Source organism: Malus sylvestris, chromosome 13, assembly GCF_916048215.2.
Source record: "Malus sylvestris chromosome 13, drMalSylv7.2, whole genome shotgun sequence".
Lineage (NCBI taxonomy): Eukaryota > Viridiplantae > Streptophyta > Magnoliopsida > Rosales > Rosaceae > Malus > Malus sylvestris.
Genome location: NC_062272.1, coordinates 16737425 through 16869614, shown reverse-complemented (window position 1 = coordinate 16869614; position 132190 = coordinate 16737425). Strand labels below are relative to the sequence as shown.

At 37.4% G+C, this 132190-nt stretch overlaps 8 protein-coding genes, 3 long non-coding RNA genes and 1 pseudogene across 42 annotated transcripts; 5 read left to right on the top strand and 7 right to left on the bottom strand.

Annotated features, from left to right (window-relative positions):
• Nucleotides 1-869: 869 nt before the first annotated feature.
• LOC126595918 (protein TIFY 4B-like) lies at nucleotides 870-5644 on the bottom strand. Of its 15 annotated transcripts, none has more exons than XM_050262310.1 (9): nucleotides 5358-5643; nucleotides 5004-5152; nucleotides 4732-4889; nucleotides 3916-4006; nucleotides 3678-3843; nucleotides 3136-3213; nucleotides 1976-2039; nucleotides 1669-1865; nucleotides 870-1401 (listed from the first exon to the last, which is right to left on the bottom strand). In XM_050262310.1, exons 1-9 carry the CDS (start codon nucleotides 5473-5475, stop codon nucleotides 1379-1381), a joined length of 1044 nt encoding a protein of 347 aa, XP_050118267.1. In that variant the 5' UTR covers nucleotides 5476-5643; the 3' UTR covers nucleotides 870-1378. The 15 variants fall into 15 exon arrangements, with proteins under 15 accessions (XP_050118267.1, XP_050118263.1, XP_050118264.1 ...); XM_050262306.1 differs by having other exon boundaries at nucleotides 3678-3861; nucleotides 4992-5152; nucleotides 5358-5642; XM_050262307.1 differs by having other exon boundaries at nucleotides 4992-5152; nucleotides 5358-5642.
• Nucleotides 5645-19620: 13976 nt separating this feature from the next.
• Nucleotides 19621-20685, top strand: LOC126595935 (EPIDERMAL PATTERNING FACTOR-like protein 5). The gene is made up of 2 exons (XM_050262352.1): nucleotides 19621-19972; nucleotides 20094-20685. The coding sequence occupies exons 1-2, from the start codon at nucleotides 19852-19854 to the stop codon at nucleotides 20321-20323; spliced, it is 351 nt and encodes a 116-aa protein (XP_050118309.1). The 5' UTR covers nucleotides 19621-19851; the 3' UTR covers nucleotides 20324-20685.
• A 22278-nt stretch (nucleotides 20686-42963) lies between these two features.
• LOC126595934 (uncharacterized) lies at nucleotides 42964-44123 on the bottom strand. The gene is made up of 3 exons (XM_050262351.1): nucleotides 43983-44123; nucleotides 43690-43915; nucleotides 42964-43284 (listed from the first exon to the last, which is right to left on the bottom strand). Exons 1-3 carry the CDS (start codon nucleotides 44061-44063, stop codon nucleotides 43118-43120), a joined length of 474 nt encoding a protein of 157 aa, XP_050118308.1. The 5' UTR covers nucleotides 44064-44123; the 3' UTR covers nucleotides 42964-43117.
• Nucleotides 44124-44369: 246 nt separating this feature from the next.
• On the bottom strand, nucleotides 44370-45574 carry LOC126595941 (uncharacterized). The gene is made up of 2 exons (XR_007613771.1): nucleotides 45389-45574; nucleotides 44370-44753 (listed from the first exon to the last, which is right to left on the bottom strand). It is a non-coding gene; the product is annotated as an uncharacterized LOC126595941 (long non-coding RNA).
• Nucleotides 45575-64459: 18885 nt separating this feature from the next.
• On the top strand, nucleotides 64460-65616 carry LOC126595938 (uncharacterized). Its single transcript, XR_007613767.1, has 2 exons — nucleotides 64460-65013; nucleotides 65167-65616. It is a non-coding gene; the product is annotated as an uncharacterized LOC126595938 (long non-coding RNA).
• Nucleotides 65617-67108: 1492 nt separating this feature from the next.
• Nucleotides 67109-68340, top strand: LOC126595940 (uncharacterized). The gene is made up of 2 exons (XR_007613770.1): nucleotides 67109-67188; nucleotides 67235-68340. It is a non-coding gene; the product is annotated as an uncharacterized LOC126595940 (long non-coding RNA).
• A 638-nt stretch (nucleotides 68341-68978) lies between these two features.
• Nucleotides 68979-72297, top strand: LOC126595923 (uncharacterized). Of its 10 annotated transcripts, none has more exons than XR_007613760.1 (3): nucleotides 69011-69836; nucleotides 70776-71734; nucleotides 71887-72297. XR_007613760.1 is itself a non-coding variant. In XM_050262320.1 (3 exons), exons 2-3 carry the CDS (start codon nucleotides 69731-69733, stop codon nucleotides 71432-71434), a joined length of 765 nt encoding a protein of 254 aa, XP_050118277.1. In that variant the 5' UTR covers nucleotides 69011-69298; nucleotides 69436-69730; the 3' UTR covers nucleotides 71435-72297. The 10 variants fall into 10 exon arrangements, 5 of the variants coding, with proteins under 5 accessions (XP_050118277.1, XP_050118279.1, XP_050118282.1 ...); XM_050262320.1 differs by having other exon boundaries at nucleotides 69011-69298; nucleotides 69436-69836; nucleotides 70776-72297; XM_050262322.1 differs by having other exon boundaries at nucleotides 69011-69298; nucleotides 69411-69836; nucleotides 70776-72297.
• Nucleotides 72298-80173: 7876 nt separating this feature from the next.
• Nucleotides 80174-85342, bottom strand: LOC126595932 (uncharacterized). 9 transcript variants are annotated; one of them, XM_050262345.1, is made up of 8 exons: nucleotides 85166-85342; nucleotides 84152-84375; nucleotides 83673-83789; nucleotides 83251-83319; nucleotides 82599-82741; nucleotides 82375-82492; nucleotides 82132-82284; nucleotides 80174-80952 (listed from the first exon to the last, which is right to left on the bottom strand). In XM_050262345.1, exons 5-8 carry the CDS (start codon nucleotides 82628-82630, stop codon nucleotides 80755-80757), a joined length of 501 nt encoding a protein of 166 aa, XP_050118302.1. In that variant the 5' UTR covers nucleotides 82631-82741; nucleotides 83251-83319; nucleotides 83673-83789; nucleotides 84152-84375; nucleotides 85166-85342; the 3' UTR covers nucleotides 80174-80754. The 9 variants fall into 9 exon arrangements, with proteins under 9 accessions (XP_050118302.1, XP_050118300.1, XP_050118299.1 ...); XM_050262343.1 differs by having other exon boundaries at nucleotides 84152-84372; XM_050262342.1 differs by having other exon boundaries at nucleotides 84152-84343.
• A 4992-nt stretch (nucleotides 85343-90334) lies between these two features.
• On the bottom strand, nucleotides 90335-93650 carry LOC126595922 (chlorophyllase-2-like). The gene is made up of 2 exons (XM_050262319.1): nucleotides 93198-93650; nucleotides 90335-91106 (listed from the first exon to the last, which is right to left on the bottom strand). The coding sequence occupies exons 1-2, from the start codon at nucleotides 93528-93530 to the stop codon at nucleotides 90426-90428; spliced, it is 1014 nt and encodes a 337-aa protein (XP_050118276.1). The 5' UTR covers nucleotides 93531-93650; the 3' UTR covers nucleotides 90335-90425.
• A 1260-nt stretch (nucleotides 93651-94910) lies between these two features.
• LOC126595925 (protein LIFEGUARD 4-like) lies at nucleotides 94911-97450 on the top strand. The gene is made up of 4 exons (XM_050262327.1): nucleotides 94911-95304; nucleotides 95416-95529; nucleotides 96308-96465; nucleotides 97031-97450. The coding sequence occupies exons 1-4, from the start codon at nucleotides 95055-95057 to the stop codon at nucleotides 97232-97234; spliced, it is 726 nt and encodes a 241-aa protein (XP_050118284.1). The 5' UTR covers nucleotides 94911-95054; the 3' UTR covers nucleotides 97235-97450.
• Nucleotides 97451-98909: 1459 nt separating this feature from the next.
• LOC126595917 (VAN3-binding protein-like) lies at nucleotides 98910-102627 on the bottom strand. The gene is made up of 7 exons (XM_050262298.1): nucleotides 102180-102627; nucleotides 101688-101798; nucleotides 100582-101002; nucleotides 100249-100473; nucleotides 99844-99893; nucleotides 99566-99623; nucleotides 98910-99370 (listed from the first exon to the last, which is right to left on the bottom strand). The coding sequence occupies exons 1-7, from the start codon at nucleotides 102480-102482 to the stop codon at nucleotides 99156-99158; spliced, it is 1383 nt and encodes a 460-aa protein (XP_050118255.1). The 5' UTR covers nucleotides 102483-102627; the 3' UTR covers nucleotides 98910-99155.
• A 4854-nt stretch (nucleotides 102628-107481) lies between these two features.
• On the bottom strand, nucleotides 107482-117260 carry LOC126595295 (U-box domain-containing protein 38-like; annotated as a pseudogene).
• Nucleotides 117261-132190: the final 14930 nt, after the last annotated feature.

Sequence of the window (132190 nt, the reverse complement as noted above, 5' to 3'; positions counted from 1 at the left end):
AATAAAATACAATAATATAAAGAATAAAATGTAAAACTAAAACAAAATTTCAACCACAACTACCACCTCCCCACCGCAACCCTCCATCACCCATCCCTACCTTTTTATATTATATGTTTCAATTTTTTTTTCGCTAAAATTATAAGAATGTTCATTCCACGGTAATATGTAATAGTTTATGCAACAGAGTTAACGATCAAATGAGACAAAGTAAAGCACCGAGAGTAAAATGAGACTGCCAAAAAAAAAAAAAATGAGTGTGATTGTCAAAAATAAACTTAACGAGAAACACTTCAATAATTAAACGAAAGGAAAATCCCCTCCCAAATCAACCGTTAATGTCGGGTTGAATAATAACTGGGTGCAATAGCAATTGAGTTTAGAGTTAAATAGTAGTTTTAAGTGTTTTCTACCCTGGAATGAAGTTGTACAGCACAAAATTTTTGTGCACATTAAGTTGTTCGAGTAGCATTTTCAAATCACCAACACAAGGTAAAGAACTTGTAGGGGAATTCGATATTTTGTGAATTTCGTATGTGTTGGTAAATCAAAATAACACCAATAACCAAGTGTTAGCACACGCAAAAGAGGTTGAGAATCAAAATAATTCCAATTCGCATTTCATGTAAGCACCCGTGCCAACGGAGCTTAGTATCCCAAAAATAGTTAATTAGAAACTCATGTTACAGATACCAAATACATGCACTGTTTGAGAAATAAGCAACGTGGTCAAATGACATTATATAAGCTATAGGAAACTAGATTGAAGCTCTGCCCAAAGAGGCTCTTTAAAGTGGAAACCTAAAAACTGCAGAGTAAGCCGGAAAGTAATACATTTTTCCGATGCACCAACTGAGCCGCGACCGCGATTTTTCTGCAAATTGCAACACACTTTTGCCAACTTTAGTTGGCTAGCTTATAAACAAAGTGACGGTAAATTACATAGAACTCTTCTTCATGGATACAAAACGTTGAAGGAGAGAGTCTCCTTCAACTTGTACAATAAGCTCTCGGCACAGAGAATGGTACCGCATACACTAATTACATACATAGGGAGTTAAAAAGGAAATTGCTGCTTGCAGCTCTACATCTCGACCCTAATAACATGGACAAAGAAAAATCCCGATGATGAAAATATGATCCTACAAATTACAAAACTGATCAAAGTCATACCAGTCCAAACTGAGAATCCTCCTCCTGATAGGCTAAAGTCTGGAAAAACTTCATGGTCGCAGAGCAGCCCAATCATACAAAAACGCACGTCGCTAGAAGCCGGTTAAATTAGTTTCTTCTTACCCATCCTGTCAGGTATGTCATGGCGCTAACTTAAGGTGAGGGGTCCTCAACCATATCCCAACTCCTTATGACCTAGAAATTGTCAAGTCCGGCGTTCCAGGATATCTGCATAACAGCCAGCCCGGGAAAAACAAAACAAAACAAAACCAAACAACCTGTAAATATTTTATAATCCAAAAGATTGTCACATAAGATCATCTATTTCTGACTTCAATCCTTCAAATACCATCACATAACAGAATTCGGCATCCAATCTACCTGATAAGTCAATTTATGTTTGGTTGCAAAACTATAAAGGTTAAATTCGAAAAGAATTATGAATATGAATATCAAATGTCATAGAATATACAAAGGAGGAACTTTATGGCTCACCCTTCTCGTTTAGGTCAACAGGAAGACAGCGGAACCTTGGCTGATTTTCAGCTGTCTGTAGCAGCTCAGGTTGGGGTGGAGAGCTTGTGCCATACTGACTTGAATTACCATTTGAGGTATGTGTCCTGAGTTGACGATTCAAGTAAACCTCCAAGCTAGTATTCGATCCAATATTTTTCTTAATCTTTAATTTTTCCCTAGTAGAAACATGAGCAATAAAAATGGAGGAAATGAATGGGACTTAGGAGTTTTAATATGCAACAGATGATTTTAGTAGTAGTAAAGAATAGTTTCTACCCGTACGTACCTGTCTTTTCGCTTTTCACGGTATCTCTGCAACGAGACTTTTCTGTTCGCCTGACCCTCTGCATCTTAAGAATTACCACCAAATGTTTCAAGGAAAACAAACTAGTAAGTTTAATACAGCAAACAGTGAAGCTTCTTTAACTGGTTAAGCCTCTAAGACCTTTTCATCAGAATCCAATAGCAAACAAAGGAGTCATGTTAAGGTAGTGTCTGCAGCATAAGCAATGGGAAAGGAAAGTGACAGACTGACGGTGAGCAGTATCACTAGTGAACGTACATTTAAGGTGCGTTTGGATGACGAACTGTAAGAATTCATGGAACTTGGGCTAAATTTGTTAGGATAGCACTACAAAAATCAGATAGACGGAGTTGAAAATGACTAGACGCAATACATTTGGAAACTTTCAGGTGTCATTGAAAGTCCTTTGTTTAGCATCTTTGTAATGTTTTAGTAGTAGCTTTATGTGATTTGAGTAGTTCATTGGTAGTGAGTGCATTTTTTTAGTCTAATTTCCTTCGTAAATTAAAGTTTCTCATTCGAACTTAGCAGGAGAGATGAGTCTTTCAAAGGAGCAAGTGACAGATGGAGTTAGAGATGTTTCAACAAAACAGTTAACAGTGGCAGTTTCTTTTCTTTGGCCTGAGGTGACAGCAAAATTGGCTGTTATTTGAATCTTGTGATACTAGTGTAAATGCATTAACCCTCCACTAAAATACTTCTGTGAAAATAATACATCTTAAAGTTACCCCACTTCTGCAAATTAGCATCACCAACTATGATTTCAGTGTTATATTTTGCTTTACAGCTTTATGAAATAATTAAATTTCCTCCCAAATACTCCTAAGGGAAACATACACAGTGAGGAGAGGGGAAAAAAAGAAAAGAAAATCTAATTAGCAGTTTTACATATAAGAAAATATGACCTTCCACAAACTCAGTGAAACTAATGTATGGTTAGCATCTATACAGATTTATATCTTCTTTTTTTCTTTTAATCTAGGATATTGAAATGCGTGTAGCCTTGGAAACCAAATAACTTGCAACAATAAGCATATTTATGTTTAAGAACTGCATACTTTTCACCCAGATAAGTGATAGGAGATAAAATTTTGCAAATCACACAAGCAACTTCTGTAGTGGTACACAAATACTGAATGTACCAGGATCACGAGTGTTGTTCCCTTTCTCCCAGTACTGCTGTGTATATTCACCAACCTTCTCTGTAAAGTTACCTGAAACTATCAATTAATTAGCCATTGATCCACTGAAATCAATTAAATAACCAACAGAAGCTGAAAAGTTATAATCCTCTACGATAGGTGTTATGACATTGTTGACTGTCAAGGTCTCTATCAATCAGAAACTACAACAGCAAAAATCCTTTCTCTGTGACTCCTAATTAATCGAGACACAAAACTGAAGAAAGATCTAAGCTATGTTTAGTGCGGCACCTGTAGGAAGATTAAGGAAGTTGAATAGAAAATTCTTGTTTCAGCAAGCTCAATTTTGGAGGAATTTTAAAAAATTAAATTTACTGAAATCACATTGTTCCATGAATGAAAAAAGGCAATGCTTAGAACCATACCTTGGATCTCATTTCCATTCACTATGTGCAGTTTTAACTAAATGTTAATTACACGGCTAACTACATTCCAACTAATGTAGTAAGAATGTAAGCTAAGAAATCCTTCTGTGGAAATACCTGTTTGCATTGCCTGAGAAATTGTTGCACTAGGAAGGAAAAGGCCATCTTTATTGCCTGCAGTCTGAAATTGGCAATGTAAGGATCTTGCTGCTGCAGCACCACCAAATTGATTGTCCAAAAGCAAATGGTTGGGCCCTGCTGCAAGGTGCAGGATTGCCCGTGCCTGCAAATCCATATATCCCTGCATTGGAAGGCTTATCTCAAGGTCTCCATTCAAAGAGAAAGCTTCATTTACCTTATCAGGTGGCACTCCATCATATACATTCACCTTGCCGCTGTAGAAAATTGTCATTTTACTAACTGATGCATCAGTTGTACAATGATTTCTGCGACCACAATTTCAAATGCTTTCCTTTAAAACCGTAGTATAAATATATCACATGAGTGATTGCATACAATGTTCTCACCAACCCCTACACGTTCATCTTAATTATAAACATACTTTCCAATCTTTCAGCAGAAACAGAAAATTATTTGCATCATTTGAAATAGTTAATGACAAAGTTTTATAATCAAGATATTGCAGTAGAATGTTCTACAAAACAAAGTAATCTACTTTGGCTTCATACCCGTCTTAAGGAACACAGAGAATATGCATCCTAACCGCAACGTCACTTCAGTTAAACCTTTAATACGTATGTAATCAACCCAAGCATAAGCCATGACCCATGGAGAAAAGATAAGCCTGACACAAATTGGTAAACACAGTGCCACCTTTATCATGTGGGGCTTCTTTAACACCTATCCGAGCTACGCATGAAAACGAGAATCCACTTCAAAATCTCTTCCACAAACCCATTTCCCCTTCAATCTACTAAGCTCAAATGACCATACTAGACTCGATATGGATTCCCGAAGGACAAAGCCTACATTATGACGCCAAAGTCAAATAATTTGAGGAATTTTTATCCTGAAAATTGCTTCAATTAGCTAATTTAGCACACTTCACTACCACATTGTGCTTAACATACTCAAACTACACCAATCAGTAAAATTCAGCTAATGTCCGTGTATTACAGCAAGTCAATAGAGAGTTTTGAAGAAGATCAACCTGAGACTGATGGCCGTGGTATCCGCATAGACCGGTGGGTCCTCGGGAGCTGGTTTGGGCGGTTCATTTCTCGGATGCGGCGCCAATTCGTCAGCGGACACAGAAGCCTGGACATCGGGGCTCACTTCCTTAGCTGAATCAGCGGAATTCGAAGCCGCCTGTACACAGAAAACTTGCAATCAAACAAGTGGTAAACATAAAGGAAAAGATTACTGTAATTTTCTCTCCCGTTTTTAATTTCTCGGGAAACAAGCACATACGAAAGTACTGACGCGCTGGGTGGTGGCGGTGGTCGTATGAGGCAAAACGACAATCTTTCTGAGAGCTCCGGCGCCGGAATCGTCGTTGGGCTCCAGCAGCGCCTTGAGCGAAATAACCTGCTGGATCGCCTGCGATTTGTTCCAGGAGGGCCGCCGCATTCCTGTACGGACACGTGGTCACCACATTTTTAAAAAATTGCCGGAAAAAAGGCGAAATCCTCGTCGTTTAATTAACTAATTTCGACAATAAAATATAGTGTGAGGAGTGAGCTGTCCCGTGATTTTAGGCGCGCCGGAAAACATGGCGATGGGGGGAGGAGGGGCAAAAGTGGAAATTAGCGAAAAGAGAGGAGAGAAAGGGAGGACCTTTTTCTTTGAGGTATTTGCGGCAGTCTTCGCGGGTGAGCTGGGAAATGTCATCCTCGGTGAGCTGATTGAGGGGCTTCTCGAGAATGGAGCGAAACGTCGTCGTGGGGGCGTTCATGGCGGGAATTTCTCCGCCGGAGGAGGCGGAGGAGGTCTAGGACTAGGAGCTCGATCTGGGCGGGTGGGTCATTTCGCGGGAGTTGGGAGGGCGAATTGGGGGCAAAAGGGCAAAGGGCAAAGTGTGAGAGTGGGGAGCGAGCAGTAGGCGCGGTGTCTCATGTCATAAGTCTCGTGGTGACCAGTTAAGTGTGCTTTTGTGGGGGAAGGGGATTTTCGGAAGCTGCGTTTCACCCTAGACTGCCACGTAATTCTTTGTCCGAATGATTCTTGACTAAACCCTTTGATTTTTATTTAATTATTATTAAATATTTAAGGTTTTTTTAATCACAAAATCAACTTCTATTATGTCATTTAGTACTACGGTCTAGTGATATTCCTCTTCATTATTAAATAATAGCTCTTACGTTTGATTATCGCCAAAGACAGATTTGAACCATATTATTGCTAGTCCATTGTGAGGCTTAGCCCACTCCCCCACTCCTTACTGTAGATAATATTATTTGTTCAAAAAAAAAATAAAAAATCAACTTTCATTATGATAAAAACTAGTAAACAAGGTGTGAAATCCCGTTCCTGGATTTCACTATTATAAACTACGTATTTGTATTAACGAGATTTTATATTAAATTTTATTAAATTTAGATTTTAATTAAACTAATTACAAAGTTTGAATTTTGGTTAGTAATCATTAAAAATCTGTGGACTTTACGGGGTCACACTAAGTATAATTGGATAGAGCTTGATCCTACGAGTGCGTAGGCGAAAACCATTCGCGAATCGAAGTTGAAACGAAGAAATTAGAGACGTTTTAGTTGTCTACAAAATAAATAAAAATTAGAAACTGCCATATGGCATCAGGAGAGAGGGGAAAAGAGATAGATGCGGGAGAGAAAAGGATGGAGAGTGGCCAATCAGGAGGGAGGAAATGAGGGAAAGGAGGAAGAAGAGAATGAGGGAATCAGACCCCCTATTTGACCCACAAACCCAACCCAGCCATATCTCCCTATTCCAGCCATCGTTGACGACGGGACCGGTGTCATGTCAATCCTCACTTCGAAACCAATCGATCACTCCTTCAATTTCAGCCAAAAACTAACGTGATTTGGCCCTATTTCACCATGAACAACGTCGGTGCAGCTGGGATTCCTTGGCGGCGATCTGCCGTTTCTGAAACCAACTCCATCGACCACCACCCACAATAGACTCTTCTCAATCTCAGGAACAAGATCCATGCTTTGTTGAGGCGTCAGAGTACGTTTTGAGGTCCAATCGAGAACACCCAATTCTAGGGTTTTTGAATGATCGAGGCCAATTTCAGGTGTTTTTCGGCCGAATTGAACTGCGGCCTAGGTATGATATTTATTCCCCTTGATGAGCTCTACATTTCTATAAAATTTGGTAATTTTTGAAGTTAGTCGGAAAATTAGGTTTCCATTCGTCGAAGATCGCTGAATTCGGCGACACGTGGTCAGTGGGCCAACTCTGTCTTTCTAGGCTAAATTCAATACCCCAAATCCATATGTGACATCTAATTGACGAAATCCCGTCATTTGAACATATTTTCCTTAGAAGCTGCACTTGATCATTATAACAATAGACGATCCGATCGTTAAATCGTTACCAAACTTTAATATGTTATTATACGTGATATTTGATGACCTTAGGAACTTACAGATTGGAAATCCGGTGGGCAGAGATTCCTGATTGATCTACTAGGGTTGATTTTGATCAAAATGTTCTTAATCGTTCTTGAATATTAAAATTAGTATTACTAGAGACTAAATAGGGCTTAGTGAGCCTATAATGGTTAGTGAGCTATCCCAGGTAATATATACCTTAGTTTACGTGTATGGGACGTCTCATTGTGATATAGATGTGTATTTATCTTTTTTATAATATGAATGACATGCAAGGTAACTATTATGACAATGTGAGCCTAGAATCTTATTAGAAGTATTCCGTAGAACTTGTATGCTTATGTGACATGTTAGTTAGTGGTCATGAGAAATTGATAGTGTAGGCGATTACGTTGTAAATCATAGGGGTTGAGATAGGGGTAATGAGGTTGTGTGTTGGTCTAACTGCACCATGTAGCGGTGGTACATGGATGATCCTGCTTGGTATATATGCGATAAGTGATCACCACCTGCACGATTAGACCATGTTTATGGTTTTGCTTGGTTTATCCGCAATGAGGGACCATACGCATTCTAGGAGTGATCATGCTTAGTATACTCGCGATGGGTGATCATTGTCTGCACAATTAGATTATGCCTATGGTTTCGCTTGGTACATCCGCAATCAAGGTTCTAAAAGTTGCTAGGAGCTAGTCGGGCGGCGGGCTAGGGCCTAACGCCTAGGCGGCTAGGCGGGGCCTAGGCAGGCGCCTAAGCAAACTAGGCGGATTTAAGTAAATCTATAATATTTCAGGTAAATAAGTATCTACTTCTACTAGAAATATATATAATTTCATCATAAACTACAAAATAGAATGCATATATATCATGAAGTATTGGAACATAATGAAAACATGTGAAATAAGGATATAATGTTTGTTCATTCAAGTATGCAACAAGTCTCTTACAATTTATTGGAAAAAAACAAAATGCAAAATGAAAGTTATGTATTTTCTGTTTAAGTGAGTTGCAACTTAGACGGGTCTAGGCGGATGCCTAGGTGGTTTAGGCGGTGGGTTGGGGCCTAGGCATTAATCGGGGCGGTGGGTTGGGGCCTAGTGCCTAGGCGACGCTAGGCGGGGATTTTTAGAACAGTGTCCGCAATAGGGTATCATACTCATTCTAGGGGTGATGAGGATTATTTGTACTTGGTAGGCGACCATATATTAGTTGGATTCCGTTGAGTGGCCCAGAATCCCTACTCTTGCTCATTTCCATAAGGTTAGTCCGACCCTAGATTCGAGTGAATAAGAATTGCTCACAGTAGACGTTGTGTTTATAAATTAGATTTATCATGTTATTACTTGGAATCCAAATAGAGAATTATGTAGAATTCCTTTATTAAATTTTGTGAATTGATATGTGATCTTATTGCTTGATTAACGTAATTAAATGTTAATATCGTGCATCTTTGATTCTTGGATTGATTAATTGGAGTGATTGTGGAATGATGTTGGATATGATTGTTATTACTATGATCAGATTTGTTGACCAGTGTAGCTAGAGAATAATATTGTGCTAAGTTGGTTGTTCTTTGAGATGTTGCATGCTATAAATTGCGGTATTATTTTAAAATATAGTGATTTATAAGATGGATGAAATGGAAATCTTGATTGTCATGTGGGTTTGTTATATAGCTATGAATCTAGTAATTCATGCTTGTCAAGTCCCAATAATTGATTGAGGAATGCTATGCCTTCCTCTTAGAATGTATTGGATAAATGTCCAAGTTTAGTGAATGGTGAACTACGAATGGCTTGATCCCTTCTTAAGGTTAAATATAGCCATGAAATAAAAGAAAATGAATGTGTAGTTAAATCATTGATTGTGTTTTGGTCTTGCCTTGGAGGCGAGACACGATAGATAAACAGGAATGTGGTGACGTCACATGTCAATCTTAGTCGTATATCGAGATTGGGGCATAACAACAAGGCCCAAAAAGGACTGGATAAACAAAGTCCCAAACAAAATGAGAGCAGCAACCCAAAATACAACGAGAGACCCACACAAGCTTAAACCTAAAGGCAGCAGAAAACAGACAATAAAAAACCCTAATTTCCAGCAGCAAAGACCACATTGCTTGTGTCGGCACATCCTCGGAAGAAGCCAAACTCCGAACTAAGAAAGTAGACACCAGATCCAAGTCCTCTTCACAAACCCCTGCAAATATATACAAACAAAGTATCATACGGGTAGAGAATGAGGCTAAGGGGTATGTAAAATACCCAAAACTTGGCCTCAATGGGGATCTGGCATAGGCATGCCTATTGGGGGAGGGGAAGTGAAAGAGGGAAGTAGATTTCGTATCCTATTCCTATTCGGAGCCCGCCTATCCGAGTACTTGATGGGATGAGGATGGAGTGTCACAACTAAGGAGGAGGGAGAACAAAAAGTTAAAAGACAGAAAGCAGAAAAAGTAGGCAAAAGATGTCAGATAAGGGGCATGAAGCCCAGATCTAAGACAAGCTCAAGGGATATTTGAGACTCAGCTCAGGGAAAACTAAGATAAACTCATAGAGAATCGGGAATAAAACGAAAGAAGAAGACTGGAAAAATGAAAGGAAGAAATGGATGCAGGGAGGGGGATGGAGCAGAGAAAGTAAGAGGGGAGGAAAAAGAAAAAAAAAGGCAAATGAGGGAATGAGGGAAGGATGAGGGAAAAGAAGACTGGAAATAGGAGGAAGTAACAGGTTACCGTTTACCCAAGTAAGAACAAGGGGCGGCGACTGAAAGTTGAAGCTGAAGAAGAGGCTCTGGATTTGGGCTTCTAGAGAGAGAAAACACATTTTGTAATATGAAATTATACGAATCTTTCTAAACCCTAAAATTTGGGCAGCTTGAGTTTTTCTTTTGTTGCTAGCTAGTGTTAAATGTGAATACATAAGAGAGGGAAGCCTTAACCCTAATATAAATATTTAAGGATTAACTGGTGGTTTTGGGGTTAATGCTACTGTAGAAGGAGAAAGATTTCAGTGTGTTTGGAACACAACCCATAATGTCAAGTGTTATAATATAATTTTGTTAAAATTATATTTTTAAATTTTGAAGTAATTATATTATTACATTAAATGTAGGTCTTATTTCCGGTACATTGAAAAACTTTTCCTGTTAAAGGGCTCAAGGATCATATTAGTAGGGGTGGGGACTTGAACCCGAAAATCGAAACCAAAACACGAACCAAATTGAACTGCACCAAACGGTTTGGTTTTGCGGTTTCAAAACGGTTTGGTTTCGATTCCGGAATCCTAAAACCGAAACTAAACCGAAACCACATAACTTTATTAAATGTTAAATTCTAATTGGTTATTTCATTGAGTCCATACATTTAATTTGGACTCAACCACATCATAACATGACCACATAATCTCTTTCTTTTCTTTCTTCCAGTCGTAGTCTATACCCTATAGACTATGTACTCTTTCTTTTATTTCATTGAGTCCATACGTTTTAGTATCTGTGCATTTGTCAAGCGTATTGTTGTGTTTTCTCAAGTGCCAAAAAAACATGTGTCAAGTGTATTGATTGTGGTAAATTTCATGAAAATGTTGAGCAATATATTTAGACCAGCACAGGTACGAAAAGGATTCAGTATTACAGACCTCACCATGACTACTTCTCTGACACTGTAACGTTAATGTTGCTCAACATTTAGGTTTCTTTTAACTGTTGTTAATTATTGTTGTTCATAGAAGAGAATTGAAGTGTATATCAAAAGGAAAATGAAATGAGATACAATTAGGTAACCATAATAGCTTTTTCAAACGATGAAACCAAACCAAAACCGTTTAAAACCAAACTGAACCAAACTAAATGGTTTGGTTTCATTTCGAATTTAACCTTAAAATCACATCGAACCAAACCGTAAAAACTTGTTGTTTTGGTTTTAGTTTCATTCAAAACCATAATAAACCGAACCTCGTCCATCCCTACATATTAGTGAGGGGAGGAGGGATTCTGTTTTACACCCAATCCCAAATGGGAGGATAGTGTCATTACTACCCATCTCCTTTTGTAATGGAAAAGGTAGGTTCTAGGTCTAGGGTGTGATTTATCAATAACTTGTCTTTGTAAGGACTTGTGGGCAAATAGAAGACAAAGGTGATTTCCATGCCACGAACACAGGTAATATAATACACAGTTATTTTAAGAAGAGTATTTGTAGTCGTATGTCCCGCTCGGTCTTTAGGATTAGATTGGTAAAGAAAGATATTCAAGTATATTGACCATAGAGGTGAATGATTTTTTATTTCTTTCCAAAACACCGCAACCAAATATTTGATACCAATTGAATGTGCAATGATGTGAATGTTGTCTCACATTTAAAATATAAGAATTTTTGCAAGGGTTATAAAGAGTTAGGTTACTTTTTCTATTGCAATTGGTTTTAAGATGAAACATCAATTACATTCATAGTAGTACAGCAAGTTGGCTCGCGTCTAAAATGTAATGGCATGACCATGCATGAGCCATACACGAGCTATTGTGTAGGATGTAAAGTATTGTTCAACATTGAAATATGTAATAAATACATATTTTCAAAGTTTATAAGAAGCTCAACTACTCCATTATGTACCATTTGAAGGAATTTAAAATTGCTGCAAAGTAATTGTATATATGTAGCTTTTTAATCTAGTGTAAGCCACAGTTCGTGTACAATATACAGTCAATGCCTAGTGATTCAAATAAACTAACTTTATCATGTGTCCCATGCATCTTAGCTTAAGAAACATATTAGCAAAGCTGTGAAACCATTTCCTTAAACACGTTTAGTGGGTGGGTAAGGAATTGTTAAACTTTGGGTGAGGGAGCCAATTGCTAATATATCTCAGTAAACAAAGCTTCAATTCAACGGTTTTGATCACCTGCACTGCCAGAATATTTATGCAACTCGAGAGGATTGATTTTTCAATTTTTCAAGACCACTCAATTCATTTCTTGAATGTAATATTCATTGAGGACGAACATGAAACATCTATAGCCAAACCAAGGCAACACAGCAAACACATATATATACATATACATATATGATAAGTGAATTTTATATTATATATTTAACCGTATTTTTATTATATTTTGGTTAATATTTTGGAAGAATTTTGATACTTTGAACTGTATTTTCAATATAGGACTCTCGAGTTCCTCTAGAGCAAAACGTGGTCAAATGGACGAATTTTGGAGTAATTCCAGTTGGAAGACGTTCGTGAGTCACTTAGCTTGATCGTATAAAAAATTTGGATTTTTCCATCAAGCGGTTATTTTCTGGCGATAAAATAAAGGAGCGATGCGCGGTGCTGGAAAATGACGTTTCTGGCATTAAATTGCGTTTTTGGAGCCCAAGATGACATAGGATGGTTTCATGGCCTTCTGGAGATGTGTTCGGAACGTCTTTATCTTTAAAACAGGCTATCTTGGGCCGGATTTGGAGGAGATCTTAGGCTAAAACGTGGCTAGACAAGTACTTGGCAGATTCTCCTAGTTTAATTAGGGTTTTATTTTCTAAGATATTTTATTATTTTTCTTAGTTTCTTAGTTGGAATAAGAAACCTAGGTCTTAGGGTTTGTAAGGGCTGAGCAAATATATTGCTTTGGCCGTCTATAGTTTTTTTGGACGCTTATTATTATTCAACTTTAGAGACAAAGAATTTGGCTAGGGTTCTTGGAGATTTTCTATTTTAAGGTGCTTTCATTCCTTTTATTTTTAATAATATTTTCTATGATTTCAACTATGGATATGCATAACTAATTCTTCTTGCTAGGGTGAAACATTGAGCCTCAGCATGAATATGTGATTTTTATTTAATTGCTTATGATTGATTGCATGCACACTTTGAATTATTGATCACTGTTTTAAACTATCTAATTGTCTTAATGACTGACCACCATTAGGATGTTTAGACAAGTAATTGGATGCAATTCGGTCGGAATATCACTGGAGGATTGAGTATTGCTTCGTGTGATTGATAATTGTAATTTCATCTAAAGCGAATATCACGTTCTTAGGGGTTACATGGGTCTTCAAAAGGTTTTCATAAAAATTAATGAGTCTTGCATGTTCATATTTGATCTGAATATCATAGACGGATTGCATGTTAGATATATGTTCTTGCTTGAACGTCACGAGGAGAATATATATTAGGAAAACCTAACCTTCGAAGTGGCATGTGTAAATTATAAGTGCAAACTTTCTTTTCTCAAGTTTTAATTCTAAGTATTTAATTAGGAATTGTTTCTACATAAATTATCCAAATAGTCATTGAGGAAAACAATCTTGCATAAGTATCTACACTACAATATCATTGTATTCTTGCAAGTATTTTATGTGATTTTGACCCTATTTGCATAGACGGTTAAAAATCCTATCAATATATATATATGTGTGTGTGTGTGTGTGGTCGAAGCAGCTATACACACACACACATTGCAGCAGAAACCAAAAATAGGGCAGCTCGGGCAAGAGACCAACTTATATGTGTGTGTATATATAGCAGCATACCCAGTACCTATATAGATACAGGCAACAATCAGGATTAGCTGAATTAGGTGTTGAAGAAGTTAGTTAATTAGCAAGGTTATGTTGGTTTTGGTTAGAGGTGGATGTAATTAGTATTGTAATTATCTCTCATCTCCTGATCATAAATATTTGACATCAAGAAACTGCATGCATACATTATATATAAGCAATAATTCGTAACAAATTTCGTCCATACTGAAGAAAACAAATTTACAGAGGCTTCTTTTGAAATATTTATAAATAAAAAGATTCTGAAAAATATAAATTCATTTCAAATTCAACAACAAACAACCCCTGATTCATTAATTCCGTACTCTTCACACCCCGGCATTGCAAAAGTACTCATGCAGCGAGGATATATACATCTCATAGTCGATATAAGAGAGGAGACACAAGTGCAAGCAATCATCAATGGCGATTGTTTTTTTATTTCGAAATATCCCAAAGCAGTGAAGTGTCCCTTTCTCAATTTATATATTGTACGTGCAGTATCTACATTGTGTAATCAGAAGGGTTGCTTCCTGCAACACCCAACTATTTGATAGACTAACCACCACGGAATGATCCAGTGGTTGGGAAGAATTTCAGACCCGTATTTCACATGGTACGTCCTACATTTGATTTCTAACGCTGTTTAGTTACAAAATTGATGGCCAAGAGGGTGGATTGCCGTGGCTAAATCACTAACTGGTCCCTTATCGTATAGAAGAAAAAAAAATGCTATTTGATAAACTATATATACTCCTAGTACTACTGTTTAAACGTTAACCTAGGCCCTCACCAACCCATAATAATTCAAGGGCCCAACAGGACTTGTAGGCCTCCCTAGTTTCTTTTCCTTTTTTAGTCCACAGTAACCTCCAGAAGTTAATATTAACAGGTAATTCCCAAAACGGAGATTATACTTACACACTCAAAATTACTTCTCCACACTCTTTTAATTTTTTTTATCAAGTGTTAGTGGTGTGTAGAAAATATTAAAAAATTTAAAAAACTATGGAAGAAGTAATTTGAAATGTGTGAATTTCCCAAAATAATGTTGCTCCACTCCTTATAATTAACGGTTTTTTTTTTTAACAAATTGTGATGATGTAAATCGATGTGTTTGGTCAAAGTTAGAGAAAACTTCGGTACGGACATTCCAACCAAAAACATAAGATCCTCATGTATCATAGTCTCATGCACACTCATGGGCACGGCTCAAGAGCATTCCATGTTTGAGCTATACTCAACCATGTCATCCACAAATCAACTCTTACAAAAACATAAAAAATTTCTGTATTTTTATCTCACACAATCCCATATTAATTTCAACTTATTCAAAATTTATCGTGATAAAAATACTTATCGAAATTCATCTCGAGAATTGAATAATTTTCACATGGGTGGCATTGTGAGTGCGTGACATAACATTGATCAAAGAAACCCGGTGAATTGCTTTGTCCAACAAAAACAAGTGAGGCGGCAAATCATTCCGAGTCCTCCCTCCCCAATGTAGCTAGTTTTTTTGCCATAAACGCAACCAAACCCAGAACCCATCAAATCACTGAGCCAGATTCACCGACCTTGCAGCCCTTCCTCTCCTAGCTGTAAGACACCTGGCTGAGCCTTGGCCCGCACTTACAAAAAGATCGTGGGGTTTCATTTAATACAGCAGCTCATCTTTCAGTCAACTTTTTTGACAGAAACTTTTTTGACAGAAAGTGTGTTGAGTTTCTAATTGGAGTTCGAATTTACTCTATTTTTTAAGTTATTGTAAAGTTTTAAATTTTTTTAATAATAATATGTTCCATTTTATTTATTTATTAAGATAGTTAAAGTTTAACTATAAAACTAATTAATAATATAATAAGTAACTCAACTTACTAATAAACTCATGCAATGTCTCTTTTTTCCATTAATATGAACTTCATTCTTAATACGTTTCTTCATGGTGAATTTTTAACATAACTGGCGAATAACACAACGGAAAGATGAAGAGCATGTGTAACCGTTTAATTTTGCACGAAGGACAACATACTTGGATATCATAAAAAGATTTAAGATTACACCATAAAATTAATTGGTAATATAAAAAATAATTCAACTTATTTATAAACTTAAGCAAAACCCATCATATTATAGAATTCATAACATTTTTTACCCATACCACACTAATATTATTATTATCATTTTATTAAAAAAAGAAGTCTATGTCAACAAAATGTGTCGTTGTGGACCCTGCCTTTATACAAATATGGGTCCCCCTTTGCGAATTTAATAGGCCTATCATGTTAGAAATTGGAATAGAAAGTTGGAGACAGAGAGGGAGACAGAGGTAGCAATAATGGTGGTGGTGTGCATAGGAGGGGCATTAGGGTTCAGCCTTGACTTAGATGTTCCGTGTTCATCCCGTACGAGACAACATCCCCTCCCACTCTCCTCCACATGGGTGGTCTCACCCATTTACCCCAAAACCTACGTACATGTAGACATATAGTTGTTTAGTGGGTACCTGACTCTTGGGCTTTGGGTTGATTCACTCATTGAATATTTAGTTTTACACTTAGGGTCTGCCTCGTAAGTGAGTTTAGGAATACCTCGGTTACACCGTTATGGGAGACTATAGAGTCGTGGTCCATCTAGCATAAAAGACGATTAGTTATGAAAATCACCGAGAGATAAATCTGCATGTATTGTTTCGTCCAAAATTGTGGGTTCCAACTGCCATTGGTTACCATCATCAATCACCTCGGAGTGTGCTTTGATTTCCCCCAAGGGAACCATGTCTTCTTTCATCTCAGGTTCGGCAGTAGGCTGCTGCTCTGTGGCCTGCAGCTCGGTGATAAGTGGTTGTGCAACAACTTGTTGCTTGGTAGTGGGCTGCTATGTAATAGCTTGCTGGTTGGCAGTGGGTTATTGTACAATGGTTTCTTCCTCGGTTCCATAATTAAACATTCAAACTTCATCGCCTTGAAACTCACCCTGAAATGAGGACTCAGAGGAACCAAAATACATCTCCTTTTCATGGAAAGTGACATCGATAGTGATAAACAATTTCTTGGTTTGAGGGTGATAGCAACGATAACCCTTTTGAGTAGTAGTATACCCCATAAAAACACAATGAAGAACTCAAGGTTCTAGTTTGTTTTGCCAGTTGGGATGAATGCATATGGACAAAAGCCACGCATCCAAGGACCCACGAGGGAAGGTTAGGAACTGGTGGACAATTTGTCAGAGATAAATGGGTTTGGAATGATGTCTGAAAGTCTAGGGTACGAGACGGAAGTCGATTAATAAGATAGACAGTAGATGTGAGTGCCTCACCCCAATAGTGTATTAGAAGATGGGCCTCAAGAATAGAAGCACGAACCACTTCTAACAAGTGTTTATTTTTCCGTTCAGCCACCCCATTTTGCTAAGAGGTGTACGGACACGTAGTCTGATGAACAATACCGTGCATATCAAAAAATGTGTGAAATTTTGAATTAATGTACTCACCTCCATTGTCGTTGCGAACCATCTGAATATTCATATTGTACTGTATCGAGACCATTTTGTGAACTTTTGAAAGGCCATAGTATCATCACTTTTTTATTTTAACAAAGTAACTCAAGTCATTCTTGTACAATCATCAATAAATGTGACAAACCAATAAGCCCCACTAACATAGGTAATTTTCGAAGGGCCCCAAACATCAGAGTGTACAACCATAAAAGGAATAGAACTCTTATTTAAACTTGGAGGAAAAGAAGTTCGATGGCTCTTAGCCATTTCACATACATCACACTTAAATTGAGAAACATCATTTTTCACAAACAAACTAGGAAATAACTTATGCATATAACCAAACGAAGCATAGCCGAGACGACGGTGCCACATCTAGATGTTGGCCTCTTTATTAGTCTCTGGTGGAGTCCCATTCACTGACAATGCTTGAGTGAGCAACCCCGAGCTACTAGAATTTAACTCGAGGAAATACAGCTTCCTTCGTCTAATACTATAACCAATCATCTTTTGCGTCTAGATGTCCTTAAATACACAAAAATAAGGCCAAAAAACAACCAAACAGTGTAAGGTAAAGGTTATTTGGGCAACTGACAATAAATTATAAAGGGAACCACAAGGGCAGTATCAAGTTTCAAGGTATCAGAAAGAGAAACAGTGCCTTCCCCAAGAACTGGAGCGGCATCACCATTAACGACATAACCTCAGTGTGGGTGGAGTTGTTTAGTGATGAAACCTGTCTAAAATCACAAGTCATATGTTCAGTAGCTCCAGAATCAATTATCCATGTATTATTCATAACAGAAGTGGAAACATTAAGTGCCTTACCCTAGGTACCTGCCGCGGCAATTAGAGCCGATGTTTGGCTTACTATAGTTGCTAAATCATCCTTAGTTTCTGCAACGGAGGCTCGAGGTTTGTTGAAGCGAGGATCCCGTGTATTATCCCAATTCTCGAGATACCCAATCAACTCAAAGCACATACGCTTGGAGTGTCCCATCATACCATAGTGTGGACATTTACCGAGAAGACGATCATGATTTACTTGCCCGGTTCGTGGTTGTCCAGACTTACTTTCGGACCCATCTTGGTCAGTTCGGTTGGAGGGAGCTCAGGCCTTGACTGCCATTGTTGTCGTTTTAGAACGTTGGTCCTCCATTTTCATGGCTTCCTTGCGATCCGCTTCACGCCAAACATATGCATAAGCAACTTGAAGTCCCAGTGGTGGATCTTTGTGCAATATTTCTCCACGAACTTGATCAAACACATCATCAAGTCCTCCAAGAAATAAATACACCCTTTGTCGCTCAATTGTTTTCTGAAATATTTGGACATCTTTGTCATATACCATGGCCACCTTGTTAAAGTGGTCTAATTACTGAAAGATCTATGTCAGCTCTCCAAAATAGTTAGCCAAAGACCATCCATTCTGCTTAAGACGTGAAGCCTTCTGATTCAATGAATAAATTATGGCCTCATCGTTCTCATCAAAATAAGCAGTCTTGAGAGAATCCTAGATTTCTTTCGAAGTTGACAATCGAATGTAGCGTTTCATAATTTTCGGCTTCATCGCCGACAAGAGCCAACTTTTAATTCTCCGATCTTCAGAAAACCAATCATCATATTTAGGATCATCCTCTTTGGGTGCCTTGATGGACCCACGAAAATATCTCATCTTCTTCCTTCCAGCAATATGAATTCGAATAAGAGGAGCCCATAAATCATAGTTATTCTCATCCAAAAACATCCAAATGTTGAAGTTTGAATTATCCGACTGCACCATAACTGGGGCAGTAACGGGAACCATCTTGCTATCCTCGGCATACATCTTCCACTAAGAATGGTAATCTGTGCAACGACAAGGGTAAGAGTTCGAAGACGGGAGGCACACCAGTGGTGCTAGGCACAACACGACAACGCACCCAGTTAGGGTTCGAAGATTTTCTTTCTTTTTTTACAACCTGACTCTGATACCAAGAAGAGAATGCTTTGATTGTGTATTTTATTCTTCTCATTCAAAGGTATGTATATAATCATATACAATCCTACTGTAAACAGGAAAGAATAATTACAAGATAATATCTCCTAAACTAAGAAACCCAAGATTAAAGATATCCTGGAATAACAGGAAATCTATACAAAGTTAACCGTATCCTTCAACATGTAATATCACGCTCACAAATAGAAGAATTGTGTGTTAGGAGTTGTATCTAGTTGAGTTCCAATAACGTTCAGATACTGTGAGACGTATTTTTTTGGGACTGTTTGGCAATGCATCAAGCCACTCGGTCAAGCTGTGATGTTCAAGTTTTTATTGCTACATAACCTTCCACCATCTCAATGGCATTGTAGTGAATATGACTTTTAACTATGACTCTTATCGTCTCCATGACAATCATGCAGGGCCTACAAGGGTCCCGGCACTCTCCACCTTTTAGCCAAACAATAAAACAAATCCAAATAAATCTCTCGCTCTCTCCATAACCTTCTCTCTTCGATCTTTTGGGGACTGTGTTTCTGACTCAGACCATCCCTCCCCACACGCTCACAAGTAAAAACTGCAAAAACAATAAAAGCATCTCCCCCTCCTTCCCTCCCTACCTGAATTTTCAATCTCCCTACTCACTCTTTGTTTGCATCATCATATAAAACCCTCCCCCAGATAGCCCAGTTGCTAACCTGCGGACCTCCACCCCAGGCGATGGGGGTACTGCGCCACCGCCACAACCACCTTTATATAAGGCTATCAACTGTCATCACGGCCTTCACTTTTCTCTTGTTCACCTCAGCCTCAACGGCCGTAACCAGTCAAACCCAACTCGGTAAGCAACTCAGCACACCACCAAAACAACTAATTGCTAACCTCCCTTTGTGTTTTGAATCGTTCAGTAGTGACTCAGTTCTGTTGAGCTTGAGCTCGTGATGGTGAATTGATTTTTTCAGGTGGTGGGCATCATCATCAAGGTGAAGGTGGTGGGCCAGCACTGGAGCGAGTCGTGACCCACCAGAAGAGTCGACTGGGTTCATCGCCACCGAGTTGCAGATCCAAGTGCGGGAGGTGCTCGCCGTGTAAGGCAGTGCATGTCCCCATCCAACCAGGTGTCTCTATACCTCTCGAGTACTACCCCGAAGCTTGGCGCTGCAAGTGTGGCAACCATCTCTTCATGCCCTAGTAGATTAATTAAATTAAAACCTTTTGTAAGTTAATTTACTTTAATTACACTATTAGTATATAGTAGAGTCCAATTTCATTAGCTTTTAAAAATCTGGTAGTATAGTTGTTGTTGTTGGTAATCTTTTTTTCCCCAGTATTTGGTCACTGACTGCATATACTGATTATTATTTTTTTGCTAAACGTGGGGAACAAGTGAAGTGTTGGAAATGTAACATTTATATTTTTGCTTTTTTTATTAAGTTTGCATTAATGCAAGTTAAATTATTATGGGACAGAATTAAAGTCGAGGGCATGTAATTAATTGATCACATCATATATGACACGTGTCTTTTATTTTCTAATAGTAAGATTATATTTACACATTTTAAATTGTTTTTTTTCATAATCTTTTAATTTTTTAATATTTTCTACACATTATTAACATTTGATAAAAAAATATTAAAAAAATTAAAATAACACGCATTATCTTTGTATTCAGAATACAATGAAAAATCTGTTTATTTCTCTCTCGAGTCTAGAGTACTTTAACTAGGGAGAGGTATTTTAACGTGCTTGAAACAAAGACACGCCTTTATATATACAGATGGAGGTACACTAAACAAAAAACTTTTCTGTATTTGTATAATAACATATGTTGTACTGTCCGATCTTTTGGGTACAATAAAAAATATCTCCTACCTAGGGATAAAGTGGTTTGGTTTTTTTTTTTTTTTTCCTTTATCGAAAAGCTCTGAGTTCTCTCTCTCTCTCTCTTTTTTTTTTCTTTTTTAATTTGTTTTGTTGTCTATAAGATTTTTTAGTATGCTCCGGAGTAAATGATAAAATAACTAAATAGGCAAAATTTTGAAGCATAGAATAGCCCAGATATTAATAGAATTTTGCTGAAATGCATTTGAATATATACTGGATTTACAGCTGGGACTTTTTCACATATTCCAAAAGCTTGATTGTACTTTAGTTTGATTTTAGGTAGTGAAAATTGGAAAGAAAAAAAAAAAAAGGAGTTACAGTAGTACTCAGCTTTATTATGTTTTTTTGTTTGATTGTTTGGTTTTTGTTTTGGAGGGCGGTTTTATTGTTTTTCCTCTGTGGAGTGTTTAATTATTATTTTGCTATTTAAGTAGATGGGTTTCCCTCCTCAACGCTTCTTACTACGGCTGGATGTTTACTGAACGTGATTGCATTCCCTGAAATCTGAATAGTACTGAGATTGTTTTGATACAGCAATGAATTATTGATTTTTGTTTGTAGAACAGCAAGGGGGAACTATTGTTTTTGTATTCCAACGGCTAATTAACGTTTAATTTACTGGTACTTTTCTTTTAAATGTCGAAAAAAAATCCGAATTCAAAACTCTTTTTTTTGTTAAAATAAAAACTATAGGAGCATATGAATCAGACATGGGTTTCCATTGCATCATATGATGAAGCTTGTTTATTAGAGACAATTGCATGGGAAGGAGAGCAACTGATGAGCAGGAATATTGTGACATAAGATATTAAAATGGATGAGACACTGTTTGTTTGTTGAACATGTCACAGATTCAGCAGTTACTACATTAATTTGCTCACCAAAATCTGTCCATCAAATAATCTTCTTCCCCGTACATTAGTTTAGAGAAAAAAATATAAATTGTATTAGAAATAAAACTACAATCCCGGCCTTCTCTCAACCTCATTGGCATTTTAGCAATTCAACATTTATCAATTTAGTGAAGCTGACAAATTTAGTATCACTAACATTATTAATTGTTTATATCATTTTAAAATTTACATCCATAGACACTAATAACATTATATATGACCGATGATGTTTTATAAATCTACAAACATCAACGGCCATATTCAGCCCAGGCGCCATGCTCATATACATTACACAGTACCCAAATTACCTTTCGATTTCTGTGTATAAAGTCAAAGATATGGATTTGGATCCTCGGATCTCCTTCTTGGGAATCCTAGAGATCAATTCACACGAATCGTTGATAAAAAATTGTGCGGTTCCAATTAAATGTTTTTCATATTTTAAAAGTAAAGTAGCTTCGTTTTGAGTGAAAAATATCAAAAAAGAAAAAATTGTGGTTGTATGATTTTTGATCAACGGTCCGTGTGCGTTGATCTCATCCCCGAAAGATGATCCGGCGAGGATCCAATTCCGGTATATATGATCTCTTTATCTGTCGAGGGGATATGCATACGACAGCATGAGGGTAAAATCGTTTTCTTCTCCGTACCTGCATATTTATTTTGTTACCAAATCACGTTGTCTTCACTCACACTCCATATATGGATAAAAAAAATTAATTACTCCCTTAGAAGTTAGATATATTGGTTGTTACTTGTTCCGCTTTCATGTCATGGTCGTCTTTGGCCGAACCAGGATTCTCTCCTGAGCATTCCCTAGGATCTTAGGGATCCCGCAATAATGTCCGTTCATCGTGTATCGTGTGGTCATAAATTATTTAAAATTTAAATTTTAAAATTCAAATATGAATAGTACCTAACGAAAACTGACCGTACGATATAAAATGAACGGACAAGATTGCGGGATCCCTATGATCCCTAGGGAAATGCTCAGGAGAGAATCCTGATTCTCTTTGGCCAAGCTGGTCAACCCTAATTTGTTAATTGCAGAGCCTGCAGATCTCCACGGCTACTACTTCTGCTTCACATGTGTGCGTGCCCTCTGGGTCTCTGCCATGTATGCATTGCCAAATTTTCAATATTTTTCTGAGAAGTAATAATTTTCCCGATCCCATGCGCCCATGCACGGCTATACCAGCCTATTGGTCTTTCTGGATAAATAGAAAATAAATTGTTGATTATCCCATTGTTGCATGCACGTTTGCGTTGTATAGTTGACTTTGTTGGAGTTTTGAGCCTCCTTTAGTCCCACCTCAGGGAACTCAAGTTCCGATCTTTCTTTTAGGTTAGTCATCTTTATTAGTGATTAGATTTTGGACGATTTGAAATGAGAATTGAGGTTTAGGTCATTAATTATGTGGATTAGGTTGATGATTATACTATAATATTGATATTATATTAATATTAATATTAATTAATCAAGACAAGGGCCTTTGTTGGGGCACTTGTGGCCTTAGAAGTTAAAATTAATCAGAGTTCATTAATTTTAATTTCAAATTAAGTTTTTAATTAAATTAATTAAAAACCATTTTGATTAATAGACACAATTGTTTGGAAAGAGTTGTGTGGTTTCAGATACATCCAAAAGATATTTGAAAATGTATGAAATAACCTATATAATTGAAGATTCAATTCCATCGTAGATTATTTTTTTTCCCTATCTCTCCCTTACAAAACCTTACAGAGAGTAAACACACAAAGCAATTTGTCAGAATTCTATAATCCGGTGCGGATTGTAGGATTAGATAGTTGTATCCTGATCGGGCATACATCATCGAACCACAAGCATAAGAATGGGACGAGAATACTACTCGAAAGACAAAGCTTTTGCGCTAGCCTCTATCTGTGATTTAATCAAGTTAGTATCATTTAATTCCTGTAATTATTTCTGTTATTTCATTATGTATTGTAAGTATTTTTCGTTAATAAAGAATTAGTATTTCAATTTCTGTTATTTTTATTATTTTCTGAATTGTTCTCCAAACTTGATGTTTAGTTACATATCATCAATTTACAATTTTGTCAATTTTAATAACTAATTAAAATATGATCTCAAACTTCTTTTCGGGGGAAAAGGATCCTTTCCGGATCCTCTTTGTGGGAATCCGAGGGATCAATCAATCATATTCGTTCATCGTATATCGGGCGATTAGAAATGATTTAAAATTTAAAATTTAAAATTGAATATAAATAGTATCTAACGAAAACTTACCGCACGATGTACGATGAACAGACGTGATTGCTTGATCCTTCGGATCTCCACAAAGAGGATCCGGAAAGGATCATTTTCGGTATCAATCCAATGGATTCTATGGGCTTTTCCCGCCATTGTTTTTTTTTGTTTTTTGTTTTGTTGGCGGGGGGGGGTGTCTTGCTAGGGCTGCATGTAGGTCGTAAAGTTCCTCAATATATTATTTCATACGAGGTCTTATAGTTGGAGAATTTAAGAATTTCACATCGAAAAAGTGATAAAATTAAGTGGTTAAACTTTTAATTCGATCAAAAGCTTTTAAAGTAAAACCCTTACATCTACATTGTAACTTGTAGGCAGATATGCTTAGTAATAATTTATTTTACTATAAATTCAAAATCTTGACCCAGTTGTTCTTCTTAGACTCGAAAAAATATTAAAGAGCAAAGGAAATTGCAATGAAAAGAGCGATTTGACCACACATGAACATAATATGTAATATTCGATGGATCAGTTTCGTCCAACCCAAACATGTAACCCGAGAAAACAATGATATCGTTTGGTGCTCTCTTGTTAGCCGTTACAGCCAAAATCAGCACAAATATGTATGAGCAAAGCCGCACATTATGCCGAATCCACTGTTTCACGAGGTTCCTCCCTACTCGCATTATATCATGGACAATTGCTTTTTTACAATTCTATTTCCAATTTGGTGAATGCAAATAAGCTTGTAGATAAAATTTACAAACTAATTGATTTGTCATCAATAAAAATAAGCACGTTTATTAAAACCTAAATATTAACTCACTTATCAACTTTCACATCATTTAATTTACAAAATTTAATCAGCCTGACATATTATATTTTTAATTATTCACAGGTAAATAAAAAAGCGAGTTTATTATTAATATTTAGAGAAAATTTGAAATAGATCCAATTTTATAAACCTACTTTTAAAATATGTCTAATTTTTAATAACTTTTGACTTTTGAAATATGTCTAATTTTTAGTCCAATTTGACCTATATCAAAAGACCCCTAATATTTATATGTTAGCTGGATTAAGTGAGACATTTTGACAAAAGAGGACAGGGAGGTGGGATGGTGGCTCCAAAATGGACAAGGATTGTCTGCCCTCCTAGTTGTGGTGCCCTTCCATGCCCTCCTATTTTGTGTAGTCACGGTTAAACCACGTCAATATTTTATATTTTTATTATTTTTTGTCTTATTATCTTATTAAAAAATTAATATAAAATATTGACGTGGTTTAACTGTGACCGCACAAAATAGGAGAGCATGGAAGAGCACCACAACTAGGAGGGCAGACAATCCTTATCCCTCCAAAATATACATTGAAATTAGCCAAAAGGCCTACCGCTACTGGTCTGGTCTATCAACTCTGAGGACAGTGGGGTCCCGACTCCCGTCAGTTTGCCCATTCCCACGCACATGATGTATATTCACTTTCTTTTGTTTGTTTGGGTTTCTGCGGCAGCAGAGAGAGAGAGAGAGAGAGAGAGAGAGAGAGAGAGAGGGGTATTCAATTATATTTGTTACACAATTTTCTTAATTTTCAACTGTTGATTAAAATAAATTAAAAAAATCTGACAAAAATAAACAAGAGTTTATAAAAAGTAAAATAAAATGTGTGAATAACATTTTTTCCTTAGTAATACATAAGATTAGATACTACTGTTTTTTTTTTGTAATTAAAATTGAAATAATATTTAGGTACTCACTAATAACCATTCTATATACTTAATTTTTCATTTTGACGCAAAAATATTTAACATATGTTTTACTGTTCAAAAAAGTAATCGACATTAATTAATTTTTCTTAAAATTTAAAAATAAAAAACGTGTAACATTTTTTAATAAAGCCAAATAAAAACGTGAGCGTATATGATACTCACTGAAGGGCATTAAGTATTAAAACAGTTTGTCTAGATAAATGTTAACAAAAAAAAACGAAAATCTTAGAATAATGCTAGAAATATCAAAATTTTAAACTAAATATGCAAATAAAATGATATGTTATCGAAAATAAATAAAACATTGATCAACACTAAAGTAATAATCAAATCATCAACATTTACATCATTTAATTTACAAAATTTAATTTAAAATTTTGATCACCTTCAAATTATCCATAATGTTAACACCAATCTAATTCTACCGTAAAAGAATACATTTGTAGAAGCTAGGGTTGTCTTCTATGTTTTTTATTTGGACTTGGATTGTCTGCCCTCCCATTTCGGTGCCCTCTTCGTGCCCTCCTGTTTTGTGTGATCACGGTTAAGCCACGTCAATATTTTATATTGTTTTTTTATAAAAATAATAAAACAAAAACAAATAGTAATATAAAATGTTGACGTGTCTTAACCGTGACCACACAAACAGGAGGGCACGGGAAGAACACCGAAATGGGAGGGCAGACAATCCAAGTCCTTTTTATTTATAGTACATTGTTACTTTTATATTAAATGAAATAAGGATTCAATTATGCCACATTGATTCTCTTTTTCTCAAATGGGTTGAACCAAGCGAAGGTGGACACATGTTTTTACCTGCTATTAGCACGTTCACCGGCTTTTGCTCTTCCAATGTGGAAAATTTCTGCAGCCGTTAGATTGCACACGCATGCACATTCATTGTAGCATCTAATGGTAAGCATTACTAAAGATTTTTGGGAGAGAGAGAGTAAGTGAAGTGATATGTTGATTTGACATAAAATGGATGGAGTAGGCGGTATAGACGTCTATAGACTAATTGATTTAACATATATCTTATCTACTTTAATAAAACTTGTCTGAATGAATTATAAGGGAGTAAGTACACTGTCTTTTCACACCCATCTTTCATTGTATTATTATGATCGTTGGATCGATTAAATTATAAAAACTTAAATTGATATATAAAAAGTAAAAAATAGAATATGAATATCACAAATCTCTTACAAAAGCACAATTTACCATTTACTATTTCAACACTAAATTTTCATTTCTCTTCTCACCCATATATCATCAAAACATTTCCATCCCACGTCTATTTCTACCCCACGTCTCTCTTCTTAACTACACATAACCCTACCCTGAGATGCTTGTGCACCCACATGAGCTTAATTTGATCATTTCACTCTTTAAAATAAGGGAATTTTAATGAAAAATATTTGGGCTAAGTTTATTTTAATAAAAAAAATCATACTATAATTTTATTTAATGAAAAAGAATTAAAATTTAATGAAAAGTCCTTAAATTTTAATAAAAAAATGACAAAAAAACTTAATTTTTAATGAAAAGGACACAACTAAAAAATAAAAATAAAAAAATTTGACGCCAATGCAGGACCTATACACTGTTTATAAAATTGAACACTATTTATGAAACTGAACACTATTTATGAAATTGAAACTATTTATGAAACTAAAAGGTACTATACTATTTATTGGTCCAATTTCATAAATAGTGCCTAGTTTTTTGTCCACTTTCATAAATAGTGTTTAGTTCTTGATCATGTTTCATAAATAATGCCTAGTTATTGAGTCCAGTTTCATCATGTTTCATAAATAATGCCTAATTATTGGATCAAGTTTCATAAGTAATGTATAGTAATTGGTACAGTTTCATTAACAGTTCCATTAATGTATAGTAATTGGATCAAGTTTCATAAATAATGTCTAGTTATTGGTCCACTTTCATAAATAGTGCCTAGTTATTGGTCATGTTTCATAAATATTGTCTAGTTCTTATTCCAGTTTCATAAATAGTTTTCGTCTATTGGTTTAGTTTTGGAAATAATGCCTAATTCTTGTCTTCGTTTCATAAATAGTGTCTACTTATTGGTCTTGTTTCATAAATAGCGTCTACTTATTGGTCTAGTTTAATGAATAATGTCTACTTATTAGTGAAGTTTTATAAATAGTGTTTAATTTTTTGTTCAGTTTCATAAGGTTTCAAATTTAAACCCTTTTTGGTCTTATAAAAGCACCCATTGTGCCGAAAACAATGAATCCTATAAGTGACTTTTTAAATCAAAACCTTGAGAAGATTATGTTCTCAGTAATTATATTTGAAAAGCTATTTTCAATTACTAAATTAAAATTTCCTCACTTTTTTCATATACCTACAATAATAAATGTAGCTCTCTATCCAATTTCTTGAGTTTGGGTGTCATCTTGGAGAAAATTTTTCTTGTGTCCGTAACACAAATGGTATACCACGTGTTATTATATAAGTGGTGAAAATTTTTATTTTTTGAATATAAGAATCTCACAACTTGTATAAAATGTACCGTCTCGTGTTCTGTGCATATTAAAAAATTTCTCGTCATCATGACTACTATTGAAAAATAACACCACAAAAATAAAATAGGAGAATGTAATTCAATTCGAAGTATTTTTCTTATTCTAAGCGAAAAAAAAAACCATAAATGTTGTTGACAATGAGACAAAAAGATAGGAGGAAAAAGTGGAGTGTTTGAACTTGGGGAGGGGAGGGGGGTACGCACCCCAGCACAAGTTGGGTTTGTTAGGTTTTATTTTATTTTATTATTCTTATTAGTCTTTTGTCCTTATTGTTAAAATAAAATTAGTGGATTATTTTTTATTAAAATGTAAAGATTTGAAACACTTTTTATTAGTTTTCCTTTAAAATAATTAAAAATTTTAAAAGTCAAACAATTTTTTTTATATAAAAAAAAGGCACAAACGGTAGGTAAAATAAATTTTTTTTTTATAAAAAAAATGGAAAAAGAAAGGCAGGCACAAACGGTAGGGTATGGAAAATTGATTGTATTTTATGGATATTTGTATAGAATGTGAAAAGACAGACAATAGGGAAAATTGACTAAAAAAGGGTTGCATTTTTGCTTATTACACCATTTGGTAATATTCATAATTCTATTTATTGTTACTAGATGAGTGAGCTTAAATTTTGAAATTTGTTACCTCTTTACTTGTAAGTGAGAGGTCTTAGATTCGATTTTCGTCAAAGGCGAATTTCAACCACTTTATTCCTAGTTTATTGTGAGGTTTAGCTTATCCCTTCCACTTATTGTAGATAATATCATTTGTTAAAAAAAATAAATTTGAGATTTATTTTTATCCACTACACAAATTCTAAAATTTAAACTCATCCAACAATACTAAATATGGTGGTTGTACATCACTATTATTTGAGAGTAGTGAACAAAAATATTGTTTGAAAAATAATCTTAGTTCTTGTCTATAAACTAGGCTGAAAAGACAAGCACACCATTATATATATTTTTAAATGTTTGTGAGTATATTATCTTCTATATATAAAGAGGACACAAAAGTGAATATTGTTTTTGGTGTCACGAGTTTCAACAAACATATTTGGACAAAAATGTCCTTCAAACAAAAAACTTCAAAAGCAATCTAATATAATACATCAAATAATGCAGGGGGTAATAGTATTTTTTAATAATTAGTTTTTTTTGTACAGTTTATTTATTTATTTTTAAATTAGTACCTTACAATAAGTTAGCAATAATGTGATTAAACTAGCTGATTATTAAATATTATCTTCTCTATTTTTAAACACGTTCAAAACATCTTAAGATGCGTGTAATGCCGGTTATAAAAAACGTCTTTTGCACACATATAATAATCTGATTAAATTAGTTGTTAAATGATTATTTATTTAACAAACGATATTATCTAGTATCTACACTAATGGGGAGGGGGTGAGCTTAGTTTCACAATGAGCTAGCAATAAGTAATTCAATTAGTTATTTATTAAATATTATTTTCTCTATTCTTAATGGAAATTTTATAGAGACTGATTTTATTATATGGATTCATGACACACTCTGACCCGGAAAGTCCACTTAAACTCCAAATCGAGTTGTGTTGGCCGAGACAAAGAGGGTGACGAAGCCATAAAGTATAGCGATGTGGGAAAATGTGAATAAATTTAAATTTAAAAATACCTAAATACGAGAGTGCGCTGTGAGCAGAAATGAACTCATTTCACACGTGATGTCAAAGCATAAGTAAAGTACAGTAGAGTGGATTGAGAATTACCATCGAAGGTAATCTCCAATACCAAGATTTTCCACGAATCCTCGTTGATAAGAAAGCTCAGCTAAAAAAAAAAAACACCTGGAAAGTGGAAACAAAGCAATGGTGAGTGGCCCTGGAAATAAAATTTTAATTAAAAACCTTCTAAATCGTTATAACCCCTCGCTGTGACACCTGTATAGTTTAAAAAAAATAAAATAAAAAAATCATACCACATATCAATGTAAAATCAAAAGTATATCAACAGTAAATCCATAAATATACCATGACACAGCATCTCATAAGCAATATAAATAATCAAGGTGGTTCATGGTTGGGTTTTGTAGAGGGGAATGAGAGCTTCAAGATGGTGGTGGTGGCGTCGAAAAACTCAACCAGAGTTGGCCGAAATCGGCCTTGGAAGATGGGTGGTCACAATAGGTGTGGGTGCGTGTGAAAGGCCACGGGAAGGCTGGGAGTTTCCCCCCTTTTTTTTCTTTCTTTCTTTTCCTGATTGGCTCTCACTCTCCCTCTCTCCAAATCAGATTGGTCCCTTTAACCCATATGTTGATTGATTCTCAATCCTACAAGGTGGGAGTTCAAATAATTTAACTACCTTTAAATAACCAACTTCAAACGTCCATAACTATACCATTATAATCCGGACTCGTAAACGGTTTTCTCGTATGCGTTTGTAGTAACGAGTATTACTTAAATACGCTAAAAGAATAAGTTATACGTTTCTCTAAATGAGGGTTAACGGAAGTGGAAGTCTTTGCTTCTAGGGCATTTTCGTCAATTCACGCTTTTAAAATTTATAAAAACGTAAAATTAAAGACGGGTTGTCACAATTCAGCCGCTTTAATTGGTTTATGAAGCGTTTTATTAGCATGATTTAAGATTATTCATTTAATTCAAATATTTGACTTTCATTTTTTCAATTTATGCTTATAAATACATTTAAAACATGTAAATCACGTGTACCATGTCGTTATTCAAAAAATGTCTTTTGCACGCGTGTGAGTGCGTGATTTTTATAAATGCATTTTACGTTCTCTCTTTCCCACTCACACATCATGTGTATTTTGTTAGTGCTATTGTTAAGAAAACTTTTTTTATTAACCGAAAAAATGCTAATTACTATATGATATTTTAATCTAAAATAATTTAATAAAAAGTTAAATATATAAGAGTGATATTGTAATATGCATGTGAGTCGTGACAAAAGTTGTAATTTTATCCATAAAAAAGTTTTAAGAGAAATTGGAAGTCATAGGAAATTTGACAGTTTACTCTCGCTTGAGCGTTAGGTTTTATCCCTAAATGGCAGCTGCAACGTTCCTTAAGAGACATTCGATAAAAGAATATCTCGTTGTAGTAAACTTGTAACTTAAGTGATTAATAGCATTTACTCGCATGCCAACCCAAATAATCGAGGTTGTATCATTTTTGAATTCTCCTTAGCTAACGTTGCTTTTACAAATGGAGGACAATTATTTAGGAAGGGGATCTATCATTTTCAATCATATAAAAAGGGTACCATTATAAGTCCGACACATTTGTTCTATTATATCTGTTGATGCACAAAACCGGAAGGGTCTTGGAACAACGTAAATCCGACCGTGAATCTGCAAGAAAGTAAATAACACAAGATGTATCGTGGTTCACCCCAATGTTTGGGCTACTTCCACACTGATTATTGTATTTCTTTGAGAGGATTGTGAGGGAGAGAACCTCTGTAATGTGAGAGGGGATGTGAGAGGGTGAGGGAGCTTCAGGCCTAAGAGTTGGCCTCCTCTAATTGTGAGGGTGAAGAGTTCTTTTATAGAATAAAGGCTCCTTACTTATTACATATTTGCCCATTCCTTTATTACATAATTACATTTAAGTCCCCCGAGTATTTTATACGAGATCTATATACGGAGGCCCTAAGTATGGTATAAACAGTAGTCCCCTAAGTCTTCAGTCAAGAGAGTCTTTTGGCTGGAGACTTGAAATTCAGTCCATGTGTGGGCCAAAGTAACTAGATGTCGTCTAGAGCTGAATACTCGATATGAGGCAGCGCTCAATGTGAAATGAGGCTCAACTAGATGTAATACATGTTGTGAGGCTGCTCGGATTGTGGCTTATGTTGCCTTGGTTGGCTCAGCTTGTGGCGGTTGAAGGTGAGGGAATCCCTTTTATAGAATAAGGGCTCGCTCCTCAATACATAAATGATGGGCTAGAGCAGGCGGTGATGCTCTCTAATGATGGTGAGGGAGTCCTTTTTATAAACTAAGGGCTCGCTCCTCACTACATAAGTGATGGGTTATGAGTGATGCTTGCGGCGAGGCGGTTGCTCAGCAGGCGGCAATGCTCTCTAATGATGGTAAGGGAGTCCCTTTTATAAACTAAGGGCTCGTTCCTCAATACATAAGTGATGAGTGCTCTCTAATGAAAGTGAGGGAGTCTATTTTATAAAATAAGGGTTTGCTCCTCAATACATAAATAATGGGCTAAGTCCCCCAAGTATTTTTCATGAGGCCCAGTTGAGGCCCAATATATGGTACATAATGTAGTCTCCCAAGTTTTCGGTCAATAGAGTCTGTTGCCTGGAGACTTCAAATTGAATCCATGTATGGGCCGAAGTGGCGGTTGTTCGGAGGCGGTATTTTTATACCCTGCACTGAAGCTTTGTAGGTGAAGCTTTGCAAGTGAAGCTTTGAAGCTAGAGCTCTGTAAATGAAGCTTTTGAAGCTAGAGCTCTGTAAATGAAGCTTTTGAAGCTAGAGCTTTTGTAAATGAAGCTTTTGAAGCTAGAGCTTTGTAAATGAAGCTTTTGAAGCTGATTGACATGAGTGAAGCTCATGAATGTTTATGTTGATTGACATGAGTGATGCTTATGGATGTTGTCATGAGTGATGCTCATGAATGTTGACATGAGTGATGCTTATGAATGTTGACATGAGTGATGCTCATGAATGTTTATGTATGATTGATATAAGTGATGCTCATGAATGTTTATGTATGATTGACATGAGTAGTGCTCATGTATAATTTTGAAGTACTGGGCGTACTTTTGATCACCTGGTTGGTGGTAATAACGGCAGGCTGCCGAATAATTGTGGAATACTGGACGTAATTTTGATCACCTGGTTGGCGATAATAGCAGCAGGGTGCCGAATAATTTTTTGTAGCACTGGACGTACTTTGATCACCTGGTTGGTGATAATAAAGGGCTTGGCTCTTTTAGGCATATGGGCCTTCGCCCTCCACATAACATTCTAGCCCATTTATTTTGGGCTTTGCCCTTTTTTTTTATTACCCTCTGATGGGGTTTATACAGATGTCTCCGAAAGATAAGGAAAATAAATTACATCATTCGAAAATAAATCCGATCATCTGCTCAATGGGTCACGCTTATAATTCCCTTTTCTGCATGTCATCACCACTGCAATTATGTCTTCTTCTTTTTATCCTTTTTTGCTTTCTGCTTTTGCTTTTACTTTCTCTTTTCTGCTTTTGTTTCTTTTCCTGTAGCTTTAGTGGTGGTCTCCCTTTTCTTTTGCTTTTTCTTTTGCGTTGTCTGAGGGCCTTTCTTTTTGTTGGACAAGATCGAATCTTGAAGCTTTTTCTGGAGGGACGAAATGTTGGAATCCTTCTTTTCGGATTTGGACTCCAGTTTTTTGATTGTTTATTTCCTCCATCCTTGTTTTTCTTTCTTTTGGCTGGCAGATGGCAAACAGTCATCATATCATTAATAATAAAGAAAAAGAAAAAAAAAACTTATCTTCTGCCTGTACTGCTGTCTTCCACTCTGGAGTTCGCTCAATCAGCTCCAATCACCCATTGAACAACTATCCGCATTCTGGACGTTGCTGACGTTGAAGCCCTTGGCGGCAGCTTTGTATACCCAGCATCCCAGTTTCACCCTCGGGAGATGCATGACGAACTAAGTGCTTTGTTTCACTATATCTCCTTTTCGGCGGTGTATTGCACTTGCACCGTTTTAGAGAATTGGATTGCAATCAACTCCAGCTCCACAGGCATAGTCCAGTGCTTTCTGAAGTGTTTGAATCACCTACTCCACCTTCCCAAGAGTGTAAGTAAGGGCAGCACCGGCAACTCCGGCACCGACATTGACAACATCCGTGACACTGGTAATCTCCTGTAGAAAATTATTGTTCTGGGACGGTATCCTCACGTACCCATTTTCGTTAATGCCATCGGAAAACTTCTCGACCACATTCTTCTTCTTACCTCTAAGAGGGTTGGGTCGACGATCATGAGGAAAACAGAGCCTAGCAGGAAACCGTTGCCATGACTACCGCCTTCGTCGACAATGGCCTTCACCAGCCTCTCCAGCTGCTTCTTTATCTCCATGGCCTTCGATTTCTCAGCCGCCGTGGACGTATCGGTGTTGTTCTCTCTCCGGACGACGAAAACTTTCTTGCTCTTCGACTTCCTCGAAGATGTCGAACTGGTTGTACGGAATGTCGCCTAACGCTTTCTCCAATTTCCATGTCACGCATTAGAATTGGAAGCTTATCTTCTCGCTCGCTTCGTCATTGTGATTGGCGGGGACCGGGGGAGAGGCGAAATTGGAAGTGAAGTTGGCGGCTAGAAAAACGAGGCTCTTGGTAGCCTGGAGGGCGACCATCAGATCAGAAACTCAGGATTCCATCGGACCGGAATTCGTTGAAGAAGTCGACGCATCCAACGGTCTAAATTCACTACCTTTAAAAACCCTTCTCTCTTCGAATAAATGTGTCAGCAGGACGATCCGCCGGACCAGATCGATGCAGTCCTTCTGTTTTCTATCTGTCTCTGGGATTGTTGTTTGGCTTTAAGATGGTTCTGTGTCTAAAAGCAGGACATGAACAAAGTAGGTGGTGGGATCGAAATGGCTGGTTGTCATGGGATTAAGGATTTAGTCAAAAAATTGAGAGAGAGAGACAGAGAGAAAGATCTGAGAATTGTGAAGATTATTCGTAGCTGTTGCCGTGACGGGAAGCTGGAGTGGAAGGCATAGGTTTTGCAGTGACTGTGCATGTATTTGGTTCTTCGGTTTCTGCAGATTCACGGCGGAGATGAAAAATTGTGAGAGAATCGACATAGCTTTTCGTGTCAATTCCCACAGACGGCGCCAAATGTTGATGCACAAAACCGGAGGGGTCTTGAACAACGTAAATCCGACCGTGAATCTGCAAGAAAGTAAATAACACAAGATGTATCGTGGTTCACCCCAATGTTTAGGCTATGTCCACACTGATTATTGTATTTCTCTGAGAGGATTGTGAAGGAGAGAACCTCTGTAATGTGAGAGGGGATGTGAGAGGGTGAGGGAGCTTCAGGCCTAAGAGTTGGCCTCCTCTAATTGTGAAGGTGAGAAGTTCTTTTATAGAATAAGGGTTTCTCACTTATTACATATTTGTCCCTTCCTTTATTACATAATTACATTTAAGTCCCCCGAGTATTTTATACAAGATCTAAATACGGAGGCCCTAAGTATGGTACAAACAATATCTATCTATATACCAAACTTCAATTAATTCAAAGGAAGACAATTTTTTTCCAGTTACCATGTCGTCTCATGCTGATGATATATTCACATGTGAAAATCACACCATGTCACCCAAGTTTTTCGTTTAAAAGAGATCAAATTGCAAGAAGGATAAAACATATTGTATTTTACTCATGTAACCCTGTTCGTTTTAATTATTATAATTGACAAAAATCAGATGTTGAACTTTGGAACTTCTTCAAACAAAGAATAACTTACATAGCATGGTAACACTATCACATGACGTTTTGTGTCAATCAATCGAAGATGTGGATAAAAATTTACAATCTTTTGTTTCATGGCACTAGACACCATCGTGGAGGTGTAACCGTGCCATGTAAATTCTCCTTCAAACAATTAGGGAAGACAAATCCATTTAAATCCTCCTCCAAACAACTTCAGTTTCTTGTGGGCAAAATAGTGAGTGAAATGAAACCAGAGAAGTTTACTTGAACCACAACCAAAATAGAAGAAACCACGACCTATAAATTTCTTCATTCCTGCTATCATGACAACATTCGACAGTCGCTTGCGAAACCACAAATGCAATCTAAGTACACTAGGGTGTCTCTCCGCACCCTTTCCCAAAGGATCACCGCTCGAGTCGGTCGGTTCTACTAGATGTGGTGGTTTCCATCCCCATTGTTTGAGAACTTGGAAGCTTTTCCTCCTGCTCCTGGTGCTTGTCACCTTTCTTGCTCATGTCTGACCACTCTCCATCAGTATCACGAGCTCCGTTCTTGATATCCTCCTCCTACATATCTTGACATCCCACTTTCCTCTTCCCTCCAGAACATCTCCTGGTTTCATGGTATGCATCTCTGTCTGCCTTTTTTACCTATCAACTTCATGGTTTTACTTCTCCTATATTCATCCAGGAATTCTACTTTCCGCTGCTGCCTGGAGCTTTTCCTGGTGCAACCATGCATTGCTACTCTCCTCCGTTCCATATCCGACAAATCCCTGTCCGATTCAGTTTCATCGGTTTTAGTAATTCGTGTCGTCCCTGTTTTGTTGTCTTGAGCTTTTCCTCGAGTGACCATGGTGTCAACTCTCTATCCGTTTCCCTGTTCCACAATTCTCCATCGGATTATATTCAGTATCCCATTTTCTGCTCTTCCTATGCTTATAGTCTTTTAGGTGCTTATTCTCTTCATATTGATCCTCATCAACAGCTCTTCCCTGATGTCTCTCATCACCTGTAAGCTTCTGGACGGCCTGAACCTTTTACAACATAATTCTCATTGTCAAATCTTCTTCCACAACCACTGTCCTTCCCTCTAGATCTAGATCTTCGCAAGCAGTACCTGCCGTGCATCTGAAAACTATGAGAACCTATCTGCAAGAAGAAAAACAAAAGGGAAGATAAACGCAAGTTAATACAGCAGAGTAGGACGACAAAGACCAAGAAGCTCCCACAAATTATTGTACTATTTATCTTCAAAGTTCAAACGAACAAAATAAGCAGTACTAACATACGCTTTCGTAGAAATTCATATGATACATTATACAACTGAAACTTAGCAGAACTAAGTAAATTCTGAATGTGGGGTCACATTACTAGCATCAGCTGCTTTCTTCCAAAATTCCTCGCATACATAATTGCATATACTTGGGACACGGGTATTTTTATGTGCTGTATAAACCCGGGCATGAAAACGAACAATTTTAAAAGCGAACTGCCACATGAAGGTTGGCTGTCTTTTTAGCCTTTTGCATGGAATTAAACATAAATTGGGAGCTTGCCGTTTTAGGGATATGAAATCAAAATCAATCAATCTATAAGTTATATGATGGTGCGATGCAGGCCAGCTATTGTTTAATATTCCAACAGGGACCAAACCAGATGAAAAAAAGGCCCACCCGTTTGAAGTTCTTAGTTAACATGATTCACTTTTAAATCTAATCATCCTCCGATCCCAATTCCCAAATTCAAATTCCCAATTCCAGGTTCCACCCACTCCCAAATCAACCTAACTTGTAATTTACTTATTTTAATTAAGAGGAAGATTTGTTTCGTTTAAGGTAATCAACTCCGCTTCTGAGTATTTGAGTTACACTCTTAATCGACAATTCAAGTCAATTTTGCTATGACAAATCGACAACATCATTGAAACAAGTATGATATAACAACGAAATGCTAAAAGTAAATCATTTTAGCAACCGAATGTCAAAAGTTGATTATTTCAACAAAAAAAATTGTATACAAAGCAACCCGCACATGGAATAGTGAATTATATACAAGACACCCATTTTTGTCTGGCATGGCCAAAGGCCCCAAATAGCCATATACGAGCATTGTCTAAAAATAAAGATTTAGAGTAATTAGCAAAAAGAAGCTATAATTACTAGTTTACTACTCACTTGTTACAATTTTACAGCCACATCTTGTTATGATATATATGCTACTCAAGCTTAACAACATCCTTCTCCCTCTAGTTTCTTGGTTTAGTTTTAGTTTTTGTTGGGATTTTTAAATTATAAGATGCATGCTAATTTAAATTCAGCATAATAATATTCATTTTGTTGGTTGAACTTGAATGCCTTACAAAAATGCACCAATGCGGTTTTTTGGGCTGTTCAGAAGTGTTTTTATTAGAAACGAATCCGATCAGCACTTGTTATGTGCTTTTTAAATAAGAACATCAAATGGGTGGGTTTTTTTTTTCATCTGGTTTGGTCTCTGTTGAACAAGAAATCCGTGTGATGTAGGTATCGTTTGGTATGCAGACAGGACGAGACGGAACGGAATGAGACGCGACGAGACAGGACGAAACGAAAAGGGAGCAAAGATGCCCTCGGATGGAAACAATGAGGAAGAAGGAGACGGAGAGGTTATAATTTTGTGTTCCACGGATGTGGAACGAGTCGTTCCAGGGGGCGAGGCGGAACGAAAATTCACTCAAAATTCGTCCTGTAGAACAATGCGTTCCACCCATTTTAGGCGCACCAAACGTGGGACGGAATGCCTTGTCCCACTCCGTTCCGTCCCGTCCTACGTACCAAACGGTACCTAAGACAAATTCAAGTTTGTCATATATTTCTTTCAAGAGTCCCTGCATTGCATTGTACGTTGCATGAGAAATTTTGACGATGAGATATTTTAGTCAGTCTGCTCCTAAAACTTAAGGGGGGTGTAGTCGATTTGGATTTCACAGAATTTTAATAGACTTTTTTTTAAGTGATAGATTTTAAAGGATTTTAAAATATTCTCAATTCTATATGGATTTTGACAGATTGATACGGATTTCTATTTAGTTTCTATGGATTTGTATGGATTTTTTTCGTGGATTTCTTAGGATTTATTAGTTGAATCTTATAACATAAAATGAAATAATGCACAAGAAACATAAACGTTTTGAATCAAAGGAGATCCATTAACAATAAATTTGAAGTGTTAGCAAGCACAATCATGAACTAAAATACACAGAATAATAATGTTGTTGATGCACAAAACTGGAGGGGTCTTGGAACAACGTAAATACGACCGTGAATCTACAAGAAAGTAAATAACACAAGATGTATCGTGGTTCACCCCAATGTTTGGGCTACGTCCACACTGATATTGTATTTCTATGTTTGTTAGAGGATTGTGAGGGAGAGAGAGCCTTTGAATAAGAGAGTGAGGCTTTGGGGATCTCAAGCCTAAGAATTGGCCTCCCTTAATGAGGAGAGTGATGAGTCATTTTATAGAATAAGAACTCCTCACTTATTACATATTTGCTCCTTCATCTATTATATAATTACATTTGAGTCCCTCGAGTATTTATACGAGATCTAAATACGGAGGCTTTAAGTATGGTACAAACAGTAGTCCCTCAAGTCTTCAGTCAAGAGAGTCTTTTGGCTGGAGACTTGAAATTTAGTCCATGTGTGGGCCGAAGTAACTAGATGTCGTCTAGAACTGATACACGATATGAGGCGGTGCCCAATCTGAAATGATGCTCAACTAGAAGTAGCACATGTTGCGAGGCTGCTCTGCTTGTGGCTTATGTTGCCTTGGTTGGCTCGGCTTGTGGCGTTGAAAGTGAGGGAGTCCCTTTTATAGAATAAGGGCTCGCTCCTCAATACATAAATGATGGGCTAGAGTCGATGTTCGCGGCGAGGCGGTTGCTCAGCAGGCGGCGATGCTCTCTAATGAAGGTGAAGGAGTCCCTTTTATAAAATAAGGGCTCGCTGCTCAGTACATGAATAATGGGCGCTCTCTAATGAAAGTGAGGGAGTCCCTTTTATAGAATAAAGGCCCGCTCCTCAGTACATAAATAATGGGCTAAGTCCTCCAAGTATTTTTCATGAGGCCTAGTTGGGGCCCAATATATGGTACATAATGTAGTCCCCCAAGTCTTCAGTCAATAGGGTATGTTGGCTGGAGACTTCAAATTGAATCCATGTATGGGCCGAAGTGGCGGTTGTTCGGAGGCAGTATTTGTATACCCTACACTGAAGCTTTGTAGGTGAAGCTTTGAAGCTAGAGCTCTGTAAATGAAGCTAGAGCTCTGTAAATGAAGCTTTCGAAGTTGGAGCTTTTGTAAATGAAACTTTTGAAGTTAGAGCTCTGTAAATGAAGCTTTCGAAGCTGGAGCTCTGTAAATGAAGCTTTCGAAGCTAGAGCTCTGTAAATAAAGCTTTTGAAGCTAGAGCTTTTGTAAATGAAGCTTTTGAAACTAGAGCTCTGTAAATGAAGCTTTTGAAGCTAGATTGATGCTCATGAATGTTTATGTTGATTGACATGAATGATGCTCATGGATGTTGACATGAGTGATGCTCATGAATGTTAACATGACTGATGCTCATGGATGTTGACATGAATGATGATAATGAATGTTTATGTATGATTAACATGAGTGATGCTCATGAATGTTTATGTATGATTGACATGAGTGATGCTCATGTATAATTTTAGAGTACTGGACGTATTTTTGATCACCTGGTTGGTGATAATAGCGGCAGGCTGCTGAATAATTTTGGGAGTACTGGGCGTACTTTTGATCACTTAGTTGGTGAAAATAACAGCAGGGTGCCGAATAAATTTGGAAGTACTGGGCGTACTTTTGATCATCTGGTTGGTGAAAATAGCGGCAGGGTGTCGAACAAATTTGAAGCCATAGGGCTTGGCTCTTTTGGGCATATGGGCCTTCGCCCTCCACATAACACTCCAGCCTATTATTTTGATTATTATTATTATTATTATTATTACCCTCTAATTGGTATTATTATTATTATTATTATTATTACCTTCTGATTGGGTTATACAGATATCTGCGAAAGATAAGAAAAATAAATCACATCATTCAAAAATAAATCTGATCATCTGCTCAATGGGTCATGCCCATAATTCCCTTTTTTGCACGCCATCACCACCCAATTATGTCTGCTTTTTTTATCTTCTTTTGCTTTCTGCTTTTGCTTTTGTTTTTTTTTTTCATTTCCTGCATGTTCTCCTGTAAAACGTAACAGCTACCTGAACAACCTTGACACCACCCACTTGCTTTTTTCTAAAGAATGGGAATATGCATGATGAAAGTGTGGGCATCTTCTTTGGTGGTCGACAAAAGCCATCCATGTGGGTGGTCGATTAAATCCTTCAGACTCATCATTGCTCTAGTCCACTCATATTTGACCACCATATCTGAAAGTACAAACCTAGAGTCCTGAGGTGTAGATCGGATCTGTGATTGCAAGCGGGTCAACCCGGGCGAATCAGGAGGCGTCGCTGCCTCTCTCTTCAGACCCTCATCGCCGTTTTGGAAAGAACGTCGTCGAGGAGAAGGTAAGCGGAATCGAAGGTGCGGCCGAAGCGGAGGACGAGAACTTTGTCTATGGTGGATCGGATGATGGAGTCCCCCACCTGCTTCTTTGTCAATGTCGGCAATCCGTAACTCATGACTCTCTCTGTTATTCTTCCTCGCCTGAATTCTGAATTCCTCTACAAGGATGTTGTGAGTGGCAAATCAAACCCAGTGAAGAAATTCCATAATAGAAAATTGAAAGTTGAGGAGGATCTAGAAGTAGCACATGTTTCAAGTGCTTACTCTAGAGAGAGAGAGAGTAAATGGTGGTCTTTGATAGGGGAAGGCCAGGACCTGCCCTCGACGCGCTTGATGCCATAAACCAGCAAAAAAGCCCATGGTTGGTGCATAGTCAAACGTGGGTTTCTGTAATTCCCAGAAGAAACATGTCCTCATCCTCCTCCTCCTCATCCTCCTATTCTCATCTCTAAGATTCTGCAAGATGGGATTTCGACCGTTTGATCTGATTCTCGCGCCGCTTTTTCAGTTAACTAGAAAAAGGTTATGTATTGATGAGTTTCAGGAGACAAGGGTAAATAAGGAGGCAGATTGTCTGCCCTGTTTTCCCACTCCAATTTGTCGAACCAACCTTCCTTTCCCGCGCCGAGCTCGCTGAGCTCATCGCAGGCGATGTTGCCCAGCTCCATCGTATGAGTTCGCTTCGCCATGGTTGATTGGTTGGAGTTGGAAAATGAGGAGGAGAATGAGTGTTGTGAGCGGCTTCATTTAGAGGACAGGGTTGCTGGGTTTGTGAGAGCCATTGCTGTTGTCTCTCTCTCCTCATCTTTTTTTTTCTCCCTTACTGTCTAAAGAGAAAACTGGAATTTCTAGAGAGAGAAAGAGAGAAGTAGGAAAGAGAAAAAAGGTGTTTGGTAAGGAGGCTGTTTGCAGAGAGAGAGAGAATGAACCGTTGGGTTTTTTGGGAAAGCTTTGGGTTCTTGCGTTTTTGCAGATTTACGGTGGAGGTGAAAAAAATGAAAGAGAATTGACATAGTTTTTCATGTCGATTCCCACAGAAGGCGCCAAATGTTGATCCACAAAACCGGAGGGGTCTTGGAACAACGTAAATCCGACTGTGAATATGCAAGAAAGTAAATAACACAAGATGTATTGTGGTTCACCCCAATGTTTGGGCTACGTCCACACTGATATTGCATTTCTTTGTTTGTGAGAGGATTGCGAGAGAGAGAGAGCCTTTGAATAGGAGAGTGAGGCTTTGGGGATCTCAGACCTAAGAATTGGCCTCCCTTAATGAGGAGAGTGAGAAGTCCTTTTATATAATAAGGGCTCATCACTTATTACATATTTGTCCCTTCAACTATTACATAATTACATTTGAGTCCCCCGAGTATTTATACGAGATCTAAATATGGAGGCCCTAAGTATGGTACAAACAAATGTAATCATAGTAGCTAAGCAATTAGATGATATTCCAAATTCCAAGTTTCAAACACAACCACAAAACCTTATATTAATCATAAATTCATCATAACAAGTAATATTTTCTTCTTTCTTTTTTGCTTTCTCGAACGCAACCACAAAACCTGACATTACAAGAACATCATCAGAAATTCATCACTACCACACTAGAATTATTTGTGACTCATCATCCTCCATTCACATTGTTATCATTATGAGCATCTCTCCACATGTCCAAAGCTATATTATAACTCCATTCATTAGCAATATGTCGTTGTTGTTCTTGTGTTTGAAAATCTTGGTCAAGATCCCCTTCAGAAACTGACAATGGTGGAGACGAAGAAGATTCATCATCTTGTTCAATAGGAAACTCATCCAATCTACACTCTTTGCGAAGAAAATTGTGCATTGCTGCACAAGCTAATACTACCTCCGCTTGTGTTGCATATGGAAATGGAGGTGCAATTCTTAAAATCGGGAATCGTGATTTTAAAATACCAAATATCCTCTCAACGACATTTCTTAAAGAAGCATGACAAAGATTTAACAACTCTTTTTCGTTTCTAGGCTCACGACCTGAACCATTATACTCTGGAAGATGATATCGAATTCCTCGATAAGGAGCTAAGAACTAACGTCTATTTGGAAATCCACAATCTACTATAAAAAATTTACCTGATAATATATATTTTAGTATGCAACTCAATGGATTAATGAGAAATTAAATAATAATAAAAATGATAAATAATAATTTGATACCTTGTGGCACTTTAAGTCCATTCTTTCTTGTCAAAGCATCATTTAGTACTCTTGAATCATGAGCCGATCCTTCCCACCCACTTAGGACATACATGAATTCCAAATCAAAGTTAAAAGCGGCTAATACATTTTGTGTCATGACACCCTTACGATTACGATAACTGCTTACATCGCATTCGGACACTGATGCTGGGATATGTGTGCCATCAATAGCTCCAATACAATCCTAAAAGAGTGTTAAGTTTATCATTTGGAATAAATTAGAATGATACAAAATAAAAAAAATGACACACTATACGTATCTTCAAGTAAGGGTAAAATCTTGTACTTTCCCTTATTTTAGATGACATTGCTAATCCATGTTTGGCCATCATCTCCGGTGCTATTGTGTTCAAGGGCTTCAAAACTTTGTTAAAGTTTCTATTGACAGTCTAATGTGATCGCCCAAACGTATCACGTAGTAGACAATATATACATTGTGTCCAACAATAAGCAAAAATGTTGCAAGCATTTCTTCTATGCAAATGAATTGTATCTTGTAAGAGTGTTTTTTCTCTAATAATATTGCATAACTTCACAAACACATTAGGATACATTCTATACCTTTGCTGGAAATCCTCTGGGAGGTCCTCTTTGAATACTTTATGTATATAATTGTATCCTTCCATAGCAATTGATCGTCAATTTAAAGGACGTTCAATAGGTTGTCCAAATGTAATTATAAACTCTTTTAGCACGTGGACTACAGCTTGAATTGCCATCAATAAATACTTAATGGTTTCATAAAGTTCTTCTTCTCAATTTCTTCTTCTTCAATTTGTTCTTCCACCATTTGCTCCACTTCCATTTCTTCTCCACCTTCCACTTCCATGCTTGATTGAGACATTATATAAACTACCCAATGCGTATGGGATGATCTTATCACATAACATTATGAAATTATAATTTGCTCACTACCAGCATAATGTACAAATATAACAAACTAAACAAACTAAATGACAAATATATGGGATAAACTCTTAAAAATCATCCCACACGCATCTTCATTTTTGTGGCTTCAGTACCTGTTCAGGAAACCCAATAAACGCATAACATTAAGCATAAACTCAACCCAATGCAAACAACTTAAGAAGAATAGTAGAGCAAGACAACTAAATCGAAAGAACCCAATTAAAAGCTCCTCATAAACCACTCAAATCTGCAAAGGCACAAGGCACATATACCTCATCCTTCCAATACTATTCGATCAGCTTGTCCTCACAATACCAGTTGTCCATTTTCGAAGATCATGTAAATCTTCTTATGAACTATCTAACAGAACCCAAGATATTCCTAATCTGTATATCTTAAATCGGCAATTCAAAAGACATTTAAGGATGCCAACATTGGTTGCAAATAAAAACTCCAAGTCTCATGACTCAGTTGCACAATGTTTCCTAAGGTCTGTTTTCTCTATGTTCCATGCATAAAGAGAACGCAGATTCATAGATACATTTTCAGTCAACTTTTCCCAAAAGATGTTGAATTATTCATTTCTGTAAGGTCTTTTAAATCCATGAAAATTGCCTTGCTACATATAATTACAAAGAAACAAGTGGAAGGAAAAAAAATGTAAAAGACAGAGTAACACAATCCCATAAAGCATGGCAAAACAAATGTATAAGGCATTCCGTGGAATATAGAAGGATATGTATAATACCTGCAACTTTATCAGGCCTTTAATTTTCCTGAATCTTTAAAAATAAAAGTTTTGTAAGTTTCATAAAGATACAAAAGAAGAATAACAGATCATGAATTTCCTGAACTTTCTCAGACCTTGTGGCGATAGAGGAAGATGAGAGACAAAATTGTTCCACTTCTGTGATGAATGTGAAAAGAAATCGCATGGGGTAGGGTTGGATTCTTGATGGCAATTTGTATTTATACCACCCACCTTCAAATCCCTCAAAATCCTTTGACCATTAAAATCCTAATAAATTTTTGACATTCTCATTATACCTAGATTTGCATGTATTTTTAAACTCGTAAATCGACTATCCCTAGATTTGAGTGTATTTTTAAAAATTCTCTTAACTCTTAATTTGACTACACCATGATTTCAAAATCTTTTAAAATCCTCTTTTAAAACTTTAAGGGGGCGTTTGTTGCGCCGGACTATCTCGGACTGGACTAGCTTCAAGGACTAAGCTGGACTGGCTTAGACTAGACTAAGCTGGACTAACTTAGTGAAGCGTTTGGTGCAGTGTTGGACTAAGAAGCTGGATAATAACAAATTCTAATATTATATTATTTAATATATAAATGATTAATATTTTATTATGATCTCGGTGATCGGAGATGACGAGGAGTCTATCGGGAGTGGTTGTTGAGCATGACGAGGACGAGAGAGGATAGTCTTAGTTAGTCCCATGGTTATTGGGGGGTCTCGCTAAGACCTCTTAGTGAAGGGTTTTGTCCATGCTAGTCCCTTTTAGTCTCATTAATGTTAGTCTCAGCATGGAACAAACACAGTATTGGACTAACAGCTAGTCCAGTCCAGTCCAGTCCCACTTAATGAGGGCAAACAAACGCCCCCTAATTGACTACACTCAAATTTTAAAGTCTATTAAAATCCTACTGAATCCTAATTTGACTACACCCTCGTAAGTTTCGATACATCCGTATAAAGCTTGATTGCGAAAGACCCGTACTAAGTTTTGTTGCACTGGCATTAAATCGCATAAGAAGTTCCAAGAAGCAATTCACGATCCAAGTTGACGATGAGGACATTTTTTTTTCCGATGAGTTACTTTGCATAACGTAATATTTACTTATCATATTATTTCTTGTTTCAATTCGTTTGAATTCAAGAATTATGGTTTGGATTAATGTTGTTGGTATAAGCACGTCGAAAATTTTATTATCACAAATTCAACTTCCTTCCTTCTTGAAAGTGTATCTGAAAAAGCTTTTGTGCTTATGTGGTACAATCTGAATTGATGGATTAGAAAATAAATTTAACGGTCTATATTAATTCATTGAGAAAACAATGTTGGAAAATTATAAAAAAAATACATAAAAATTGAAAATGTATACATATATATCCGCGATTTGCCCAATTGCTAAGACATATTTCATCCTAATGGGTGACGTTGCCTTCATATTTGGTTGAAGTATAACATGCGAGAGATTTTTCAGTGTACCAGGAATACGGAATGATACATCACATATCAATACACAAGTGGTGAGATATTTAACAACTCGAAAAATAAAATTTCACTTCATTTGTATAATGACACGTGTTATATTACCTGTATTCCGAACACCACAAAAATTCTCCAAAAATACCAAAAAAAAAAAACAGAGGAAAAGTAGAAATAAAGATGTAGGGTAATTAGCAAAGGGCAGCTATATACGGCTCGGCTTTTAGAAGCTCAATTTACAAGTTGAAGTAACATTTGATCGTCCCCCTTAATAATATACTCTAATGGCACGTTTACGTAAAATTGTAATTAGAACAAAAAAAAAAAACATAATTGAATTTTGATTATAAAGTACTGTGGTGTTTACAAAATATTGTATTATATATACTTGATATCTTCTGACTAGCTTAGCTACTTAGATTTTCAATGTGTGAATTGGAGTGGGAATGGCGTATTTAGGATCGGACAACAAGTGTGAACATAGATGTGCAAATGGATGACTTGGGAATTTTAATAAATTAATCAATTTGTATATTTGGAACAACAACTTCACCAATTCTAGCTATTTAGTTGGTCGAATTCGACAATAACATAAATTGTTTGTATATTAATGTTGGGTATTTTTAGGCCTGCCTGAATAGTGGTGCGGCTTCAGAAGAGAGTCCCAAAAAGCGGAGATTGAGAAGCCTAAGGCACATAGAGTTTAGAGAAGGATATATCCAAGCGCAGTAGCTGGCCACTCATGAGCCTAGCTCGACCAGGGAATGCAAGAAGACTCACGATTGTCAAGAGTACGTTGGCAGACTGACAACTTTATATCACGAGTTCCCAAAGAAAGGTCTACCTAGATGCCAATCATGTCATGCAACACCCACCATTTAGTGACAGAGAGACCTAGGATAAGATGTAAAGGTAGTCGGAATGGTGCTTGGTTAGGTAGGGTTGGATAACCAAGGCAGAGTAGGGCGCTCAGCTTGTACCGTTCTGACGTGACACGCTATGCAAGCTGAGCACCAACCTACAGTCCTCGATGTAAATTTCAACAAAATAAAATCTTCTAAATTAAAATTACGGCAAAAAACAAAATATCCATGGATGATTGTTGAACAAACTAAACTTCTGATTTGGAAACGCACTTAGAAACTAAATACTGAATATATGATGGTGGTATGAAAAGCATGTGTTGTAGGAGAACAATTAAAAAATAAACAGAAATAACAGAAATTCTAATATTTTATTAACCAAAATATACTTGCTATACAAAACGAAAATTACACAATAAATACAGAAATTAATGTTACTAACTTGATTACAGAAGGTAGAGGTTAGCGTAAAAGCTATGTCCTTCGAACAATATTTTCGTCCCACTCCTGTGCTTGTGGTTCTATAACGTCTGCTCGACCAAGATTCAACCACCTAATTCTACAATCCGCACCGGATTCTAGAACTCTAGCGAATTTGCTTTTTGTGTGTTTCAAAGCCACAACTCTTGATTAATTAATATTAATTGTATTTAGGCTATATTATACAAGCCTAATCCACACAACCATAAGGCCCAAGCCTTCAATCCATTTCCAAATGGTCCATGTTGTAATTACTAGACTAAAGCATTAAATCTATATAAAGGCCATTGGGAATCTTGTTTTCCCTAATGTGGGACAATAGTCTCAAAACTTCCAACATGTGTAGTCCTAAAACAGGAAGAAGACGAAAGGGAAGAAGCTAAATTAATTTGAACGATCTTATGTAGAAAGGCACTTAGAAACCAAATGTTGAGGCTATTAATTTCGTCAGTTTACAGGAATATCACGAGAGATACAAAATTTGCATAAGAAGGAATATTAGGATTAGGATTTTAAAATCCTAAAATTGATTTTACATAATTTTTTAAGCATGTTCTTCATTGGTCAAGGAAGCTTTCCAGTTTCTAGTTCAAATTTTTATAATTTAAAACAAATAGTTAATGACAATCTTCACGTCTCTTTCTGTTTGTTTTGAACTCATTGTTTGTTTTGAACTCATTAACAGTGCTGATCTTTTTCTATTTGATGGACAATAGCGTATAGGAAGATAGAGGCACTATTTGCAATGGGATTTTTTTTTTTAATCTTTTAATTAATTGAGATTAATTTATTTAGACATCATTGCCACATCACCTATTAATTCAGTGACAATCATTTTAACTTCTAATTTTGATCATTAGATGCAAAATATTTGTCCATTGATCCTAACCCTAAAAAGAGTAGAATTGTAGGTAATATTGGTTATATTTTTGTCTAGGGGTGTGCTATCTACACACCCCAAATTACTTCTCACACACTTTTTGTTAATTTCTATCCGTTGATCTTTTTCAATTCATCCGATCTGACGGTCGAAAATTAAAAAGGTGTGTGAGAAGTAAAATGGAATGTGTGGATATCACACTTTTACTCCTATTTCCCTTCCTCCTCCCTCTTCGACTACCAACAGATACACGACTGTACATCTGTTCAAGACCACCAACGAGTAGTCACCACTTTCCACCTTCTGTCGCGTCCCCCTTCTCTCCAGCACCGCAGTAAATTTTTTATAAATTTTGATATTCTATGCTTTGGTGGTTTAGGTTTTGGGATTGATACTTTGTTTCTGGTTATTGGACTAGACGGGAATTGAGGTTGTTTTTGGTTTGCTTAAATTATCAAGTTGTCTTATTCTTGCGCTTTGATTTTTGAATGAACTGGAGATCTTGAGTTCTTGTAGAGATGCACTTGAGTTGTTCTCAAGGAAATCTTGACAAAATTTTCAAATTGTGTATTCTAGCTGTATTCTTCTGGACGTACATTGAAAGTTCTAGGATGGGTACTAATTTAATCTAGATGGGGTGAATAGGTTCCAATTTAAAAATCCAATACAATTTTCAATTTAATTTTCAGTTCTCAAATTAATTCCACATTCACATCACATATAAACTATCCTACACATATGCAATTATAAAGATAAATAAAATGTGCACACAGGATGTAGGATTTAACGAGGCAAAACCCACCACTGGGAAAATCCTCGGGCTTCCAAGCCAGGACAAACACTAAGAGAAATGAGTACAGAAAGACTTACAAAACTCATCAACTAGACACACATACTAGTAGGCAGTTTTGTCTCCGCGCTTTGCTACTCGATCTCTCTTCAGCCTTCGAGTGGAAGTGGCACGACACTAACGCGGCCGTCAATCACTGTCGCCTCGAACTTTGCAGATACTAACGCGATCATGCAGAATGTATGAAATGAAATGATTTTGAAAATCAACCAATTATGAAAATCACAAGGCACATTTTCATAATTGATTTCAATTGAAGCACAATGAAAAACCAATGAACAAAACTAAATTTTTCTTTAAAAGAAAAAATACGTGGATACAAACTGATTTTTTTTTTTATCATAAACCTCACGGGAAAAATACGATTTTTCTTTTGAAAACACAGGCTGCTGACCGACATGGAAAACAAACTTTCTGCTGTTATATGAATGACGATGCATTCAGTGCATGGTGCTGCATCAAATGAAAACTACAATACATACCTTCCGAGCATGCAGCAATATATAAGAATATATATGTATTCTAAAACATGCAGCAAGTATATATATATATATGACTTAAACAATGAAAGTGCAGCAGCAATCCAAGACTAAAAAACCTTATTCTCATATAGCAGCAGCATCCTTTTCACTTTCACGAAAACGCAAAGGCAGCAACACAAAAACTCTTTTGTTTGTCTTTCAAAACATGCAGCAATATCGGAGTGCGACGGCAACACCAAAACAAAAAAAAACCTTTCTAATCTCTGTAGCCGTGCTAAACCAAGTAATTAGGACCCCTATTTATATGTGTGTATATATGCTAGGGTTTTTAAGCTGACTTAAAATTATGGGCTTAAACTAAAGCATAGTTAAACTAAATGGCCCATTGAATGCAAACTTAGACTATATGAATATGCATGCCAAATTTACCTGAGTGGATGTCTTTGAAAACGCTTGCCATTTTGTGATCGAGAGCACGAGAGACAAACTTAGACTAAAATAATTACAACTGAAAACAAGCACTAGTCTAAGATTACAGACTTAGGCGTTTTGTTTAGGAATAGCCAATTTTACCCTAACATACATAAAATTTGTTATTAGCATCATTCGTTGGTTATATGAAAGTTGTTTATTACTGATTATTTTTGTTGTATTTTTTCAGAAAATGACTAGGTTTGGTGCTGTATTGAATTTCAATGGTAGATGGAGATATGCGACAAGGACAATGTGACTACTTGGGTTTGTGAAAGGCTCTCTGTACGACCCAAAAAAAATTCCACTGTACATAAATGTCGAAAGAAAGTTATCAAGATGTGAAATTGCAAGTAACCATGGCACTGCAATTAGACTATTTGGGTTTATTATCGAAAGAAAGTCTTCAAGATGTGAAAGTCCAAGTAATCTTGCCACTACAATTAGACCTGCACCACCATCTCAGTTTGAAAAATATGATGGTAACTTTGATAAGTTCAACGGTCATGGAGCGAGTTACGACGTCTGACTGCCATGCAAAAGTGAGGAAGAGGAATGATGATATAATCGTTAGAGCAAATTCAACAGTGCTAAGATCATGGAATGAGATGCCACATGATACTTTGGTGAGTATCCTGGAGAGGGTTCCATGGTTTCACTATGGTTTCAGTGTCTGCTATTTGTGCCAATCATGGCTGATGGCATTCCTTGATGTGGTTACTCCTAATAATGCGATGGATCTACGTTTCATGGATTTAGTTGTGGAATTCGATTCTCCGAGACGTTTGTTCGATTTTCTTAGGATTGTGTTTAAATGGCGATCGCACTGGTATTGGAAAAAACTTTATCTGCCCAAGGCAATTCTTAGTCAGCAACTCCTCACTTGGATTGCTGAAAGGTACGACCAATTACTGTTTCCTTTCTTCTTTTATAATTATGAAAATCCTTTTCAATTTTCGAACATGTGTTGTGTTTGGGTTAATATTTAAATTTGGACTTAAAGGGAAGGAAGCCCAAAAGAGCTTAATAGAGGAGATTTTGCTCAAGGCCCAGAGTCAAGCTCAGATACCTATCTCGAGACAATATGACGACTCCCCATTAAATGCAAAGGTTAGGTGCTTACAAGGGAAGTGACAACCGATGTAAATCAACCAACTCTCGGCCCAAAAGCACTTTTTCGAGTGGTAGAACTGTAAAAATGCTAATGACTCACTACTCTCCAGTTGCTTTCGGGCAAGAGCAGAAGCAGCACAGTCAGGCTAATTCACTTATAAATAGGGGAAGAGGGCCCAGAGACAAGGACACTCAACCAATCAAACAAACAAACATACAACTTGCCTCTCAGTCAAGCAAATATCCATAAAGTTGTGTTTTGTTCAGATTCTGCACCCTTTTAGCTTTAGACTTCCTTTAGAAAGACATCTTTTGTTTATGTAAAAGCTCTACTACCTTCTTCAAATGTTGTAGTATCGATTCTCTCGTGTAAACTTATTTACCTTTCATCCATTTTTCAGTACCTAACCCCTTATAACTAAAACAAAGAGATTGCAAGACGTTTAACCTTGCCCGACAAGGGGAAATCTTGCCCACCTCTCATTGTTTTGTCTTTCAATTAATAGATCTATTGTTATAATGTATTCCCAGTATATATTCAACTCATTTCTAGTCTTTTGATGATCCAAAGTTCCATCAGTTCTTAGATTTGGTTCACTTAGTGGTTCTATGGTCATAAGAAGATTAAAAGTGATTAAAACTAATGACTTGATCAGATCTTGATCTCCACCTTTTAAGCATACAAGATAAAGAACTAAAAGTCCTTGATCTGAAGGCACAGAAAAGAACTTAATGTAGACTCACCCATCTACGACAATCCTTTGATAACAAGAAGTCAGAATAACTTCGGCCCAAGTAATTGGCTTAAATACACTTGTTCTACATCTGCCATACAGAGATGGCAGTGGCACGCCTTAGCACTTAGTTAGTTTTGATTGTGAGCCTCAAGGCCTACACCTAAGACCCCACAAAGACACTTTTCAGAACTAACTTTATCCTCATCTTGCAGCATCTCAACAAGCCGGAGCCCGATAATCAACCAAAGTGCCAACTCCTCGAGGAGCTGTGTGCTCAAGCCAGGGACCCCTCCCCGCGAGATTTCCCGCCTTAATAGGTTATGTTATTGTTTGCAGAAAAAACATGCTGTGTTCTAATTTGATGAAGTTGCAGAGCACCGTTATTGGAATACTTGAATGTACTCAAAGAGTTCAGGTATAACACTGAGGGTCCTCCTGATCTTTGTATTATAGGGGTGATACCTTATTGTAAGAATTTAAAAGCAGTACATCTCGGTCGTATCTGTCTAGAAATGATCTCTCAATGCATTGCCAATTCATAAATGAACTCCGCCTATATCAAATGATAGACGACGTAGCAACATCATATAATGCTAGACGCTTTCCGCATCTAAAGTGTCTACTGATTTCGTCAATCTTCGTGTCATACGATGCTTTGTAAACTATACTAAATAGCCACAAGAATCTTGAGCTACTTGATACACGACACAGTTGTTGTATTCCCCAGGGTGGTATAATGACGAAGAAATTTTATCTGAAGAATGTTGCGTGGGACGAACAACTGATCAACGTAAAGGCTGCTGGTGTGGAGCTGCATCTCCAGTGTGCAAGGAAACAATTTGAGCAATGTTCTCCCCTATACAACAATTGATTTTCTTTTTCTTTGGTTGGGTGCGTCATGGGGTAATTTGGACAGCTAGTTCTTTTGTGGTTTACAACTACATGGCATTTGAAAAGTGGATCGTTTTGCTTTCATCATAAAGAAATCATTTTATTTTTGAAACAGATGAAAGTGAATAATTCATTCATGCTCTTCTATCGTTTATGTTGCATAAGCGATTCAAATTTTCTTTCCAGTAGTTTAGACGAATGTTTCTAGCTAGAATATTGTAACAACTTCCTTTTTTCTCAAATATTCATAGCCTAACCCAAAAAACAACCCTCAAGGCCACTTGAGATTTTGGATCAATGTAAGCCTTTTTGAAGAAGATCAATTGAAACATAGAAATTTTGTAATCTCTGATTTAGAATCTGTTAACCCTAAAAACTACCAAGCCTACGTGGCGTGCAGGCCGAGTAACTAATGAGCTAACTACGTCATTCGGTTATGTGTGGGGCATGCCAACTTGACGGCCGAGCTCGACCGGGGAGTAAAATTTGTTGATATTGTGTTGAGCATGCTGCTGACTTCTTTATCTTGCGACTAAGGTCAAGGAAGGAACATGTCTCGGCCTTCGGGTTCTAGAGCCTGAAGACAAGGCTAGTAATCTTATGAAGTTCAAGGATCATCGGTGCCGGGTTCGGTCACGGTGATTATATTCGTAAGAATATAAGCACGCCGAACTGACTCTAAACTATACAGACACAAGTACTCAAAAGAGATATATGTCTTGATGGTGAATGTGGTTCGGCCGTCAGAATGCCGAATTGTAAAACTTACTTGTGAATATCCAATCATAAAACAACTCGGCGTTCAATTCGAGCCCAGTAATCTTTAACACCTCACTTCGTCGAGAAGGCTAATGAGATGACATCTGCCAATAAGGATTTGAAAATCCTTCTCAACCGAGACTTGGATAGATAATCAGTCAGCCTCGATGCAGTGCTGTTTATCCAAACTGAAGGTGCTCCGCGGTCGGTTGATTCTACGACAACAGTGATGTTTATCCAAACTGAAGGTGTTTGCTAGTTGCTTTCACAGTGTTATTTATCCAAACTGAAGATGTGTCGGCGAAAAAGAAAATAAAAATCTCAAGGTTGTTGAGAGGTTTCGTGTAGAGCAAGAGTTTGCGCAAGGCAGTTTATGTATTATGTTGGATGGGTTGAATGGTGCGCTCCCTCCTTTATTAATAGGAACATATTTTCTATTTGGCACGGCCTGGATAATAAGCCAGGCAATTTTGATTATACCTGAAGAATCTGTAATGGAATATTCTGAGAAAAATCATGACCACATACATATCTGGTCGACAAATGGGGACTCTGAACGCTAATCCTACTCCAACCAAGAGACTCCTTCTCCGTATTATTCGTCTAAATGCACTCAGCGACTTAATTGCAAATGGAAAATTAATTAAATTACCATCTCTGACAACCAATTGCAAAGCGTAATCATTATCCCACCATCACTTCATTATCCTTACAGCCCATGCATGCATAAAAAACAAAACATCATGGTTGGTAGTTTTGCATTATCTGCAAAACCATCCTGATCCCATCACATCACCCTATTTTTATTACTCCAAATGGATACGAATGGCATATCCACATGCTAATCATCCAAATATTAATTGCATCCTTGTGGTATTTTTCCACGTGGTTCTGCATGCCAGCTAAATATGAAACTCTTGCAACTGATTAAATAACATTTGGATAGACCTCTAATGTTGCACGACATTTCACATAACCTCCTCTGCATGGAGTTTTACACGTATCACAACTCTGTACGCTTTAAGGATATTTTAAAGATAATTACTGTTTGTACCATACTTGACCAATCCCGAAACTACTGAGCACTGGTCAACATTATACCGTCAAGGACCCATAAGAGTTTCCCTCCAACCAGGAGGCCAATCACAGCACGACACGTGTCGACATCAGAAGCCAATCACAACACGACACGTGTCAATGTCAGAATGAAACTAGAAACTCTCTTATATAAATAGAGATCATTCTCTCACAATATTTCCTAATGTCATTTGTACTAAATCATGCACTAGTACTCACTAAAGGAGAGCTTGAACCTATGTACTTGTGTAAACCCTTCACAATTAATGAGAACTCCTCTACTTCGTGGAAGTAGCCAATCTGGGTGAACCACGTACATGTTGTGTTTGCTTCCATGTCCCTGTCCCTATCCATTTACATACTTATCCACACTAGTGATCGGAGCAATCTAGCGAAGGTCACAAACTTAACACTTTCTGTTGTACCAAAGTCCTCGCTGATTTTGTGCATCAACAATTACTATGATAAAAAGAACAATAGCAATGTCAAGAAAAATCTTTAATCATCCAATGGTTAGGAGCTATGCCCATTTAAAGGCCTTAATTGCACGGATCGATGGTGTAATTTTGGGTCCAAACATTGCCCCCCAGTTTCCTTAAGCTTCGGCTCGTAAGACAAATGGTTAAGGAAATTAGCGCAGTCAAAGAACCCCCCGTATCGCCGAAAATAAGTGATTCGGTAAAGCAGAGAACTCTCATGTGCACTTAGAGACCGTTAGTTCAAAAAATCAAGAACCAGTAATCATACGTTCTTTGACCGTTGAGTACTTATGAGTGACACCGAGAAATATATGGTCAAGGAAAAATGAGCATCCACCTCTGAATAAAGTTTCACTCGGAAGCACGTTGTTCTAAATTTGGGCCCAATTTCCTGGCCCTCAAAAGTTCGTTACATAACTTGGAAAGTATACCTCGACGAGTTGGCCGAACTCTGCCCTAAAAAAAACTTGTCTTTCCAATGGTATTCTGACAACTTGAAAGCAATCATGATTCCTTATTAGCCTGGTACCTTCAACCTTATTTTGGGGTCCTAACCTAGTTCTCATCAATAACCTGCCATTAATAACGTAGTTTCTTGCTCCTTTTGTCTCAATGAGGTGACTAAATGCCCCCAGAATGTATGTCCTGGCCGAATGGAAAAACTGAACTCCCATGGTTAAGAGATGGGAAGGAAGAACGACCGAAGATGGGTAGGTGTAGAGCGTGCTGCAAATATTCTTTTTAACTGCTGAGGATATCTAATATTATCAACTGTTCGTGTTGTGGGTTTCGACCGAAGGTAGTCTACCAAAGACCACCAATAATCAATAATTAAATAAACACATGATTAAGAAGATGTGAGAATTGGCCGAGCCATGTGGTCGAGGACTATTGAGAAACCACCGCCGAATAAAAATGTATTCGGCATTAAAATTTCATTCATTCGACCAAAATTGTCTCAGCGAGGAACAACTTTTGGTTGTCGCATCATCTTGTTGCCCTCCTTATTTTCTTATGCATTGGCCTGAAAGATCAAATGGTGAAGAAAATAATTTATTCAATTTTTTTAGCAAAAGAAAATGAAAACAGCTGAATCATAATCAAGAGGAGGCCAACGATGCTTTATTCTAAGCCAAGATCTTTTTACATCAAAATTTTCACTTTGAGTTTTTCCAAAGCCGAATAAAAGATCATCTCCAAATATTTTTGGCTTGATGAAAGATTTTTTACCCTCGACCGCCAAATGTGTTGAATAATTATTAAGCCCCCCATGCATAATAATTTCGTCAATTTCGGCTTTAACTCGAACAACTTAGCCGAATGAGATTTCTCCATAACGGCTTTATTGCCGATAACCATATCGACTATCATGGTTTTGGCGTCCAAAACCATATCTTGGCCCTGTTCGTCATTGGAGTACTCCTTTGACGAATTTCTAAGTCGATTTTTGGCTCAGAAACCTTAACTTTTTCTTCTAGGCCTACCACACTTTCAGTTTCAACCGAAAAAACAGGTGGCCCAAGTTCTTCTTCGGCCGTCTTGACAATTTCCTTAGGTCATATTTTGATGGTAACCGGAGCGAAAAATTGCCCCTCGGTCTTTTGATCCAACCATGCTTCAAATGGAATTAATCTGAACCTAGGATAGAAAGGCATCTTCTTATCGAACCACTCATAAAATCGAGCTCTATCTTCGTTTAACCATTGATCTTGCAAGATGTGATGAACCTTCACCTTTATCATTCGAGAGAAAGATTTTTTCCTTTCTTCATGTGCGTCAATGATCCGGTCAATGAGTCTGTTATGCCTCTCAGCATTTTCCTTTAATAGGCGCCAAATCTCACACTCACTGAGATCTTGATATATCATGTGAACTTCGTAGTTTTAGCACTGGTCCCATCGGGCGTGCCAAAATGTTGACCCTAAAAACTACCAAGCCTACGTGGCGCACAAGCCGAGTAATTAATAAGTTAACTACGTTCTTCGGTTATGTGCGGGAAGGCTAATGAGATGACCTCTGTAACACCTCTGTAACACCTCACTTCGCCGAGAAGGCTAATGAGATGACCTCTGCCAATAAGGATTCGAAAATCCTTCTCAACCGAGACTTGGATAGATAATCAATCGGCCTCGACGTAGTGTTATTTATCCAAACTGAAGGTACTCTGCGGTCGCCTGATTCTATGACAACAGTAATGTTTATCCAAACTAAAGATGTGTCGGCGAAAAAGCAAATAAAAATCTCAAGGTTGTTGAGAGGTTTCATGTAGAGCGAGAGTTTGCGCCTGACAGTTTGTATATTGTGCTGGAGGGGTTGAATGGTGCGCTCCCTCCTCTATTTATAGGAACATATTTTCTGTTTGGCACAGCCTGGATAATAAGCCAGGCAATTTTGATTGCACCTGAAGACTCTGTAATGGAATATTCTGAGAAAAATCATGACCACATACATACCTGGTCGACAAATGGGGACTCTAAACTCTAATCCTACTCCAACCAAGAGACTCATTCTCCGCGTTATTCGTCTAAATGCACTCAGCGACTTAATTGCAAATGGCAAATTAATTGAATTACCATCTCTGACAACCAATTGCAAAGCGTAATCATTATCCCACTATCACTTCATTATCCTTACATCCCATGCATGCATAAAAAAACAAAACATCATGGTTGGTAGTTTTGCATTATCTGCAAAACCATCCTGATCTCATCACATCACCTTATTTTTATTACTCCAAATGGATACGAATGGCATATCCACATGCCGATCATCCAATATTAATTGCATCCTTGTGGTATTTTTCCACGTGGTTCTGCATGCCAGCCAAATATGCAACTCTTGCAACTGATTAAATAGCATTTGGATAGACCTCTAATGTTGCACGACATTTCACATAACCTCCTCTGCATGGAGCTTTACATATATCACAACTCTGTACGCTTTAAAGATATTTTCAAGACAATTACTATGATAAAAAGAACAATAGCAATGTCAAGAAAAATCTCTAATCATCCGACGGTTATGAGCTATGCCCATTCAACAACCTTAATTGCACAAATCGATGGTGTAATTTAGGGTCCAAACAGAATCTCAACGAAAGAACCACTTTGTTAGGTGCCAATTCTCATGGAGTATCACTAAATCCATAACCGAATAAATCAACAAAGAGGCATATATAGATAAAAAAAAAAAGCCAAAGTCAAAATAGGCTGAAAATGAGCCCCGTTTGAAGTTCTTATCTAAAATAAGCACATGCATTAAAAGTGTTTCTAGTTGAATTCGTTTGTACAAGCACAAGAAGCACCTTGAAGTTAATAACGAAAATAACAAGTGCTTACTGAAATCGTTTCTATTTAAAACCACTTCGGGACAGCCCAAAAAACACATTGGTGCATTTGCTAACCTAACCTCAGGCTAGTGTTGACATGATTCAGTGCACCAACAAAATGAAGATTATTATGTTGAAATTAAATTAGCATGCGTCCTATAATTTAAAAATCCCAACAAAAACAAAAACTAAACCAAGAAATCAGAGGTGAAAAGACGAAGTTAAGCATGAATAGCATATATAGCATAACAAGATGTGCTTGTAAAATTGTAATTATTGAATAGTAATTATAGCTGCCTTTTGCTCGTGAAAAAAAATATGGAAAATCCCGAACCGAACCGAAAACGTCCCAAATCAAAACTCCTAAACCGTTCGATATCCGGTATAGGATTCGGGATCCTATATACATTCATTCGGCAATCCCAAACTGAACCGAAATATATATTTAATTTTAAATTAGATTTAAGAATTATGTGGACCGTTAAATTTGGTTGAGATTTAATCTCAACCGTTCATTCATTACCCATACTCTCTCAATCTCACCTGAGTCACCTCACTCTCACAGTCTCACTTTGCCTCGTTCTCTCTTTCTTGTCTCGACTCGTTCTCTCCTTCAGGTTTAATTAGTTCCCAATACCCTTTACTTTTTTAAGCTTTGTTTGTATAAATTTAATTGCTTTTTGTGTTTCATGCTTTAATTTTAGTATTTTTCTCAAATAGGTATTGTCCGTATACATTGTATATCTTCATTTTTTAAGCTTCTTTAATTTTCCCGAACCGTACCAAAAAATTTTCAAGAATACCAAAATTTTGGTTCGGTTTCAGTTTTTGAAATTCCGTCTCGAAAGGAATTGGTTCGGGATCCCGACCTGAATCACCCCTAATGGTCTTGTGTGTCACTTTTCCATGTGTGGGTTGTTTTATATTGAGTTTTTGGTTGAAATAATCAACTTGTGACATTTGGTTGCTAAAATGATTTACTTTGAGTATTTTGTCGTTATATCATGGTTGTGTCTTTTGATGTTATGGATATGTCATAGATATATATATATATATATATATATATATATAAAGTAACCAAATATTAAAAGTGAATCATTTTAAGTAATTGACCTTTATATTATCCAAGTGTTTTTTTGGTTCCGAAATAGTGTTTTAATGTTTTATAAAGAAATACATTAAGGGAGTGGAAGTTTTTTTTTTCATAAAATACTTCCAAGATTTTTCAAGAAGGAAAGAATTTGAATTTTTGTTAAAATTCTGGAAGTGCTTATACCAACGCCATTAATCCAAACCATAATTCTTCACATTCTCAAACGAATTGCAAAGCAAGTTGAAAGCTAACCAAGAAAAGAAACTTGCCCTTTTATTTTGTTGTAGGGAAAATAAGATGTATTCCACAACAAATAAAACAATAAAAAAGAAAAAGAGAAATTATAGATAGGATAACTCGGGTAGATAAATTCATAATTGAAACGCACGTGACAATAAAAAAACAAGACTGCAATTTGAGCTAGAAGCATATTTGTTCCAAGTTTCCCCTCTTAATCAAGTTTCCTGCTTCTCTTAATTAAGTTTTAGACTCGCTTACTTTTGCGTAGACGAGAAGATTTTTTCGTGTAACGAAAACACAACCCAATACACCATCACATGTCATGATACAAGTTGAGGGACATTAAAAAATGTATCTTTTCTACTATTAATATAATGACACAAGATATAATAGCTTGTGTTTCTGGTACACTGAAAAATTTCTACCATTTACATCAAGTTACAATTCGAAATATTAGAGCAAGTCCACCCCTAACAAATGAGCTGGGCTATAGCCTAATTTTCCCCTAGTTGCCCCCTGCCCCCCCCCCCCCCCCCAAACCACCAAAATCCACTCCATCCCATCCAATTAGTTGGCCCAAAGTGGAGGCCAGCTTTGAGCCCAACACAAAATGAATTAAGCAAGAAACCGGCCTACATGACGTCAAGCTGATGTCAGCATAATGTCAACCATGTGAATAAAATTTTTATTTATTTTTACTGGAGCATGTTCGTGACAACGCGCAGAGGGGTGGCCTGCGTTGTAGGCGCACTAACTGGGATGCGGGACTTGGGCCACATGGCGCGACGATGGTCGTTGGATTTCCAACGATAAAAAAATTGAATTTGAAATCTAATGGCTAGTCACGTGGCAAAATCTAGACCGTTCAATTTCTAGATCAACGGTCCATGTTTTTCGGCCAAAATAACTTTTAAAAAATAGGAAAATGTCAGAAATCTTACCGTTGGTCACGTGTCCAATTTTGGGCTGTTGGATTTCAATCTTTTTGAAATTCAACGGTCCAAATTATTTAACTTAATAAAAATTGTTAAAAAATACAGAAAAAATAAATGAAAATTTATTATTATTTTCTATAAATACCTAACCATCATCTTCCACCCTACACCACATTTCAATATTTTCAACACTTTCAACCAAAGTTTCCATATACTTGTGTGCAAAAAAAATGGCTAATTGGACGCTCATCGAAGATGTTATGGTGTGTATGAATTAGGATGGATGTAAGGTTTATATGGATTAGGATGGATGAATTAGGATTCTGAGCTAGTTTGAGTTTGGTGTATGAATTAGGATGAATGTAGGGTTTATATGGACAAAAAAGAAAGGATGAGGTTGTGGATAATGTCACGTGACACTATGTGATTGGTTGAAAATCTTATCAAAATCTATTATAAAGGATTCTAAACAGATAATGACACATGGGGCGACGAGATTGGTTCAAAATCTTATTGGAAATCTATCCATAAAAATAGTACTTTCGAATAATGACATATAGCGTAACAAGATTGGTTAAAAAATTCTATTCGAAATTAAAAATAAAATTATTTTACATTATTTAAAGAATAATAATATTTTAATACGAATTGACTAGGCAATTCAATTTAGGAGGGGAGATGACTTGGACAGTTACTATTCATTGCAGTCAATTACTACTTATTTGGGTGGATTAAATTGACCCTTGACTATGGATGTTTATAGGGATGGAGTTGCTCTTACATTGCTATAAAGGTAATGAGGACTTACAGGACTTGGGCATCACGTAGCCCCTGCCTTTAATTATAGACAAAACCCATGTAGGTTCCAGCAACTGTACTGCACTATAGTTTTCTCTTATTTTATCTTATTTTCTCCATGCCTCCATCTTTACTTTTCTGATTGCAAAGAAACGTGACGGTGCATTCTGGGTTTTAGGTTTGTGGTTCACCCCTCTCTTTCTGTCCAGATAAGAAAGTCGAGGCATTCTGGGTTTAGGTTTGTTGGTTTCTTTCTCTCCACCTTCACCTCTCTCTCCCTGTTTATCATATTGCAAACAAAGTCTTGCCATTTACATGCATAGTTAGTTATGATGCTAGAGAATAAGAGGCGTAATTAATTTTGCTTAGCTCTAACTGAATCTAAAAATTGTTTTGTATACAGAGTGCAGTGCTTGGTTTCATTAAAACATTTATGCATCAAAGATAATAGAAAAATGCCCTTTCATTTGAACTGCATTTTCGTCCATCTTTTCTTGTGTTCCTTTTATGTCTCAGTTCTTAACACTGTTTATAAGAAAGAAGGGGTTTGTTGATTAGTTATGTATGTCAAAATACACATTTTTTGACATTCTCTAGCAACTCTTTGTATTACTTTCTTTTTAGCCAATTTTTCATATGTGAATTTTTAATTTTTTAATCAACTATACTAATATGTCTACCAAGCATAAGTTCTATTACAAGTCACCGTTTTTTAAGAAAGTAAGGGTTTGTTGATTAGTTATATATGCCAGAACTTAGGCTTGGTAAAAATATTAGTATAGGTGATTAAAAAATTAAAAATTCATAGATGAAAAAATGACAAAAAAGAAAGTAATGCAAAGAGTTGCTAGAGAATGCGAAAAATGTGTATTCTGACATAAATAACTAATCAACAAACCTTTTTTTTCTTATAAACACTGTCAAGAACTGAGACATAAAAGGAACATAAGAAAAGATGGAAGAAAATGCAGTTCAAATGAAAGGGCCTTTTTCTATTATCTTTTATGCATAAATGTTTTAATGAAACCAAGCACCGCACTCTCTGTATACAAAACAATTTTTAGATTCAGTTAGAGCTAACAAAATTAATTATACCTCTTATTCTCTAGCAGCATAACTAACTATGCATATAAATGGCAAGACTTTGTTTACAATCTGATAAACAGAGAGAGATAGAGAGAGGTGAAGGTGGAGGGAAAGAAACCAACAAACCTAAACCTAGAATGTCTCGACTTTCTTTGCAATCTGGACATAGAGGGGTGAACCACAAACATAAAACCCAATATGCACCGCCGCGTTTCTTTGCAATCAGAAAAGTGTACGCGGAGATATGGAGAAAATAAGAGAAAACTGTAGGACAGTATTGTTGCTGGGACCCATATGGGTTTGGTCTGTAATGGAGGGCAGGGGTTACGTGATGCCCAAGTCCTGTAAGTCCTCATTACCATTTTAGCAATGTACATTTCGAAATGTAACTTGATGTAAATGGGCATTAACAGTAGAAATTTTTCAGTGTACTGGAAATGCAAGCTATTATATTACGTATCATTATTTTAGTCATAAAAAATACACATTTTTTAACTTGTATCATGGCATGTGATGGTGTACTAAATTGTCTTTTCGTCTACGCAAAATTAACCGAGTCTAAAACTTAATTAAGAGGAGTGGTAAACTTGATTAAGAGGGGAAACTTGGAACAAATCTGCTTCTAGCTCAAATTGCAGTCTTGTTTTTATTATTGTCACGTGCGTTTCATTTATGAATTTATCTACCCGACTTATCTATCTATAATTTCTCTTTTTCTTTTTATTGTGTTTTTCATTGTGGAATACATCTTATTTTCCCAACAACAAAATAAAAGTCCAAGTTTCTTTTCTTGGTTAGCTTACAACTTGCTTTGCAATTCGTTTGAGAATGTGAAGAATTATGGTTTGGAATAATGGCGTTGGTATTAAGGGGGGCAAATGGGTCCTGGACCTGCCGGTCGGGACAGATCCTTGCAATTCGGGGTGGGTACGGGGTGGGTCCAAAAATTACAAAAACAAAACGAGGTGGGGCAGGCCGGTTATTGGTAAATAATGGGGTGAGCCAGTTCTAAAAATTGGAGAAAACGGGCCCCGGCCTAGACAATTCATTGCCTACTGATTAAATCTCTACCCTCTAATGACTAATCTTCTATCACCCTCTCTCTATTATTCTCAAACCCACCCAATTCACTCAACTCTCCCCTCACCCTCTCTCTCTATCCCTACTCCGAGTCTCCTCCCTTGATCTCTCCTCCTTGAATCTCCTTTCATCTCTCGTCTCAGACCTTAATCTCGAGCCCAGGCTCCCACCTCAAACCTCAATCTCGAGCCCAGGCTCCCAAATCATGGCCTGCGCGGAAGTCGTCTAGTAGAACAACTTTAACCTCACCAAAGCTCTGGTGACCCATATCGGCTACCTAGCAGGTTCAACTCGGTCTTCGAGTTGTACAAGCTACTTGCCTAACTCGACCCCGTTTGACTCGTTGGAGGGGTCGGCGAACATCCATGATAAGGTGATGTCAGAGGTTTATTTGGGAAAGCAAATCTGCAACGTGGTGGCGTGCGAAGGGTTGGACCGGGTGGAGAGGCACGATCACCATTATGACATCCTCTCCTAACTCTCCATCGTGGCATCCCTAGGTAATTTATGAATTAGGGTTTCTGATTAGGAATTTAGGGTTTTTGCATAAGCTTTTCGATTGATTTAGGAATTATGGTGGTTTTTTATTTAGGAATTTTGTGGGTTTCTAATTTTGTTTTGATTCATCAACTGATGTAATTTGTAATGGCGAGGGTGGAGGTCTTGGATCCGTGGGGAAGATGACGTCTCTGGTTCGATTTGTGCGTCAAGGTCAATGAGAAATGCTTGAAGACGATGTCTCTGGTTCGATCTGTGAGGAATACGACATCTATGGTTCTCATAGGGATTCAATTTTATTTTATTTTTTTATGAATTCGAAATTGTATTTGAAGATTTTGTATAGGAGGTGCTTGATGGAACTGGCAGGGATCTCCGAGGCTGTGAATTTTAGGGTTAAAGTTTTTCCCTCAAAAAGGGTCACGAATAGGTTGTAGGTGTTGGATTTGGCGATGGTGGATACTAGGAATCTGGAATTCTGGATACTGAAAATTAGAAAAGAAAAAAAAATGTACTCGTAAAAACCGGGTTAGGTCCGGTTCTATGTTTTAAAATAGTAAAATCTGCCCAGCCTGGCCTATTGTACTTTCAAGCGGGTCTGGTCCGGTCCGGTCCTTCCAATTTTGGGCTCGGCCCGGCCCATGCCCACCCCTAGTTGGTATAAGCACTTCTAGAATTTTATCAAAAATTCAAATTCTTTCGTTCTTGAAAAATCTTGAAAGTATTTTATGAAAAAGAACGTACGATTAATTTATTTCTCTATAAAACATCAAAACACTATTTTGGAACCAAAAAAATACTTTGATAATATAAAGGTCAATCAGTTAAAATGATTCACTTTTAATATGTGGTCACTTTTTTATATATATTTACGACATATCAATAATATCAAAAGACACAACCATGATATAACGACGAAATACTCAAAGTACATTATTTTAGCAACCAAGTGTCAAAAGTTGATTATTTCAACCAAAAACTCAATATAAAACAACCCACACATGGAAAAGTGACACACAAGACCATTAGAGGGTGGTTCGGGTTAGGATCCCAAGCCAATTCCTTTAGGGACGGAATTTCAAAAACCGAAACTGAACCAAAATTTCGGTATTCCCGAAAATTTTAGGTACGGTTCGGGAAAATTAAAAAAGATTAAAAAATTAAGATATACAACCTATACAAACAATACCCATTTGAGCAAAATACAAAATTAAAGCATGAAACACAAAAATCAATTAAATTTATACAAACAAAGCTTAAAAAAGTAAAGGGTATGCATAACTAATTAAACATGAAGGAGAGAACGAGTAGAGACAAGAGAGAGAGAGAGAGAGAGAGAGGCAAAGTGAGATTGTGAGAGTGAGGTGACTCAAGTGAAATCGAGAGAGTAAGGGTAATGAATGAACGGTTGAGATTAAATCTCAACCAAATTCAACGGTCCACATAATTCTTAAACCTAATTTAAAATTAAATATATGTTTCGGTTCGATTTGGGGTTGCCAAACCAATGCAAATGAGATCCCGAATCACGTACCAAACTATTCAGGTACCGAACGGTTCAGGACTTTTGGTTCAGGAAGTTTTCAATTTGGTTTGGGATTTTCGATTTTTTTTTCCACGAGCGAAAGGCAGCTCTAATTACTACTCAATAATTACAATTTTTCAAGCACATCTTGTTATGCTGTATATGCTGCTCATGCTTAACTTCGTCTTTTCACCTCTAATTTATTGGTTTGGTTTTTGTTTTTGTTGGGATTTTTACATTATAGGACGCATGCTAATTTAAATTCAGCATAATAATCTTCATTTTGTTGGTGAACTGAATCATTTCAACACTAGCCTAAGGTTAGGTTAGTAAATGCACCAATGTGTTTTTTGGGCTGTCTGGAATAAGGCTGGGCAACCAAGTCCTGCACCCGCGGGTCGGGACGGGTACATATATTGTAAATTCAAAACGGGGCGGGGCGGGGCGGGTCCATTTAATTAGTGGGGCGGGGCGGGTATAAATTTCAGATAAAACGGGGCCCCGACCCAAACCGTTTCCACTGGGAGATTAAATCTCCACCGTTCATTTGTTTAGGTTATGTAGAATTCTCTAGACACTCTAAGAACTCTCGACTTCTCCCTCACGATCCTTCTCCTGAACTTAACATTTCGTCCTGTCTCCGTCGATCGAGGTCTATCCTACCCACCACTTGACCACCATCTCCGTCGTCGATCGAGGTCCATCCTACCCACCACTTGACCACCATCTCCGTCGTCGATCGAGGTCCCTCCCACCCGCCATCAGGACAAGTTCGTTAACGTTAAGCATTTGAAGTACAATAATTGGGTATTTCTTATTTCTCTCTCTCTTCTCTCTCCTCTCTCTGGAATGGAAGAGAATATAATAGAATAGAATAGAAAATAAGGTTGTAATGATTGATAGGATTCCTCTTGCTTTTTTTTCTCTTGTCCTGTGTTGGGTGGGTCAAAGAGGAAGAAGATGGACTGTGGGTGTTATTGGTCTGAAGGCATTTACAAAGGAAAACGATGAGGCACAGGAGATGAGAAAACCTTTGGGGTTGTTTGGTTTTTTGGGGGAATTTTTTTATATGGGTTTTGGTTTTTTTTTTTTTTTTTTTTTTTTTTTGAGATCAATCAGTAAGATATGGGTTTTGGTTTGGGGGTATTTGTGATATGGGATTTGTTTGATTTTGACTTGATGTGGGATTTGCTTGATTTTCTGATAGGATTTATGTGATTGTACAAATCCCCCACTTTCTTTCTCTGTTCTCATTCTGGTCTTCCTCCCACCCTCTACTGCGTCGAAATCACAGCAGCGACCAGGCTCACCAAATGAGTCACGACTCACGAAATCAGCTCACCATCGGAGAAGACGGAGATTACAAAGCTCCATATCAGAGAAGACGATGGGCTCAACTCAACTGCTGCAGATCGGAGAAGACGAAGACTGCGAGGCTCTAGATCGGAGAAGAAGAAGAAGAAGATTAGACCCGTGAACCCAGCTCGAATCGTCCTGTTTGAAACGGGTCGGGTTAGGTCCGATTCCAAAATTTGAAATTCCATTACTCGCCCCGACCCGGCCCGTTGCATTTTCATGCGGGTCCGGTCCGGTCCCTCCAAATTTGGGCATGGCCCGACCCGTGCCCAGCCCTAGTCTGGAAGTGGTTTTAAATAGAAACCATTTCAGTAAGCACTCGTTATTTTCGTTATTAACTTCAAGATGCTTCTTGTACAAATGAATTCAATTAGAAATACTTTTGATGTATGTGCTTATTTTAGATAAGAACTTCAGACGGGTCCATTTTCGGCCAATTTTGACTGTAGGCTCTTTTTTATCTATATATGCCTCTTTGTTGATTTATTTGGTTAAGGATTCAGTGATACTTCATGGGAACTAGCACCCAACAATATGGTTCTTTCGTTGAGATTCTAAATCAGAGATTACAAAACTGTCTATGTTTCAATTGATCTTCTTCAAACAGGTTTATACTGGTCCAAAATCTCAAGTGGCCTTGAGGGTTGTTTTTTGGGTTAGGCTATGAATGTTTGAAAAAAAGGAAGTTGTTACATTATTCTAGCTACAAACATTCGTCTAAACTATTGGAAAGAAAATTTGAACCGCTTACGCAACATAAACGATAGGATAGCATGAATGAATTCTTTACTTTCATTTGTTTCAAAAATAAAATGATTTCTTTATGATGAAAGCAAAACGATCCACTTTTCAAATGCCATATAATTGTAAACCACAAAAGAACTAGTTGTCCAAATTACTCCATGGCGCACCCAACAAAAGAAAAAGAAAATCAGTTGTTGTATAAGGGAGAACTTTGTTCGCAGTGTTTCCTTGCACGCTGGAGATGCAGCTCCACACTATTAGATGTAAATGGACAGGTGTAATGATCTTGATGATACAGGTGTCAAAATCGTATAGCTTCTATTAGTTAGAAGCTTGCTTAGCTGTTAAGATAACTCAGCTCTTATAAATAGTAGGAAGGCCAATAGTTGTAACTAACAATTACTGAAATGAAATCAGTTTTTATACTTTCTCTCTCTAAACTTTTCGCTCCTCAATTCCTTAGTTCTTAAGCTTTTGCTGCATGGTTAATATGGTATCAAGAGCATCAGGTTACTGTGAATCCTGAGCTTGAAGGAAAAGATTGACAAAGAGTAGGAGGTCGAAGTATATCTTTTCTGCAACGACGGCGATCGTCGACGATTACATCTGATGCCCAATCTTATCGCTAAATGCAACTCTCCATAGAATCAACAGCAGAAAAGGTGAGACCACAGTCCATATTATCTTGTAAATAATGCAAAATCCTTTTCACTAAGGAAAAATGCATATATGTTGGAGTAGACATAAACTGACAAGCATAGTTGACTACAAAAGCTATATCTGGACGTATAAATGTAAGGTACTGTAAAGCACCTACAAGACTTCGAAATAAAGTAGGATCAGACAAAAGTGTGCCTTCTTCTTTCAGTAGCTGAGTATGGGGCTTGTAGGGAGTGGAACATGATTTGCAAGAATCCATGGATGTTTTATGAAGTAAGTCTTTTACATACTTGGACTGAGATATGAATAAATCCCCATTATCTTTGTAGGTAATCTAAAGACCTAAGAAGAATGTTAATAATCCCATATCTTTCATATCCAACGCTTCTCCCAACTGATCAATAACTTCTTGAACTAAACCAAGCTGAGAACCAATGATGATGATGCCGTCCACATATAAAAGAAGAATTACAACTTCATTGTCAAGAGCTTTAACAAACAAATTGGGATTGGATTCAGAGACAACAAACACCAAATTAGGTAGATAGGTAGTAAATTTTAATCAGGTTTTTTCTTTGTGTTCCAATCTTGAGATTTGAGTAAATTTTTGAGACAATTACTTGAAGAATTTTGAGGCACGAAGCCCTTTCCTCAGTGAATTGGTGATGAATGTTGAAGAATCTTGAAAATTACTGCAATTGATTTGTGATTTGTGATAAATCTTGAAGAATTGTGAAGTGTTAGTACTGGAATTGTGAATTGCTCAATTTTGTTGATTGTGCAAAGAAATTTTGAGCACTAAGCTTGTATCTATTATCGAATTCGTGAAAAATTACTGAAATTAGGGCACAAAGATTGCTTGTTTGATGAATTGTTTGAGCATGAAGCTTGTGGATTGTGAATTGTTTTTGTGACACGAAGTCTCTTTTTGTTGAAGTGGTCATCCTTGTTTGGTCAGTGAAATTCGTAGCTATGGCTTCTCCAAATTCTACACCTTTAAAGATTGATGGATTGCTTGGGATGTTGACTATTTGATTGCATGATGATAACTTTGCAAAGTGGTCCTTTCAATTTCGTTCTGTCCTAGAGGTTATGATATGTTTGAATACTTTGATGGAACAAATGTTTGTCCACCTAAGTATGTTACTGGTGTTACCAAAGAGATCACCGAGGCGTATAAATAGTGGATCAAAATAGATAAGGCTTTACTCAGTCTCTTAATTGCAACTTTAGGCGATGAGGCCATTGAATATGTTGTGGGGAGTAAAACTACCTACGAAGCTTGGACATATCTTAATGATCGATATGCTATTGTGTCTCGTGCTCGGATCAATCATTTGAAGACAGAGCTTCACACTATTAAAAAGGGTACCGATACGATTGAGAAGTATCTTTTGAGACTTAAACATCTCAATGATCAGTTGCTAGTTGCAGGGGAGATAATTTCTGAAAATGATCTAATTGTGGCTGCTTTAGCAGGATTACCATCTGAGAACAATATGATTAGGACTGTGATCGTGGCATGGGAAACTCTAATTACTTTTAAGGAGTTTCATGCACAACTGTTGAGTGCTAAGAGAACCGCTGAAGATTCACCAAGTTCTGTATCATTCCCTATGTTTGGCATGTATTGTGAAATGGAGTCATCCATGACAGGAGTTACAAGGCAAATCTTTCTAGGAGGATCCTCAAATTCTGGTGCAAATGGACAGGTTTATCAAGGAGAATCATCAACTCATAATGATACTCATTACAATGGCAATGTGGGTTTTGTGGGACAATATCAAAGGCAATTTGGGAATCACAATGGCAATGCTGGTTTCGTAGGACAATATCAAAGGCCATCTGGGAATAATGGAGGTTACAATGGTGGTCAACAATTCAACTTCAACAGAAACAGAAACAATTTTAGGCCACGATTTAATGGAGGTTTTAATGTTGGGAATAGAAACAATGGTGGTTCTTCTGGATCTTTAGGAGGTTATCAGTCTAAGAATGGATCTTCGAGTGGAAGTGTTTCTGGTTCATGGACTAATTGGAATGGAAATTCTGGACAGAAGCCAAATGTCATCCCAGAATGTCAAATTTGCGGCAAGCGTGGGCATACTACACCAAATTGTTTTTACAGGAATGAGTAGTAACCTTCTTTTGGTAAATCTATTCCAGAATGCCAGATTTGTGGAAAACGAGGCCATACTGCACTAAATTGCTATCACATAAGCAATTATGCATTTTAGGTGTATCTCCACCTCCGTCACTTATTGCTATGAATGCCAGTGCACCATCTAAATTTAATGCAAATCAAGCATGGATTATGGATACCGATGCAACACACCACATAACAGGGGACATGGCTGATCTAAACATGATCACTCCTTTTGAAGGAGATCAAAAAATCATTGTGGGAAATGAAGAGTGTCTTCCAATGAAAAATACTGGTTCAAACTCTATCACCACTACCTCTAAACCTTTAAATCTGTTAACTGTCCTACATGTTCCTCATTTGGCTGCAAGTTTATTATCTATTTATACTTTGTGCAGAGACAATAACTGTTATATAATTTTTGATGAATTTGGATTTTAGGTGCAGGACAAGGCAACAAAGACAATCCTACCGAGAGGAAGAAGTAATGGGGGTTTGTACTACATTCCAAAGCAGTTATTCTTCAACTACAATAAATTGCTGTAACCTTCACCAACTGCCTTTCTTGGACAAGCAATCAAGGCTTCAATGTGGCATCATAGACTAGGGCATCCTAGCAATAAGATTTTACATAGTATGCTCTCTCAATCTCAGATACCATATAAAACTTATGTGAATAAGAATGTGTGTAGTTTTTGTTTGCAAAGAAAAATGTCAAGACAAATGTTTTTTTCCTAGTTCACATGTTTCTGTAAAACCCTTTGAAAGAGTAAGTAGTGATGTTTGAGGGCCATCACCAGTTGTATCAATGGAATGATAAATACTATGTTAGCTTCATTGATGACTTTACAAAATTTACATGGATTTGCCCACTGTGTTACAAGTCTCAGGTTCAGTTAGTGTTTGAGCAGTTCTATGCATTTATCAATAGTCATTTTAAGGCTAATGTCAAGTACTTTCAATTTGATGGTGGGGGTGAGTATGTGAGCTTAATGTTTAAGAAAGTTTTGGCCACTAATGGGATTATACATTTGGTATCTTGTCCATACATTCTACAACAAATGGAGTAACTAAACGCAAACATAGACATATTATAGAAACTACAGTCACTTTGCTATCCATTACTCATTTGCCTCACAATTTTTGGTTTCATGCTTGTTCCCATGCCATTTTTCTGATTAATAGGATATAACAACAACAACAACAAAGCCTTTTCCCACTAAGTGGGGTCGGCTATATGAATCCTAGAACGCCATTGCGCTCGGTTTTGTGTCATGTCCTCCGTTAGATCCAAGTACTCAAGTCTTTTCTTAGGGTCTCTTCCAAAGTTTTCCTAGGTCTTCCTCTACCCCTTCGGCCCTGAACCTCTGTCCCGTAGTCACATTTTCGAACCGGAGCGTCAGTAGGCCTTCTTTGCACATGTCCAAACCACCGGAATCGATTTTCTCTCATATTTCCTTCAATTTTGGCTACTCCTACTTTACCTCGGATATCCTCATTCCCAATCTTATCCTTTCTCGTGTGCCCATACATCCCACGAAGCATCCTCATCTCCGCTACACCCATTTTGTGTACGTGTTGATGCTTCACCGCCCAACATTCTGTGCCATACAACATCGCTGGCCTTATTGCCGTCCTATAAAATAAAATTTTCCCTTGAGCTTCAGTGGCCTACGACGGTCACACAACACGCCGGATGCACTCTTACACTTCATCCATCCAGCTTGTATTCTATGGTTGAGATCTCCATCTAATTCTCCGTTCTCTTGCAAGATAGATCCTAGGTAGCGAAAACAGTCACTTTTTGTGATCTTCGCTAGATTGCTCCGGTCATTAGTGAGGATAAGTATATAAATGGATAGAGATAGGAAAGCAAACACAAGATGTACGTGGTTCCCCCAGATTGGCTACGTCCACGGAATAGAGGAGTTCTCATTAATTGTGAAGGGTTTACACAAGTACATAGGTTCAAGCTCTCCTTTAGTGAGTACAAGTGAATGATTTAGTACAAATGACATTAGGAAATATTGTGGGAGAATGATCTCGTAACCACGAAACTTCTAAGTACCGGAGTGTGGTATCGTCTTGACTTTCCTTATATGTCTCATAGGTAGATGTGGCATCTTCTCTGGAAGTACTCTTCCTTCATCCAGGGGTGGTATATGTAACTGGTGAAGATGCACAAGGTAATGTATCAATGTCACTTGAAGCTTACTTGTAGTTTCAGGCTTGGTCAAGCGCGATACAAACCATGTAGTAGGAGTCCCCCAAGTCGCCGAGCTAGGGGATCTGCTGAAAGAGGTGACAGACAAGGTAAGCAATCAGAGCTCCGGCTGATTGTTCACATTCTCCCTATCTTACAGGCAGCATGAAGGATAAAGAGAAGAAAAATGAGAAGAGATGATATGGGATACTTTTGCTTTTGAAGAAGTAACTTTCCACATGCTTATTCTTGAACTGGGCTGGAGGGTTTTCTGGTTTCCTCCAGAGTATAAGGCCGACTGAAGAATTTGAGGGTCAAAACAAATCAATCAAATCTAGAGTACGTTCGACCCTGCTGATATGGGATACTTTTGCTTTTGACAGAGTAGTGGATGTATCGGCACGTGTGCTGTTACGCTTGTCTCCACATGCTTCCTTGTATCATGCTCACTTGCCCTATCTGTTCCTCAAGCAGATGCGGTATCTTCCCTGGAAGCATAAGATGTTGAAGATGAGTACTCAGCAATGCCAGGTAAGTAATCAGGTAAGGGGTTCCAGGCAGTCAGTTCCTGGCTGGAAGCTTGATTCCAAGTGCTGACTGATTGCTCTCTTTCTCATTGTCTTGCAGGTAAGAACAAGGCCAAAGGAAAAGACGGGGAAAAAGCATGATATGGGATACTCTTGCTTTTAACCCTGATGATATGAGATATTCTTGCTCTAGTATAGCTTGTTTACAGAGGTATTATCGGGGGGAAAGAAAGCTGAATATTTCGAAAAGCTTCGTTGGGAGTGCCCTCTCAGATAAGAGGAAGGGTTGAGCATTTTTGCAGGTCTGCCTGTCCGTTGGGGATGGAGTCTCCCTAACATCAAGTAATAATGCTATTCATTTACCCTGCTTGGTCATAGCACGGTAGTGGGAGCTGCCAGCTTCACAAGTTTTAACTCTGTCAGAGCACTTTGAAAAAGTGGTCTGTGGTATCTGGAAAGCTGATGTTGCGTGTGAAGATTACAGACAAGCTTTATCCAAGGAGATCCAGCTCTTGAAGTTGGGAAAGTGGTGCCTCTTCGGTTTTCGAACAAGCAATCCTGTCGGGGATCCAGCTCTCGAGATTCGGAGAACGATGCCTCTTCGATTTTTGAGAAAGCAATCCTGCTGGGGGTCTGGCTCTCGAGATTCGGAGAGCGATGTCTTCGATTTTTGAGAAAGTAATCATGTTGGGAGTCTGGCTCTCGAGATTCGGAGGGCGGTGCCTCTTCGATTTTGGAGCAAGCAATCTTGTTGGGAGTGTTTTCTCGAATGTGAGTAAAGGTTGGGCATGTTTGCTAGTCTACCTTGCCACGAAGCACAGAGGTTGACACACATGGACTTTCCAATTATCCAGCAGTGGTACTGTCCCTTTGCCCTCTCTTCAATTTTTGAGAAAGTAATCATGTTAGGAGTCTGGCTCTCGAGATTCGGAGGGCGGTGCCTCTTCGATTTTGGAGCAAGCAATCTTGTTGGGAGTGTTTTCTCGAATGTGAGTAAAGGTTGGGCATGTTTGCTAGTCTACCTTGCCACGAAGCACAGAGGTTGACACACAGGGACTTTCCAATTATCCAGCAGTGGTACTGTTCCTTTACCCTCTCTTCGATTTTTAAGAAAGTAATCGTGTTGAGAGTTTGGCTCTCGAGATTCGGAGGGCGGTGCCTCTTCGATTTTGGAGCAAGCAATCTTGTTGGGAGTGTTTTCTCGAATGTGAGTAAAGGTGTTAGTCTACCTTGCCACGAAGCACAGAGGTTGACACACCGGGACTTTCTAATTATCCAGCAGTGGTACTGTTCCTTTACCTTTGTGGGTAATAATATGGTAGCTAGACCTTCAAAATTTATGTGTCTAAACTTTGTTAGTGTTGTTTCTTTGCTATTCTTTTACCCTTCTTGGTCAGAGCGATGTAGTGGGAGCTGCAAGCTTCACGTGTCTCAACTTTGTCAGAGAACTTTGGCAAAGTTATATGTGGTACCCATGAGCTACTGTTGCGTGTGGGAAGTGGGTGATTGAACAGTACGATTCATGTGCTTTCTACTTCGCCAGAAATCTTCGACAGAATGCCCATAATTTCCGCAAAGCTGAGTGTGCGTGTGACAGGTGCTGACAAGGCTGGAAAAGTAGGTGCCTCTTCGATTTCTGAGATCGGCCCTCGTGGTCTCTGAGCAGCCCAGCTTTTGAGAAAGCAAGCCTCTTCGATTTCTGAGATCGGCCTTCGTGGTCTTTGAGCAGCCCAGCTTTTGAGAAAGCAAACGCCTCTTTGATTTCTGAGATCAACCCTCGATCTCCAAAATTTACAGATGCAATCTCCATTCTTTAAGTTGTTTGGAGTAAATCCAATATTGAATGGTCTCAAAGTCTTTGGCACAGCAGTTTATCCTTTTCTTAGACCTTATACCTCTAGTAAATTGGATGTCAAAACTGATCAATGCACATTTTTGGGTTATGCTTTGGGATACAAAGGTTGTGTGAGTTATCATAGAGTGAAATAGAAGTTGTTCATTTCTAGACATGTGGTGCATGATGAAACTGTGTTTCCATTTATGACAAATCATGTACAATCCTCTTCACAACAGGTGACCACTCACCTAGAACAACATCTTGTACTTATGCCAATTATAATACCCACTTTCAATGGCTCTGATCAGTCTAGTAGGGTATGTATTAGTACTAATTCCATTGAATCTAGTGGCAACAATTTGAATTCTTTAGCTAATTGGAATCATCCACATTCTGGGAGTACTAATCAAGACACAAGAAACAGTGTGAATTATGTAAGTGTGGAGCAGCATTTTAGTTCTTAGGGTAACTCAATATATGTGACTGATATTCAACAGGTTTCAAATCATGGTTCTTCTGTACAAGCTTCCCCCCAACATACTTCACCTTCCTCTCACACATCAAATGCTTTGTTGTTTGTCCCTAGTTTTGCACACTTCGAGGTAACTCACTCACTTGATCCAAATAATGATTCAAATGTTGTTGTACACTCTGATTTACATGTTGTATCCTTTAGTCATCCTATGACAACTAGACTCAAATCAGGTGTCATCTCAAGAAAAGATTATAGTTCTTATATTGCAACTACTCTTGATGTTTCTGAGGAACATACCAGTGATTCTATTGATGTTGTATTCAAGGGTTATACTGTTGTTTTGTCTATACATGATTCGGTTGAGCCTACTACTTTTAGAATAGCAGTTAGTCATGAACATTGGAGAAATGCTCTGGTAAAAGAGTTTACAGCTTTGCAAAAACAAGGAACGTGGGAGTTGGTGCCACCACCGATTGATAGGAATGTGATAGGTAGTAAATGGGTGTATAAGATAAAGAAGGATCAATTTGGCAAGATTTCCAGGTATAAAGCTCGGTTAGTGGCACAAGGCTACAGTCAAGAACATGGACTTGATTATACTGATACATTTAGTCCTATAGTGAAACACACTATTGTCCGACTTGTCCTTGCTCTAGCTGCATCACACAGGTGGAAGTTACACCAATTAGACGTCAAAAATGCATTTTTGCATGGTGATCTTCAAGAAGAAGTGTTCATGAAGCAACCACAAGGATTTCAGGATCCTACTCATCCTCAATAAGTTTGTAAGCTTGTTAAGTCTCTCTATGGACTTAACAAGTTCCTAGAGCTTGGAACTCAAAATTTACTACCTATCTACCTAATTGGGGGTTTGTTGTCTCTGAATCCGATCCCAGTTTGTTTGTTAAAGCTCTTGACAATGAAGTTGTAATTCTTCTTTTATATGTGGACGACATCATCATCACTGGTTCTCAGCCTAGTTTAGTTCAAGAAGTTATTGATCAGTTGGGAAAGGTGTTTGATTTGAAAGATATGGGATTATTAACATTCTTCTTAGGTCTTCAGATTACCTACAAAGATAATGGGGATTTATTCATATCCCAGTCCAAGTAATGTAAAAGACTTACTTCATAAAGCATCCATGGATTCCTGTAATCATGTTCCACTCCCTGCAAGCCCCATACTCATCTACTAAAAGAAGAATGCACACTTTTGTCTAATCCTACTTTATTTCGAAGTCTTGTAGGTGCTTTTCAGTTCCTTACATTTACACGTCCGAACATAGCTTTTGCAATCAACTATGCTTGTCAGTTTATGTCTACTCCAACAAATATGCATTTTTCCTTGGTGAAAAGGATTTTGCGTTATTTACAAGGTACTATGGACTGTGGTCTCACTTTTTCTGATGCTGATTCTATGGAGTTAACTGCATTCAGCGATGCAGATTGGGCATCGGATGTAAATACTAGAAGATCTAAAACTGGCTTTATGGTATTCTTAGGCCCAAATCTGATTTCTTGGCAGTCAAAGAAGCAAGGGAGTGTTTCCAGAAGTTCAACTAAAGCAGAATATAAAGCTTTGGCAAATGCAGCTGCTGATGTTGCGTGGATCCGTTTACTTCTTAAAGATTTGCATGTTTACTTACCTACACCTCCACTTCTCCACTATTATAATGTTTCAACCCTTGCCTTGTGTTCTAGTCCGGTGTTCCACACTCGGATAAAACATTTTGATACAGATTTCCACTTCGTTCGTGAACGAGTTTAGAAGGGGGATTTATTGGTGGAGTATATTTCTACAAATGATCAAGTGGCTGATGTATTAACCAAAGGTCTTCATGGTCCTTTATTTCTAAAACATTGCTCCAATCTCAAACTGGGGTTCCCCAGTTGAGATTAAAGGGGGGGGGGTAATTAGATGTAAATGGACAGGTGTAATGATCTTGATGATACAGGTGTCAAGATCCCATAGCTTCTGTTAGTTAGAAGCTTGCTTAGCTGTTAAGACAACTCAGCTCTTATAAATAGTAGGAAGGCCAACAGTTGTAACTAACAATTACTGAAATGAAGTTTCTATACTTTCTCTCTCTAGACTTTTGGCTCCTCAATTCCATAGTTCTTAAGCTTTTGCTGCATAGTTAATGCACACCAGCAGCCTTTTCATCGATCACTTGTTCGTCCCCACGCAGCATTCTTCAGATAAAATTTCTTCGTCTACAGCAGCTGTGTCGTGTATCAAGTAGCTCAAGATTCTTGTGGCTATTCAGTATAGTTTCCAAAGAACCGTACGACAGGAAGATTGACGGAATCAGTAGACGCTTTAGATGCGGAAAGCTTCCAGCAATATATGACACTGCTACGTCATCTATCATTTGATATAGGCCGAGTTCATTTATGAATTAGCAATGCATTGAGAGATCCTCTAGACAGATAGGATCGACATGTACTGCTCTTAAATTCTTACAAAAAGGTATCGCCACTGTGATACAGAGATCAGGAGGACCCTCAGCACTATACCTGAACTCTTTGGGTACATTCAAGTGTTCCAGTAACGTGCTCTGCAACGTCGTCAAATTAGCAAACACATGTTGTTCCGCAAACAATAACACAACCCAAGTTCGAAAAATGAAAAGGATTTTCATAATTATAAAAGAAAAAAGGAAAAAGTAATTGGCGGTACCTTTCAGCAATCCAAGTGAGGAGTTGCTGACTGAGAATTGCCTTGGGCAGATGAAGTTTTTTCCAATACCAGTGCGATAGCCATTTAAACACAATCCTAAGAAAATCCAACAAACATCTCGGAGAATCGAATTCCACAACTAAATCCATGAAACGTGGATCCATCGCATTATTAGGAGTAACCACATTTGATACGGATAAGAACGGGGGATGATGGATTTCTTTACATAGCGTGCACTGGAAAAGAGAAAGAAGTCTACGAATCATCTGATGTGTTACAAGTCAGATTATTACTTCGTAGTCGGTTGGTGGACATACGTCTGTTCTTAATTTGTGCCTCTATGCAGAGGACTGTGAACAGAGCTGCTGCAAGGAGTGATGTAATTCCTGGCAGGGTCAATAGGAGATGCCTCTATGCAGAGTACTGCAAATTAAGTAACTCATCGGAAGGAAAAAAAGGAGCGATGTAATTCCTGGCAGGGTCAAAATCTGTTGATATTGTGTTGCTCTACTATGATGGTATAGAAATTGCAATGCTAATGGCTGCAAAAGGTTCTTTTCCGTGGCACTTATATTTTTGATGTTAATGTCCTTTTGTTTTTGGATGAAATGTTTTAAGCTGTAGACATGGTCAAGAAGACTCGTGCTTACAAAATTAGGACCAGAGCTTCTTATTAATACGTTATTGACTATCAGTTTCAAATCTTAAAACTACATACTAAGCAGCTTCCAGCCTCCCTTTCTCTTTTCCACTCTAGGTGATTCAACAAACCCGTCTTTGTTAATGTCCTTTTCTATCTATCTATATACCAAACTTCAATTAATTCAACGAAGGACAACTTTTTTTTCGGTTACCATGTCGGCTCGTGCTGATGATATAATCATATGTGAAAATAACACGGTGCACCTGAGTTTTCTGTGTAAAAGAGATCAAATTGCGAGAGGATAATACAGGTCGTATTTTGCTCATGTAACCCTGTCCGTTTTAATTATTATATTTGACATTGAGGAAGATGTCGAACTTTGGAACCTCTCCAAACAAAGAATAACTTCCATAGCGCTGTTACACTATTACATGACATCCCGTGTCAATCAATCAAAGACCTTAATAAAAATTTACATCCTTTATGTCTTGGGCACGAGACACCATCATGGAGGTCATGCCATGTAAATCCTCCTTCAAATAACTTCAGTTTCTTGTGGGCAAATTACTTTGAAGGATTGAGGTATAGGGCTGCAGACGGGCAAATTGAAATGCAATGTGGAAATGAGAAAACTTTAAAGAAAAATGCGACAGAAACAAATGGTGAACTCCAGTCGATTTCTCTTGATCAAAATGGTGATTGATATGCAACCCGAAAAGTTTTCCTTGAACCGCAACCAGAATAGAAGAAACCACGACCTATAAATTTCTTCGTTTCTGCTATCATGATAACATTCGACAGTCGCTTGCGAAACCACAAATGCAATCCAAGTATACAAGATGGACAGTAACTAGTTGCTCATGATAAACTTGACTTGAGACCATAAGCCTAAAAGTTGAGAAATTTACGAGAGTAATACTTTGATCATTGATACTGGAATATTTCTTATCATTATGTCTCCATTGGTTCCTCATTTTCAGGTTCCTCTTCGTTGTTATCGTTCTCATGTTCAATTTTTTCTGCATCCGCGGTGTTTGCCCCACTTTCATCAGTTGCTGCTGGAACAGGTAGAGATGGTAACACGTCTACCACCATATCTACTAGATCTTGAATTTTATCTCCTAAACGGCTATCAATATCCTCTATCATCTGTAAAACATCAGAAAAGTAATTAACAAACCAAATTTGCAAGTTGACATATTCCATAAATTACAATAAAGGAGGAACGCTACACTATTTTCTCTTAGTTTACAAGTACGTTTATACTAGGAGCCTATATAGCATAGAGGCGATGGTGACCTTAGGTCATTACACAAATAAAGATCAAGACAAAATGCCTCCGTACAGACTCATGCTTAAATGCAATAATATTTACTATGTTTTCATGGGTGACTGGTGTCTTTAGTAATTTGGTGGATTTATTGAGAGAAAAGGGCAGTGGTGTACGACTTTGTAGTTGTTCTGCTCAGCCTTGCTGTCATGGTGTGGGTTTGATATTCAAAATTTTCACGTGGCATTGTTAAGCCTGAAAAGGCTTTGTTATTCGAAAACGGTGGCTCTCTTTTGAGGTCATTGCACAAAGGAACATCAAGACAAAATGCATTCATGCGGACTCATGCTTAAATGCAATAATATTTACTACGTTTCATGAACCAAAATGATATATGAGAAAACAAAAGATAACGTGTATGCACCAAGCACATGTTAATCCAACAAGGTGTTCATAGATTCTCTAAGCACAGACGACAAGAAGAGAAAACACACTAGTCCATTCCACAATTTGGGAAGACACCAATTCATAATAAACAGTAGACACTGAAAAGTTCAACCTTAATGACAACATCATGGTAACATTGTTAACTCAGAATTGCACAGAGTTGATAATTTTCTGATATCAATGGTCACAAATAATTATTTCACGTTGACAGACTACAGAATATAGAAACAAAATACATGGTACTCAGCCAATGATTTACCGTACATGAATAATGTGAATCAGCAAATTCATTCATGTCAAGCAATAGAAAGCATAGCATTCCGCTCATAATTTTTCTCTGCGCAAGATATATAGTGTTCCTAATTTTTTTCCCTAGCCCACTTAAATGTGGTTCCTATTCCACCCACAATGCAGGGTACAAACACAAATGCAATTAGCTGCAGATACGGTGTGATCACATAAACCCAATACACGAAACAACAGGCAACATGATAATATACACAATCAGAATCCAAATACATAAACCATAAAGAAAGAAGCATCACAATCATTACTAGAATCAATGAGATACGCAACAGAAACAGATTATCAATCAAAGTAGTATAACACACCGGGAAGATTCCAACGACGTTATATGGCCTAGTGTTGATAATATTGAGCACCTCAGCTTCTGCAAGGTCATATTCCCTACACTTCTCCTTGAACTCATCGATACTCTCTCTTGTCTGAGTACAAGCAGGAGTTGCAACCAAGTAATCGAAAATCTAAACAAGGGCAATAAACAACACATCAATTCTCACAACAATACTGATAAAAAAGGGAATGGGTGGTGGAAATATAAATATCATTACTACCTTATACTCGGATGGCGCTACGTTAGCAAGAACCCGTGCTAGATCTTTTGAAGCCCCTTTGGTCTTTAGAAAGTTGAGCACATCAAAATTGGTAAGCACACCGGAATTGGCCTGTAAACTGCAAGAATTTGTTTAAATGTGGAATTTATAACACCACCAGCATTAAGAAAAAATAATATGAAACTTCTGCAAAAGCCTTAAAATGGAAATTCATATAAACTAACCTAATTAGAAATAAGTAAAAAGTTAAAGACATACATCTTCATCCCCCTAAAATCAGAGCTTAAGGCTGACAAAAAACTGTAATAACAGAGCGCTCCGATACCCACAACAAGCCAGCCGTTGTTAATCTATTTCAGCAAAAGATCTATAACATGAAGTAAATAAATACATAAATAAGTACTCAATGATGAATATTAAAGGAAGAAAGACAAACTAAAGGCTAAAAATGCCTAGATCATCAGCCTTAGCTATATATAAAACAACAAAGTTTTCTTGGCATGTCGTAGTGGATTGGATTGTACAAAATTGTCCTTAGTATTATCATACATTTGGTATCGTCAATGCGGTTTTTGAATATAAATGAAGCGAAGAGGGATTGAGCAACCAGCAGCTCTATAACTAACAAAAAGAAAAAGTTTCATATCGAGAAGTTGGATTAAGCACATATGTTAGCTATCATAGAGATACGACTCATAAATTGTACTCCATCGACTAAGGAAAACAAGAATGTCTATTTGATATCTTGGCTATAGTGTTGTAACCCACTATCAACTTTTGCAATACATATGAAAGTAACATGTGGTCCTACAGGTGTAGACTATTGAATGCTTCCGAATGTAGATACAAGTATCAAGTCTGAAGGTTTTAATATACCGTATGAATTCCTAACATTCCGTAGTGCAAAGTTCGATCCTTAGATACTTTTTCAGGATTTCAATGTTCCTAAAAGCAAACAATGCACGTCAGATTTGATGTTGTACTGGGGTAAAGGGAACTTGCAATCAAGTAAACACATACATACTGATAAAATATATATACGCATGTATATATGTGTGTGTGTGAAGATCTTTAATTAAGCATAAAGAAACGAAGTGTAAAAACCCTTAAAAAAAATTGACCAAGAGAAGTTCAACAGCTCCACAGTGAACACAACATAACAAGTTGAAACAGAAATTAATAAACCAATTGAAGCATAAATTGCAATGCTCAAACAAAAACTAGAGAAATTCAAAAGGAAAAAAGAAGTTACTAATATATGAATTTATTCAACCAACGAAAAAAGAATCAGAACTTACCAAGAACAGGACCAACTGAACGATTAGAGTCCGAGAGAGACCAGAAATTGAGAGAAGTGGCTGCCACTCCCACGTGGTTTCCCGCAACCATTTATGTTCCCTCCACGACTGCTCCTACTACAAAATCCAGAAACATTGTAATTGTAATCACGGCTTCAAACGGTACAGCTATTACTTAAATCCAACAGAAGCGTATATACCACAAAGTTGCAAATGCCAACAACTGAAGACTGAGAAATGTCACGATACATTCATGGACTATATCACAAACATTATCAACTTGTAGCATGATTTCCCATTTTATTCGTTTTGGGAACGTGTATGACTCTTGATACCAACAAACAACAAATTTCTTTCAACGTAACTGGGAAGATACGTATTAGATGTTCTCAACTGCTGGATAGCTCTAAGTCAAACACGAAGATGATGCAGAGATTTCATGATTGCACCTAGTAAGCATGGAAAGCAGCTTGTATTACCTTAATTTGGGAGGACAAGAGATGATGGTGGTCGATTTCGATTCGCAGGATGATGGTGGTGGTGCTCTCGACGGCGGTGATGGGGATGTTGCGGTTGGAATGTTTGGGAGGAGACGGTGGTGTGTTGGTTTGGTGATGGTGGTCGCAACTAGCAAGTTGCCAGAGAGAGGGAGACAAAGACGGAGCCGAGGGCTGTCGAGTCGGAGGAGAATTGGTGATGACTGCTGTCAGAGGTTTTGAAGAATAAATGCTGACAAGCTATATCGGTTTCAAGATGCAACCCATTTTTGGGCCTTATACAATAATGGGTCAGGCCTTAAAAAATATAAATTCATTAATTTATTGTTAGAAATCCATCTAACAAATTTTAACCAGGGCTGATTCGATATGAGATACCAAACCGAAACTAGTATCCCGAATCTCAAATAGAAATTTTTCAGGATGGAAATTTGAAGACCAATCCCAAACCATATTTTCGGGATTTCGGGACAAATCGAGAATCCCAAATTGAAATATGAAATTATGAATTGTTCTTGTATTCTACTATCAAACTAACGCCATCATATTTTTCTGATTGCAAATAATTGGATCAGTTGAAATTTCTCCGTTTCTAGGTTTAATTGGATCAAAATTCTAGCATTCCAAAAACACGTAATTGCTTCGAAGGCATTAGATGGCAACCCTAATTCTCTGCTTGGTTGCCGAGACAAACAACTTCTCTGGAAGATTTCTCAAAATTCAGAGAAAAATACAAGTAGGTGAAATAATCGATTCCCTAGTTCGCCCTAAAACCCCAACAATGAAATTAAACAAAACTAACATTTCAACAAATGAAAAAAAGGCTCAAATTTGAAAACCCAGGATAATAAATAAACAAAATTGACAGTAAGTATCACAAAGATGTTCGTCAAACTCGACAAGTAAAATATAGGATAACAGAAACTAAATTTTCCTAGCATTTTCTCGGCAACCAAAGTAAAAACAAAATTGAAATCAAATGAAAGCTTCACATACCTTGGAGAAAGCCAAGTGAAGGATGTCGGCGAGAAAACAGAGAGAGAGGGGTAACAGAAATGGCGGTAGGGCAAAAAACTGGGACTAGGTAAGGGGTTCTGAGCTTTACTCTACCAGTTTGGGACCTTTGTGCTTAACTACAAACGACCTATATAAAGGAGAAGAGGAAATAAGACCATTCGAACTTCAAACCCTAAATTAATTCCAAATTTTACCTGATTAGGGGGAGGAATCTGTGCACACTGCACAGTGAGGGATGAGAAGTCGACAGAGAGAATCGCGAGAGAGAGCGGTGGAAATTTGCAGGATGTTTATATACTCAATTATCTATTAGTTTATCATAAAAAATTGAAAGGAAATGTATTGCATGATGGATTTAATATTATCAAGTTGATTATATAGCGAGCTGGCAAACATGATGGATTTAAAAGATGTTTATTTAACTGATTTGAGGTGACCCAACCACACACACATACACACCACCACACACGCACACATGTTCTGAATCCAGTGACAGTTACTGGGTTCACCCTTTCAACCTCTGCGAGCTTATCCTTTCTTCTCTCTTCTTCTTTTTTGTTTAAAAAAAAATTATAATAATTGTTCTTTTACATTGGTAACTGTAAGGTTTTAATTTCGATTCTCGTTAAAAACAAGTTTGAAGGATATTATTACTAGTCCATTGTGATGCTTAGTCCACTCCTCCACTCCCTTAATGTAGATACTACTGTTTTTTTTTTTATTATTATTTAAGAAAATTGATATAACCCCTTTCACAATGAGGGGTACCCAAGAAGAAAAGAGAATCTTTCACACCTTTAAATTTAAAATTTACCAGCAAAGGTCTTAAATCCAAATACACTTTCCTCCTAAAAAATTGTTCTCAAAGTAAAAAAGGCATATGGGCATGCGGTTGCATGTGGTGTTGAATTTCTGGTTATATTACACACGCACACAACACACGCACGCACACAACGCACGCACAGAGAGACTGAGTCTCTCTCGATCCTTCTTCTTTCTTCTCATTACACACGCACACACACAACAACCCACAGAGAGACTCCTCAGTCTTTCTCGATCCTTCTTCTCTCTTCTCTCCCTTCTCCCTTCTCCCACACACAGACACAGAGATCTGTCGATCTCTCTTCTCCCTTCTCCCACACACACGCACAGAGATCTGTCGATCTCTCTTCTCCCTTAGCCTCGTCGGCGTCGTCTCTCTGGAAACTCTCATTTCTCTCTGCACCGAGTCCGAGACCCACATACACACACGCACACCATCGCATCTGCTTCAGGAAGACACCCATCGTCATCATCAACCTCGTCTTTCTCCCTCTCATTCTCGTCCCTGCAACTCGGCGAACGTAGGAACTCCGGCAAGTTTCTTGAATTTCTCCAGTTAGGTAAGCTTCGATTTACCTCTTTCTGTTCCACATTGAAGCTTATATGTGAAATTTAAGTTCAAAATCGTGTTTTTGCAAGGTTTTTGGGACGAAATCGGCTCGGGTTCGCATAGATCCATCTCCGGCGTTCTTCTCCGAGTGCCCAGTTCCAAATCTATCGCGATATTATCACGAAACCCATTTGGATAGTTATAAAAATATCGATCCCCTTAAAAATCGATAATATCGGCGATATATCGCAGATATTATCGATTTTTTCTTCCTTGATGAGGAGTCGAGAGAGAGATATCAGATCAGAGAGAAATCGGCGAGGATGACTGAATGAAAGAGCAGGTGAGCGGTGAGGTGAGGTCGGGAGAGAGAGGAGAGAGTGATGTGGGTTTTATTTATATATTTTTTTTTATTTTTTTTTTATTTCGGTTCGGTCCGTGATTACCAAACGAATGAAAATGTGAAACTGATTCCGTATCAAAATTTCGGGGTCGGTTGTATAAACCCGTCTAGATGATTTAAACGGATTTTGAATCCGAAGGGTATTGTAGAAATTTTATTTGTGTTTTTGAGTCTTAATATGTGTGCCAAATGGGCCCATTGCTATTGGGTTTGTCCCCAGGCCCTAATCCCTTTTTTATCCCCTCTCCCTCTCACTTCATCTCTCTTCGAAATTGGATCCTCTCTTGAGCAAATGGTGGGATCCTCATGACCACACAACACAGATCGTTGGATTTTAATCCAACAGCTACAAATAGAAGGGTCCCTCTAAAAGTTATAATAATTATAGCCGTTAGATCAAAATCCAACAGTCCGTGTTGTGTGGTCATGAGCATCCCTATCATTTGCTCATGAGGGATCCAATTCCGCTCCTCTCTACACTTTCCTTATCCTTCCCTTTCTTCAAACACACACAAACAACCTTCACACCACTGGCCTTTCCCTCCTTCGGCGACCACCACACTGTCATCTTTACTAACCTTTCTTACTGATCAATGTCGGATCCATGAACTCGAAGCTTAGGATGATCTCTCCCTGCTGCACAGTGACACCACCACTGTTCAAGGTTATATCCGGCGACTTCTTTCCGTTCTCGGCGAAGGTGAGTCTCGGGAAATCCCCTATTGTTTCGATTTATGTCGCTGGTATTAAAATAGATGTGATAAGTGGCATTTATATGCAGAAATTGTTGGATTTATCCAATATAAATCAACCTTTAAGTGGTCTACTATATGTAATAGGAATGTAATATTGGAGAATAATGTTAATTGTGATTTGATCTCTTAAAGATATCAATCCTATATAAGGTGTCTTATATTGGAAATAGGATTGATGGAATCCTTAATAATATATGATTATGATATTTTACTTGAGAGCCAAGAAAGGAGAGTTTTAGTTTTCCCTTATGGACGGAATCTAAAACTTTTGGCTAGTATATAAACACCGGTCCCTGCTAACCCTAGACACGACAACTAAGGCTTCCCATAGAGCATTGTCATAAAGCTAGGAGTTTACAGAAGAGTTGGTGTTTCTGTTTGTCATGGCAAACATAAAGATTGAAGTTTTATCGATCACGTCTTGCTTGCATGGCTGTTGCATCTTCGATAACTACCATTGGAATCAGGTCAGTCACTCCTTCGTTTGTGTTTTAATTGTATAATCTTATAAGGCTAACAGAAATCACTTTGGGAAATATTTCCCAGTTTCTCGGCTCGAAAACTGGCAGCTTTCGAGCCTTTCTCCAGCGATGTCAGGTCACGACTGAGGAAACTAATGGTAAGGTGCGAATCCTTGTTCCCTTAGCTTTAATTTGAGTGGTTTTACGATAGAAATGGTTGAGTGTGGACCTCAAACGGAGTCGGGAAATTCCGACCAAAATCCTCTGCTTTCTTCTTTGTTGGGTCTGATGACCCGCGAGTTTAAATGGGTCAAACCCGACTCGCCATCAAGAACCGGCCCAAAACTTGGGCCTATGTAATCCGGCCAAAGCCCAAGCCCAAGCCCAATCCTTGAACCCAGCCCAATATTCAGCCAAATCCACTACCCATTAACCTAGACCTAACCCTAAACCCAATTGGGCAAACCTGGGCCCAGGCCTTTTTATCTAACCCAACCCAGAACCCTTTGGGCCAGGTTGCCAAGCCCAGAAGCAAACCCACCCAGTCTGGAATATTCTAGTGTTGACTTTTTTTTGCGAAATTTACTCTTAGGGTAATTCGACATCCTGAATCCGTTTTTTACATCCGTTTTTCCAAATTCAATTATTTGAATAGAGATTTATTAATTCGACGACAGAGTATCGTGAGTGGACCCCTTCTAAAATGCATGTTTTAACAGTAGAAATGCATACATGAAAAGCATGATTTAAAAGTTACGTTTTATGAGTAAATTAGATTTACATTATATGATTATCATGCTTTACTAAGAATATTTTGGAATACCATACTTTATCGAAACTTATATTCTTTATAGTATATATGATGGATAACTATATACTATTTATGAATATGTTTTTACACTTCTTTGTAGTATATATGTTGGATGATTATATGCTATGAAGATGATTTTGAGACATATGTACCTAGGTTTGGAAAGAATATATTCAATGTTTTGTGCTCATCTAGTGGTCTATGTTCTGCCTACGGGCGAGAGATATATAGTTGTTGGCTTCTGGCTGGGAGAAATAATCTCTGGCTTCGGGTCGAGAGACATAGTAGTTGGTTACGGGCCGGGAGATATAATTATTGAACATCACGGGTGACTAGGATACCACTAGTTAGCACACCATATACGAGATATGTTTTATGAAGGTTTTATGGCATGCTAGGGTTTTCGGAAACCTATTACATATTATGCTATGAGATTTCTTTAAACTTTAGGGGTTATTATGTTGATAACTGTTTTAGTATTTTATATATATATATATCAACATGGTCCACTCATGTTTGTTTTGCGCCCTCTCAGACTTAGAATCGAGGCATACAATCCAGGTGTCAAGGCACTTCCGCATCGGCATCTTCGAGTCCTCTCGGTGTAGGACCCATTCTTTTATTCATCCAATTTTATATTCCTCCCTTTAGTGTTCTAGTTAAATTGTATGCTCTGAACACGTTCCTCATTTGCATAATCATTGTATTTTAATTCATAACTTTTATTTATATTTCTTATTCTCATGCATTCTAGTTTGGCTTCGTCACCTTCGAGTGTCAGCCAGAATGTGCCTACCCTGGTGTTTGAGGAATGTCCGGTCAAGCGTGTCAGGTCGGTTCGGGGTTGGGTATTGAAATTTTCGGGAATTTCGGTTTGGGATTTTTTGGGTTCGGTTTCAAGATTTTTTTGGTTCGGTTTGGAATTTTCAGTATTTTTTTCCACCCCTAATTTTAACTCACACACACTCATTTTGCAGCACCTAGTCTTCGTCAAGTCTCGATTTTACTGAATGAGGTTTTGAGTTTGAATTTCATATAAGAGCTTATAAATTTGTTGGTTATGGGCATTTAATTTTGCATTTCAGGTTTTTCGAGTTCAATTTTTCATCTCCCACAATATCGCTTTATATAAATAAAAAGTTTGAATCTCATGGACTACAATTATTTAACAAAAAATAACCATAATAATTTGATGTATCAATATGCATTGTTACTTTTATTTAATAAAAGTAATATCTTACTTTAAACTAATCTATATTGCAGGAAGGAAATTTCAAACTTGAGTGCATATAAGAGAGCACGTCTGCTCCAACTAACATGACTGTCTGCTCGAGTCTCTGCATCACTTTGAAACTCAAAAAGCTAAATGCAATTAATTGAAGCATCCTTATCACATTTGTAATGAAGCAAGTAACATATCTACAATGCATCTAAAATTCACAAAGGAAATTTAACACTTTGAAGCTCTATTGGCAAAGTCTCAACCCCTTCTCTTATAGCCAATAAGTGGCTACTATCACCTTCTAAATAAGCTTTTATGAAAGCAACCACAACCCCTCCAACAAACCTCCTCATGGGCTCCCTAGACTGCCCATTTTTGCACAAACAATACGTAGCTTTCCCTCTAATCCCTTTGGTCTCATCGTCTAGCATGTCAAGATGGCCATAATCCTTCGCCACAAAATAACAAGCCGGTTTCCGGCATTCGTTGAAGAAGTCCTCATGGTTAACACCCTTTGGAGCACAAGGAGGGAATAGAGGGTTCTTTTTCACTTCTCCCAAACCCGAACCGATCACCATCACCGCCATGTCAAGATCAAATGAATGAGGAGCATAGGTTAGCACTGGCGGAGGAGTTTGTTTCCCTTTGTCCATTCCGTCAACCGGGTCAATGCCGATTAGGGCTGAAAACTTTAAGCTGGTGCCAATTTCTTCTTTCCCTAAAGCTAGTGCAAATGAAACCTTGCCTCCGCGGCTATGGCCGGCGAGTCCTAGCTTGCTTAGATTTGCCTGAACATTGGGTGGAAGCAAGGGTTGAAGTCCATTAGATAACCAGTTTGTTATTGCAGCTGTGGACTTGATCTCATCAGTTGTGTCTGGTCCAGCTATGGTATATAACTGTCAAACACAGAAACGATTAATTGTCAATAAAATTTAATTAAATGCATACTAAAAAATTATATCATCTTAATAGCGTGACAATCACGTTCAAAAGTTTATCGTGAAAATGTTATTTCTAATTCATCTTTGTGTGAACAAAAATGTGAATGAGAAAAAGATGGTATTTGAGATCCTAGCATGTCTGACAAAGGATCGAGCCACTTGGGTGTATTTAGTTCATACAAATGTGCCAATCAAAACATGCCACATGAAAGACTCCAAAACCCTTTAATTCCATAACTTGTCTAGTACTGAAAATAAAAGCTCAGATATTTTTTTCCTTGGTTCCTTGAAATCTTGGTCCAAACAATGAGAATAATTTACATAAAACGAATTTACTGTCAAGTGGTATTCCAATCCAATAATACATTGTTTTGTGAAAAAAAACTTGCAAAACTATTAGATAAGAAATGCCAATTAACGATAACTCGTTGCATATAAATCATTCTCTTCTAACAAGACAGCCTAAGCCGCAAGTGTGTGTGACATCCATCATTTGTCATGCAGACCAAGGCAACTATTGACAGTGGGTGGCACAAGTGGCTAACAAGATTGACAGTGACATACACCATTTATCTTGCAGACTAAGGCAACTACTGACAGTGAATAGCACATAGTAGCTAACAATTGGAAGTGTGCAAAAGGTCCGGGAGCATAAGGCTCCGGACTTTTGTATCTTCCTATATACATAATAAATTTGCTAATAAAAAAATTTTTACTGAGAGGAAAATTCTTCATTATATGGTTTTATCTATAATAATTGATTAAATGAAATTTATACTTAATATACTTTTCTCATGTAATTAAAAAACTTGTGCATTATTGTCTTCTACTTTTCTTTAACAATAAAAAACTAATTTGTGTTTTATTTTCTTCCACAGACACAGCTGTATTTTCATAACTCTCTCACTCATGCTCCATTTTTTCATGGATGTATGCTAAATCATGATTTCATGGCAATTAAAGATTATTCAATTAGTAAGAGTGAGATATTGATTTCAATTAAGTTTGAATTAATTGTTAAACTCTAATGAATATATAGTCCAAAAATTGAAAATTTTAAATAAAAAATGCCTTTTTATTAAATTTGCATAAAACCCTCAAAATATCAGAGACAGCTGTCAAGATCATGTATATTTTATATTGCACTTCAATAATAATAAAGTAATTTTGACACATATCTTTTGGGACCTGGATTGTCTGGCCTTCTATTTCGGTGCCCTTTTCGTGCCCTCTTATTTTGTGTGGTCACGGTTAAGTCACGTCAATATTTTATATTATTTTTTTATAAAAATAATAAAATAAAAAGAAATAATAATATAAAATGTTGACGTGGCTTTACAGTGACCACACAGACAGTAGAGCACCGAAATGGGAAGACAGACAATCCAAGTCCTATTTTTTGTTCCTTGCATTTTTTTTTTCGTATTCCGTAGCATTTGGATTAAGTCAAAGGAGAGGAACCGATTCTCTTCGAGAGGATTTTCAAATCGTGTCTATTATTCGTATATCGTGCAATTATAAATTATTTTAAATATTTTTATTTAAAATTAAATAGAAATAATACTTAACAAAAACTAACTGCACGATATACAATAAACGAACACGATTTAAAGATCCGAAGGGGATCCTTGAAAGAGAGAACCAAAAGCGAAAGAAATAAAGAAAGGAGTGCAGCAAAAGAAAAAAGGTGTAAAAATTATGGGGTATGATATCCATACATCTCATTTTATTTCTAACATTTTTTTAATTTTCAATCGTCGAATCAGATGAATTGAAAAAGATCATCGGACAGAAATTATTGTGTTAGAAGTAAAATAGAATCCAATCCGACTGTATCACTAAAACAAGTCTATCAACCAGTAGCTAGTAAAATGCAAATCCCAAAAAGATAATCGGAAATAATGGGAATTAATTAGTATGCTAATAAAACTTATCCTACAAGACTAAAATTGAGTAGCATTGAATTGACCATAAAAAAAACTATGATTTGTGTAATTTTACTGTTTGATGAGAGAGAGAGAGAGAGAGAGAGAGAGAGAGAGAAACCTGAGGGGCAATGACAATGAAGCCATGAGAAGCGATGTGGCTGATAAGCTGGGAGTAGAAGGAGTTGGAGAGAAGGTAACCATGGAGGAGCAGCAACACTGGGAACTCTCCAGCAGCTTCACAAGGCATGCCAATCAATAGTGGTTTTGGAGGCGGTGGATTAGTAGGAGGAGAAGTTGACGACGACGACGACGACTTGGTTTTGCTGCTGCATGCACTCCTCTCTGCTGCTTCAATTATCTGGAGGACAACTTTGTAAGTTCCAATCTCAAAAACATTTGTACCAGAGATGGCAATCGAAGAAGAAGAAGCGGAGGAGGACATGGCTGTCATTGGGGGAGCATCTAACTTTTTGTGTGCAGAAGCTGTAGGATAAAGATAATGGCATCAATTTATAACCTCACATGTGACAAACTGAAGGGCAAATGCGAATGGGAAAAGGGGTTCAGTTTTGTGACCCAGATATATTGACACCGAAGCTGGACTTATATTGACACTGAAGTTGGACTCTTGTACATTTCATATTTGGTTGCACTCTAGAGGACTAGGCTCTAAGGAATTTTTTGTATTGGGCTCAAATTTATGATGGGTAATGTTGGGCTTTTATTTTCAATTCGACGTCTTAATGAACTTATTTTAATTAGAAAAACGATAACCAGATGTAATTTTTAGCTTCTTACACAATTTGCTTAAGAATGTATGTTATTTCTGTTTGATTTATTCAATCTAATGACGAAAATAAAAAGAATGTGATCCAAATGATAATTAAACCTTAATGACATCAAAAGAATTCATAAAGAAAAGTCTTATTCAAACTTATATCTCTCTACACATTTTAGTCTTTGTGCCTATGGGATCAAATAAAGTCCTTTTAAGCCTCTTTAAATACTCTTGCATACTTATTTCTTTAATTTTTCCTTCATCTTACATTCGTACTAAGCGATAACATCTAATTCGTGAAATAAGCGATAGCATCTAATTCGTAGAAGAATGAATGCAAACCCACAAAGTGAAACAATGACCACTACAAAATCTCTCACAAAATTCAGTAAGATTGACCAAGCTCTTATCCACATTTGTAAAAATAAAAAAAAAATAAAAAAATAAAAGTGTATAATTTTATTAGAAAATCAGGAGGGCATACAATGTCTAAAAGAGCGTCTTAAATAATATTATAAGGTTCCTCGAACGAACAAGAACCAAAATACGAAAATAAGGCCAACTTGACCAATTTATGTGCCACTATATTGGCATTTCGGCGCACATGACAAACACGAGAAGCAACTAAATTGGGTAAGCAAGTCCTTATGTCTTCAACCATTAAATTGGATAAGCAATTAAATTTTCGTATGGACTTGGACAATAATAATATTGCACAATTCCCATTTGTGGTCTTCAATAGCCAATAACAGTAATTACTTTTACGTGTGAAATTGCAATAAAATATAAAACAATGCGCGTGTTTAATAACACCACGCGGAACCTTCATTTATTAATTTCACATTCCATAACTACCATTAGTCCAACTATGCAAAGCCTAAAAAGCAATTCACTTTTACCTTGTATGGTAAAAACGTGTAACGCTTCCACCTTATCCTGTGTTCATACAACACTCGTAATGAACACGTATTCTTCTTACCCCACATTCTTTTTACCACTTATAACAATTGACCGCCCCTAATTTCACCCATATATATACCTCCAAAATCTCCCCTATTTTCCCTCACGTTCCCACGCTCTCTCTCCTTTCAAACAACACACAAAAAATACCTTCGTCTTCCTCTCTCTCTCTCTTCGCCTTCGACGAAACCCTTGCGATTCCATTCCACCATCGTCTGTGAACTCGTGACATCGTCAATGGCTCTACCGTTCGGGAAGGGTGGTGACGTGGAGTCGGGGCAGAATGGGCAACTTTACCCGAATCAGATGGAGACCCCTCAGCTCCGATGGGCCTTCATTCGGAAGGTTTACATGATCGTCGCTTTTCAGCTGCTTCTCACCGTCGGTGTCGCCTCTGCCGTTGTCTCCATCCCCTCCATTCCCGGCTTCGTCAGATCCGTGGCCGGCACCGTCACGTTCGTTTTCATTATGGTGTCCACGGTTGGAGGTAATTAATTAAATTAATGAACTCCCATGATCGTGAAAGTAGATGATAATTTGTGCATTTTTAATTTCTTTAGTTTTGTGGATGTTGCTAATTGTGTTTTAATTGGTGCAGTTGCGATTGGGTTGTACTTTTACCACAAGAAGCATCCGTGGAATTATGTGCTTCTTACTCTCTTTACGATTTTACTTGCGGTTACGGTGGGATTCGCTTGTTCCTTCCGAGCAGGTATTAAACTATTTATCTGCGTTTCTGTTAATTGTATTCGTAACATATTATGCTCTTGGAATATCAATGAATTTGGCACTTGATAGATTAAATTTAGATTGATCGTCCAAATGGTTCATTTCAACCATTCGTCTTTGGAATTTTGTTTGAATGGGTAGTCCAAATTAACGAATTTTTAATAACATACCGTGTCAAATGTTACGATAGGGATCGTCCCTAACATTTCTATTTTGATGCATTTCGTTTTCAATCTATGGTTTTCTTTGTGACCACCTTTTTAAATCATTTACGCAACTATATTTCTTCACTTTTGGGTGATATGTTACGTTGTTAGACTGTCAATTGACATTTTGAACAATTTACTTGACAGGTTAAATTGATTGATTCCAACATAACATGCGAAAACAAAGCTGTTTGATAAGAAAATTTTGCCATAACAATCCTCTTGCCAAACGGCTAATCTAGGATTATCACATAACAATCCTCTTGCCAAACGGTTAATCTAGGATTATCACATAACAATCCTCTTGCCAAATGATTAATCTAGGATTATCAATCACATGAAATTTGTTTGAATTGATAACACATCAAACAATTAAATATCCCACTTAAACAATCTCTGTTCATTACTAATTTATTTTGTGTCGCCGGTTTGGGTTGTGTATTCGACTGAGAATCTTTAATTGTATTTAACTGCACATTGCTGTCAAGTTGCGTCTCTTTGAGTTTTGATTCGTCATATGGTAATCTGAAGTACGTGTAACTTTGGTGCCAACAGGGAAGAGCGTTCTTCTAGCTGTGATTCTGACTGCTACGGTTGTGGTCGCCTTAACTCTATACACATTCTGGGCAGTGAAGAGAGGCGCGGACTTCAGCTTCCTCGGGCCATTTTTGTTCGCTGCAACCCTCATGCTTTTGATGTTTGGTCTCATCCAGGTAGTTACCAAAGCCTTCTTAAACCTTACTGTATGCATGCATGTCTTTCCTGCTGAATTTCACCTTCTTTAATTGGATTGCTTTGCTTTGCTTCTCATATTTCATTCGATAAATACTCTTGCTTACAACTGTTGTATACAATCACTCTCTCGCAAAAAAACATGTCGCATGTCAATATGTGACAAATTTGGTCAGGAAAAGATAACAGAACTTTTATGTCTCAACTTATTTGTCACTGGATCTGTACACTACATTTTTGCATTGAAAAACCGACAATGCTATCTGCAATTGTTCAGGACGGTTGTAATTAAGAACTTCCTCTTAGCCAAATCATGATCTTAACTTTGTCTTCCGGAATGTACATACAGAAATAGATTGGAGAAATTGCTTAATAGTTCAACTTTTGTTTCCCAAACCCATGTACCACCTGAACTACGGTATTGCGTTGGAAAACCGACACGATGCTATCAGCAATCATATATGACGTTTGATATTAAGATCTCTTGTTATCCAAACCCTTAGTTATGATCCTATCTTTTTGGTCTGTTTTGGAATGAACATACAGATATTGTTGCCTCTGGGGCCGTTTTCAAGGATGGTGTATTCTGCAATCGGAGCTCTCCTATGCTGTGCTTACATTGTGTACGACACTGACAATCTGATAAAGAGGCTCAGCTACGATGAATACATATTCGGTGCACTCTCCATATATATTGATATCGTCCAACTCTTCTTGTTTCTGCTCTCTTTGATCAGCGGTGGTAAGTAAATATTGACGACCAGCAACTAGAGCGTAATCAGTGCAGAGAGGCCTCATTTACTCATCTCATGGTACGAAGATGAAGTGTTGCTATGATGGTTTCGTGTATAACAACTGTATTCATCCATTTTTGCTACTATAGCTTGATCTACAACAGGATTAACTTCGTTAAATGTATATGTTTCGAACTATCCACAGAAGGATATTTACACATTTATTTTTGAACTCGGATCTCTTCCGCCATTGAGAACAATGGCGGAACAAGGATGGCAAAGTAGGATGGGGTGGGCTATTGCCTTAAGAGTCTTGGACAATAAAAACAGTTTGGGGTAAGGGCTAAAGACAAATTGGGCTGGGTTTGGAGTGCATCCATCCCTCCAAGTTGTTCCGTCCCGAATTGTTGTGAGAAGCAAGGCGTTGTTTGGTGACATGTAATTCAATATGATAAGTGTATCAAGAATTGAATATGACCATTCTCGATAAATATTAATATCCAGAGAGGAACACGTTTGAGCTTGGAAATTGACGTCAGAGATATCCGAATCACAAATGCATAATTTCTATTTGCATGATCCTTTCACATCTCTTTCCCTATAACAATCAACAGAGTCCATTCACTTTCAAATTGTCAATGGATAAAAATAAATATAATGAAAGCTCTCTCTCATTCATTACTCCCATACTATATATATATATATATATACATCTCTTTCTTTGTAGGCCCTCATTTGCCTTGTTCATAACGTTTGTTTTCTCTTGTCACATTCAATGCAGTTCAGTTTAGGCATAATCCATTAAATTAAAATAAATAATCAGAAATGGTTTTGTTGTTGAGACTAATTTGTTGGTATCATAGAAAATCACATGCTTTTGCTTGCTTATTAAATTTATTGTCTGAATTCCATCATAGGAACTCTCTCAAATGATTTTGACATTTATACCTCTTCACCAAGTGCTTTGCTTTTATAAAATTTGTTTCTTTTATAAGATGCAACTCTAAACTATTAAAGAGGAATTCAAACTTGAATATAAAGGACCATCATTTTATCCACGCCAATTGACGCAGTCTATATATGCAATCATCTTAAATTGTTTACTTCTACTCAAATTTGTGGAGTGCATTTTTTTACGATAATTGAATGGTACTGAGCATCATCGTCAAAATAATTACCGTTTAATGATTATAATATAATATTATTAAATATAAAATTTTCCAAAATTTAAACTCGTTTGAAATTACTTAAAATGATGCTAATGCTCGCAATGACTTAAACTTGTGAGTAAGCAGTCATCTTCATTGTTCAACACTAATTTATTTGGAACATTCTCTGATAGCACAGCCTCTTATTCTCCTTCTAGCTAATTAAATGTTTCTTAATTCCTCCCACCGTTCGCTTAATCCAAACACCACGCCTTTATCAAGTGGAAGATTACAACACCAAAGACAATCATGGATTGCACAAGCTACAAGAATTAAAACCTTAATCTAAATCCAAAAAACCCCCAACAAGGGTCAACAAAGCACAAAACCCACAATAATAAACAAATCAGGACAATGTTTCTGTCTTGTATGAATCTTCTTGTTTACTCAAACTGAGATTCCTTCCCTTCTTTTTTGACTGCCCCAGTCCAAGATCCTTCTTTTCTTTCCTTATTAACATGGCACTAGAAAATCACATGCTCCTGTGCCAATCTCTTTCTTTTCCATTAAAAATTCAAGAAAAAGATCCAAAATACATATAATTTTATATATATAAACATTCCAGAATACTAAAAGACCAATTGGGATCAACTTTTACCTTTAATTAACCTTTTTACAATAGACTAAACTCACAGTAAATACCACAGCCAGAAGTTTACCAAAATATCCTACTCCCAAGTTCCCAATCTCCCAAATTTTACCCTCACAACATGTAGGTGAAAACCCCATCTAGATCCTATGTCTATTGTGCCTCTCTGCAACAATGCTGAGGAGCCTCGACACGCCCAGAGTCCAAATGTCGTACTCCCTCTGGTTCCGGCACTCAAACTCCACAACTCCGCGCATAACAGTCTTGAGCCCAAAGTAACGCCGGTGCTCGCCCCCCTCGAGCAAGTGGCGGCCGGGCCAAGCCGGCATGTCCTTGATCACTTCCAGCACCACATCTGTAAAATTCAAAAGCAGAAAAGAGGGAAAAAAAAAAAAAAAAAATTAAAGACAGGCTCTTTTGATCCTTTGCCACTTAAGTGTTTATAGCTTTTGCGAATCCCCAGATGGAACGAACAAAGGCGGCCCCCCCCCCCCCCCCTCCTCCGCCATTCTGCTCAAATAATTAGCCAAAGACAAAAGCAGTCACTCACTCTTTTTCTTTTTTGTGATGGTCCCAGCAACATGCCTGCTCTTCATCTTCAGCATAACCTGCACAAAAAGAAGCTCCTGAAAATTAAAGAGAGACAAAAAGGGAAAAGAGGAAAGGGTTGGATCCACTTCTTTCGTCATTCTTCTCTACTTTGCTGTTTAAACTTTTATCCCATCGAGTTTACATTCATGACCAAAAGTTCTATTGATGCCCTAATTATTGGCCCTACCCTATAAAACATAAGAAACTAATCGATAGACGTTGTGCACGAAATTTTACCTGACCCGTTCGATGGATATAAACAGAGACGATTTTCCAATGAAGATCACCTGGCATTCAGCACAGAAAAAGATAAGAAACTCAGAATTAGATTCGACCTCGAGAAATCATGAGACAGATGTACCAAGTAAATTCAAATTTTCGCTCGCAACATGGCAATTTAGTAATTTAAGCACAACTAGGAAGTGAAAAGTACTGTCGAAATAGATATTTCCTGCTAAGACGTAATTATTCTAGAGTCCATCCATTCACTCGAGGTCAACGAAAGTTTACCATCTTCCAAGTTCCTCCCATGTAAACATTCTTACAAGTTATAACTCAATTTTGGTCATGGCACTACTACTATATGATTGCAAACATTTTAAAAACAATAAATAGTAACGACTGAAACAAACTGAAATTCACCTCCGCGGGTGCGCTTGAGGAGCTCACAACCCTTTGCAAGCAATTCTCTACTGCAGATGCCGAGAAAATTCTCTTCAGGGACAAGTTCACCACTGAAACTACTGTTGGAATTACCGTTACTTCCGTTACCAACTACTCCTGAGCCTTTCTCAACAGGGATAACTGCAGCTATATTCCACACTTCCTTCAACGCCCTCGCCTTCAATGTCGCTGCACCGCGTAAGGCTGCAATCCCACCCCACAAACCGCAAGGGCATTAGTGTCCATAGGATATAAAAGAAAACACTTTAATTGCAATCATACCGCTAGCAGGACCAAATTAAGGTTCTGTACCTGTTGCTGCTGCAGCAGTTAAGGTCATGATATCGCCAGCAGACCGGACGTTCACGGCAGAGCTGACAACCGTAGCAAGGTGTTCCCGCTCAGCTCCCATGGCCTCAGCCGCCTCCACACACTGGGCAGCAACCAAAGTGGCAGCAGAGGCCACAGCCATGTCAGTCTTCGCCATATGCTCATCTTTCCCCGACCCAGATGAGGCGGCAGTGGCGGCAGCAATGGCGGCAATGGCAGAAGCCACCCCAGCAACAGAAACAGCAGCATGAAGCTGAGCATTCAGGGCTCTAGCCTCCTCTTTCTTCTTCTCCCTCCTATCCTTAAGCCACCTGCCCACCGTCTTACCACCACCAGACACGGGGGCGCCACTAGGAGTGGCGGCTCTGAATTGGGTGTTGTGGTGGTTGTTAGAGCGTCCATACTGCATCATATCAAAATCCAATGTCTATTGTGATTTGGGTTTTTTATGGAAAAAGCCTTATTTGTGTATAAATTCACTGAAATGTGAAACCACCCAAGAACAGATGGGTGCGGTGAGTAAATAGTAAAAACTAATCGCACACCCACTTCCTCTGCAAGTAGTACCACTGTCGGTTCATTACTTTTTACAGAAACAGATTTTTGGGTACACCCACCGTGTGTGTTTAGCAACCAATCGCTCTGGGGGAACCAGAACTCAATAATCATCATAACCGTGGTTAGTTCTGCACATAGAAAGAAATCCGGGACTCTGCGAATATCGAAATTACAACCAATCTAATTAATTTTAGTGAAGAACATCGAAAATATGCAGATTTACGAGATGGGTTTTCTGGATTAGACGAAACCGAGCACCAAGTCATTAACTTTTTGCATTGGAAAGAGCGAGAGAACAAGGATTTGGTAATCTACTGGGTCGGATAATTAAAGGGCCCTTGGATGGCGGGAAAGCTGGGGACTTTGTTCGACCGGGTCAGAGTGAGTCAGACTCGGTAATACTCGTGCTCTGTATCCCAGACAGACTTAGTACACTACCCATGTGGTTGGTATATATTCCGGCAACCGCGAACGGTGGTCGCCGGCAAAGATTACAAAATTCAAATAAATACAAAACAAAGTTTACAGACCTTAACATCGTCGATTTCGGAGGGGGACACAGGTGGGCTGTCGGTTAAGGAACCGTTGAGAGGACCACTGCTGTGCGACAGCCTGCCGGATGTTCGTGGAGATACCTCTTGCTGCAAAAAATAAAAATTAAAAAAATGACTTGGAGCAGTTTCCATTTACATGATGAAGAACCAAGTAGAAGCCAAGAAATGGAAACTTGAAACTTCAAAGAAAATGGTCAAATTTTGAGACCAAAACAAGAACGTGGCAATAAACCGACCTAACCCAAATACAAACACAAAAACAAAGGAAAGAACCAAACAAAAACTGAGACATGAGAGAGCTAAAAACCAAGACCATAAAGCAACAGAAAAACAAAAAATTAAACGAGAAACTAAGGCTAAAACTTCTCCAAACAAATTTCTAGAGAATCAAACACGGTCAACGCAAATTTTTTAAAAATCCCACAATTTGTCTACACATTGCAAAGCTAAAATCTTTGCTAAGCCTACCGACTGTGACATGATACGCTCCATGACGAGCTGAGAGGTCTCGGAAGAAGCAAAAGAAAATGGGTTGCCAGAAAAAGTGGCGCTCTCGTCTATCTCCCCGGCAAGGTCCTCTAGTATGGGACCACCGCCACCGCCATTGACGGCAGAGCTGAGGTTGAGGTTTGTGAGTTGGGTCTGGCCAGGGGGTGGGGCCAAGGCTTTGGAGACTTCGAGAGCTGAGACGCTCCAAGAGCGGGAGAGGAACTCCATGGGCTCGCGGGGAGTCTCCGGTGGCAGGAACAGGGCGGCCTGTACCGGGTCCATTTAGCGTGATGTGGGTGGTAGTAAATGAACCGGCTTGGAGGAAAGGAAGTGGAATGCTAAAGAGTGAGAGGTTCCTGAGTAAATGTTAAGGTCGCCAGCTTTATAGAGAGAGAAACGCACAAAGCAAGCGGCCGTATAGAGGATTGTATTTTAGTAAAATAAAATTAAAATAATGGACAAGAGAAGTTTTGTTGGCAAAAAATTAAAAAAAACAAATTGATTATTTGATGTGAAAATATAGATTTGGAAGAATAACGAGTGAGGATCCAAATAATATTCTAACAAGAAATATGTTGTGACTTGTATGCAACTTGTACATTTGTGACAAATTTATTTAAAACTTCTGTGGTAAGAGTACTAGTAACACGCGTTACTAACAATGTCACAATCTTTGACTAAAATAGAATTTAGTAGATGAGGTGTCGATTCTTTTTTGTTAAAATTAGTTTTTTCAAATATGTTTAACATCGTAAATACATAATAGGGCTAGTAAAGTATATCAATGCACAATACCTTATGGATAAGTAAGTGTTGGAACAAGTGTAAGATAATGAATTAGGATTAGAATGAGAACCGGTCGATTTATGTAGGGTAAATTACACAAAATTATCTCAAGTATGGGTCAAACCACAGTCTCATACCTCATGTTTTAAAAATTACAATGTCATACCTCCGTCAAATTTTCTATTAAATGCTGACGTGGCTTGACGCGGAGTCTACTTAAAAAATTAATTAAATAGTAAAAAAATTATTTAGACATTTTTATATAAATAAAAAAAGTGGGACCCATCCTTACAAACCCGTCCCTCTCACCTTCTTCCCCAACTTACCCATCCCCCCACCTCCCTCCTTCACCACCAAAACCAGAACCACCCCCCCCCCGCCGTCCTCTCCTCATTCATCTTTGCCACCGAGTTATCATCAACCCACCCAAGGCCCAAGTTAAAATATTAAAAAGGGGCACCTTTTTCTTCTCAAGCAAGCAGCCACACACGTTAATTCCGTCAAGGACCTTCGTGAGCACCACCCTAAAAACTCTCGCCTGCAATCTGAAACCGTTTGTAGGGTTTGGGTATTTCAAGGACCTTCTCAAGGCTTGTGGAAGGTGAGGACGGGCAAAGGAAGATTATAAAATCCGACGACGGCAAGAAGAGACAGAATTCAAGTCGGGATCTCAGACCGGAAAAATTGATTATGTTCAAGAAAATCCGGGTAAAAATCCATGTTTGAAATTTCCCAAATTGAAATGCATATTATTGCAATCAATGGTAAACCCCATTTAACCAAAAACCAAATTATTTTTTTCAAAATTAGAAACCAATTTCAAAGCTATCATTTTGAAAGCAGATAACTTTGGGAATTGAGATGCCTATAAAAAGGCCCATGTCGCGGTGGAGCAGCACCTGTTCTAAGGTTGCTAGAGAAGAGAAGGAGCGTCATTGGGATGGAGGTGAGATGGATTCTGGTTTTGGAATGAATGGAGGAAAGGTGGGGAAAGACTGGTGGGATAGGTAGAAGGTAAGGGTTTGTAGGGGTGGGTCCCCCATTTTAAATAAAAATATTTAAATGATTGTATTTTTAAATTTTTTTAATCCAATTAGTGGGCTCCGCCTCAAGCCACGTCAGCATTTAATAGAGAAATTGACGGAGGTATGACATTGTAACAAATTCGTAAGATGAGGTATGATATTGTAATTTTTAAAACATGAGGTATGAGACTGTGATTCGACCTATAATTGAGGTAATTTTGTGTAATTTATCCATTTCTGTAATATAACATGAGCTAAAAATAAGACAATAAGGGGGCGTTTGTTTCACCTTCTTAAGTAGGACTAGACTGACTAGGATTATTGTCCCATGTTTGATAAGCTTTGGGACTAACTTAAATGAGACTAGCCCGGACTCGTGTGGACTATCTCCCTTGCTAAGTCATCTTAGTGAAGCTCTCCGAAAACCACGGGACTGCTAAGACTTGCTTCGTCTCCTTTACGCCACTTAGCGTCATCCCTCTGCGAAGACCTTGCTTCGTCTACGTTGCGTCTTCTCTCCAACGAGATCACAGCACCACACCAAGACCATTCCCTTGTTTCAAATCAGAGAGAACTACGACGATATTCTCGGCGACTCGACCAAATTGCACCCCTTGTCGTCTGCAACTCCAATCCCTGCATATGCCCATACCCAGCCCCACCCACCCGTGTCGTCTGCAACTTCAATCCTCACCCATGAAAGAACAAGTGAAGTTGGACGGGAAAAGAGGCAAAGGGAAGAGAGAGAAGGATTTGAACGGAAAAACAAAAGGAAGAGAGATAAGGATTTGACCGGAAAAACAAAGGGAAGAGAAAGAGGAAGCTGAACAGGAAAGCTTACATGGCTGCCATTAAATTGGCGATTAAAGCTCGAGAGGGAGGGCTTGGGGTTTTTGGGGGGAAGACGGTAGTACTGAGAAAAGAGGGAGAAAAGGCATAAAAAAGGGATAGTGGATAGAGTCAATGAGGGGAGATAAAAATGAATTAGGGAAGAAGATGATTCTAGCCAAATGATAAAATAATAATAAAAAAGTTAGTCGATTAGATTAAATTAATGATAAAATATTGTATATATAGATTTTGTTGATGCACAAAATTGGAGGGTTTTGGAACAACGTAAATCCGACCGTGAATCTGCAAGAAAGTAAAGAACACAAGATGTATCGTGGTTCACCCTAATGTTTGGGCTACGTCCACACTGATGTTGATTGTATTTATCTGTAACTGTATGTATGGATTACAAGTGTGAAGGGGAGTCCCCCAGAGAAAGAGAGAGTTTGAGAGAGCTTTGCTCTGAATATGAGAGCCTCAATTTGGGGATATGAGGCTTGAGGATTGTGAGGGTGAGGAATCTTTTTTATAAATTAAGGGCTTATCCCCTTTTACATAAATCATGGGCTCAATGTCTGGAAGCCCAAGTAACGAGGCCCAATATAATATGGTACTGACAGTAGTCCCCCAAGTTTTCAGTCAAGAGAGTTTTTTGGCTGGAGACTTGAAATTCAGTCCATGTGTGGGCCGAAGTAACTAGATGTCGTCTAGAACTGAATACTCGATATGAGGCGGTGCTTAATGTGAAATGATGTTCAACTAGAAGTAGAACATATTGCGAGGTTGCTCGGCTTGTGGCTTATGTTGCCTTGGTTGGCTCGGTTTGTGGCGTTGAAGGTGAGGGAGTCCATTTTATTAAATAAGGGTTCGCTCCTCAATACATAAATGATGGGTTAGGAGTGATGCTCGCGGTGAGAGGTTGCTCAGCTGGCGACGATGCTCTCTAATAATGGTGAGGGAGTCTCTTTTATAGAATAAGGGTTCGCTCCTCAATACATAAATGATGGGCTAGAATTGATGATCGCGGCGAGGCGGTTGCTCAGCGGGCGGCGATGCTAACTAATGATGGTGAGGGAGTCCCTTTTATAGAATAAGGGCTCGCTCCTCAATACATAAATAATGAGTGCTCTGTAATGAAGGTGAGGGAGTCCCTTTTATAGAATAAGGGCTCGCTCCTCAATACATAAATAATGGGTGCTCTCTAATGAAAGTGAGGGAGTCCCTTTTATAGAATAAAGGTTCGTTCCTCAATACATAAATAATGGGCTAAGTCCCCCAAATATTTTTCATGAGGCCCAGTTGCGGAAGCCCAATATATTGTATATAGTGTAGTCCCCCAAGTCTTCAGTCAATAGAGCATGTTGGTTGGAGACTTTAAATTCAATCCATGTATGGGTCGAAGTGGCAGTTGTTCGGAAGCGATTTTTATATACCATGCACTGAAGCTTTGTAGGTGAAGCTTTAAAAGTGAAGCTTTGAAGCTAGAGCTCTGTAAATGAAGCTTTCAAAGCTGATTGACATAAGTGATGCTCATGAATGTTTATGTTGATTGACATGAGTGATGCTCATGAATGTTTATGTATGATTAACATGTGTGATGCTCATGAATGTTTATGTATGATTGACATGAGTGATGCTCATGTATAATTTTGGAGTACTGGACGTACTTTTGATCACTTGGTTGGTGATAATAGAGGGTGAACCTTAAGTGAAAGGATGGAGGGATGGAGGTTGGAGTTTGAAGCCATAGGGATTGGCTCTTTTTGGGCATATGGGCCTTCGCCCTCCACATAACATTCCAGCCCACTATTTTGGGCTTGTCGACATTTTGCCTTTTTTTTTTTTTAGGCATGCTGCCTTCTTTCTTTATTTATGATTACCCTCTGGTGGGTTTATATAGATGTCTCCAAAAGATAAGAAAAGTAAATCACATCATTAAAAAAAGCTGCTGAAGGTGGGTATGGCAGATGGTTGGATAATGGGATAGCATGTGCAGCTGGCAGTTGCCGGGAGGGGGGGCAGGGCCTGCTCAATGGGTCACGCCTATAATTCCCTTCTCTGCATGCCATCACCACCGCAATTATGTATGTTTCTTTCTATCTTATTTTTCTTTACGCTTTTGCTTTTGTTTCCCACTTCATTTCCCACAACTTTCAAAATTGCAGGGGTTGGCAGAGCCCATCTGCATAATTAAATTTGAGCTTTTTCTTTTGCTTTTACTTTCTGCTTTTTTGACAAGCTGATGGACGGAAATGGTGGCATTGTATGGCTCGACAACCGTGTCAGACACTTGGAATCCCTTAGTTTATCATCAAAAGTCGACCTTCCGTCCTCTTCGCGTATTCCCGGACCACCTCGACGTGGCTGCTCAAAGTTGCAGCCTTCTTCCCAATCTTCGCGTCTTCTTTCCAATCTCTCTGACCAAAGCTGTAATCTTCTTCCCATCTTGATCATCTTCTGTGACAATCATTTCACCCTTGATGTTGGGGAAGGTGTTGCAGATTTCTTTGAAGGAAAGGGTCAGCTGGAAGCCTTTCAAGCGGAGAAGCCTAGATTTGTTCTTGTTTCTGGATCTTGAGGTTTGGAAAAACATGAACCAGAGTTACGTAGTCTCCAAACCTAACCAGGTTGTGGAGTGCTCATCGAAGAGCTGTGCTTGCTGCATCCACCAAATGCGGCACGAATCATGACCTTACGATCTTCACCTTGTTGGGCTTCTCCAGAGATAAGTTCACTAGCGAAGCGAAGGCGTTTTGCTGCACGGTGCTGTATCGCGAGACAACCTGCGATCCAATGGCGGAGAGCAGCCAAGGAGTACAGAGCGAAATCCTAAGCTTCTCCTTCGTCCTCGTGAGTTTTCTGAGTAAAATTACCCCTCATCCTGCTCGATTACCTCGGAGTTTCTTAGCTTTGTCATCAATTGCTCCTCATCCTCGCATCCCGGCAACGAGGAATTAAGATTTAGGGTTTGAAGCTCGGCTGTGATTTCGGAAGAAGACGACGAAGAGTAACACGACGGCCTGGTCGCGAAGGGAAGAGGAGTAGGAGGACTCGTCGAGGGGATGACCACTGATTCTTCCAACAAACTGGAGTAGAAATGGTCGACTCGGCGACCCAACTCGGTCCTCGTGTGCATGAACCTAACCAGCGGCCTCTCCATTATCCCCCTCAACAGCTCCCGCTCTGAAACCCTAATTCTCGGGTATTCCCTATCCTTCTCCATTAGCGCCTGTACGGCCTTCTCGAGTGCGATTAAATCGGGTGGCTGCAGGTTCTGGGCGTTGTTGCGGTCGCACCAGTTCTGGATGGTAGACTTGATGGAAAAATTGGGAATCAAGGTGGAGAAATCGGGTCGGGTCCCGTCTTCGAGTTTGGGGGAGAAGCCCAGCTCGCGGCAGAGTTGGATGGAGAGGCGCTCGAAGGTCTGACCCGAAGAGACGACAACAGGGTCAGATATTGATGACCCAGAAATGGGACATAAGAGCTCATTTGGGGGATTCTTTGAGCCGGAATTGGAACGGTAGAAGGAAATCTTCCACCTGTGTTTGCCATTACCGCCTATGCCCAAAAAGGAGACCGTGGAGGTTGCGGCGGCGAAGATATGAGACCTTTCTGGAATTCTGGGCAGATGGGTTTCTGAGGGATTGTGTTGCGGTTGTGTTGGACATGAGTAGGGTACTGGAAGCTGAATAATTAAGGTGTTTTTTCTCGGAAGCTTTGGATTTCGTTTGGTCTTTGCAAATTCACGGCGGAGGTGAAAAATTGAAAGAAAACTGACATAGCTTTTCGTGTCGATTTCCCACAGACGGCGCCAAATGTTGATGCACAAAACTAGAGGGTCTTGGACCAACGTAAATCTGACCGTTAATCTGCAAGAAAGTAAAGAACACAAGATGTATCGTGGTTCACCCAATGTTTGGGCTTTATCCACACTGATATTGATTATATTTCTCTGTAACTATATGTATGGATTACAAGTGTGAAGGGGAGTCCCCAGAGAAAGAAAGAGTTTGAGAGAGCTTTGCTCTGAATATGAGAGCCTCTGTTTGGGGATGTGAGGCTTGAGGATTGTGAGGGTGATGAGTCTCTTTTATAGACTAAGGGCTTATCCCCTTTTACATAAATCATGGGCTCAATGTCTGGAAGCCCAAGTAACGAGGCCCAATATAATATGGTACTAACATATTTAATAATATAATATTAGAATCCTGCTTCTTAATCCGGCACTGCATTAAACGCTTCACTAAGTTAGTCTAGCTTAGTCTAGTCTAAGCCAGTCCAGCTTAGTCCCTGAAGCTAGTACAGTCCGAGATAGTCCGGTGCAACAAACGCCCCCTAAGTATTTAGGATATATGTGTGATCGGCACAATATTGATGTTTGGATTAGCCTAAAATTTACCAATGGAAAAATACATTTTGTTTAAATTTACTGATCCAATAACATTATAGAGGAAAGTCAATCACGTATCACTCTTTTTTTCTTTGAACTTACAACATTTTACATTCTTAAAATTTGAAGTGCTTTTCAAGATGGCCTATGAGATTTCAATCCACTTACATAGCACTAGGCCTAGCAATTCTTGACACGACCTGATAACCCGACACGACACGATACGAAATTAACAGGTGTTCGGGTTGACACGATAACGAATCGGGTCATTATCGGGTAACCCGATAAGCACCTGTTAAGATAACGTGTTAGTTTGGATATACACGTAGGTGACACGATACACGATAAGCAAAATATTAATTTTATAATTTTATAACCCTAAAAAAATACTATAATAATTATATATATTAATTTAATAAAAACTATAATAATTATATATATATATATATATTAAATTAAATATTAAAAATTGGTGACCATTGGATTGGCTTAAATATATATACCATGCAATTTCTTAAGTGTTAGACGTACAAAATAAATAAATTTAAATCTATATAATAAATATATATATACACACACCATTGAACTTAATAGGATACGAATTCTACGAAACTAATTTCAAAAATCCAATCGTCAAACTTGTTTGTATATGCTTCAAGATCGCAAAAAAACAAAACATTCAGAGATTAAGTAATGGGACAAAACTTTTCAACGGTTATCAACTAAAAATCACAATTTAACTGTTATTTTAACTCCGATTTTGATGATTTTTTACAATTACACTCTTTGACCCTATATGAATACAATGAATGAACTCGATCTTCAATTTAAAATATTACACTAGTGGATACTACAAAATCTTATGTTATACTTAATGAAAATATAAATAAACTCTTAAGTGTTAGTGAATCTATTGTTTTTATGGGATATGCATTCTACGAAACTAGTTTCAACGATCCAACCGTCAAACATGTTTGTATATACTTCAAGATCGCATACTCCAAAAATTACAAAAAATAAACATTTAGAGATCAAGTCACGGGACAAAACTTTTTTACGGTTATCAACAAAAAATCACGATTTAACGGTTATTTTAACTTCGATTTTGATGATTTTTTACAGCTACACTCTTTGACCCTATATGAATACAATGAATGAACTAGATCTTCAATTTAAAATATTTACACTAGTGGATACTACAAAATCTTATGTTATACTTGATGAAAGTATGAATAAACTCTTAAGTGTTAGTGAATCTATTGTTTTGATGCGATACGCATTCTACGAAACTAGTTTCAACAATCCAACCATCAAACATGTTTGTATATACTTTAAGATCGCTTACGCCAAAAATTGCAGAAAACAAACATTCAGAGATCAAGTAACAGGACAAAAAATTTCGACGGTTATAAACGAAAAATCATGATTTAACGGTTATTTTAACTCCGATTTTTTTATTTTTTGCAGCTACACTCCTTGACCCTATATGAATACAATGAATAAACTCGATCTTCAATTTAAAATATTTACACTAGTGAATATCACAAAATATTATGTTATATTTAATAAAAGTATAAATAAACTATTAAGTGTTAGTGAATCCATTGTTATGATGCAATACGTATTCTACGAAACTAGTTTCAACGGTCCAACCGTCAAACATATTTGTATATACTTCAAGATCGCATACGCCAAAAATTGCAAAAAACAAACATTCATAGATCAAGTAATGGAACAAAACATTTCGATGGTTATAAACGAAAAATCACGATTTAACGGTTATTTTAACTTCGATTTTGATGATTTTTTACAGCTACACTCCTTGACCCTATATGAATACAATGAATGAACTTGATTTTCAATATAAAATATTTACACTAGAGGATACCACAAAATCTTATGTTATTATTAATGAAAGTATGAATAAATTCTTAAGTGTTAATAAATCTATCGTTTTGATGAGATACACATTCTACGAAGCTAACTTCAACGATCCAACCATCAAACTTGTTTGTATATGCTTCGAGATTGCATACGTTAAAAATTGCATAAAACAAACATTCAGAGATCAAGTAACGGGACAAAACTTTTCGACGGTTATCAATGAAAAATCACAATTTACCGGTTATTTTAACTTCGATTTTGATGATTTTTTACAGCTACACTCCTTGACCCTATATGAATACAATAAATGAACTTGATCTTCAATTTAAAATATTTACACTAGTGGATATCATAAAATCTTATGTTATACTTAATGAAAGTATGAATAAACTCTTAAGTGTTAGTAAATCTATTATTTTGATGAGATACGCATTCTACAAAACTAGTTTCAACGATCCAACCATCAAACATGTTTGTATATGCTTCGATATTGCATACACCAAAAATTGTAAAAAACAAATATTCAGAGATCAAGTAACGAGACAAAACTTTTTGACGGTTATCAACGAAAAATCACGATTTAACGGTTATTTTAACTCCAATTTTGATGATTTTTTTTATAGCTATACTCCTTGACCCTATATGAATACAATGAATTAATTCGATCTTCAATTTAAAATATTTACACTAGTGGATACCATAAAATCTTATATTATACTTAATGAAAGTATAAATAAACTCTAAGTGTTAGTGAATCTATCGTTTTGATGTGATACGCATTCTACGAAACTAATTTCAGCGATCCAACCGTCAAACTTGTTTGTATATGCTTCAAGATCGCATACGCCAAAAATTGCAGGAAACAAACATTCAGAGATCAAGTAACCAGACAAATTTTTCGACGGTTATAAACGAAAAATCACGATTTAACGGTTATTTTAACTCCGATTTTGATGATTTTTTTTCCAGTCACACTCCTTGACCCTATATGAATACAATGAATGAACTTGATCTTCAATTTAAAATATTTACATTAGTGGATACAACAAAATCTTATGTTATACTTAATGGAAGTATGAATAAACTCTTAAGTGTTAGTGAATCCATTGTTTTGATGTGATACGCATTATACAAAACTAGTTTCAACGATCCAACCGTCAAACATATTTGTATATACTTTAAGATCGCATATGCCAAAATTTGCACAAAAAAAACATTCAGAGATCAAGTAACGGGACAAAACTTTTCGACGGTTATCAACGAAAAATCATGATTTAACGGTTATTTTAACTTCGATTTTGATGATTTTTTACAGTTACACTCATTGACCCTATATGAATACAATGAATGAATTCGATCTTCAATTTAAAATATTTACACTAGTGGATATCACAAAATCTTATGTCATGATGATCGATGAAAATTGAGGATTTTGAAAAGGAATAACATGCAAGCTTTGCGTTCCATTGGTAAGGTTTAAACTTTCGAGAAAGGCTTCACAACCTTGAAAACAAAAACTCCTTCATTTTGCATATCCTTGCACATTTAATATTTTGTGATAGACTAGTAGTGTATGAATGCTTGTTTATTAGGCTCTTATTTTCGAGTGTAGATGTAGTACTTAAACGACAAATGTGTTTTAATGTTTTGAAGTAATATTTATGTGGCAATGTGTGGTATGTGCAAATTTAAGAAAAAATATATATTTTTCTTAACGGTCATAATGGGTCATAACGGGTCGGGTCACTTTACCTAGGATCAGACCCAACCTGTTAAGGACCCGTTAAGATAACGGATGTGACACGACACGACCCATTAAGATAACAGGTGCTACACAAAAACGACACGAATATGAAATATACGATCCGTTTACCAGGCCTACATAGCACCATGAGGTTTTAAAATAATATCAATTAATTTGTACATTCCGTCAGTTAGAAAACGTCTAATATTCCATGATGAGTGCTTTTTTATAACTTGTTAGCGAGTCCAATACTCATCGATTCATCAATTTAATAAAGGACAATCATATATTCAAAAGACATAAATCGAGACAATTTTAAAAGTTCATGATGCATATGAGAATATTGAAACTACAATACCCGTTTAAAGAATGACTCCACAAGTTTAGGGTTTAGGATTTAGTGCCACTCTTCCTTACCTCAAATAATAGTGGAATATTCAAAGATTAGTTAAAATTAGTTACTGATGTTGAAAACGGTAAATGAACAAATATTGCGAAAAAAATGTTAGAAAACATTGCAGTGAAAGTCTTCCGGTACGATCATACGGCTTGAGGTTGAAACGTGTATGGATTTCTATGGGTAGATCCAGTGGTATTGCTTTAGCAGTTGGGATTTGGATCTCGCCGGATCCCCTCCTTGGGGATCTTGGGGATCTTGGGGATTAATGCACACGAACCGTTGATAAAAAATTGTACGGCCCAAATTAAATACTTTTTATATTTTTAAAAGTAAAATAATCTCGTTTTATGTGAAATATATAAAAAAGAAAAAATTGCGACCGCATGATTTTTAATCAACGGTCTGTGTGTGTTGATCCCTATGATCCCCATGCAAGGGATCCTGCGAATCCAATTCCAAATTAATGACAAGTTGATCATCAAACACCGTCCGAGAGAACGTCCTAATTTAGGGGGTATGCACTTTTTTTTTACACATTTTTCTTAATTTTGGGCTATCAAAGTGAATGAATTCAAAAACAAAAAAAATATATATCAAAAGACAAAAATTAACTAAAGATGTGTGAGAAGTAAAAAGGAGTGAGTGGATAATACACTCTTAAAGAATTAAACATTCTCCATCTAATAAATTTTTTTGATGTCTTGTTATAAATAAATTAATATAAAGTTAACGTTGAAGAATTTGGAAATTTTCACCGCTATTCCTCTTTACTGAGAGATCTTAGATTTGTATGTTGAAAATTTGGGATGCATGTAGAAAAGATCTGGAGGTCCATTTAGTTTGCAAATTTGGTTTAATAATTTGGTCACCCTAGTGTTATCCATTTCTTATTACTATTTTGAAACAGTTATTAATTTGATTTATCTTAACTATGTTATTGCCCCGATAGTTAGGGTCTTACTCTTCAAATTATCCATTCTCCCTTAGTGTACTCTAAATTAGATATATCGCTTGTATAAAAAATAATAATTTGCCACTTAGTACTACGGTCTGGTGGTAATTCTCTTCACTTATAATTGAAAGATTTTACATTTGATTCTTGCCAAATGCGAATCTGGACCACATGGTTGTTAGCCCATTGTGAGGTTAAGCCCCCTCCCCTTAGTGTAAATAAAATAATTTGTTCAACTAATAATAATAATAATTTGATTTAAAAAAGAGAGATTTTGGATTCTGTCCCTAATCACTAACACTCTTTAATTAAAATCTTAATGGTATTCAATTTTTTTATCAAAGCCCCTTAACTTGGAAAACCTCATTATATCAATATTAATATGTATTTTTCTATATGTTTGACATTTATGAGATTTATAATCCCATATTGTGTGTGTATAGATATGTGGCATATAAATCCTAGATTTAAAGTCCCTCATTATATTACAATGTAATAATATGAAACGGCTACAGTAAAAAGTTTTTTTATTGAATAAATGAATAAAAACAATGTAATAATATGAAATCATAAATAGCAAAAGAATGTATCCATAGTGTTAAAAAATTGTAAATAAGCTATATAGTAATGTACCCAAAAATCCATATGGATACATTATTTTGATTGAAATTTTATTATACCAATATCTTAAAATAAAATTTTATTGATTTGAATACTTTAACTAAAAAAAAAATATTAAATTTTAGTATTAATTTCTCCCTATAATCTTACAAAGATTGATAATTCGTCTTACACTTATCAGATTTTTTAGTTTTTCACAAAATAAAATGTTTTATTTTATATTCTTAAATAAGGGTACATTTGAAATTGAAATAGAGGTACATTTATAGAGTTTACATTAAAAAATTGGGTTCATTTTACATAAAAAAAAAAGTTGGTACATTTTATATATAAAGAAGTGGTACATTTATAAAGTAGAATTGGTACATTATGGATAAATTATGGGTACTAATAAAAAAAAACCTTGACTACAAATAAATCTTTAAAAGAAAAGGGCACAAAAAGAAATTAATATATGGGTACAACTTAAAACTAAAAAGAAATTTAGTACAAATTTAAAAGAGGGGTTGCAAATTAAAATTGGGTACAAACTAAAAATAAAAATATATGATATAAAGTATAGCCATAAATATAAATATGCCAAATGCAATTTTTCTAATACTAAATTAATATATTTTAGAAATTTAATTTAATTACGCTAATATGTAAATATTTTATTATACATTCATTAAAACCTAAGGACCTTGATAAAAAATTACAAAGAAATAAGGTTTTAACCAATAGAATAGAAGAAAGAGGGATGATAACCTAATTTCTCATTTAAAAAACATGTATATATGATGAGAGACATTAGAGCAGTTCCACCGTGGGAAAGGCCCCCTCAGGCAATACACTATGTTATCCATCCATTGAACAGTAACTGCCCTTAATGAACAGTAACCGCCATTTGCATCTCCACCATTGCACTTCAATAGCCATGGCAATATGCAATAAAATATTAGTATTTTTTTTAATTTATAATTAATATTATATTATTTACTATGTATAAATTAATATTATATTATTAATTATATTAATATTATATCTTTCTCATTCTTCCTTCTTCTCTGTAGATTTCCTTCTTCCTTCTTCTCTGCAGATTTGGTTCTGCTTCTTCTTCAATTATGTGTCTTCTTCTTCACTTCCTTATTCCTTATTTGTTTGTTTATCAGAAAACTTCTTCTTCAATTATGCATCTTCTGCATCTTCTCCGACAACCATCTTAGAGGAAGTCACGACTCCGGTTTTGGGAAAGCATGACGCCGACTCTGGAAAAGCCCACGATGTCGACTTGGCCTTTAAAGACGACGGAGCTTCCAAGGACGACCGAGGTCGAGTGGTTGTAAGGTTAAGGCCCAAAAATTCAGAGGAGATGATGGCTGACGTTGCCCTGCATCACATGGCCTTCGGGCTCTTGGGCTGGCAACTTCTGCCAGGCCCCTCCCTTGGGCCCGCTCGGGCTCCATCGCCAGCACACGCTGGACCTCCCCACTCGGGCTCTCTGGCCCTGTTTGAGAGCCAGTTCATCGAGCAATAACCCACGATGGAACTGCTATTAGAACAAATAGGAGCTGGCAATTGGAGCCCTAGAGGGACCCTAAGGTAGACCCATCGAACTGTATCCATCTGGAGAAATAAATGAAATGGGAGCTATAAACATGCAGTTGCAGAGATGGAGAGTTGATAAGGAAGGAACTTGGGATATGGGGAAGGCTAAACTGTCACCCATTCAATTGGTGAAGGTGATCAATCCTTGGCAGTCGCATGTTCCACATTCATGCAAGGACTATGAACTCATTGAATTTGGGGTTTCTATGGTACTTCGGAGCATCAGATATTCAAGACTTTTTAACTATTAGATTTTTTGTTAAAAATACAAAAATTAAGATTTAGTGGCTAAAAATTTAGGAATATAGGATAGAATTTAGAATATTGGGGAGCATCATAAAACTTTTGAAATGGACTTGACCAAATTTGTCTCCATTAGCTTTATTTTTGGTATATTCTTTAAAGGTCAGTTCAAGTTTCAGATTCAGTTTGTACTATTATTATTCAACCATTGGTCTAATCAGATAAACAGACCTCGTGGTGATAAGGTAATCGAAAGATAGCCCTCGTGGTAAAAAAATTAGGATTTAAACCCTCGTGGTAGAGTCCCTTAGCAAATTTAGTCCAAAATTAATTTTTCCGTTGCTTGTCTGTTAAATACAGGAATAAAAATGTATTTTAACGTGTAAGCCTTCTTCCTCCCTCTGCGTTTCATCTATTTATATCTTAAAACAACCCCCTACCAAAAAACCATAGAAAATAAACCATGATCATTAATCTCTTAGCTTCTCCACCCTCATTTTCTTTCTCTCTCATCAAGTTATCCAATTCCAAATCACCCATCTCTGATTTTCCATCAAAACCCAAAACCCACCACCCAAAACCTCTATCTTCTTCCATTTGTTGCTCATTTTCTTCACCAAACCTTGGTTTTCACTGCAAGGATCGATTTTTCATTGAAAATGGCAGGTGCCCACATGGGAAAAGGTTCAAGTTTAGGACTTGTGCGATTCTTGGGTTTGACTCTGGCAACTTTGAAAGTGCTCAGTCGATTTTGGAGGCGGTTGCTGTGTTAACGGCCATAATTGTTGTCCATGAGAACGGTCACTTCGTTGCAGCTTATCTCCAAGGCATCCATGTAAGCAAATGGAAGAATATGGAGGTTTTGGGTGATGGGTTTTGGGTTTTGATGGAAAATCAGTGATGGGTGATTTGGAATTGGATAACTTGATGAGAGAGAAAGAAGAGGAGGGTGGAGAAGCTAAGAGATTAATGATCATGGTTTATTCTCTGTGGTTTTCTGGTAGGGGGTTGTTTTAAGATATAAACAGATGAAATGCGGAGGGAGGAAGAAGAAGGCGTACACGTTAAAATATATTTTGATCCCTGTATTTAACAGAAAAGTAACGGAAAAATCAATTTTGAACCAAATACGCTAACGGACTTTATCTCAAGGGTTTAAATCCTAATTTTTTTATCACAAGGGCTATCTTCCGATTACCTTATCACCACGATGACTGTTTATCCGATTAGGCCTTCAACCATTTTACAGAACTGGAATTTTCACAGCACTGGAAGCTCCAGAAGGGTAAATATCAATCTCAACAACTTGATCAGAAATGTACTTTCCAATTCCTATTCAATATTTTTATACCAAAAAAGATAAAATCCTATTCCATATTCATACTCATACCCACCTGTACATTGAGCATATTTGTATGGGTTCAAATAAATGACTGTTCAGCATCATAAAACCATGAAAGTGTAGGTATTCAACTATACACTTCCACACATGAAGCGATTCAGATTTGAGTTTAAACTTTATGTACGAGAGAGCTATGAAAAACGATTCCTGATCGTTGAAAAGTTTGCATAACAGCTTGTCCACAACAATTTTATAATTTATTTATGCATGAAAGATTAATCACGTTAATTTCTATACTTTCACAATCCATGATTCAATTCAATCAGCTCGTTCCAAGTAAAACAAAAATTGAATTGCAGAGCTAGAATTATTGAACTGACCCGTATCTGAATTGTACTATGGAGTCAAACAACTGATAAGATAGATATATGCAATTATGCATATATATATATATATATATATATGGGGTACTGACTTGAGGGATTTGGCTTGCCTCAGCCTTCAACGGCAAAGAATGATACTCTTCCAGTAAATGTTGGGTCCCAGTTTCTGATCAGTCCCCTCCCTGTTCTCAACTATCGTTTGCTGCATGAACAGAAGGAATTTCAATTTTCCAGTCGTATACGTGCTAAAAAGTAGGACCTCTTTGAACGTACGTCCTTTGGTCTTTGGCTTTCTGTTTTTTTTTTCTTCACTCTTCCACCAAATTTCTTTAATTTCATTCCATTAGTTAACCTTAACATCAAAATACTTTGATCTCAGCCAAAAGCCGAGAAAGGTAGAACAACGAAGCGCTTTAGGTTACCTTCGCACCCATGCTTCATATGTATACTTCATGTTTCGTCTCATCATCTGCATTATATTTCATTTTGTTTAATAATTTTTCTATGTTTGTTTGGAAGTTAATGGTGTTTTACAACAGATTTGGGGTAGGTAGGTAAGTTAAACTTTAATAAAGTTATCATAATGAGACCGAATGTGCAAATGGAGGCTCAAATGAGTTAGAAGTGACGATTGGAGACTAGGAAGTACCGAATAGTGATCGCTTTCATTACCTAGGATCTATCTTGCAAAAGAACGGAAAATTAGATGGAGACCTCAACCATATAATAAAAGTTGGATAGATGAAGTGAAAGAGTGCATCCGGCGTGTTGTGTGACCGTCTTATGCTATTGAAGCTCAAGGGAACATTTTATAGGACGACAATAAAGCCTGTAATGTTGTATGGCACATAATGTTGGGCGGTGAATCATTAACACGTACATAAGATGGGTGTAGCGGAGATGAGGATACTTCGTTAGATGTGTGGGCACACGAGAAATGATAAGATTATGAATAAGGATATCCGAGGTAAAGTAGGAGTAGCCGAAATTGAAGGAAAGATGAAAGAAAATCGGTTACGGTGGTATGGACATATGCAACGAAGGCCTACTGACACTCCGGTTAGAAGATGTGACTACGGAACAAAGGTCTAGGGCCGAAAGGGTAAATGAAGACCGATGAAGACTTTGGAATAGACTCTAAGAAAAGACTTAGAGTACTTTGATCTAACGGAGGACATGACACATAACCGAGCGCAATGATGTTCTGGGATTCATATAGCCGATCTCACTTAATGGGAAAAAGTTTTGTTGTTGTTGTATCGTAATGAGACCGAATGTGTAAAAAATGGTTAGAGATGTAACACAACATTAGTCAACTTCATAATTCTACTACATAAACACAAACATTATATTTAAAGGAAAACTAATGAAAAGGGCTTGAAAACTTTGAGTTTTAATGATAAGGACAAAATAAAGGGTAAAGTGAATAATACCAGGATTGACTTTTTAGTGTAAAAATGTGGTTTTTCGTTAAAGTGAACAGTACCGGGTGCTTTTCGTTAAAGTTCCCTATATTTAATTCAAAACTTCGTGTTAAGTGCTTATAGAGTGAGATATGGACAATTATCACACGCGTGTAAGTGACTATTATCTGTTCATTCGTTGTGAAACCAATATTATTGTAATGAATTCACAATGTGTCAAAGATTGATTGTCAATAATGCTTGGTAAAAATGGCATTCATTGATGGATTGATTTACTAACACTTGTTGGATGATAAATACCTTAGTTCTGTTCGAAATAAACTCAATTCATGTCTTCATGCATTCGCGTGGAACTTGATTTTTGTACTCATGAGTTGACAAAACCCATGAATTCTCTATCTTTGTTTCTCAATAGATTAGACGTTTCCTCCTCCTTCCTTTTGGTGAATGGTGTTACATAGCATGACTTTCTATTGTCTATAGTAATATTCCTTAATATTTGTCAGTCACGTAAATATTTCCACATCACACATACATGATCCATCCACCTCACGGGGGACCATCCCACCCCCACACAGATGATGCCACGTGGGATCAGAAAAATGGTTTGAAAAATAGTCTGTTCATCCCCCAGCCAACAACGCCATCAGGCCTTGGCTCACTTAAGAGAGACAAATATGTAAGAGATCATCAGTCTCTGACAAAAAGGAAGTGAGATTGATTCTATTAGTTTAATCTTTCTTGGCAGCTTCTCTGTGGGATTTTGTTGCTCCTTGTGCTAAAACGGGGCGTGTTGGCGTGCCTGGCTAACGTCATCATCTCCCTCTTTTGATTTCATCTTCTTTCTCTCACAGGCCAAAAGCTTAAAAATATAAAGCAAAAAAAGCAGGGTTTGCAGGCTTTTGCCTTTTTCTGTTCTATATTTTTGTATCTTTGAATGTTTCACTAAACAGATGCTCCATTTTATGAGTGTTGGATATATGTCAATAATCTGTGATAATTTATATATGCTAATAAATAATAAATGCAATAGAAACTAACAGAATATAAACTAGAATATGAATTATAAAACAGACAACTTGAAGATTGAGGCTTGCGTACCGCAATGTCCTTGAAACAGAAATTTCGTCCCTACTCTGTGCTTGTAGTTCTACGGACGTCTGCTTCACCAGGATTCAACGATCAAGTTAAAATTCCAGCACCGGAAAATTTAACTTCTGGTGAATTTAGTGTGGTTCTCTCAGTAAGAAGGTTTATGAATGTAGAAGATGAAGTTTTTTATTTCTGTGATCTAAATGCTATGCAGATGTATGTATATATAGCAGATAGATGCCTGTTTGCAACAGGTATGAGAATGGGGTGTGACTGTTGGGAGACATCTCTTCAGAAGGGTGCTTTGCTCTGTGTTCAGAAAGAACTCTCAGACTTCATCTGAAATGATGAGTCTTTTCATAAAAAATAAATAATTAATTAAATTCGAATTTAATTAAAAAATAATTAAGTAAATCCGAAAAATAATTAATTAAATAATTTAATTATTAGAACCCCAAGGCCCATCTTTTGACAATTAAATATATATTAAATATATATTAATTATAATTAATTATATATTAATTACCAATTAATTATTACACCCCAAAGCCCAACCCCAAGGGTGAGCCCAATTTTAGTCTCCAGGCCTATTACTCCAATCACTTTCTTTAAAGGACAAAACCTTATAAAGTGATAAAATCTTTTGAGAATGGCCAATGTGGGACAAGAAAATTTCTACTCAAACTACTCAAATTTCCAACAATGAAAAAGGATATAAAACCGGTTCATTGTTGCGGAATATTTTGATTTAATAATATATTTTTGTGAATAAAGTTTATATATATAACATTACATTATTTAACTGAGATATTACGATAAAGGTGATTTCATTTTATATAAATTTTCTATCTTGATTGTGTTTTTTCGTTTTCCAATATTACCCTTTTTGTGTTTGTGAACTTTATTTTTTGTCACTTGTGATCTTCTCCTTGTAGTGCTATCTTACACTTTAATGTGGAAACTGTGGAAAAGGGTACTACTGTATGGTCAAATATATTGGCTGTGTTTTGAAATGCTCGGTATGTTCGTGCTTTGTTTATCTGAATGCCAACACTTTACTGCTAAGTATGTTCCTTTAAAGACTAATAAGAAGGACAAAGTGTTCAGATTCAAACAAGTTTATGGATGTTTGTGCAGGGGCTAAATAATCATCATGTGCGCAATATGAGGTTTAGTATCTTTAGAAATCCCGAGTGCAATAGCCCTTAAAGATAATTTGTCTCTAGATCAGTGTACATATATATATGTTCGTGATACTTTTGATACTTTTAAAGTAACTTCGTAAATTCTAGAATGTTACTACTGGCTAAATTAGATTTATATTTGAGTATATTATGTGAAGTTCTTTTCGAAGAAATGTCATTTGAAATTCAATAAAATGACTATTTTTTCATTAAAAAACGAAAGATGAACATAAAAGAAAAGAATGTAAATGAAAATGTAAAAAACGCTATCCATAATCTATCTAATTAATTGTTGAGATTGACAAATTAAGATTTTCGTTTACCACACCAAAGTTCAAAAGTGAGAGTTAAACACCAGTTAAGTTTGGGGTTTTTTTCCCACTGCTTTTGGTGTTTACATAATGTTTTCTTTGCTAAAAACTAAGAAAGTCTGGACAGCTGAATGCAACTATATATATATAGCTCACTACAGTAGCGATCATATTGGGTGCATAGCCACCCACAGAGTATAATACAATATATATAATCAAACCAAACAGGTGAGTGAAATAATTGCTTGATCTGAGTTCTTCTGGCATTATGTGTTTTCTTTGGTTGGTAAATAATTAAAATTATATTGATCAGCAATTCATTACTATATGCTGGAAAAAGAAGTTGTGCCATGGATAACTTTAAGAGTGAGTCATCAGTATTCAGTAGTATGTTTGGTAATGGAAGACCTAGTAATTATTTAGCATGGTAATTATTAACTACTAAATTATAATAACACCTTGATGAGATGGCATAGAGAAAGCTTATATTCTAATGACTTCGATAATTAAGATTATAATACAGAAACATAAGACACCATCCTAGCAATTTCGTGAGAGCGTGTGTGGCTTTGTGCACATATGGTAATTAAACAACCAAAACCCTAAATGTATATTCCTCAATTAAGTCATAATTACCCCTTCAACATGCTCAAATTAACTTTACTAAACACCTCGCTCGATCTCTAACATTTGCTTTATTTAAATATGTCTATAAGATTATATGATATGGATGTGGTTGAGATGCAAAAAGAAGCGGGATCTTATGAGTATGTATGGGAAAATTAATATAACATTTTGCCGGTTGTACACAATTTATCTTAAGGTAATTTAGTCAAAAGTCAATAAAAAACTTTACTATTAAGTCATGTATCAATGACATTTTTTTGTTTTGGACTTAATCAATAATATATTTTTATTAATTAGACATAGGTCAATGATGAATGTCACTTAAGCTTTAAGTCATTATAACAAGTTAGAATTTGACTATTCTATCATTCTCTCTTTCTCTCTCTATAATGTCATATGAGCTTAAGCTATTATAAATACGGATTTTGTGGAGATCCTTCGGACTGATGGGTCTCATCCATTGATACAAACCTAACGGCCAGAATCTCTTATCTTTCCTCTTTTCCCCATAACTCTTCTATTTTTCCCTCACTTCGAAGCTCTCGACCTCGAACCACCAACTCCCCAAATACCAAATTAAATTCAACCCCACCTTAAAATTAGCCCCAACACAGCCATAACCCACCTGACCCACAACCACCAATTGCAGATCCCTCAACTTACCCTCTAAAAAATCAGCTCCAGCACCGCCACAACCCTTAATTGCAAGTCTCATAACCTTAAAATCTCAGCTGATGTTAACAAAACAACAAAGAGTGGGGTCGTGCAAACCAATGTCTTTTCGTTGTAGAGATCTTTTTCATAACTATGGAAGAATTATAGAGAGAGAAATCTCAAAGTTGAAGAAGAAGAAAGATATGACAAATAAAAAGCTAAAACAGTAAGTGATAGCAAAAAAATAAATCAGACTTAGAGTACATATGACTTGTAATTGAATTTGGGGTTTGTTGACAACGGTGGGGTGCAGGGGTGTGAAAGAGAAATAGGAGTTAAGGGGGAAGAGAGGCGGAGGAAGAGGTTTTGGCCGTTGGATTTCTATTCTTATGGAACTAATCCTAAGGGGAACTTTATCCTATAAATAGTTAGAACATGTATATTTTATCTAGGGCTAGGCATGCGTCGGCCCGGGCCCAATTTTGAAGGGATCGGACCGGACCTAACTCGGGTTTAAAAGAAACAGGCCAAATCGGGCCACACCCAATATAACATCTCCGCCGCCGTCGGCCACTGGCATTTGGTGCTCAAAGTCCCATATTTCGCCATTCCTGTAGCGCTTCATTTGGATTTTCACTGTGGTCCAATTGAGTCGTATTGGATTGTAATATACCATAAATAAAAAATTAAAAAAAAATTATAACTTGTCTTTACTGATGCAATGTTAGTGGACTTGGAAGCTAACCTCCCATATCAGCAGCCATCAAAATTCCATTTTTATACTTGAGAGCCACAACAAATGTACATGTTACAGATGAGTACCTTCAAGCAAAAAAATCATAAAAAAAAACACAAAAACTAAAATTAAAGGATTGCAATTTTCATACAAACCAACATACACATGAAAAAGTAAAAATGAAACATTAAGAAATCATATAGGGTTCTCTGCGAGCCTTCAGGATTGCACAATAGGTCGGGTTTGGATTGGTTCGACTCCATCAACTGCTCAAAGATAATTAGAAAAGTTAAATCAAAGTAATTAAACAAAAATCTGGGATTTGGAATTAAGCGCCAACGGAAGCTCGATCTCCTTGTGTCACAAATAGATGGGGATAAACGGAAGAGAACAAGGAGGAGAGGTTGGGGGAGTCGGATGTTTTGGGACTCTGTTGTGGGAATGGCTGATAAACTTAGTGGGAATGGGAGAAACGGGTCAGACCGGGGCCCTGTTTCTTGGGACTTTTGGATCCTCCCCGCCCCGTCCCGTTTGTGTTTTACAATTTTCGTCCCATATCCACCCGAAACCCACCTTGCGAGTCTAAACACACACACACACACACACACACACACACACACTCTCTCTCTCTCTCTCTCTCTCTCTCTCTCTCTCCCTCTCTCCCTCATTTCATTTACACGGAGGAGTCTACTAAATTAAAAAAGGAAAAAAAAAGAACCAGGAAACGGACACAGCATTGCAGTGTCCAAATCCAAATTAAAAAAAAAAAAAAAAAACAGAACTAGGAAACAGATATGCATTATAATGTCTAAATCTAAATGTAAAAAAATAGAGTTAGGAAACAGACACTACATTATAGTGTCTGAAACTAAATGTAAAAATCAGGAGTCACGTGAGGTGTGAAATGCAAGAGACTTGTGAGTGATGGAAAAAATAGAACCAGGAAACAGATACTGCAACGCGGCGTTTAAATTCAAAAGTGAAAAACAGAATGGGAAATGAGCATTGCATTGCGGTGTTTGAATCTAAATGTACAAAGGAACATGTAGGAAGCGTGTGAGTGATGGAAAAAACGAAACCAGTAAATGGACACTGCAACTCAGTGTTTGAATCCAAATATAAAAAACAGAATCAGGAAACAAACACTGCATTGCAATGTCCGATCTGTATTGCCTTATTCGAAATATAAAACTATGGAAAATGGAGTGTTAGTTGAAGTAGATGCCAGCTCTAGTGGCAGATTTTGTAATTTTTGTTTATTTTAAATGCATTTAAGTATCACAATACATGTTTGACCTATTTATAATTGTTGATGCACAAAACCGGAGGGGTCTTGGAATAACATAAATCTGATCATGAATCTGTAAGAAAGTAAAGAACACAAGATGTATCGTGGTTCACCCAATTGTTTGGGCTACGTCCACACTGATGTTGATATTGTTTCACTCTGAATGGTGAATATACAAGAAGGTAGAGGCAGTGTGCTCTCTAGCCTATTTTCTATGTTTGTCTCTCTTCCCATGGCCTAAACATTGACCTCTCCTAATGAGGAGAGTGATGAGTCCTTTTATAGAATAAGGGCTCATCACTTATTACATATTTGCCCTTTCATTTATTACATAATTACATTTGAGTCCCCCGAGTATTTATACGAGGTCTAAATACGGAGGCCCTAAATATGGTACAAACAGTAGTCCTCCAAGTCTTCAGTCAAGAGAGTCTTTTGGCTGGAGACTTGAAATTCAGTCCATGTGTGGGTCGAAGTAACTAGATGTCGTCTAAAACTAAATACTCGATATGAGGTGGTGCTCAATGTGAAATAATGCTCAACTAGAAGTAGCACATGTTGCGAGGCTGCTCGGCTTGTGGCTTATGTTGCATTGGTTGGCTCGGCTTTTGGAGTTGAAAGTGAGGGAGACCATTTTATAAAATAAGGGATCGCTCCTCAATACATAAATGATGGGCTAGAGTTGATGCTCGCGGCGAGGCGGTTGCTCAGCAGGCGGTAATGCTCTCTATTGATGGTGAGGGAATCCCTTTTATAGAATAAGGGCTCGTTCCTCAAAACATAAATGATGGGCTAGAGTTGATGCTCATGGCGAGGCGGTTGCTCAGCAGGCGGTGATACTCTGTAATGATGGTGAGAGAGTCCTTTTTATAGAATAAGGGCTCGCTCCTCAATACATAAGTGATGAGTTATGAGTGATGCTCGCGGCGAGGTGGTTGCTCAGCTGGTGACAATGCTCTCTAATGAAGGTGAGTGAGTCCCTTTTATAGAATAAAGGCTACCGGAGGGGTCTTGGAACAACATAAATCCGACTGTGAATTTGCAAGAAAGTAAAGAACACAAGATGTATTGTGGTTCACCCCAATGTTTGGGCTACGTCCACACTGATGTTGATATTGTTTCACTCTGAATGGTGAATATACAAGAAAGTAGAGGCAGTGTGCTCTCTAGCCTATTTTCTATGTTTGTCTCTCTTCCCATGGCCTAAACCTTGACCTCCCTTAATGAGGAGCGTGAGGAGTCCTTTTATAGAATAAGGGCTCCTCACTTATTACATATTTGCCTCTTCATTTATTACATAATTACATTTAAGTCCCCCGAGTATTTATACAAGGTCTAAATACGGAGGCCCTAAATATGGTACAAACAGTAGTCCCCCAAGTCTTCAGTCAAGAGAGTCTTTTGGCTGGAGACTTGAAATTCAGTCCATGTGTGGGCCGAAGTAACTAGATGTCGTTTAGAACTGAATACTCGATATGAAGCGGTGCTTACTGTGAATGATGCTCAACTAGAAATAGCACATGTTGCGAGGCTACTTGGCTTGGGGCTTATGTCGCCTTGGTTGGCTCGGCTTGTGGCGTTGAAAGTGAGGGAGTCCCTTTTATAGAATAAGGGATCGCTCTTCAATACATAAATGATGGGCTAGAGTTGATGCTCGCCGCGAGGCAGTTGCTCAGCAGGTGGCGATGCTCTCTAATGATGATGAGAGAGTCACTTTTATAGAATAAGGGCTCGCTTCTCAATACATAAATGATGGGCTAGAGTTGATGCTCGTAGCGAGGCGGTTGCTCAGCATGCAGCGATACTCTCTAATGATGGTGAGATAGTCCCTTTTATAGAATAAGGGCTTACTCCTCAATACATAAGTGATGGGTTAGGAGTGATGCTCGCGGCGAGGCGATTGCTCAGCTGGCGGCGATGCTCTCTAATGAAGGTGAGTGAGTCCCTTTTATATAATAAGGGTTCGCTCCTCAATACATAAGTGATGGGCAAAAAGTCTTTCTTTAATGAAGGTGAGGGAGTCCCTTTTATAAAATAAGGGTTCGCTCCTCAATACATGAATAATGGGTGCTTTCTAATGAAAGTGAGGGAGTCTCTTTTATAGAATAAGAGTTCGATTCTCAGTACATAAATAATGGGCTAAGTCCCCTAAGTATTTTTCATGAGGCCCCAGTTGTGAGAGCCCAATATATGGTATATAGTGTAGTCCCTCAAGTCTTCAGTCAATATAGTCTGTTGGTTGGAAACGTCAAATTCAATCCATGTATGGGCTGAAGTGGCGGTTGTTCGGAGGTGGTCTTTGTATACCATGCACTGAAGCTTTGTAGGTGAAGCTTTGAAAGTGAAGCTTTGAAACTGGAGCTTTTGTAAATGAAGCTTTTGAAGTCGGAGCTTTGTAAATGAAGTTTTCGAATCTAGAGCTCTTGTAAATGAAGCTTTCGAAGCTGGAGCTTGTAAATGAAGCTTTCGAAGCTGATTGACATGAGTGATGCTCATGAATGTTGACATGAGTGATGACATGAGTGATGCTCATGAATGTTTATGTATGATTGACATGAGTGATGCTCATGTATAATTTTGGAGTATTGGATGTACTTTTGATCACCTAGTTGGTAATAATAGCGGCAGGCTGCCGAATAATTTTGGAGTACTAGACGTACTTTTGATCACCTGGTTGGTGATAATAGCGGCAAGTTGCCGAAGAATTTTAGAGTATTGGACATACTTTTGATCACCTAGTTGGTGATAATAGAGGGTGAAACTTAAGTGGAGGGATGAAGGTTGGAGTTTGAAGCCATAGGGCCTGGCTCTTTTGGACATATGGGCCTTCGCCCACCACATAACATTCTAGCCCACTATTTTGGGCTTGCCGACATTTTGCCTTTTTTTTTGCTGCCTTCTTTATTTATTTATGATTATCCTCTGGTGGGGTTATACAGATGTCTCCAAAAGATAAGAAAAGTAAATCATATCATTAAAAAAAAGGAAAACTAATGAAAAGGGCTTGAAAACTTTGAGTTTTAATGATAAGGACAAAATAAAGGGTAAAGTGAATAGTACCAGGATTGACTTTTTAGTGTAAAAATGTGGTTTTTCGTTAAAGTGAACAGTACCGGGTGCTTTTCATTAAAGTTCCCTTAAAAAAAATGCTGCTGGGAGTTGGCAACAACGAGATTTCTCCCTTTACATCAACCTTAGCAGTCCAGCCGTTGGAGGAAACCTTCATGTGGAGGCAGGTTTGGTCAGCAGGCATGGTCTCTCATACTTTGATAGTACAATCTCGTGGCTTTTTCAGAAAATGGGGGGAATATATACTCCCCTTCATGATGAAAGTTTCATCTTTTTCAGCATGTTGATGGGCATCTTCTAGTCCAACAGAAAGTTGAGACGGGGAAGCTTGGTGGGCATCTTCTTATCTCAATCAGGTTATCCCGTGGGATAGTGGAACATATTAAATAAAAAAATAAAGCAGTCGTTGGGGACCATCATCATAGAGAGCTGGACTCTCGAAAGCCAGACTGTCGCACGTAGGCGTTGATGGAGACAGGTTCATAATAATTCATATTCACGAGGGCGGAGCTGATGTTCTGGGCGATGACGTGGGCATCGCAGACCTTGGGAACCTAGCAGTTCTCTATCTCCCACCATGGTTTTTCTATCTCCCGTGGGTAACTTTGGAACGCTACCACTCTTCCTCTAGAACAGCATCAACTCAAGCCTCTGATCTAAGTACAGAGCAAAAGTCTTCACAAAGGTAGAATGGTCCTACGAGCTCGAGTGTGCCTCGTCCATGAAATTTGATAGGTTCAGAAGGTGGGTCCATATTTGAGTCATGTATACGATCTCGTCCCCGAGTATCGGGTCGCCGTCGTTTAGGAGGGTAGATGCTATGCTCACCATGATCTCGTCCTCGCCGTCCCAGGTATAAGCGTCGGTGTGGCAGAGAGCGGTGTACAGAATCTTGACCCGGACTTCTCCAGCCTGCGGTGGAGCCATCTACACGTCTTCGATTACCAACGGCTTATTGGGTTCCCAGGCTGCCATCGCTTTGCAAGTGACGACTTAACCTTGGGTAGCCATGGATTTGACTGAAACCACAAAGAAAAATAGGGAGAAAGAGAGGTATAGAGCCGTTGAGGTTGTTGCTGTGGAGGCTGGGCTTGCAGAGGTCGCGTAGGTCGACGAGGTAGTCAGTAATTCGGTCGCTGAGGTGGATACGAGGCAGGCGGAGCTCCTGAACTCGGTTATCTTCACAGCCAACGCCACACCAGTTGCACGGGACTGACTACGTGGACGCATCCCAGCCGTCCAGCGCGCCAAACGGGTGGTAGAGGTTGCGTTTAAACGCCGTTAACGCTTGGATCTCCGGTAAAGATGCTTGCCGTTGAGCGTGTGTTAAAGTGGCGGCGAAGCAAAAGGGAACAGTAAATGTTTTCAAGCCACCTCTGCTAGCCTCTTTCCAATGATAGACTTGTTGATGTTCTTTATAAGTCTTGTTAATGTGCTGGCAGAAGAGGGTTGTGTGAAAGCTCCTCCTGTTGGTGATGTCCTTGCAGCTAGTCGATTGGGAAGATGAGTTTAGTGAATGTGCAGGTGTTTGCTTTCTTGGGTTTTTTGTAGATTCATAGTGGAGTGTGGTAAGGTTTCACGGTGGTGAGATGAAAAAATGAAAGAGAACCGACATAGCTTTTCGTGTCGATTCCCACAGACAGCGCCAAATGTTGATGCATAAAACCGGATGGGTCTTGGAACAATATAAATTCGACCGTGAATCTACAAGAAAGTTAAGAACACAAGATGTATCGTGGTTCACCCCAATGTTTGGGCTACGTCCACACTGATGTTGATATTGTTTCACTCTGAATGGTGAATATACAAGAAGGCTAGAGGCAGTGTGCTTTCTAGCCTATTTTCTATGTTTGTCTCTCTTCCCATGGCCTAAACCTTGACCTCTCCTAATGAGGAGAGTGATGAGTCCTTTTATAGAATAAGGGCTCCTCACTTATTACATATTTGCCCTTTCATTTATTACATAATTACATTTGAGTCCACTGAGTATTTATACGAGGTCTAAATACGGAAGCCCTAAATATGGTACAAACAATAATTAACATAAATATTATTGATCTATTGTTAATATTGTAACTTTTTATTGATTTTTCAGAAAATCACCCCTTATCTTATGAGTATGTATTATTCTTATGACATGAGTAACTAAGTGATTCGGGAGATATATACATAATTATATATACAACTTGTAACACTGAACAATCTTTTGTATACTACAACGTTTTTCCTATATATATATATATATATATATATATATATATATATATATTGAATACCATAGGTTAATATACAATGCATGCAGTGTTTGAGCTAGCATGAGTCATTAGTTGTCCTTGACACTAAACAATTTGAAAAACCCTATGTATACTTGTGTGCGTTGTGTATTTGACCCTATAAACAGCTAGAACAAACTAAATTACAACCTCCGTCTACTTCTTCTTCTATTTTTTTTTTTTATCATCCATGTCTTGTTGACTTATGTTTACATAAACCTTCATCAAATGCTGGCAGGAATTGACATTTTCGTACCAGATGCTCAACGAGATGGTCTAATGAAGATTTTTTTGGTAAAAAATGGCCTCATAATTTTAAAATCATGGCTCTGTAACTGAATGCATGCATGAGGTTAGATGTTTCACAAATTTTGTGTTTGTTTTTTGTGTTATGTAATAAAAAAGAAAGTTCTAGCAATCAGTAGTAGATAACTTGACATTCGTGTCGTGTTTTACGTGTTCGTATCATTTTCGTGACATACCTAATATCTTAATGGGTTGTGTCGTGTAACACCCATTAAAGTATTATCAAGTAATATGACCCGATCCGTTACCCGTTAAAGAAAATATATTTTAAATCAATAAATAATGAAATTGAAATACATAATTTGACCCCCAAAAAATTGAAAACATAATACTAAATTTGTAAATGTATATCACATTGTCACATAAATATTACTTCAAAACATAAAAACAATATTTGCCTTTTAAGTATTACATACCCTAAAATAAGAGTCTAATGAAAAAACATTAGTACATTACTACAAAATACCAAATGTTCAAGGATATGCAAAATGAAATGAATTGCGTTTCAAGGTTGAGGAAATCGTGCATGTTTTTGACAATAAAATCCTTCAATTTTCATCAATCATCAAGGGAAATGATATTGGTTTATTTTGAACTCCCTTAAAAATATTATTCACGAGGGTTTGTATGGTTTTAAAAATTCAAACGACGATGTACCCATCATCTAAGCGTAGAGGACTTGATCACGAGCGTTTGCATATTATTTTTTTTCACATTGTAATTAATTATTATATTTTTTAAATGTGTTTGGTATTTTTAAGTTACTTGATATTTTTATTTGTAATGTGTTTTATAATTTTTTTAATCTCACTCTTTGCCTATAGTACACTATATAAAT

What these genes read in the sequence shown, in the direction of transcription:
- LOC126595934 (XM_050262351.1), bottom strand. Translation starts at nt 44,063, where the DNA reads ATGATGGCCAAACATGGATTAGCAATGTCATCTAAAATAAGGGAAAGT. An exon ending in CTTACTTGAAGATACGTATA is followed by an intron (nt 43,916 to 43,982) that starts GTGTGTCATTTT and finishes ACACTCTTTTAG; the next exon opens with GATTGTATTGGAGCTATTGA. An exon ending in TGGACTTAAAGTGCCACAAG is followed by an intron (nt 43,285 to 43,689) that starts GTATCAAATTAT and finishes CTATTGAACAAG; the next exon opens with ATGATGAATCTTCTTCGTCT.
- LOC126595922 (XM_050262319.1), bottom strand. Translation starts at nt 93,530, where the DNA reads ATGACAGCCATGTCCTCCTCCGCTTCTTCTTCTTCGATTGCCATCTCT. An exon ending in TCATTGTCATTGCCCCTCAG is followed by an intron (nt 91,107 to 93,197) that starts GTTTCTCTCTCT and finishes TGTGTTTGACAG; the next exon opens with TTATATACCATAGCTGGACC.
- LOC126595917 (XM_050262298.1), bottom strand. Translation starts at nt 102,482, where the DNA reads ATGGACCCGGTACAGGCCGCCCTGTTCCTGCCACCGGAGACTCCCCGC. An exon ending in AGCGTATCATGTCACAGTCG is followed by an intron (nt 101,799 to 102,179) that starts GTAGGCTTAGCA and finishes TATTTTTTGCAG; the next exon opens with CAAGAGGTATCTCCACGAAC. An exon ending in CCGAAATCGACGATGTTAAG is followed by an intron (nt 101,003 to 101,687) that starts GTCTGTAAACTT and finishes GATATGATGCAG; the next exon opens with TATGGACGCTCTAACAACCA.
- LOC126595925 (XM_050262327.1), top strand. Translation starts at nt 95,055, where the DNA reads ATGGCTCTACCGTTCGGGAAGGGTGGTGACGTGGAGTCGGGGCAGAAT. An exon ending in TATGGTGTCCACGGTTGGAG is followed by an intron (nt 95,305 to 95,415) that starts GTAATTAATTAA and finishes TAATTGGTGCAG; the next exon opens with TTGCGATTGGGTTGTACTTT. An exon ending in TGATGTTTGGTCTCATCCAG is followed by an intron (nt 96,466 to 97,030) that starts GTAGTTACCAAA and finishes ATGAACATACAG; the next exon opens with ATATTGTTGCCTCTGGGGCC.
- LOC126595932 (XM_050262345.1), bottom strand. Translation starts at nt 82,630, where the DNA reads ATGTCTTTAACTTTTTACTTATTTCTAATTAG. An exon ending in TTTTACTTATTTCTAATTAG is followed by an intron (nt 82,493 to 82,598) that starts GTTAGTTTATAT and finishes AAATTCTTGCAG; the next exon opens with TTTACAGGCCAATTCCGGTG. An exon ending in TAGCGCCATCCGAGTATAAG is followed by an intron (nt 82,285 to 82,374) that starts GTAGTAATGATA and finishes GCCCTTGTTTAG; the next exon opens with ATTTTCGATTACTTGGTTGC.
- LOC126595918 (XM_050262300.1), bottom strand. Translation starts at nt 5,475, where the DNA reads ATGAACGCCCCCACGACGACGTTTCGCTCCATTCTCGAGAAGCCCCTC. An exon ending in ACCACGGCCATCAGTCTCAG is followed by an intron (nt 4,007 to 4,731) that starts GTTGATCTTCTT and finishes TTGTGGTCGCAG; the next exon opens with AAATCATTGTACAACTGATG. An exon ending in GAACAACACTCGTGATCCTG is followed by an intron (nt 2,040 to 3,135) that starts GTACATTCAGTA and finishes GTAATTCTTAAG; the next exon opens with ATGCAGAGGGTCAGGCGAAC.
- LOC126595923 (XM_050262320.1), top strand. Translation starts at nt 69,731, where the DNA reads ATGATGATGATGCCGTCCACATATAAAAGAAGAATTACAACTTCATTG. An exon ending in GACAACAAACACCAAATTAG is followed by an intron (nt 69,837 to 70,775) that starts GTAGATAGGTAG and finishes CTGCTTTAGCAG; the next exon opens with GATTACCATCTGAGAACAAT.
- LOC126595935 (XM_050262352.1), top strand. Translation starts at nt 19,852, where the DNA reads ATGGGGGTACTGCGCCACCGCCACAACCACCTTTATATAAGGCTATCA. An exon ending in AACCAGTCAAACCCAACTCG is followed by an intron (nt 19,973 to 20,093) that starts GTAAGCAACTCA and finishes TGATTTTTTCAG; the next exon opens with GTGGTGGGCATCATCATCAA.